Here is a 142,680-nt window from a genome sequence, read left to right as displayed (position 1 = left end):
CTTTGAGAAGCTGTAGTAATTTACTACGGTGGTTTAGAGCTTACGTTGTGGAGTGTGATGGACCTGAGTTCAACTCCAGCACACGACCCTAAGCAAGACCTTACACTCCCCAAACCCAAGTTTCCACTTCAGTAAAGTGGAAATAGTAACCCCCTCCCACCCCCGCCCACAACCTCCATCACGGTTCCTGAAGATTAAATGTGATAAAATATGTACAGACCTTAGCCTGTCATAACAAATCCTCAGTAAATTATGGCAAGAGTGATTAAAGCTACAGACCTATCCAGAAAAAACAGAATTGCTCATACATGTACAGTTGTGAATGTAATTTCAAGATGTTCAGGTAGCCCCTGAAGCCTGCTGATCCCAGTCCAACTTTGGACCCAATTCAGCTAATTCAACCATTCATTCATTTGTTCAACAGATTTTGCTAGAATTTACTCCGTGCCTGGCACTGGGTAAAGTGTGGGGTAGGGGGATGTGAGGCCTGAGAAGGGAATGTATGTGAATTATCCAGGGTTAAAAATGGAAACCAATAGCAAGTTAAAGATTAGAATGAAAGTCTCTCTCTTTTTTGAAGGAACTTTCTTAAGGTATAATGTATACACACACACACACAAATTGTACATATGTAACCTATATGACTGAATGAGTCTGGTCATAAGTATGCACCCCTGAAACCATCGCCACAATCGAGGTAATAGACATTTCCATCACTTCCAAAATTTTCCTTGCTCCCCTTTGTTTTTTGGTTTTGTTTGTTTTGTTTTTGTGGAAAGAACACTTACCATGAGATCCACCTTCTCAACAATGTCCAAGTGCACAATATTACTGTTAACTCCAGACACTGTGTTGTTCCACAGAATCTCTGGAACCACCGAACTCTCTGCTTCCAAGACATTCTTTGAGATACCTCATATGAGTGGATTCATGCAGTATTTGTCCTTCCGTAACTGGTTCTTTTTGCTTAGCACAATATTTTCCAGGTTCAGCCATGTTGTCCCAAGTGGCAGAATTTCTTTTTAAAGGCTAACTAAACTTTGATTGTATGCATACAATCATTTATCTGTCATTGGGCCTTTGGCTGATTCCAGATCTTGGCTTTTGTTAATGTTACAGTGGACATTAGGAGTACAAATAACTCTTCACCATCCTGATTTCAATTCTTTTGAAAATATACCCAGAAGTGAGATTGCTGGATTATAGTACTGTACTTTTTAATTTTTTGAGAACCCTCCATACTGCTTTTCATAGCGACTATATCATTTTATATTCCCACCAACATGTACCAGAATGCAAGCGTCTTGGGTGCCAATCTTGATTTCTTTGAGGAAGAAATTCTGTGTCTGGGAAAAAAAAAAAAAAATTAGTCACTCAGTCTTGTCTGACTTTTTGCAACCCCATGAACTTGTAGCCCATCAGGCTCCTCTGTCCATGGAATTCTTCAGGCAAGAATACTGGAGTAGGTAAGCCATTCCCTTCTCCAGGGAATCTTCCCAACCCAGGGATCAAACGTAGGTCTCCTGCATTGCAGGCTGATAGATTCTTAACCCTCTGAGCCATCAGATGGTGTCCCCATGTCTGAAAGGGGACCACAATGAAGAGTTCTTCAAGTCACAATCACAATGGATCTGGACATCCATTCCCTCCGGACCCCTACCCCAGCAGGCCCTCGCGTGCTTTTTCCAACATGCTTTACCTCCCACTGTTAGCCTCCCTCAATGGGGACCTCACTGCCAAGCTGGACCCCTGAATCTTGGACCAGCTGGAAGGTCTTTCTTCCCAAGGAGGTGGAGCCCCAACAACCCCTGATTGCTCTACCCACTGCATCTAGTTTTCCAGGAACACTGATTATCTTCAAGCGCTTGAGATGCAAAAGTGCCTTGAAAAAGCACAGTGGCAGTGGGGTGACCTGAAGATCTGATCTCCTTCCCTCCTTGCCCAACTTCCAAGGCCTTCCCGACCTCGCGCTCCCCCAGCCATCCAGGTTCCAGATCCCTCCCTCTGCAGCTGCTTCTTTAAGAAGCATCCTAGGAACTGGTCCTGCTACTGTCCTTGGATCCTGTCCAGGGCCCTGATTTAAAAGGTATTGCAACGGTTTAAAAAAAAAAAAAAGTGCTGTAACCCAAGGCCCTGGTAACCACAACACTGCCGGCTGCTACAGCCGCCTCCTAGGCGAGAGAGAGGAAACTGCTCCCCGCCTACCCGCCTACTCCGGGACAGACACTCATGCTCAGCCTCCGTGCAGCTCCCGCCTCCCTACCACATTATCTCTGGCTGCAAGCTCAGCGGGGTCGGGGCCTGAGCCGAACCGGGGGCTGCAGGCCTCCTGGACCCTAGAGCCTTTGGGAAGCGTCCCCGTTCCCTCCTGAACAGTTTCGGGAGATGTTTGAGAGCTTCGGAAGAGCACTTTCTGTCCGCTCTCCACCTGAGCCCCGAGAGGGACCCTGAATAATAACCCCAATCCGATTGCGCCACTCCCACTGTCCACATGATTAAGTAAGAACGTCTTGGCCAAGATTTCAGTGTCCTCTGGTCTCTTTCCGTCCCCCACACTCCTTGCTCTCGCCGAACACACGCAAAGCAGCTGGGCCCCTCTGAAAACCCACCCAGCACTGTGCACTGGGCACGCGTGTTCTTCCCACTTTCCTTTCATTTTATACGTGTATAGATTGCAGAATAATCAGCACAAGAAGGTCAGTTAACGCAGCCACCTCCTCACAGAGCTATACTTCCCCACTTTCTTGGTGAGAAGAATCCCTGCTTAGTCTACGTAGCTCAGGTCAAATGTGACATCCCTGGGGAAGCCTGCCCTTCCTTTTCCTCCCAGATAGTGTTGGTTACTCCTTTTGCTTCCCTGGTATTTTTCCATACCCCTTGTTACGTTATCTGCCTACCTAGACTAGAAGAGATGTAACTGCCTGAAAATATTTTCTTTAGTTTGCATGATGGTGTGTGTGTGAGAGAGAGGAAAGAAAAACCAGATTTTAAATATCCCCCAAGATTTCTAGTTTCTCTTGAAAAGTTGGAAGGTCAGGCCAGCTTGGGGTTTCATTTCCTTCTAACACCATCCACCCTAACATATCCACTCGTGCTTCTTTTAGAGGGGTATGTGGTCCCTGGTTTATACCCCATCCCTGTCTTATGCCTCTCCTCATTTATATACCTTCCCAGTCTCATAGACAGGTTTGAAGCCTTAGAGCTGGATCATATCTCTCATATGTTCTGGGTTACTCCTGTTTACAAAATATTCTGCCTCCTTGTCCCCATAAACCATTTGGATGCCCTAGAAATTCCAGTATGTTGGCAAAGAGTAAGGGAACAGAATCAGGTAAATAAAAAATGTACATGTCACAAATTCCTTTGCTAAATCATGTGTTCCAATTTTTTACTTAGAAAACAGTCCCTGCTTCACCGTCTTCTAATTCTCGCTCCTGTTAGTTCCCTGTGGGGAAGATGCTCCCATTGGAGTTGAGCAAGGAAGGAGGCATCAGGGCAGGAAACACCAGATTTTCCAGGAAGGAGGGATTTAGGGCAAGTTATCTGTTAGAAAAGGGTTGCTTAAATCTTGATTGCATAGCAGGTGACATAGATGAGAAACTATGGAAAACGGGGCACTACTCATGGACTCAGCCCTGGACTCCACTCAATCTCTCATCTCTGTGCCCATTAAAAAATGGATGTCAGGAAGACAAGGTTGAAAGCAGTTCAAATCTAAGCACACATCAGAGTTATCTGGAGGATTCATAAAACACAGATTCCTGGGTCCCCTACCCAGAATTTCTGAGGCAGCTGGTCTGGGTCAGAGCTCCAAATTTTGCATTTCTAACCATTTCCCAAGAAAGGCTGATGCTTCTGATCCGCAGATCACATTTGAGAACCATTGATGTTAAAAAAAAAAAAAGAGAAGGGTTTGCTACTGTCCGTTACTAGCAGCCTGCAGACCCTAGAAACCACTTGAAGAGGTGATGCATATTAATAATTTTCCCTGGACTCCCTTGGCGACGCTCTGTACCCTCCTACTCTGCATCACCAAAGAAGCCCCTTGAGGTCCCTTGCGGAACTCCATCCAAACTTCATTAAACAGAGAAAGCAGTAAGCAATGATGATTGCTGTTGTTTAGTTACAAAGTCATGTCCAATCATTTGCAACCCCGTGGACTGTAGCCTTTCAGGCTCCTTTGCCCATGGGATTTCCCAGGGAATGGGTTGCCATTTCCTTCTCCAAGGTATCTTCCCATCCCAGGGGTCGAACTTACTTCTCTTGCATTGGCAGGCAGATTCTTTACCACTGAACCACCAAAGGAGCCCCTGAACAATGACTATGGCGTGAAATCATTCTTGGTTTAAAGGAAGTGGTAAAGTGAATCTTGTTGCCTCTCCCAAGGCAGCCCCAAGTCCCAAACCACTGGTCTTCTGGGAAAATAGGCAGGGATGGCTTCTTGCTAATTATCATTACTCAGGCTCACTTCTCCTTTCCAAGGACCTCCCCATTAATTCAGTTCAACCCAACTCAATATGATTAATGTAGCAGTTTGATTCCCCAGAGAGATGACCCACCACAACCACTGGAGCAATCAGGTTCAAATTTTAGTGTGAAAATTCCTCAGACTCAGCCCTGCAGGGCCTGACTGAATAGATGGCAAAAGGATCCAGATGATTCTGTAGCACACGAATCTGCCCACTCCTTGAGAAACACTCCAATGGAAGCCTAAGAAGTCAACAACTTTAGGACCCCTCTCATTTATTTCTCTTACATATATTTCCAAGAGGAAGCTGTCAAAACTAACATTTCTGTCAAGAGTCTGGCAAATCCAGGATACCTTTTCAGCAGGTCCTCCTGTTCTGCCCCTCGAACTGAAGCTGGGGTACATGCAGTATCTCCAAGAGTAAATTATCCTAATTAAATTAAATATAACAAACTTTAATTAGTGATTTATGAACTGATAGAAATGGCATTCTACTGCAGAATCTCAGTGGCAGTAGCTTAAACAAATATTCTATTTATTCTATTATATGATAATATTAGAAAGGGGCTGATCAAAGCTGGTCTTGAGGCTGCATCAATTCAGAGATCAAGGCTCCTTCCACCTTTTTGCTCAGGGTTATAAAATGGCTTCTGTAATTCAGCCATCATGTCTGTATTCCAAGCAGGAAAAGCAGGGGCAAGGAAAGGGGAGTCCTGCTCCCAGCTGAGTCATTCTTCTATTACACGTTTTCCTGGAAGCTCCAACCAGTAGTGTTCTCTTACGTATCACTGACTAGCTGAGTAAGTAGCGTGTTTTCCCAGCATACCGCTGACCCAGAGAACATCAGGATTCCGTCACTAAGGAAGGAGGAAGAATGGAAGCTGAGTAAGGTGACTAGAAGTCTCTGCCACGACCTACTAAGGACCAGGGAGTGTGAGGAGGGAGGAGGCAGAGCTGTGTAACCTGTAGTCCATTAGGGAGGACTCACAAAGCACACAAACAGGAGAGTTGAAGGACAGGAGCTGTAGGGCTTTGGGAAGAAGAGGGGATTTGAGCTGCTTCCTGATGTGCAGGTAGAATGATAACCACACAGACAGATGGTGAAGAAAGTCACTCCCAGCAGACAACATGTTTGGGAAACTACCGGGCCCAGTCAGAAACCACACAGAGAAAACTTTCAGGGCTAGAATGTGGCTAGCGATCACTGCATTGAGAGGTACTTAACCCAGTATCCACACACAGCCGCACTGTGTGTGGGCTGCAGGGAGCCCCGAGCTTCCTGAAATTCTAGGCAAAACTTTTTATGTGTGAGTATACTGTAATTTTCATATGAAAAATGTTCAAGATAATTCCCATATCGGTCTTTCCAGTCTTTCCCCAAAATTGTTCACCCCATTCTCAGCTTTTGTTCCTTTATACCAACTAGGCCACCAACACATTCCACCTTCCCCAGCTCCCCAGCCTCCACGTTTATCCTGCCTTGACCCATGCTCTTGATCCTCCCCCTTTTTTCCTCTCTCTTTTTTATTTTTTAAATTATGGAAGTATGACAACACATTTACAGGAGATATGGAAAATACAGAACAGAGTTATTTATAGTTCCACTGTATATTACAGTTATTTTTAAGCAGATAAATTAAGATTTTTAGTTAGAGTTTCGATACCAAACTCCCCAAAATTAATAGAATGAATATACAGAAAAGTAGAAGGATATAGTGGACCTGAAAAGCACTATGAACCAATTCATCATAATTAAGAATTATACACTTTTCACACAATGGTAGGATACAAATTCTATTCATGTTCCCAAAGACTATAAGCTGATCCTCCCTCTTGTAATTACTCCTTCTTGCTTCTCCTCTTCCCCCTAGATATGGAAAATAGGTAATCACTGGAAGCATTTTAGCATAGACTTCACAGACACAGTCAGAAGGGTAATTATAGAAGAGAAATTATTTAAAAAGATTTATCTGAGTTGCAAACAACGAAAACAAAGCATCAAATTCCATCTCAACCTGAGACTCTAGGATTCCTTTTGCCACGAATGCCCTTTGGCTTTTGTGTTTCTCCAGGAAATCCTCCTTCCCCATCCCTATCCACCACGGTCTCTTATCTCCTTTTAATTCTAACTCTGCCCACGTGGATTATGCAACTTTACTTTTGCTTTATAACCTATTTTTATATTTTCCATCTTTTACTATGTATAGGTCTAATATCAAGAAAATAGGTTATAACTAATTCAAGGCAAAACCTGAGTCTTCTCTATGCCTTGCCATGGGGTGACCAACCATTCCAGGGTACCTAGTAGTGAGGAGTCTCCTGGGTAGTGGGACTTAGAGTGCTACAAGTAGGAAATCCTGAGAAGACCAAGATGAGTTAGTCACCCTACTTGCCCAAGAAATGGGCACATCATAGTATTTGCTTGTTGATTGCTGTCTATGACAGACATCTCTGCTGTTCACCAGTATTTCTCGTTCTCCTCTCCCTCGGGGCACACATTACACATTTCCATCCCCCTGAAGTTACCCATGGCCGTGTGACTTGCTTTAGCCAATAAAATGTGAGTGGACTTAATGTGTGTCGCTCCTGACTGGAAAGATTTCAGACCCCCGGCACCACTCTCCGTATACTGCCTTCTGGAAAACCATGCAGCCATGGTGTTGGGATGGCTGCATCTTGGGATGCTGTTGAATGTCTCTGTGAAGCAGAGCCCTCAGCCTCCGCATACCGGCTTCACACGGTATGAGCAAAGCTTCACTTCACGCATGATAAGTTGCTGAAACTTGTATGTTTTTCATCACGGCAGCAAAACCTAAACCTAACCTGACTGGCTCAACAACTTCTAAAAATCTCAGTAGCAGCTTATTCAAACTCAAATTCCTAAAGGAAAAAAAAAAAAAAAAAACTTAGGGCTTCTTTCTCAAGCGGAAACTTCAAAGCATGTAGCCAAAAAGCTGGTTGTGTGAAAGTGGGAAATCTGAACCTGGTCTCCCAAGCAGTTTAAAGAAGCTGGAGGCAAAAGCTCCTGAGAACAGAGGCTTCAGAAGCAGAATTTGCCTTCTGGTTCCTAACCCCCTCCCACCCCAGCCCAAGTTATTGATTTCAACTCCTGATATTAAAATTGGAGATCCATTTTAGAAAGCTCAATTGTTTGATGTTCAGATGGGAAACTCTCCCAAAGGAGAAGCAAGAGGCTCAGGACCACACAGGGCATTGCTAGTTATGATGTCCCTACACATTTTTGGCCCTGTTGGCCCTTTACGTGGTTTTTCTACCTAGTTCATTCACAATCATTGTCTATTTCTTTGGGATTTCACATATTTATACTTACCACTTGCTGGTGGAAAACTAGTCTCAATCTCATGCCTGGGTTCAAAAACATAGTTTTTAGAAAACTTTTGCTTATCACAATAAACGTTTTCATTATAGTAAGTGCGTACTCATTTTTTTAAATGTAAGAAAATGAGTAATCAGAATCTCACCCTCATCTAGAGGTAACCACTATTAACACTTTTTAATATATATATATATATATGTATTTATTTGTTTTTGGCTGCGCTGGGTCTTAGTTGCTGCCCACGGGCTTTCTCTAGTTGCGGTGTGCGGGCTTCTCTTTGCAGTGGATTCTCTTGTTGCAGAGTGGGGCTTTAGGGCTTGCAGTGTTCAGTGGTTGCTGTGTGTGGGCTCAATAGTCCCGACTCGCCAGCTTAGTTGCCTCTGACATGTGGAATCTTCGACCAGGAATCGAAGCGTGTCCCCTGCATTGGCACTAGACCACCACAGAAGTCCAACTTTTTTTTTTTTAATAAGAATGAATTTTTTACATTGTATGTCATTTTAAAACTTTATCCTTATCAGAATGCTAGCAGGTTACATGATATTCTGTCTTCATGGATATATCATAATTTATTAACCAAGCTCCTTTTCTTGGATATTTAGATTGTTCTAGTCTTTTGCTTGTTTGTTGGTTTGGATTTTTAGTAAATCATGAGCATTGTTTCACAGTCACTGATAATTTAAGTAGACACTCTTTCCTCATTACTTGTTCAGCATGTTGTGCAGCAGTGGTTCTCACACGAGCATGGCTCAGAATCACCGGGAAGACCTGGGAACGTAGAGGTTGCTGAGCCCCATCTCAAGTTCAGGATATGTAGGTCTGGGTGGGGTCTGAGCTTTTGTGTTTCTTTTTGTAAATATTTATTTCTATTTATTTATTTAGCTGCAGTCAGCTGCAGCACACAGGATCTTTAGTCACAGCATGCAAACTCTTAGTTTTGGCATTGTGGGATCTAGTTCCCTGAAGAGGGATCAAACCAGAGCCCCCTGCACTGGGAGCATGGAGTCTTAGCCACTGGACCCCTGGGAAGTCCCGACCACTCGTGTTTCTCACCAGATCTCTGGTAGTGCTGATGCTGTCGACTTGGGGGCCACACTTTGTGAATCACCGTCTTCCATTATTCTTCTTTCCAAGGACCTAATATAACCTGTGTCCTCAGTTTCCTTTCTTGGAACCTACTGTGATTGGTCTACTCTGGAGGGGAAGTTCTTTCGGGGTCTCACGTTCTTTTTCCATTCCTGACCATAAGTCCCTTTCATCAGTACATCTTTCCAAGTGTCTCTGGGCTATGTGTCATTTTCTAACATACACACTCACACTGACTTTCAAAGTCACCCTGCATTGCCACTCCCAGAAACCTCAGCTAATAACAAAGCGAAGGTAAACAAAAGTTCTTTTTCCTAGTTTCTGACATTGTATGTCCCTTTTTCTCCCTGCATCTGCCTATCTACCTCACAGAGTTGTTGTGATTGGTAACCTCTATTCAAAATGGATACAGTAGAATATTACAGATGAGTGTGAGCTGGAAAGAGTTATGGACCCAGAGTGGAAGATCATTACAATTAATTTTCACATTATTATGTATTTGTAGGGAAATGGCTGAAAGCTTAGATTCTAGAGTTAGAACTGGTTTTTATCTGGGCTTTGGTTCTGACTAGCTAGATGAGTGTAAGCAGATCACATAGCTGAGCCTCGTTTTCCTCACGTGTAAAGTGGAGGAACTAATAATACCTCTGTGCAAGGAGATGGCAAGAAATAGAAATAATATGTGCAAGGAAGCCAGGACAGAAACAACTTTTGATAAACGATAGCTGTTGTGTTTACTAAATAGTTGCTTTAATTTTTTTCCTAGCCTTTTCTCTGCTGAGAGTCTGGAAAGAAATCCATTGTTCATTGGGACCTTTTCGGCCCTGACCCGAGTTTTCTGTCATTTACTAAGCTTCTGATCACCTGTCTCAGGCGGCAGCGCAGCGAGCCCCACGGGCTTCCCTGAGGCCCTGCTTTTCGGGTATTTACGGCACACGGCCGCCCCAGCTCCGGCTCAAGTCTGCGCTTCCAGGTTCAGTTTCAGGGTCTCGCCGGCTGCCCCGGCCGGCGGGCGCCAAGCGGGCAGCAGGGCTTGGACGGCAGGGTTCTCTGGGGGCCCCAGAGTTGGGAGGCGGAGTCCGGGAGCCCCCGGCGGAGGATGGGCTGCGGACACAGCAGACTGAGCTGCTGCAAACCCCCCAAAAAGGTAAAGGGCGCCGGCGGAGAAGTTTGCCTTCGGAAAGGAAGGCGGGTGCGGAGCCGCTCCGCCGCTGGGGACCCAGGGCGCCCCGGGGGTACTGGGGATGCCGGGCGGTGAACACTTAGAGGCCGGCAGGCAGGGAGGCGAGTAAGGCTCGGCTGGACGGCTCTCTCTCCCTGACCCAGGGCTGAGCCACGCGGGGCAGCCGAGTTTACAAACACAGCCCCAGGGCCGGGACAGGCACCTGATCCCAGCTGGCGGAGGTGGGACTGTCTAGCAGCGGCTGCAGCGGGTGCCCTTTTCCGCTGGTCAGGCGCTGCTCGCTGTGTGGCCATGGACGAGTGACTTGACCTCTCTGGGCCTTTGGCATTCCTACCCTTAAGAGGCAGATTCTCTCTAGGGCCGCTACTTGCGCGGCAGAATGGCCCACAGATTTACATCATCGGCATCACCTAGGACTTGCAGAATCTCGGGCTGTGTTCCCGAACTGCTAAAATAGAACTTGTCTTTTAATAAGATGCCCAGGTGACTACAGTATGCTTTAAAGTTTGAGAAGCGCTGGCCTAGAGCCTCTTCAGGCCCTAGAGCCGGTGCATGTGGGCTGTCCTCAGGGGAGCTGGGAGGGGCCAACCAGGGAGGAGATTTGCGGCCTTCTGCTGCCCTTCCCTCCCTTCCTGTCGCTCCCCCAAGGGGCCTCCGAGCTGGGTTAGGGCCCAGGAGACACTACTCGGGTTTCTGGCAGTGGGACCAGCTGCCCTTTGGGTTCTGACAAGCCCGGAAGGTCAGAGCCTGGAGCCAGAGGACAACCTGAGGCAGAGAGAGGGAAGGGCAGACCCTCAAGTAGAGTCCTGAGGTAGAGTCCTCAAGTAGAGTAGAGTTCTTCCTACTACTGCCTACCCTCCAGTCAGGTAGGAAGAGGTGGTCCTAGGAACTTGATGATCAGTCCCCCGAGGCCCCGAGAGGCCCCACATTGTGATACTATTCAGTAGTTTTTCACTGAACTTGAGCCTCTGCTGCTTTGCTTGCGCCTGAGCCCAAGCTTTTCTGCCTGTTGAGCATGCAGTACTGTCCCGAACCTGAATGAGTCTATTTCTGCTCTGTGCCTAGTCCAGGGAAAAGGACTTTTGTCCCAAGTACAGCGCCTTCCCCCTTATCCTTGCTCCTCCTTAATTCCCAGTTCAAAATACCTCAGGGAGCTCTGACCCAGAAGCCCTCCTGTCTTCCTGGCTCCAAGAGGGAAACTGAGGCTTGCCTCCATCCATGGAAGCAGAAGTCTGGCTGATGGGATGATGAACAGATAAACCTGAGACCTGCCTGAGACTTATAACAAAGCTGGTGATTGATTCTCAGTGTTAATCCTGGCTCTGCCGCAAACATGCCCATAGCGCTCTCTGTGCCTCAGTTTCTCCCTCTATATGGACAGGGAGGGCTTTGAGCAGGATGATTTCTAGGAGTCAGAGAGCCTGTGTTCTCTGCACCTGTGTTAACCACTCAGCTTGCAAAGTCCACCAAGGGTGAATTCCATCTACTTGGTGGCGGGAAGAGACTGGAGTAGCCCTGTTCCAGGCCTTGACTCTTCCGTAGTCTGGGAAGGGAGCCCACAGTGAGCAAGGATTCCCCTGCCTGTCTGAGAGCCTTGCCAGCTGTCCCTGTCCATCCCTGGCACAGCCTGAACTGGACCTCCTGTCCCAAACTGTGAAGGAAGGGCAAGTAAGTCAGCAGAGACTAGCCCAGTGGGAAAGGACCTTGGGTACCACCTGTGCTGATGCACGCAACATGCAGCTGGGAGGTTAAAGCCTGGAGAGTGAAGGGTCTTGACTGAGGTCAGAGAACAGCTTAGAGCAGAACCCAAATTCCCAGTCCCCAAGCCCAGTGTCCTTTGTCTCTGCCTCTATTCAGTGCTTCCAGTGGCTTCTTATTGATTCCAAAGCCCTTTGGCATTAAAGCCTTTGCCCTGTTGCCTCAGAGCTGCCTGGGTTGCCTTTCTGCCCCAGCAGTGCCAGGCTCATGCCCCTAAGTGGCAGGATTTATAAGCTGATTTTGTTTAAAGTTCATGCTAGTTTCCATCCCTCTGTGCTCTGCCCCTGCCTGGTTTCTTATCCAGGTGCCAACCCCTAAAAGGCCTGAACGTCCAAGCTCACCCCCAGCAGGTTGTCAGCCCCCTAGGAGAGACGGAACCTCTGAGGATGGGATGTACAAAACTGAGCTCAGACCCCAGGAGGCTCAGGTCACGATAACAATGACTCACTCTGAGTGGCGGTTTACAGAGTACTTTCACATCCTGCAGACCTCACTCAAGCCCAGGCTGAGCTGTGGGGTCTTCTCCACTTTATAAATGAGGAGACTGAGGGTCAGGGAGGAGTGATGTCATTCAGCAGGTTGGTGGCCAAACCATGCAGTGGAGCCTGGTTTTTCTGCCTGCCCCCCACCTCCTCACCCCGTTGGTACTTACTGCCTTTCACAGAGCCCAGAGCTGGTGCCTCCTAAATATCTGAGTGAGAATGAGGGCCACATCAGAGCTGGACTAGAAGTTAACCCAGAGTGCAGCAGTAGTATCTCATCTAGCCTTGAGAGACATAGGACGGCTTCTTGGGTGAGGGCTGGGCATGCCTTGGCTGGGTGATGAAGGTTTGGTAGGAATGACCCAGTTGAGGCAGAGAGGACAGCCTGAGTGGAGGCTGAGCCAAAGAAGCAGAGTGATGGTGCTGGTTGCAGAGAGTGGGAATGGCCAGCCATGAGGAATGAGGCCAGGGCTTTCAGGGGGGACTTCCCCTGGCTAGGGATAGGGGCTTGACCACTAGGACTTTTCAAGGTCCCTCCCAGGGGCCAGGCCCTAAGGGTTTGCTGAGTCGTGTGGCTGGCAGTGCCAGTAGCCTTAGCTGACCAGCTGTCCTAGACCCCACTGAGAGGCCTGACCTGGGGGCAAGTGTTACTGGGACTCTCGGTGACAAGTTGAAATCCTGGTGAAAAAAATGAGTGGAGATCCCTAGCAGGCTGGGTGTAGATACTGAAGAATCATCTGCATAATGTGGTCCTTCCTAAACCCTTTTGACAAAGACTATGGCTGTTGCGGCCACATCAGGGGGATGTGGGAGAAGGCCAGACAGAGGGGGCGGGGCCAAGGAAACAAGCCCTCCGTGGACTTGTCTATAGGATGACATGGGGGTTTTTAGGGCCCTTCCATCCCCAGAAAGTTACCAGCCCCATCTGGGCCCAGGTGGGGAGGGAACTCTAGTGCCTCATGGTCAACCCTCTGAGTGTGCCTCATGTGACCCAGGGTTCAGAGCTTTGACTCTGGCCCCCATGCCACAGCCCTGAGCACCACACCTAAGACCTGGGCTCAGTACTGCTCCAGAGTGGGGCCTCGGGCAACAGGTTCTCTGGGGTCAGTATCTCTTCATGAGTGCTTCCAGGTAGCAGGCCAGGTGAAAGAGGCAGAGATACAAAGCGAAAGACATGGAAGTTTGGCATGGGCACAACTAATTCTAAACCAAAACCATAGACACTAAGGGCTGGGGCTTTAGAACTGAGTCCACATATTCATTTATTGGACATCCCTGGTGGCTCAGTGGTAAAGAATGCCTGCCAGTGCAAGAGAAGCAGGTGCAATCCCTGGGTCAGGAAGATCCCCTGGAGGAGGAAATGGCAACCCGCTCCAGTATTCTTGCCTGAAAAATCCCTTGGACAGAGGAGCCTGGGGGGCTACGGTCCATAGGATTGCCAAGAGTTGGACACAACTGAGCGACTGAGCACATTCATTTATTAACTCTGCTCTCCAGACTCTGGGCCAGGTGCCGCTTCAGTTCTGGCACCATCGTGGACCATTAAGTGACCCTGGAAGGAATTTGGGTTTTCCATGCCTCAATTTCCTCATCTGTAAAATAGACGTGATGTAGCTCCTGAGTCATAGGGTTCTGAGATTAGGTGAAAGAATGCATGTGATAGAGTCCCTGATACACTGACTGGTTAACAGGGATGTAGGTGAGGGACATCACCACCTGGACTGCACCCAAGGAAAGCAAACAGGGATGCGGGAGAAGGGGGCCATGAATGTACTTGGAAGGCCGTTTGGGGTTGCGAAGATAAAGTTTGGAGCCTGGCCACTGCCTTCCAGCCTCTGAAGTGTTGTCAAGCGGCATGGAGTGCAACCTGGTTCTCTGTTGGCCCCAGAATGCAGATTGTGGCCAGTGAGGGGAAGCTAAGGGGAGCCAGAATCTACTTCTCACCAGGAAGAAGGGTAGTGAGTTCCCCATCCTGGAGGAGTTCAAGCAGAGGTCAGATGTGATTGTGACAGAAATAGAAGGGGGGAGGAATAGAAGAGGTGTTGCAAACCTCGGACTAGGAAATACTAAGATTCCACTCGACACCTAATTACTGTGATTATTCATAATGTTTGAGGCAAAATTTAAAATTTGGTAAAATATAAAGAAATTTTAAAATAGATTTTAATCCCACCATGAAGAGATCACCTCTGTGTACACTTCAGTGTCATTTTTCTTCTGTTTTCCTCACTAGTATGCTATATGTGACTGTGACTATTTTTGCAGAATTAAGGATATATTTTAAATGATTATATTCTATTAACAGTTATTGGGGTGACTAAAAAGTTTGTAACATCTTACATAGAAACCTGAACAAACTTTTTGACCAACCCTATACTTAATATTTTGCTGGGGGCAGTCTCGCATGTTAAAAGTCTGTGGAAATGTGATTTTTAATGGCCATCTAAGGTTCTGTGGATGTTCTGTGGCTTTTTTAACCAGTTTGGACGCTTGGTTATTTACACTCTCCACTCCTACCCTTGTTATTCATGAGCATCCTTGTGTTTTCATCCTAATCCTGGGAGAGTGTGCCTTTTTGTTGGAGGGAAGAGGTGAGGGGAGGGAAGGCCTCCAGAGAAGAGATGGCATCTTGGCTGGGTTCTGAAGGTGGGTGGGGGCCAAACACTTGTGTCAGGGTGACTGGGGTACATAAGATGCAGGGTCCCTGACACCTGATCCATAGGAGTAGGGCAAACTGGACTTTTTAACTCATTTTGGACAGAGGGTCTGTGAAAGGAAATGGCCTTTGCCAGGCACTGAGCCCCCTGTCCCAAACACTGTGGGGACACTGGTGTGTATGTGGCTTCTGAGCTAATGGGTTTTGCCCAGCTCAGTTCAGTTGCTCAGTCGTGTTCGACTCTTTGCAACCCCATGGACTGCAGCATGCCAGGCCTCCCTGTCCATCACCAACTCCTGGAGCTTACTCAAACTCACGTCCATTGAATTGGTGATGCCATCCAACCATCTCATCCTCTGTCGCCCCCTTCTTCTCTCACCTTCAATCTTTCCCAGCATCAGGGTATTTTCCAGTGAGTCAGCTCTTTGCATCAGGTGGCCAAAGTACTGGAGTTTCAGCTTCAGCATCAGTCCTTCCAATGAATATTCAGGACTGATCTCCCTTAGGATGGACTGGTTGGATCTCCTTGCAGTCCCAGGGACTCTCAAGAGTCTTCTCCAACACCACAGTTCAGAAGCATCGACTCTTCGGTGCTCAGCTTTCTTTATAGTCCAACTCTCACATCCATACATGACTACTGGAAAAATCATAGCTTTGACTAGATGGACCTTTGTTGGCAAAGTAATGTCTCCACTTTGTAATATGCTGTCTAGGTTGGTTATAGCTTTTCTTCCAAGGAGCAAGCATCTTTCAATTTCATGGTTGCAGTCACCATCTGCAGTGACTTTGGAGCCCTCAAAAATAGAGTCTGTCACTGTTTCCACTGTTTCCCTATCTATTTGCTTAGAAGCGATGGGACCAGATGCCATGATCTTTTATGTAGCTTCAGTAATTTAGACCTTTATGTAGGTATGAAGTGAAGTGAAAGTCACTCAGTCGTGTCCAACTCTTTGCTACCCTGTGGGCTATACAGTCCATGGAATTCTCCAGGCTAGAATACTGGAGTGGGTAGACTTTCCCTTCTCCAGCAGATCTTCCCAGCCCAGGAATTGAACCCAGGTCTCCCTCATTGTAGGCAGATTCTTTACCAGCTGAGCCACCAGGGAAGCCCTGGTTTTTGTCCAACCCACAATATAATGTCCTCTCATCCTGGTTAAAGCCAATACAAGCTTCCAAACATATGTACTGTGACACATTTAGGTCTGACAGAAGGACCAACCAGGACTCCACTGAAGGCAGAGAGAAAGAGCAAGAGAAAATGAGAAAATCCATCCGTCTTTAGCGTAGATAGATATAAATCTATCCATCACCTGCAGACAAGCCATCCGACTTCTCTCACCAGGTAAATGTGGATCCCTAAAAATCATTTATCTTGTGTCACTTTATTTTCAAGACTGAATCTTCCAGAACATCTAGGCCAAACGCCTCATAATACATCCATCCCACACATCCCACGTCCCATGCTTTCTCCCCAGATAAGCAATGTACAGACTGACCTACTTCCAATTCTCCTTCCTCCCCAGGAGTGAAGTTCTTTTTCAGAGTGTACAACGAACTTTGTCATTCCTCCTCCGTCCTGTGCAACTCTACCCCCTGCCCCCTCCTTGAGGAAACAGCTGTGACATCAGAAAAGTTACCTGTAATGGGCTAAATAGTGTCCCCCCAAAACTCATGTACACCCAGGACCTGTGAGTATGACCTTATTAGAAACAGGGCTTTTGCAGATGTAATCCGTAAAGATTACATCTGGGGGATGGTGGGCTTCAGTCCAAGGGCTGATGTCCTTGTGAGAGGAAGGGAATGTGGACAGAGAAGCACGGGGAGAAGGCCACGTGCTGACAGAAGCAGAGATGGTAGTGATACGTCTGCAAAACAGGGAACGCCAAGGGTTGCTGCGACCACCAGAAGCTAGGAAGGACGGATGGAGCAGAAATTCCCTCAGAGCCTCCAGACTGACCCAATCCACCTGACACCTTGACTCTGGACGTCTCGCCTCCAGAACTGGAAGGGAAGAAATTTCTGTTGTTTCAAGTCACCAGCTGCATGGTAATATGTTACAGCAGCCCTAGATGTATACGTTTTATTGATTCCCCACCCTCTCCCACCCCTCCCTGACCTGGCCGCCAGTTGAAATGGGCAGGGGGGACCCAGCGCCTCTTCTTTGGCAGCAAAGTAGGGAGCACGGCACACAAGGAGGTGCTTGGGCACAGCCCCAGTGCTTTCGGACCAGCTGCAGCATCTGCAGAGGAAAGAACACTGGGCCGGGGGTCAAGAGTGGGTCCTGGTCCTTCCTGGTTCACTAACTTGCCGTGTGATCGCTACCCAGGCCTTGACCTCTCCACCTGTAAAATGACCCCCTTGGCTGCTTTTAGGTTCCAGGAGAGGTATTGATTCTGTCTAATGTTCATTTCTTTGTACACGAGTCAAACTTGAATACACCGTTGTTTTAAAAATTCTAAGAACTCAGGCAAAACTGCAGCTCCCCCTCCTTGAGCACAATAATTCTAGTCTTTTCTCCAGAGATGATGACTGACTGCCCCTGGTGTGTGCTTTTCTAGGTAGTTTTTCCTGTGCATGTTTGTACAGTAGAAATCATTTATTTTGCTATTGATATTCTACCAAATGACTTTCCACCTCTGTTGGTAAATACCTACTTTGCTTTTTTAAACAGATGAGTGGCCGTTCATAGTGTCATGTATTGATACGTTAGTATGTGGAGCCAATGCCCCGTTGTAGATGCGAGGCTGGTTTCCAGTGTTTCCCTGTTCTAAGTGGCCCTGCCCCAAGCACCCTTGCAGGGGCCATCGTCCTCACTAATGGGTCCCTCTCTCTCTGCTGGCAGTTCTGAGGCAGGGCGCTTGCTGCCAGTACTTTGCATGGTGGCTGCTGGGCTATGTCCTCCTCTTCTCTAGGCACTCCAGTCCCCCCTTTTACAGCTTCCCCACAGGGGCTGCTCAAGAACAGAGGGTGGTCTGAAGGGTTCAGGGCACTCCCCCTGCAGGCCCTCCTGAGCAAGTACCCCTCCTGCCTTGTCCTGCAGAGAAGCCCTCTGCATGAGGGGGCTGGCTGCTGAGTGTGTGCAGCCACCAGCCCTGCTGTGCTGGGAACCAGCAAGCGTGACAGGACTGATAGAGGGTGAGGTGTCAGAATGACCTCACTCTGCCGCTTCTCTTGCATCCATAGCATATCAAGGCCAGAAGGGCCACGCTGTATCCCATTGCCCAACTCCATGCCCGAGAGAGGAGGACACAGAAGCCCAGAGAGGGGCGAGTGCTCCCCCAAGGTCACACAGCAAGCAAGTAGCAAGTCAGGGCCCTGACTCTGGACTCGCACTGCGGGGTTTGCCACTGGGTTGGCGAGACAGGTGGATATCCGGCCATGTGTCTGCATCCTCAGCCTGTCTCTTCTCCCACGGTGGCTACTAACACCACTTTCCGTCCTGCTCCTTCAGGGTCCTTCTCCCTCATCGGCTGACCCAAATGCCAGAAATGCTGCTGAGTGCTCCTGCCAGCTCTGGCCCCTCTCAGGAGATCAGAGCAGGCAGACCCAAGCGAGGCTGATACAGGACAGGAGAAGGTGGGCTGTAGGGAGGAAGGAAGGGCTATGGTCTCAGCCTAGGCCTCAGCCTCTCATCCGTGCAGGAGGGGCTGGGCTCTGCGCTCACTTTCTGGCGTGGGCGGTCTCAGCAGGTGCTTGGGGGGAAGCGGTTCTGTCCTCCCCTGAGACCTTTCATCACCTGGTCAGATAGGAGGGATAGAGACCACATCCGCCCCTGACTCGGGGCATTCTGGAGGCATTGCAGGTGTTCAGAGAATAAGCAGGGCCTCCTGACACAGCCGGGAAGAACCTGCGGTTGCTCCTGCCTTTCATTGGGCTGTGTGGTCACGTTGGTGTGTCCCCAGGCAGGTACTGGGTAATGCTTGACACTGTAATGTGTAAAATGAACAAGTCAAAGTCAATCTTTAGTTGTCCTGGCTGCGTGAAAATGAAATCACGTTCAGGCATTGCTTGATAAAATACTTCTGCCCATCTTAGAGATGCGGAAGCTGAGGCCAGTGATTGTGGTATTCTTACCTCTGAGCCTCTGTAGTCTGGGTGTGAAGGCTAACATTTCTCAACAGCTCTGAACATTTAGGCCCCGCCTTTCCTCCCCCCCAGGCCCTGGAGGGAGCCCCTTGGGTCTCCGCCCCACCTCCTTCCTGCCTCTACCCTCAGCCAATGGGCTCTGCCTGTGGTTGTTCAGATCCGAAACCAGTAGTGCCAGGGCCCCACCCATGCCTGAGTCCTGACACCGGAAAGGCAGCTCTGATGTTGCAAAGGAGTGTGATCTGAGTCCTTGAGGCTCAGAATTCCCTAAATGTTGGACTGCTTGGATCAATCTGGCGTATGCACGAAGGAAGGGGAAGGGCTCTGCCTTGAGTCTGGACTCCCAGGAGGCTCTGATCCTGCTTTGTGGCCCCTCTGACAGGCCCTGCCCACTCCACCTCTGGGCCTCAGTTTTTCCATCTGGAAATAGAAGGTGGGGATTGGATAAGCTGTTTCCAGGGTCCCTTCCAACCCTATCTTCTGGGTCCCAGTAAGCCTTCCACAGCCAAGGAGGGTGTGACAGAACTACATGGCCAAGGGAATCCAGGTCTGCAGTTTATGGGGACAGTGGAGGAGCTTGGTGAACTCTCAAGGGTCCTTTGATTACGAAATTCTCTAAGCTAGTCAGGGATAATGAGGCCATAAATCACACCACTCAATCAGAAACACACAATGCCTGAAGGGCCATGAAAAGGATGGCATGATGGCCCCTAAAGCAAGGTGAGACCCAGTGTCTTCAGGAAAGGCTGTGCCATCCTCAGGGTTTGACTTCCATCCTGGTAGAATCCTGGAGGTAGAGAATAGCTGGGCAGATTCTATCCAAGTTGCTTCTGCCTTCCTCAGTCTTTCATGGTGAAAGAAATTCCCAGCTCAAGTTTGAGGGAAGTTGAGGAGTCTATCCCTGACGCTTTAGTATAAGACTATGAAAATTCACCCTGAATTCAACTTGAATAATACTCAACAGAGCCCACTGAGACGCTGTTACTATTGGTGGGTTTTTCATACCACCTGCACTAGCTAAACATTTTGTTTAAGAGAGATATTTACTTCTTAAATGTCAAGGATATCTTACAGAATTGGACTGTTGGAGTTGATTGTTGGAGTTTAGGGGCCTCTGAGATCAATCAGTCCAACCTGCAAAATGAAGTTTGCTTCTTGCATGCTACCAGTGATGGAGAGCTCACTACCGCCAGCCCACTCCACCCTCCAAGACAGCAGCCTATCTCTGGGACCATTCTGAGATCCTTCAAGTTGCACTAAAACTTCTTGAAACTTCTAGTCCTTGGTCACCATCCTGTCCTCTGAGGTTGTGGACCACACACTAGCAGCCTTCACATCATGGTGGTTCTGCAGAGATTTGAAGCCAGAGTCCAGAGTCTTTGTTTTTCACATTTTTTACTTTTCAAGGCTGATCAACCATTACTAGTCCCTCCTGTTAATTTACCCTCCAAAATGCAAGCAAATTTGAGGGGGTCTTGCCAGGACCAATCCAAGCTTGCTGCTCTCCCCGCCACTTTGCTGTCCTTTTGCTCTGCCTGGACTCTGTGTTTGAAACCATGTCTGCCACAGACCAGAATTACCTCCGGTTGACCCCAGAGCAGGGCTGTGGTCTGCTTGAGAGCAAGGAGCTGGGCCCCAGAACTGTGCACGGTCCCAAGATGGAGAGGCCCTGTTTCCAGCCCTCCTGGTCAAAGGGCTGCCCTGGAGCCCATAAGGAGTGAGGAGAACCTCTGTTCCAACCCTGACCCACCAAAGAGGGTCCAGAGAGGGGACAGCACTTCCCTAAAGTCACACAGTGAAGCTGAGACTTGGGTGTGCTGGCCTTCCCCCTCCTCCCAGGTCCATTCTGTGCTGCAGGCAACCACCTCATAGTGTTCTTCTCCCAAGTTTCCATTGACACAGGAAGCCTCCGGCCCTCTTCCAGAGCTCAGCCGGATGACCCTCCCAGCCTGAGGCCTGCCCCACTCGGCTTTTGGACGGGGAAATTCTTGTGGCCCCCTCCCAGCTGCCGTCCTCGCCCACTGTAGAGTGAACTCTGCTCCTGACCTCTGAGGAGAAAGCAGCCCAGGCCCCGCCATGGGAATTTCCCAGGGAGTAGTTGCTTATTGATTCCTGCTCAGTTCTGGGCTATGTGCCTTCAGGAGCCTCAGGATCACCTGGATGCAGTGGTAGATCAGAGCTTCCCAGACCGCACATACACCCTCAGATTCTGTAGGTCCAGAACTGGGCCTGGGAGCTATGTTAAGCAAGTGCTTCAGGTGGTCCTGAAACAGGAGACCTTCTATTAGGCCTCAAAATCCCTAGAAATACTGTTTGGGCATCACAACAGGCATCAAATCCAAAGTCAATTTCAAAATTGGTCCCTGTCCTCAAGGAGCCCCCTTGGATTAACAGGAGAAGCACGGGTAACTGGGCGTTTGAATAGACTGCTGATAGGAACTAACTCAGCCCTGGGAGAGACCAAGTAGAAATTATATATGAGCTGGGCCTGGAAGCCTGAGAAATTATCGATCATATGTCATGCTGGGATGGTCTTGAGCAACTTGGGATGGTGTTGAACTCATAGTGTGTGTGTTGGGGCCAGGATTACAGTAGGTTGTTTTTGGTTTGGTTTTGGCCTAGCAAATTGATCAACATTAAAAAAAAAAAAAAGACACTAGTCCATGTTGGCAGAGGTGCAGTAAAACTGGCCTTCTGTATGCTACTAGTGGGCTAGTTAATCGGTAGAGCCTTTCTGAAGTGTAGACAATAACTTTAGATGTGTAAAAGTCTTACAATCATTATGTTCCCTAAGGCATGATTTGAAAATTTAAAAATGAAAATAATGTAAATATTCAACAGTGGAAAGTGAAAGTATAAGTCACTCAGTCGTGTCCAACTCTTGGCAACCCCACAGACTCCACAGGCTCCTCTGTCCATGGGATTCTCCAGGCAAGAATACTGGATTGGGTTGCCATGCCCTTCTCCAGGGGATCTTCCCTACTCAGGGATCAAACCCAGGCCTCCTACATTGCAGACAGATTATTTATCGTCTGAGCCACCAGGAAAGTCCATTCAACAGTGGATTATTGATTAAATGATTAAGTTCATCTATAAGATACCATACTGAAGTCATTAAAATTAATTACAAAATATTTAATGCCATGTAGTAAATGCTTCTATTTGAAAAAATGAGATGTAAGGGAATATATATAAATTCCAAAAGTGAATAAATGTGTATTCTTTATTACCACTATATTTGGAAAAAGATGTTTACCAATATTTAAATGTTAATAGAGAGAACAGTAGCATGAGGACTATTATAATGAGTCTTTTTTTAAAAAATTATTTAAAAAATACTTATTTTATTTTTCAAATGGTTATTTATTCAGTGGAGTTTGGCCCTAGGTGTGGCCTGTGGAATCATTGTGGGGCTTGAGCTCTCCAGCTGGGGTGTCCCACATCCCTCACATTGCAGGGACCTGGACCCCCAGGGATGTCCTAAGATGAGTCTTGAATGCCTTGATTCTGGGTGGTTATCCTGGCGGCAGAGGTGCTGTCAGGATCTGGAGACTCAAGCACAAGGTTATGTCTTGCCTAAGGTCTGGAAGCTGTTAGTGGAGAAGAGTTTTTCACCTTCCATGGTGGTTGTTTGGGAGAAGTTTCTCATGAGCTTTATGATCTTATTTCAGGCAACCTGAGGCCAATGACAGCCTAAGCGGCCTAACACAGCACTGTGGTCTTAGATCCTGCCATGCTTTTTCAGATATTAAGTGGTAAAAATCATCATGCCGTGTTTGAGCTGTTAGAATTATGGAGTTATAGGTGCTTTATCTCAGCTAATCCTTAAAATAACCTTGTGAGGAAATCAAGGCTTAGAGAGGCAATGTGGTCACACAGTGTTAAATTTAGGGTTTGAATCCAGATCTGGGTGATTTTAGAATCCAAGAGTTGTTTCTTTTTCTTTTCCTTTGCTGTGTTGTGTGGCATGTGGGATCTTAGTTCTCCAACAAGGGATGAAACCCATGCCCCCTGCATTGGAAGCATGGAGTCTTAACCACTGGGCCACCAGGGAAGTCCCTAGAATCCCTGAGTTCTTAACAATACTGTTCTGGTCTCTACTCTTCTGAGACCTGGTTCTCATGTTGATTTTGACATCCAGACCGCATAGGACTGTGTCTTACCTCCCTGAGCTCCAGTGTCCTCCTTCGTAATAACCCTTATCTCTCAGTGCAGTTGAAAAGAGCTAAGATCAGACACTCGGAGTATGAACACCGTTGGCATTGTTGAGTGAAAGTAAGAACGCCTCACACCTCCACTTCCTCCACAAAGGAGAAAGCGGGAGCCCAGAGGAGGGTAGAGATTTGTCCAAGTTTGTAGAAAAGCTAGAACTGGAATTCTGGAAATCTCACTCCTATTAAAATGTTGACCAGATTAAGTGTAACTAGGAGTGGCAACAGGGACAAGACAATCCACCGTTGGTGTTTGTCTGCCTCCTTCCTCCAGCCCAGGGGGAGAGGCTGGCTCCTGTCATTACCCCAGAGTCCTGTGTTGACAGCTTGTTCCTGGGCCAAGCGCCCCCTCTCCCCTGTGTGGGAAGGGACGAGACTTCACAGGGTGGGTGGAGGAGGGTGGCTGGATTGCCAGCCACTGAGCAGATCCTGGGGACCAGGACCTGGGGGAGACGCTGTTTCTTGCTCAGTGTGCCAGGCTCAGTTTGCACCAGGCTCTGTGGTGGGCACTGTGGGGCAGGAGCAGAAGGTTCTAGAAGCCTTCCCCTCTCATCCATCCCTAACCAGAACTATGCTTTCCAGCAGCATTTCATTCATTCTCGACTTCAGGAAATTGTTAATTATTTTTATTCTATTAATCACTTAATCTATTATCACAGTAAAAAGTAAAGGTTTTCTTTTACAGTGGTAATTCACAATTGAACACTTTCATGGGTTTTTCATGAGCTGACTTATTTAAGTGTTTTCTAAAATGAGGCTTGGGTGGTGTTGGAGAAGACTCTTGAGAGTCCCTTGGACTGCAAGGAGATCCAACCAGTCCATTCTGAAGGAGATCAGCCCTGGGATTTCTTTGGAAGGAATGATGCTAAAGCTGAAACTCCAGTACTTTGGCCACCTCATGTGAAGAGTTAACTCACTGGAAAAGAGTCTGATGCTTGGAGGGATTGAGGGCAGGAGGAGAAGGGGACAACAGAGGATGAGATGGCTGGATGGCATCACTCACTCGATGGACGTGAGTCTGAGTGAACTCTGGGAGTTGGTGATGGACAGGGAGGCCTGGTGTGCTGTAATTCATGGGGTCGCAAAGAGTCGGACACGACTGAGCGACTGAACTGAACTGAACTGAAAATGAGGCTTAGACTATCTTTTTTTAAAATAAGAAAACTTTTTTGAGGTACAATTGAAAAATAACATACTATTTCAGATGTACAACCGAATGATTCAACATTTGTACACATTGTGAAATGATCACAGTAAGTCTAGCTAACATTTTAGAACATTTTGAAAAGTATACAAAACGGCTTAAATTTTTTTCTACCCCACATCTTGGTCCAGTGACCAGTGCTAGACTTTGACCAACTTTTCACCTCTCTGGAATGAAATGAGAAAATGAAAGATATTCATTGTGTGTAACTTTGAGTAAGATGTTATTTCTCCTTTCCTGAAAGAACTATCTCGAGCTTTCCTTAGTATATTTTGCAAGGTTAAAATTTCTTCTGTTTTATGAAATGATAGTGGTAGTCTGCAAATTATTTTTTTTCAGCATTCTTGCTTGTCAACCCATACCAAATCTCCTATTTGAAAATATTATTTATGAAAACCAAAATCTTAGAGCCATTGACACTGTTTCGTGGTATAGAAAGCCCTCTGGGACTTCCCGGGTGGCCAGTGGCTAAGACTCTGCATTCCCAGTGCAGGGGGCCCAGGTTTGATCGCTGGTCAGAGAGCTAGATCCCACATGCCACAGCTAAGAGTTCACATGCCACAATTAAAGATCCTGTGTGCTGTAACTAAGACCCAGCACAGTCAAGTAAATAAATATTAAATAGACAAATATTTCTACAAGTTATTGTAGAAAGCCCTTTTGCATCAGTTCTCTCCTCTGATTCAACCTCCACTGACCAAGGTTAGTTAAAGTGCTTACTAGGTATGGGTCAAATACTTGACTCTGCCAGATGTCCCCTGATCTGCCTTGATGGAATCCTCTTTTGCCTCAGCCTTCTCATTTTTAAGTTGGGGGATATACATATTTCCCGGGCTCTTCTGAAGATTAGCTGAGATAGTGCCTGGTATGACCTGGCTGCAGTATTTCGCCTCCAACTGTCATGTTATATACTGCCACCTCCATATAGTTGGAGAAACAGCCCTTCTAGCAGAGAAGAAACAGAAAAACCATGGCTTGAAGTTTGATGCTCTGCCTTCAATACAGGGAACTTGCTGATAGTTGTGGTAGCCAAGGGCCCTAAGGAGGAAGGGGAATTGTCTCTAAACTGGGGGTTGGGAAGTTTTAAGGCACTTAAAGGCCATAACTGGGATGAGGGGAATAGAATAAGGTCTGGCCAAGTCCATGGAGAAGGAAGATAAGGGCAGGGAGGGGCCCATGGTTGGTAGCCGAGCCAAAGTACAAGAATCTAAGGAGACGTCAACCAGCATCAAGCTCCCCGCTGAGGGTTTCCCTGGCCAAGATGAAATCCTATCTGAGAACCCCTTCCCCACAGAGCGGATGCTGCCTTGGGACTGTGAGGAAGAAAGCCTAAGGGAACTGGGCATAGTGCAGGGGTTGGCACAACTGGAATTCCTATCTTGCCTTTGGAAGAATTACCATAGCATCTATCCTCACATTAACCTCCTACCTTCATCCTCACTGTTATCTCATTTCTTCCAGAGGCGCCAAAGACCAGATCAGCCTCCCAAACCAGAGCCTCAGGAACTGGGTCCCCTCAATGGTGACACAGGTGAGTAGTCCGCCCTATAAATGGCCTCTCTGACATCTGTGAGGCTTCCTATTTTATAATCAACAAACATGATATGGCTATTTAATTATCTCCTGAGATTTTAGTTAGGTTACTTTAACAGGAGTATCATTTCTAAAATCAGGGAGGTGATAGTTCTTCCCTGATCCTGGCTATTGCTACCACATCTGGAGTGCTGAGTTTATTTCTGAAAAGCACATTTTCAGAGAAATCTGGAAAAAAATGGAGAGAGTACAGTGGAGAAGAATCAGGCTGATGAGGAATCTGGAAGTCATGTCCTTTACAGAACAGGTAAAGAAACAGAAGATGTTGTGATAAAATACAACAGTTCTCTCCAAGTGACTGAAGTGCCCTCACAGAGAAGAAAGATGAGCCTTGTTCAGTGTGACCCAGAGATCAGTACCAGGGCCTGAACGTAGCCAAAACACACTGGCAGAATTCAGTTCACTCTCAAAGGAATTTTCTTTGTCTGGTTGATGGTTTAAAATCATCAGAGCTACTGATAGAATGAGCTCTCCATCTCTGAAAGTGTTTAATTACCACCTGGAGACTATCAGGATATTGTAGACGAAGTTAAAGTACCAGATAAGCAACTGGGTCAGAATTTAGATGTTCTCCAATCTGACTATACATAAAAATTACCTGGGGTGATTTTCAAAAATACCAATTCTGAGGCCCCACCACAGACCAACTAAATTAGGATCTCTAGGAGTGGGGCTGAAGACTACACATTGTTAGTTAGATAGCTAGTTCAGTCACTCAGTCATGTCCAATTCTTTGTGAGCCCATGGACTGCAGCATGCCAGACTTCCCTGCCCATCACAAAGTCCTGAAGTTTACTTAAACTCATGTCCATCACGTTGGTAATGCCATCCAACCATCTCATCCTCTGTCATCCCCTTCTCCTCCTGCCTTCAATCTTTCCCAACATCAGAGTCTTTTCCAATAAGTCAATTCTTTCATCAGATTGCTGAAGTATTGTGGTTTCAGCCTCAACATCAGTCCTTCCAATGAATATTCAGGACTGATTTCCCTTAGGATGGACTGGTTGGATCTCCTTGCAGTCCAAGGGACTCTCAAGAGTCTTCTCCAATACCACAGTTCAAAAGCATCAATTCTTCAGTGCTCAGCTCTTTATAGTCCAACTCTCACATCCATACATGACTACTGGGAAAACAATAGCCTTGACTAGATGGACCTTTGTTGGCAAAGTAATGTCTCTGCTTTTTAATATGCTGTCTAGGTTGGTCATAACTTTCCTTCCAAGGAGTAAACATCTTTTAATTTCATGGCTGAAATCACCATCTGCGATGATTTTGAAGTCCCCCAAAGTAAAGTCTGCCACTGTTTCCCCATCTATTTGCCATGAAGCAATGGGACCAGATGCCATGATCTTAGTTTTCTGAATGGTGAGCTTTAAGCCAACTTTTTCACTCTCCTCTTTCACTTTCATCAAGAGGCTCTTGAGTTCTTCACTTTCTGCCATAAGGGTGGTGTCATCTGCATATCTGAGGTTATTGATATTTCTCCCAGCAATCTTGATTCCAGCTTGTGCTTCTTCCAGCCCAGTGTTTCTCATGATGTACTCTGCATAGAAGTTAAATAAGCAGGGTGACAATATACAGCCTTGATGTACTCCTTTTCCTATTTGGAACCAGTCTATTGTTCCATGTCCAGTTTTAACAGTTGCTTGCTGACCTGCATACAGATTTCTCAAGAGGCAGGTCAGGTGGTCTCGTATTCCCATGTCTTAAAGAATTTACCACAGTTTATTGTGATCCACACAGTCAAAGGCTTTGGCATAGTCAATAAAGCAGAAATAGATGTTTTTCTGGAACTCTCTTGCTTTTTCCATGATCCAGCAGACATTGGTGATTTGATCTCTGGTTCCTCTGCCTTTTCTAAATCCAGCTTGAACATCTGGAAATTCACGGTTTATGTATTGTTGAAGCCTGGCTTGGATAATTTTGAGCATTACTTTACTAGCGTGTGAGATGAGTGCAATCGTGCGGTAGTTTGAGCATTCTTTGCCATTGTGTTCCTTTGGGATTGGAATGAAAACTGACCTTTTCCAGTTCTGTGGCCACTGCTGAGTTTTCCAAATTTGTTGGCATATTGAGTGCAGCACTTTCACAGCATCATCTTTTAGGATTTGAAATAGCTCCACTCAAATTCCATCCACTCCCCTAGCGTTGTTCGTAGTGGTGCTTCCTAAGGCCCACTTGACTTCACATTCCAGGATGTCTGGCTCTAGGTAAGTGATCACACTATGGTGATTATCTGGTTCGTGAAGATCTTTTTTGTATAGTTCTTCTGTGTATTTTTGCCACTTCTTTTTAATATCTTCTGCTTCAGTTAGGTCCATATCATTTCTGTCCTTTATCGAGCCCATCTTTGCGTGAAATGTTCCCTTGATATCTCTAATTTTCTTGAAGAGATCTCTAGTCTTTCCCATTCTATTGTTTTCTTCTATTTCTTTGCACTAATCACTGAGGAAGGCTTTCCTATCTCTCCTTGCTATTCTTTGGAACCCTGCATTCAAATGGGTATATCTTTCCATTTCTCCTTTGCTTTTCACTTCTCTTCTTTTCACAGCTATTTTATTTGTAAAGCCTCCTCAGACAGCCATTTTGCTTTTTTGTATTTCTTTTTCTTGGGGATGGTCTTGATCCCTGTCTCCTGTACAATGTCACAAACCTCCGTCCATAGTTCATCAGGCACTCTTGTCTATCAGATCTAGTCCCTTAAATCTATTTCTCATTTCCACTGGATAATCATAAGGGATTTGATATGGGTCATACCTGAATGGTCTACTGGTTTTCCTTACTTTCTTCAATTTCTGTCTGAATTTGGCAATAAGGAGTCCATGATCTGAGCCACAGTCTGCATTGTTAGTGATGGTAAGTCCCTGTAATAAATAGCACCCCCACACATAAATTGGGACCAGTTTGGTACTGCTGACCAACATTTGAGATCTTGAGCGAAAAGGTTTATGAGAGCCTGGAACTACAAGATCACGACCTCTGCCTCCTCTCACCCCCCCTCCCCCAGACCCAGGGCTCCTATCTGATGAACTGACCACAGCCTCTTTCTTCACACTTCTCATTATACCTTGTAACCAACCTGGCCTATGAAATTCTGTAATAATATTATTACTAGCAGTAATATATAATATTATATATATATATTTAATATTATATTATATTACATGTTATATATTATTATATATTATATATCATTAATATATAATATTAATGTATATTAATATATTATACATATATTATATTAATATAATACATATATTATATGTGTTATATATAATATGTAATATAAATGTTATATATAATATTATATATTAATATTATGTTATATATCATAAATATATAATATATACTATTATTAATATAACATTAATATTAATAATTATATAATATTATTAATATAATAATAATTATTATTATTAGCATTTATAACAATGCTAATATAAGCCTCCAATGCTGTCATGAGCCCTGAGAAACATTTAGTGAACAATGAAGAGCATTTTTTTGCCACATCACATAATATGCAGGGTCTTAGTTCCCCTACTAGGGATCAAACCTGTGCCCCCTGCAGTAGAAGTATGAAAGCTTAACCACTGGACCACCAGGGAAGTCCTAAAGAGCACTTGCTGAGCACCTCCAAATGCCTGGCGCTACACCTACTGCTTTTGTTTTTTCCTCATTTGTTTGTTGTAGTTTTTAGATTCCACAAATAGGTGATTACCCACCGTATTAGTCTTTCTCTGACTTAGGGTGCTAAGCATAATACCCTCTAGGTCCCTCCGTGTTGTTGCAAACAGCAGAGTCTAATTCTTTTCTGTGGCTGAGTAACGCTCCTTTGTATGTGTAGACTTTTGTTGTTGTGCATCCTATTTATTCATTCATATGTTAAAAGACACTTAGGCTGCTTCCCTGTGTTGGTACACTCACTGCTTGGATGCGTGAGCAGACAGGAAGAACAACATGGCAGTTCAGAGTGTTTGCTGTGGGATCAACTTGTGTAGGTTCACAGCCACTGACCCAAGTTGGGAACTGGGTGATCTTGGACAGGTTGCATAATTTCTCTGCCCTCCGCTTCCTCGACTGTGAAATGGGAATGATCGTGGTACCCACCACTCTGGGTGGCTCTGAGGATTCAGTGAGTAACGCCTGTGAGACACGGGGCAGAGCCGGGCATGTTTCTGAGCATAGTAAGCTCTTGGTATCCTTTGTTGTTGTTTAGTCTCCATATTCTTTACATGCTGTTGTTATTTTCATTGCCGTTGTTTCCTGACTTAATCATCTCAATAGCCCTATGAGGCAGGTATTATTATTATCCTGATTTAACGTATTAGGTAACAGAGGCCCAGAGAGGGTGGATCCCCGCCTTAGGTGAGACCCAGAGCCTGTTGGACTCACCAGAGTGACATCACCAGGCCTGTTTTGCAGTTTCCCTCATCAGTGGCTAGATTTCCTGTTTTCAAGGTCTCCTTCCTGCTCACAGCAGCCTTTCTGCACTGTGAGGTGTCACACTCAGACACAGAGCCCAGCAGATAAAGCGTGTGACCAACCAGCCCCTTAGTGAGGAGAGGCGAGGTGAGGACGGTGGTGAATGGCAGAACCACATCCTGGATGGAGGGGGAGGCCGCTGTTCCTCAGGCCAGCTCCTGCTGGACACTGAATCACACACTGCTACTTCTTCGGCTTCTTCAAGAAGAGTTGGAGGACTTCCCTGTTGGTCCAGGGGTTAATAATCAAGCTGCCAATATAGGGGACACGGGTTTGAGCCCTGGTCTGGGAACTAAGATCCCTCTTGCCACGACTGCTGAAAGCCGTGTGCCCTAGAGCCCCGGCTCCACAACAAGAGGAACCACCACAATGAGGGCCCCATGCATCGCAGCTAGGCGTCAGCCCCCATGCGCCGTAACTAGAGAAAGCCCACACCGCAACAGAGACAACAAACAAATAAATAAAAGCTTAAATCAGGACTTTTAAAAAGAGTTGGAAATCTGTAGGATTAGGTAAAAGCTGCCCAGTTATTAAGTCAGCCACTGTTTTTTTAATTTGGATACTGGATGGAGCAAACAGCACCTTTATAGGCTGAATGTGTTCTGTGAGTCACTTGCTCTCCTGTAGATCTTAGGGGCAAGATGAGGCCTCTGGCTCCTCCACTTCATGAAGGAAGGTCTCCCAAGACAGGGGGATTTAAGGAGCTGCCTCTGGAAGTTGATCCCCTAACTGAAACCATTTTTGAGGGGGAGACCAGGCTCCCCACACCGTAGCTCCTGCCTCCCACACCCTCTCCAATGGGCCTGGACCCAGCCTCCATTCTGTGATTTTTTCCTCCCTCACCTATAGCCACAACCGACCATGTATGTGCACCTGAGGAGGCTGAGCAGCACCAGAAGGCTATCACCAGAATCCTCCAACAACATGAAGAGGACAAGAAGAAATGGGCGCAGCAGGTGAGTCCCAACCCCTTTCTTTTCCTCCTGCTCCACTAACCTCATAAAATTCCAGAGCAAGGCCAACTTTTGGTTTTATCGTTGTTGCAAGTATCTCTTACTCCTTTTGCCCAGAAAAGAGTCCTGTATCTGTTGAACAAATATTTGTAACTGTGGGCATATAATTTGTTTTATTTATTCTATTCAATAAAAGTGGGGAACCACCAACATAGCAAAGGGCTTTCTGCCTTCAATGGCATCAGGATTAGAAGGCTCCAAAATCTCTGTCCAAGTGGCACATCTCTGGAAGCCCGCTCTTAAGCCCTAAAGAGGGTGAAGTCAGTCACATCAGCTATGTCTTGGAGGCTTTGCACCCTCTCTGCACCCTCGTGGGAATGTATGCGTCATTTCCGTCACTCGGATCAGCGGGGGGGACTCTGATCACCAACATCCAAAAGGCTCCAGGGTTGGTGAGTGGATAAGTGAGGCTGCCCTGAACCTACTGAATCTCATTCTGCTTGGGACCCTCTGCCCCCAGGTGGAGAAAGAGAGGGAGCTAGAACTTGGAGAGAAACTGAATGAACAGCGAAAAATCCTAGAGGGAGAACACGCGGAGGCCCTGCAAGGTAAGGAAAAGATGCATTTGGAAGGCTGTGGACCAGACTCCTCAGTTCCACCTGCCGGGCTCACATAGGACTCCCATTTTCTCCTCCGACCCACTCTGGTCCCTAAGCAATTGTCACTTCAGGACTGGAGTCTGCAGGGTCCTAAGACTTGTCCTTTTGGGCTTATAATATTTGAACCCATGCTTTGTTTTTCCTTAGTTGAGAGATGTTTTTCCTTTCCATTTTAAAAAACAATCTGTATTCATTATAGGAAATTTGGAAAACCTAGACAAATAGGAGAATATTTAAATACCCATGTTTCCTTCCCACAATGACGACAGTTCTATGCTTCAGTTCAGTTCAGTTCATTTCAGTCGCTCAGTCATGTCCAACTCTTTGCGACCCCATGAATCGCAGCACGCCAGGCCTCCCTGTCCATCCCCAACTCCCAGGGTTCACCCAAACTCATGTGCATCGAGTCAGTGATGCCATCCAGCCATCTCATCCTCTGTCGTCCCCTTCTCCTGCCCCCAATCCCTCCCAGCATCAGAGTCTTTTCCAGTGAGTCAACTCTTCGCATGAGGTGGCCAAAGTACTGGAGTTTCAGCTTCAGCATCAGTCCTTCCAATGAACACCCAGGACTGGTCTCCTTTAGGATGGACTGGTTGGATCTCCTTGCAGTCCAAGGGACTCTCAAGAGTCTTCTCCAGCACTGCAGTTCAAAAGCATCAATTCTTTGGCACTCAGCTTTCTTCACAGTCCAACTCTCACATCCATACATGACTACAGAAAAAATCATGGCCTTGACTAGATGGACCTTTTTTGGCAAAGTAATATCTCTGCTTTTGAATATACTATCTAGGTTGGTCATAACCTTCCTTCCAAGGAGTAAGCATCGTTTAATTTCATGGCTGCAGTCACCATCTGCAGTGATTTTGGAGCCCAAAAAAAATAGTCTGACACTGTTTCTACTGTTTCCACTGTTTCCCCATCTATTTCCCATGAAGTGATGGGACCAGATGCCATGATCTTCGTTTTCTGAATGTTGAGCTTTAAGCCAACTTTTTCACTCTCGTCTTTCACTTTCAAGAGGCTTTTTAGTCCCTCTTCACTTTCTGCCATAAGGGTGGTGTCATCTGCATATCTGAGGTTATTGATGTTTCTCCTGGCAATCTTGATTCCAGCCTGTGCTTCCTCCAGCCCAGCGTTTCTCATGATGTACTCTGCATATAAGTTAAATAAGCAGGGTGACAATATGCAGCCTTGACGTACTGCTTTTCCTATTTGGAACCAGTCTGTTGTTCCATGTCCAGTTCTAACTGTTGCTTCCTGACCTGCATATAGGTTTCTCAAGAGGCAGGTCAGGTGGTCTGGTATTCCCATCTCTTTCAGAATTTTCCACAGTTTATTGTGATCCACACAGTCAAAGGCTTTGGCATATGCTTAGGTTGATTATTTTTTTCAGATACCTTTCTTTCTTTTATATGTGATAATGCTTATCATAGAAAATTTAGAATGTATGGATTAAAAAAATGATCTTGTAATGGCTGGAGCTCAGGCTCTGCAGCCATGGTCTCAGGGTTTGAATCCCAGCTTCACCACTTATCACCTGTGTAACCTTGAAGAAGTCAGTTAACTCTTATTCATAGGGTCTTTTAGAGAGTCAAACAATTTAATTTACAGATGGATAGGTAGATAGACAGAAAGACAAGCAGACAGATGAAAGAATCTAGAACAGTCCCTGATATTTTGCAAGATACTTAGCAAGTATTTATTAGCATTTATTATTTTATTACTGAGAAAATTAAAATTGTGTATAGTTCCACCCAGAACTAGTCACTGTTACCCCTTTGATATAGATCCCTTGTACTTCTTTAGTGTGTATTTACCTAGAATATACATCTATACACACATCTACTTTGGGGGGAGGAGATAAATTGATTTTTCACTGTGCACTGTATTAACATCTTGTCCTTAAACTCCTGTAGCACAACTTTTAGTAACTACATAGCATTCCAATGTGTTCCCTTGTTCTTTTAACTAGCCCCTTGGGTTAGGCATTTCAGCAAGTTCAAACTTTTACCATTGTTTATAACATCAATGATACACAGTGAACCCCATTTTGTAAAATCTTTGCCACATTCATGATTTTATCATTAGAAAAACATTCTAGTAGGGTTGGTATGACAAAGTTTATGTACACATATCTTTTATTTTGGTAAAATAAACATAAAATTTACCATTAGTGACATTTTGTCTAGTCACAGTCCCCTGAAACCATCACCACTGTACCCTTCCAGAATTCTCTCATCCTAAAAGCAAACTCCATACCCACTAAGCAGTCACGCCCCAACCCCACACTCACCCTTCCAGCCCCCCAGCAACTACCAATCTGCTCTGAGTCTCATGACTTTGCCCACTCCAGGACACTCATGTGAATGGAATCCCACAACCCCCGCAGCTGGCTTCCTTCACCCAGAATAAAGCTCATCCACGCTGCAGTGTGTGTGGGCACTCCATTCCTTTCCCCAGCACCATTTAAAAAATTATTCCCTTCCTTTCTGTGGCATATAATATCCCATTGCCTAGGCACCCCACACTCTCTTTTATCCATTCATCTGCTCATGGATGGGCTGTGAACAAGTGCCTTCAGTACAAGCCCCTGGTTGATCACCTGCTTTCAGTTTCCCTGGCTGCACCCCCAGGAGCAGAACTGCTGGGTCACTTGGTAATTCTGTGCTTAACTTTTTAAGAATCCACCAAACTGTTTTCCACAGTAGCGGTACCGCTTTTCAGCTCCAACAGGAGTGCACGAGAGCCCCAGTTGCACCATATCCTTGCCGATACTTGTCAGTTTCTGTCACTGTTGTTCTTACTATCGCCATCCCAGTGAGTGCGAAGTGGTATCTCCCTGTGGTTTTGACTTGTATTTCCCTAATGACTGATTTTGCTGAGCATCTTTTCATGTGCATGTTGATTATTTGTATAGCTTCTTTGGGGAAGGTTATCTAGATTTTTGATGCTGTTGAAATTGACCTCAAAAAAGTGATACCAGTTTTTTTTCATGATCAGTATTTTTATGACTTTCCCCCAGAATTTATCTTTCAAAAACACAGTTAAGATTATTTTATATGTAAAATTTTATACACAGTTCTTTTTATTTAACATTGTGTCAAACATATTTGCAAGTAATTCGTCTGCTGCTAAAATGTTTGTAAAGTCTAGACCACTGCACACATGGTTTTCCTTATTTCCTGTGAGTCTAGACATAAAGATTTTAACTACTGTTTAAGTAATACTGCACTAAATGTGTTTTGCCTAAAGATGTGCCCATATTTTACATTATATCCTTAGATTTCCAGAAATGGAATAACTAGAACAGAGGTCTGAACAATTTTAAGAATCTTGAAACATATTGCAACATTAGCATAAAATGTTTTGAAATAGAATTGAAGCCTTTGCCCTGGGAATTTGAAGGGTACTAATGTACCCTGTGAAACTGGGCCTGTCAGTTGACCTCAGTTCACTTTCTACAGTATCTCTGAAACTTACCTTGAATATCACTTCAGTATCTATATCTCTAAAGTCCTTCCCTCCTTCTCAAAGCTATTATGGGAAAACAGCTTTCTTCTCCAAGCAGAGCATTGATTTGATACTGGTTTTAGTGTTATAAAGATATTAATAAGACAATTTTCCTATTGTGAAAACCCAGAGGGGAAGGGACTGCCTGTCTTGAGTTCTTCGCAACAGTCAGAATTCTTTCATAGTTATTTTTTGGTTGCTTGGCACCTGTTAGGTGCTGCTTAAAGCTTGCCTGTTGGCTCAGTGGTAGAGAATTCACCTGCCAATGCAGGAGACGCGGTTCAATCCCTGGGCTAGGAGGATTCCCCTGGAGACAGAGATGGCAGCCCACTATAATCTTCTTGCCTGGGAAATCCCACAGACACAGGAGCCTGGTGGGCTATAGTCCATGGGGTTGCAAAACAGTCAGACACAACTTAGTGACTAAATGACAAAAACAAAGTGAACATTAAATAAATGATGAGAAATATACCATGGGGGAAGTGTAACTGGGAAAGACTAGTGGTGGTTTATTTTTACACTTGTAGACACTTTATTGTCTTTTATTCTCTATTTTTGTTTTTAATTATTATACATTAAAATGGACTTTCTGATGTAGTTTCATAAACTTTAACACATGTATAGATTCATGCAGCCACCACCATAATCCAATATAAAACAGTCCCATCACCCCCAAAACACTCTCTCAGGCTGCCCATTTGTATTCACATCCTCTCCCACCCTAACCCCTGGGAAACACTGATCTGTTCTCCACACATGGTTTTGTCTTTTTAAGATTATTACAGAAACAAAACAATACAATATAATATTTAACACTGGCTTCTTTCCCTGATCGTGGTACATTTGAGAGTCTTCTAAGTGACTGGGTATATCAGGAGTGCCTCCTATTTCAACGCTGAATTGTGATCCATTGTTCACTCATCCCCTTGTCCAAGCGGGGACAGGTCATTTCCAACTGGAGGTAATTATGAATAGTGCTCTCCTCAGCATTTGTATAAGGTTTCTGTGTGTTCTTAAGTTTCTTGGGTAAATATCTAGGAGTGGGATGGATAGGTCACGTGGTACATATATATTCAGCTTTGTGAGAATTGACTAAACTGCTTTCCTGAGGGACCATCATTTTACATTCCCATCAGTGATGGGTGAGTTCCACTGTTCCTTTTCACTAACACTTCTCAAGACTTTATTTTTTTGCTGCTTTAATAAGTAGGTAGTGATATCTCATGGTGGGTATAATTTGTATCTCAATAATGATTAATCATGTTGAACATCTTTTCTTGGGTTTATTTGCTGTCTGTATAACCTCTTTGGCAGAATGTCGATTCAAGTCCCATGTATCTAATTAGCTTGTTTTGTTCTTACTGTTGAGTTTTGAGAGATCTTTATGTATTTTGGATACAGGTCCTTTGTATTTACAAATATTTTCTCCTAGTCCATGTGTGTGTGTTTAAGATTTATTTGTTTGTTTTCTCATTTTCTCATTAATGGTTTTCACAAAGCAAAGCTTTTAATTTTAATAAATTCTAGGCCATTTTTTCTTTTATCAATTATGCTGTTGGTGTCATGTCTAAAAACTCTGGGCTGAACTCTAGGTAACAAAGATATTCTCTCTTTTCTTCCAAAAATTATATGGCTTCAAGTTTTACATTTAGATCCATGATCCATATAATCATGTGATTTTTCTTTTTTATACTGTTAACATGGTAGATTATATTAATTTGAGCTTTCAGTTTTTCAACTTGCATTAACAAAACCTCTCTTGGTCTTTTTACATGTTGCTGAACTTGATTTGCTAATATTTTATTGAAGATTTTTATCTGCGTTTATGGTGATGGCACCCCACTCCAGTATTCTTGCCTGGAAAATCCCACAGATGGAGGAGCCTGGTGGGCTGCAGTCCATGGGGTTGCGAAGACACGACTGAGCGACTTCACTTTGACTTTTCACTTTCATGCATTGGAGAAGGAAATGGCAACCCACTCTGGTGTTCTTGCCTGGAGAATCCCAGGGACGGTGGAGCCTGGTGGGCTGCCGTCTATGGGGTCGCACAGAGTCGGACACGACTGAAGCAACTTAGCAGCAGCAGCAGCAGGTCTATAGTTTTCTTGTACCATCTGTCTGGTTGTAGTATCAGGGCAAAGCTTGCCTCATGGAATGAGCTGAGAAATGTCCCTTCCTCTTCTGTCTCTGAAAGAGATTGTAGAGAGTTGCACTATATCATTTTAAAATATTCAGTAGAATTTTTCAGAGAAACCGAAAGATCTAAACAGATATTTGACCATGGAGGATACACAGACACCAGATAAACACAAGAAAAGACATGCTTGGCCATTTCTTTTCTAGGCAGTATTTAAGTACAAATTTAACTTCAATGGGCTTCCCTGGTGGGTCAGCTGGTAAAGAATCTGCTTGCAATCCGGGAGACCTGTGTTCTGTCCTTGGGTTGGGAAGATCCCCTGGAGGATGGAAAAACTATCCACTCCAGTATTCTGGCCTGGAGAATTCCATGGATTGTATAGTCCGTGGAATCACAAAGAGTTGGACATGACTGAGCAACTTTCACTTTTCTAACATAAGCCCTTAATGCTAAAAACTCCCCCCTAAGCACTGCATTATCTGCATCCTAGAAACTGATGTTTTATATTTTTTGTTCAGTTCAAAATTTCTTCTAATCTCCCTCAAGACTTCCTCTTTAGCTCATTGACAATTTAGAAGGGTATTTCCTTCTAAGTGTTTGGATATTTTCCAGTTCTCTTTTTGTTACCGGTATCCAGTTTGATTCCTTTGCAGTCAGAGAACATAGTTTATAGTCCATTCCTTTTTTAACTTGTTACAGCTTTTTTATGATTCAAGATGTGGTCTATCTTGTGAATGCTTCATGTGCACTCAGAAAGAATGTGTATTCTGCTGTTGAGTGCTTTATAAATTAACCAGTTAAAACAAGTTGGCAGTATTGTTCAGGTCTATATTCTTACTGATTGTCTGCCTATGTTTTCTATCAAGTATTGAGGAATGTTTAAGTCTTCAACTGTAATTGTGTATTTGTCTGTTTCTCCTTTCAGTTCTGTCGGTTTTTACTTCATGTAATTTGAAGAATGACTATACTTGTATAGATATTGAAGGCTGTTATGTCTTCCTGGAGAATAGACCCCTTTATCATGATGTAATGTACTTCTTCATCCCTGAGAATCTTCCTTATTCTTAAATGTAGCTTTTTCATTCTTTTACTTTTAACCTACCTGTGACATATTTAATGTAGGTATCTTCTATCCATAGAAATTACCATAAATCTGAACAAAAGCCAAAAAAAATTGGAAAAAAATGAACAGAGCCTCAGGTATCCATAAGATAATCCTAAGATGTCTGACATTTGTGTCAAAGACTCAGAAAGGATACAGTGCAGAAAAACTATTTGAAGAAGGAATGGTTGGATGCTTCCCAAATTTGGCAAAAAAAAATAATCCTACAGGTGAAAGATGTGTATTAAACCCCAAAGCAAGCCCAACAAAATCCACACTCAAACATTTCTCTTTTTTTAAAACTAATGACAAAAAAATCTGGAACAGAACAAAAGAAAAATGGTGCATTACATAGAGGAAATATGTTTGAATGAATTGTGGATTTCTCTTTAGAAAGCTTGGAGGCTACAAGGAATAAGAACATTTTAAAACTGCTAAAATAAAAGAACTGTAAATCAAGGATCCTATCTTCAGAAAAAAATGTTCTTCAGGAAAGAAGGTGAAATAGAGACATTCTAGATGAGGAAACACTGAAAGAATTCATCACCAACAGACTCTTTTTTATGTCTTCTCTGTTCCTCTGTTGAGCCCACCAAGTGAGTTTTCACTTCATTTTTTGTTGCTGTTGTTCTAAAATTCCCTCCTGGTTTTAATGTTTGGTTACACTTTCTGATTTTTCATTCTTTGGAAGAGTATTAACCTTTATTTCAGAGCTTCTTTATATATACAGTGGCTTCCTTAAGGTCCCTTCATAATTCCAACAGGCTTCCCTTGTAGCTCAGTCAGTAAAGAATCTGCCTGCAATGCAGAAGACCTGGGTTTGGTTCCTGGGTCAGGGAGATCCCCGGGAGAATGAAATCTGTGGCACCTCAGTGTTGGCATCTGCTCAATGTCTTTTCTCAGGAGAGATGAGATTTTCCCACTTTGTATGCTGAATATTTAGACTTGTCACCTGAGGAATTTTGGATCTGTATGCTGAGCAATTTTGTATTGCATTCTGAACATTCTGAATATTTGAATACATCAGATTCTGGGTCTTGTTTAAATTAAATAAATACATTGGTTGAGCAGTGCTTTGAATTCTGATCTTCTTGCCCAGTCTGCCTGCCACCATTTACTGCTCAGAGTCTGAAAATAGTTGTGCCATTCATTCTGTCCTGGTTTTTTAGCTAAATTCAGGAGACTGGATCGCATGTGCTTCCTTCATCTTACTTGGAACCAAACCTGTCTTGGTAAATTACCTGTCCCATAATTTATCAAAAAGTTTAAAATTAGTTTTTATAACCATTTATATAGTTTTTATAGAGCTGACCTTATCAGTTTTGATAGCTCTATCACCTTTATGTGACCGAGCATTCTTTTTCTTGTGTCACCGCCCCTGCGACACAGGCCCCTTGCATCCCTGGGCTTTCGGCTATATTACACTTTCCTGTCCTCTGCCCTGTTTCCCATCCCACCCAGTGACTGGTCATTTCCCTCTTGTCTTCTTTCAATTGAGACAAGGTTGGAATTTTCCGAAAGGAACTTTGTAGAGGAGGCAGGATGCAAGATCTTCCCAGGATCTCATTTGTTTCCCTTTCCACGAGCTTCTATTAAATATCTACTATAATTCTAGTTCAGCCCCAAGCCCATGAGATAGAAAGATGAATAAAAGCATTCTCGGACTCCTGACCCCTATGGTCCCAAGCGGTCACCTGGGCTCTCTTGGCCCTGTGGGGTGAAGTGTGAGGGGTCTGAGCTTACTGCACCTCCTTTCCCTCCAGTCCTCCAGGCCTCCTATGAGCAGGACAAAGAAGCCCTTACCCACTCCTTCCAGGAGGCCAAGGCGGCCCTGCAGGTGAGAAGGGTTGGGCCGTGTGAGTCTCTGTGATGTGGTGACCCTGCTGTCAGCTCAGGAGATCTTGGTCTAAGATGAGGGTTGGAGTCTTTTTCAGGGATGGTTGGGAGCATCTTGGAGACATCATGGGCCTGGGGCAATGGTGTGATTAGAGCCGTGGGTGGCTGCTCAGTGAGCCGTGGAAGCATGAAGGAAGGCCTCTGACCCAGATTGACTGGTCAGGGATTTTCTAGAGAGGGTGAGGTCTAAGCTGGAATCTAAGGGTGGGTTGGAATTTTTCAGATGAAGAAGGGTAGGAAGAGTGCCTTAGCAGAAAACAAACAAACAAAAAACACGTGTTTAAATGCATGGAGGAAAGGGGAAAAAATACAGAGTACCTGTGGAACTGAAACAAGTCCAGGAGGCCTGGGTATAGAGCATGAGGGGGAAACAGTGGAGGCCAGAGAGGCAGGGACCAAACGACGGGAGTCTGTGAGCCCTAGTAAGGGGGTACCATATCCTAGAGGCGATGGACAAAGTTTAGGTGGAGGAAAATCCTTGACAGGGGAGCAGTATGGAGGCAGGCATGTACCTGGCAGCTGCAAGAGTGATGTGATGTTGGCTGCAGGAGAAGGCATGTAGAGGGAGCAGTGAGAGAAGAGACGGAGCAAGGACGCTGAGCCCGGCTTGCATGCACTTTGAATGCCAGTCTGCCTTGAATACCCTGACATCGCCCCCAAGCGTATGGAGAACTGGGGCTGTGCTTAGCCTGCAGTGCTGGTAGAGCAAAGACAGACTGAAGAAGCCAACACTGACCCCTCCCCAAGGGGTGGAGAAGTCTACCTCCAGCCTTATGAGCCGGGCTTGCATCATCTCCTGCCTGCTCCCCCCTCCAGGAGACCATTGACAGACTGGCTGCACAGCTGGAGGCCTTCCAGGCCAAGATGAAGAGGGCAGAGGAGTCCATCCTGAGCCGAGACTACAAGAAGCACATCCAGGTAGGTGGCGGTCCCCACAGCCTGTCCTCCTTCAGTCTCCAGAGAGGTCCAGGTCTGGGCAACAGGAAAGGCCAGTCCCTCTTCAAGGTTGGGGCTAGAACGGATGCTCTTACCTTAATGAGGGTCTGGAAGAAACAGTGTCCCCGTGTCACTGAGGGGGAACGTAAAGATCAGAGAGAGGCATGTGGGTGGTCAAGTGCTCACGCTCTGGACTCAGAGTGAAGTGCCAAGAGCAGACCTACCACTTAGCAGAAGCAACTTAACCTCGTGAACCATGGTTTCCTTGTCTGTGATGGTGCGAGCGCAGCAGGCACTGTTGGAATAGAGTAAGATACAGCACGTTAAGCACTTGCCACAGGCCCAGAGGGGGAGGGGACTTGTCAAACACAGCTGGGGGCAGAAGGGGGAGGAGGGAGGTAGCCCACTCTCCCCACTCCCCTGCCTCTCCCCATGCGGGCTGGTCTAAGGCCACCCTGTGTTCCTGTCTAGGAGCACGGGAGCCTCAGCCAGTTCTGGGAGCAGGAGCTGGAGAGCTTACACTTTGTCATCGAGATGAAGAACGAGCGAATCCATGAGCTGGACAAGCAGCTGATCCTCATGGAGACAGTGGTCCGTGGCTGGCAGTGGCTGGAATGGAGGAATGGGGAAGGGGGCTGGGGGAGGCAGCCTTGTGCTTCCACTTCCTGGGCGTTTCCTCAGTCATGTGTGCAGGGGGTAGGTACTGATTATACTCTGAGGAAGGCCTAGCCTGGTCCGCACCAGCTTTGACCTCCTGCCCATGCTGGCCCTTGAGTCACTGGGGCTGGTCTGGGCCCAGCAGTGGCTCCTTCTCATCCTGGTCTTGTACTTTTTGACCATTAGTGTTGCTATCACTTGGGTGACACCAGGGCAAGTAGCCTGGCTAACCAGGAGGGGCTGGCAGATGTCACAGGTCTGGCAAGGGTTGAGGAAGGAGTCAACACCGGGAAAAAAAAAATCAGACAGATACGGGAAATCAGAGTCAGCAAGGACGGGCCTGGGCAGTGGTGGGCGTTAGGGACACCATGACTTTGTCTCCAGAAGGAAGGCCTTGGGGCACTTAGGACTGAATCCAAATAGATTATGTTACATTGTCCTGGAAGAAGTTCCCTGGTCTCTTGTGTGCCACGCAACCTAAAGTTAGACCATTTCAGTGGATTCTTATCCACTTTGTTCAACCATTTTTTGTGGAATAGCATAACAGATACACTTACATTTATATACATTATTTAATTATGTCTTTTGGAGAACCAAACTATTTTTTTTCTCTTGGGAACTGATGGAGATTTTAGATGGTAGTGGCTGTCTTCTTTTTTTAATACTCATCTGACGAAGTGAAAAGTTGGCAGTCCTGTGTTCACGCCTTAGTTGCATTGTTCCAAGTAATCTTAGTGCCTCATGAAATGTAACATTTGGTCTAAAGTGAATCAGTGTTTTTGGTGGCCACGGATAAGAGGGAGGTGATGGCACACGTTGTGCCGGAGGCTTTCTGAGCTCACGGATCTGTTACAGAAAGAAAAAAATCTGCTGTTGGAGGAGAAGATCACCACCCTGCAGCAGGAGAACGAGGACCTCCATGCCAGAGGCCGCAACCAGATGGTTGTGTCAAGGTAGTTGCTCCCACACCCTGCTCCTCCCATCCCCACCGCTTATTTTTTGTGAATCTCCAGTTGGGAGAGTCTCCAGGAGGCCCAAGCCTGTCTGGGGGAGGATCCTGGTTCCTCTTTGCTTGGGGGGTCAGGAATCCCAAGGGACCAGCTCTGCCCGGAAACAGAAGTAGCAGGACTGATTAATATCTGTTTGTCCCCATCCCAGCTGAGTGGGCTCCATGGGAAAGCGCAGTTCAGGAAGAAGGAACAGGAAGCTTAGGGTTCAAGAGGCCAAAAGAATGACTGCATCAGTGGTAAGGGGTCAGTCAGTGACAGCTGAGATCATGTGTCAGATGTAATTTGTTGACAACATATTATCTCATCTAATCCTAATCATTATAATGACTCTAAGAGCCGGTCCTGTTAGCATTCCCATTTTGCAGATTTTCCTAGAATGAATACCTGGGAAGAATTATGCTTCTTAGTAGTGGAGCAGATCTGAACCCAAAGCTGAGGGCCACCTTGGTCAACAGCTGGAGTTGCCTTTTCAAGTGGGGCCACTGGGCAGGCTTCCTGGAGGAACAGGCTGGTCTTCGCAGTTGCTGGAGGCCCCAAGAGGTGGTCCCCTCAGGCAGTGCTGGCTCTGTGTCCACAGGCAGCTCTCGGAGGACCTGCTTCTTGCCCGTGAGGCCCTGGAGAAGGAGTCACAATCACGGCGGCAGCTCCAGCAGGAGAAGGAGGAGCTGCTGTACCGGGTCCTCGGGGCTGACGCCGCCCCTGCCTTCCCGCTGGCCTCTGTCACCCCCACTGAGGTCTCCTTCCTGGCCACATAGGGCCTGCGCCTCCAGGACACCTGCGGTCACAGCTTCCTCTCCAGGACCTGGTAGAGAAGGCAGCAGGGGCCTCTTGTCCTTTTCCCAGGAGGGGATCAGGACGGGAGTGAGACTGGGAGCCAGGGTGTGTGCCCAGCGGGCCCTGGGGGCTTGGGCCACACAGAATCACCTGGGCCCCGAGCAGCGCGCTCCCTCGAGCCGGTGCAGGGGACAAGCGGCAGGAACCCTTTTGTTCCCCGCTCCCCCGACCCTTCTCTCTGTTCAGGTCAGGGAGCACTGAGGCTTTCCCCAGGGGCAACCATGCCACACTGGGCATCCAACCAAGAGGGAACACGCCCCTGGTCCTAACTCGTCAGCTTTGCTGCCGGCTCCTCAGTGACCTAACTTGCCCCAGCCACCTCACCGCGCCTGACCTTTCCTCAGCCTCTAAACCAGTTAGGAAAATTGAACAGACCACCCTTGAGTCACTCACTGTTCCATTCTAGACTTGTCTGAAGGTCAGAATAGGGGCTGGAGGTCAGCAAGGGAGGGAGGGGACTGCACGCTGTGGATTACAGGGGGGAGGCACTGGAGTCCCTTGCCCACTGGGCACACCATCGGCCCCAGGCCCAGAGTCTGGTCCATCCAAGGGCTAAGGCCAGAGCTACTCCTCCTGGACCAGGCAGGGTTCACTTGCCACCCTCCTGCTCCCGCAGCCTCAGCACCGTCCGGACTCGGGTGCCCCCTAGTGGATCTACGTACCCTCAACAGCCAGAGCTGGAACCTAATCCCCGTGCAGATGAGGAAACCCAGGCGGGGAGAGGGACCCAGAGCCAGGACTGGGGCTCATCTGTCATCTGAGCGTACCTTGTCTTCCTCCCTGAAGTCTAGGAGGCCGTGTATGAGACGTGGTCTTTCTCCTTGCTCTGTTTGCCCCACCCTGTCCAGTCTCTCAGTCCTGCTCCCCACTTAGTCCTTTCTAGCACCCCGACCCCAGGCCTGTAGATCCTTGCCCTCAGCCTCCCCATCAGTGCAGAGGGGTGGCTGGAGTAACTAACCTCAGCAGGCCTGTCCAGGCCTGACCATCTGTGGATTCAAGATTCTTCTCAGGAAGCACTGGGTCATCTGGAGACAGTAACAATCCCGTCTCTGTATAAGCATTTTGATTAAATGCCTGCACATGCACCTCACTCCCCATCTGTGAAAGATCCTCAAAGCAGCTTCTTTCCAAGCTTTAGCAGAGAGCAACTGAGATCACAGGATCCAGTGGGCCTTGCCTGAGGTCCCCCAGCTCCCGGGGGCTAGCATGTAGGAAAGGTCAAGTCATGGGAACAGAGGTTTCCTCCATCAACCCAGACCGCTTTCTTCATTCCCCTCAATCTGGGCTTCATCCATTTCTCCTTCTAGGTATTCAGATGTGACTCTGCTTCTCCAAACCTGTGCAAACACATTATCCAGGGGCCTTGGGGGCAGCTCTGGATGTGAATGGTCACAACCGAGAAAAGAAGGGGTGGCCAAGTAATTTGGGAAACTCTAAGTTCACTCAAGTTACACAGCTCTGTTGTTGGCTCAGATGGCAAAGAATCGACCCACAATGCAGGAGACCTGGGTTCAATCCTTGGGCTGGGAAGATCCCCTGGAGGAGGGCATGGCAACCCACTCCAGTATTCTTGCCTGGAGAATCCCATAGAGAGGAGCCTGGCAGGCTAGAGTCCATGGGGTCGCAAAGAGTCAGACGTGACTGAGCAACTAACCACATAGGTTCACTCAAGTTACACAGCTCAGCAAACTGCAGGACTTTTCAGAGCCTTTAATATGCTAACGTGCATTGCAAACTCACAAAGAAGGAGCCAAGAATCCAGCGTCTCTTAAACATCTTTAACCAAGTTTCTACCCCAACCTGAGCACTTCAGGCTGCAGAATGCAAATTAGAAAACATTGTTCTAATTGAAAAGTGCGGGCAGGGCTGGAGAAGGGGCAGGTTGAGGGAGGTGGGGTTTCCCTCGTGTAGCCCGTGGTGGCTGTGAAGAGGTGAACTGTGGTCATACTTTCACCCTGGGGCAGGCAAGCTATGGAAAATAAAAAGAACACATGATACTGCATTCATCTGGCCTTGCTTTCCTGGGAGAGAGAGGAAGTGGGTCTTTACACAAGGCCTCTGCTGGGGGCAGGGTTCCTTGCGGAGTAAGTCCTGGGAGCTGAGGGACTCACCAGCAGTTCTGGACTTCTCAGGAACTGGCATGGGCCCTGGCCTTACCCAGGGTTGGTGTGGCGGCTGAGGCTGGAGTAAAGGCTGGCTCAAATGCTGCCTGTCAGAATAGGTGAAGGCTTGGAGTGAGGCCCTGAGGCTGAAACAAGACGTGAAAGCACTGATGGGCTGGCAGAGTGTACGAGTGATGGTGAAGGTTCTTTCTGCTTTTTAGGGGGCACCTCCTTGGCATCAAAACCACCAAGGTTCACACAGTTACCTGCCCCTGCTTCTACCCGCTGCTCTACACCTGGATGCCAGGGGTCAGGGTGCAGGGGGACACAAGGACATGGGTGGTAGCTGTCCCCATACCCTGAAGGTTCCTGGCCTGGCAGGTATCAATGGCAGCATCCCTGAACTAGGTCTTTTCCACACAGAGGGTGTTCCCTGCATCCCACCTGGCTTTCCTAGCACATCGTGTATCGCTGTGGGCCTGGCGCTGACATCAGGGGGTGGGCCCAGCTGCAGGGACAAAATTTTACTGTCTATCAGCTGCCCAGGTGCTATCTGTGAATGGAGCATGGTGGGCAGGTAAGAGGCGCAGTGAAAGAAGAGTGACTTGGCCACAGTCACACGTCAGTATCAGAGCACCTGAAAGGCCAGGTATTTGTGGACAAAGATTAGCTGTTCAGGTCCCTGGAGAGAAGCTGAGGGCTCCTGCCCACTGGAGGAGAGGCATAAGGTATCTCTGTGCTTCCTGGAATGGGTTTTGTCTCACTCTTCTGTATCAAGGTCGCTGAAGCTTGGATGGCGGGTTTAGGGGAGAAAGAAGGGTCTGCCATGGAGAGAAGGGGAGAGATATGGGTACACACATGTTGAACTCATTGTTAGAATGGTTGGAACAAAGATCTGAGTTGGAGCCTGAAGAAAATGGCTGAGTATGAGGACGTAGAGCTCACCTCCCCCCACAAACACACCAAAAACACATCTACGTGTGCAACAAGCCTCTCAGAATACTATCTGGAAAATGGAAGAGTTCCTGTGTAACCAAGGCTACGAAAAGATTCCCACAGAATCAGGTAGGGCAGGAAGGGAAGCACTGGATGAGCACCTGCGACCTTGGGAGGGGCCGAGAAGGAAATCCGATCGCACGAGTGGATGCTCATCCCGGGGAGTGAGCGGGTGGAGCCACAGACTGGACGCCCCAGTCCCGGGGTCCCACACAGAAGGGACAAGCCCTTGTGGCTGCCTGGAGAACCAGTGGGACCTACAGAAATGCTGGCAGAGCCTAGACTCCACTCATGAGGAGTACACAGTGCTGGCCTGTCAACAGACAGGGCAGAGAGGTCTGCCCTGGCAACAACCACCTCGCCACAATGCCCGATCTGAGCGAACGCCCGGCCCTGCTCAGTCCACACCACCGCCTGGCACTGGGTCTAGGACAGCAGGACCTGGGAACAGAGCGTCTAGGGATGCAGAGGTGACCCGGGGCCTGCAGTGTGTGTGTCCAGGTGGGGCAGCAGTGGCCTTTGGTGGCACCTGCTCTAACAGCACCACATGGTATTTCATAATGGCTGTAAATGGAGTATAATACGGAAAAGTTTTGATTCACTATGTTGTACACTTTTAACATATCGTATACTAACTACACTTCAATTAAAAATAATTATGAAAATGAAACTTTAAAAGAGGGAGAGGTTGGTCCCATCCACTGGAACCTCTTCAGTGGGGAGCTCCCAATGCAGTGTCCCCTAGGCCAGGGGGTTGGTCACCTGACAGGGAAGCAGAACTGGCCGATAGCTGCACAGCTGTACCATCTCATATAATCCTCCCTGAGGACAAAGAAGAGCTCCTCTGGGTCTGGAAGGAGAGAATGAGCTTGCCTGACTTCTAGCTTCCTGATGTTCTACCACTGCCTACAAGCAGGAGGTCCCTGGCGGGGACTTAAAATCCCACATTTTCTCCCCACCCCCATTCTCCATGCTCCTTGCTCGCTTATACCGGGTCCTGCACTGAAGACTAAAAACCAGTTTACTAGTTTCAGTTTGTCATCAGTTTGCTGTGCACCTGCAGTCTCCCTCCCTTTCTGATCTTAGTGTCTTCATTTGTACAATGAGGGTGTTCACACCAGTTGGTCTCTAAAGGGCCCTTGTGAAAAACATCACTGGAAGTACTGAACTAGAAGTCCAGGTTTCTGATTTGATTCCTAACCTTGCCATCTGCTAGCTGTGGGACCTTAAATCCCTTTCTTCCTGTGAGCCTTGGTTGTTTATCAAGTGGAAGCAATAATCCTACTCTGGCCTATTTTGCAGAGCTGGTAAGAAGCAAATGAGATACTGGATATGAGATGCCAGGCCTGTGGGAGGCAAACATTAATCAAACTCTTTCATGTTACTTTGAGCAACACAATCTCAAATCAGATTCTTCAGTACATCATGGTGCTGCTGCTGCTGCTGCTAAGTCACTTCAGTCGTGTAAGACTTCTTGCGACCCCATAGGCGGCAGCCCACCAGGCTCCCCTGTCCGTGGGATTCTCCAGGCATCATGGTGCAGTGAGTAGGAATTATGAATATCTGGGGACCAGTTTTCTAGAGCAGCAGCTACCAATAGAACTTTCTGTACTGGCATCTGTGTTGCTGAATATGTAACCACTAGTCACATGTAGCTATAGGGCTCTTCAAATGTAGCTAGTGCAACTTGAGAACAGAATTTTAAGCTTTTAGTTAATTTAGATTTAAATAGCCACATCTGTTAAAAGCCTTCTGTATTGGATGAAGCAGCTCAGAGGTAGACAAATGCATAGATTTCTTAACTTTGGCTACACAGTAGAGTCACTGAGGTGCTTGTAAGATAACCAATTCCTGGGCCCCACCCCCAGACCAAACCCATTGGAACATGGCTTGAGCTGAGGATTTAGTGCCAGTAGTTTTAAAGTTCCCCAGCTGGGGACTTCCCTAGTGGTCCAGTGGCTAAGACTCCATGCTCCCAATGCAGGTTCAATCTCTGTTCAGGGAACTAGGTCCCGCATGCTGCAACTAAGAGTTCGCATGCAGCAATGAAGATAGAAGGTCCTGTGTGCCGCAACTAGGACCTGGCACAGCAAAATAATAAATCGATGAAAAATATTTTTTAAAAAACTCCCCAAGTGACCCTAATGTGCAGCTATAGTTGAGACACACTGCTTAGCAAATCTTCCTGAAGACTGAAATCACCTATAGGACTTGTTAGGCTTCTAGAATCTGTCCAGACTTACTGGCACGGGGCTCTAAGAATCTGTTTTTACCAGCCTCCCAAGTGATGCTGATAGTCATGGCCAAGACCTTCTAAAGTGGGTCTTCGTTACTGCTGCACTTGGAACTGAGTAAGGGAGAGACACTGCTGAGTTTAGAAGAGTCATCTCTTTCCTCTGTTGGACCAAGGTGGACTCTGACTCCCCCATTCTGCATAAAACTAGCCATAAAATCCCAGAATGTCACAAGAAGGACCTTAGAGAACCACTAGTGCAGTTCCCTCATTTTACAGGTGGGTCTAAGAAGAGATACTTAAGGCAGGTGTGAAGGACTTTCTGAGTTGAGGTTCTTGGAGACCCTGACTCCATCGCATCTGTGAAGATACAGGTCTTTCCCTGGTGGTCCTCTCCTAATGCACTCATGCTGTCCTGGCAATGCTGAGCCCAGCAGCTGTATTTCCCTGTGTCTGCACCTACGGAGTCTCTCAGCTGAACTGACTGTGCTGGCTTCATTCTGGGGTGCCAGCTCAGGTGGGCAGGAGATGGGCAAGAGCTGAGACACCTAGTGAGCAGCATTCGTTCAGCTGACAGTCTCCTTCTCCAGCTTTTATTTCTCTACCCACCCAGTCTTCCCCTCATCCCCAATCAAGCTGTCAGGATTTGTATGGGTCTCTGGCCCTACCCACCATGGCTTGCAAGATCTTAATTTCCTGGCCAGAGATTGAACCCAACACGCATGGTGTCCTAACCACTGGGCGGCCAGGGAATTCTCCCCACCCACAGTCTGACCAGCTCTCCTATCCCACTGGCCTCAAGTGCAGCTTCTCACTGGTCCATCTACCACTCCCCTCTCCACCACCATCACTGACCTTGCCCACACTTTGCAAACGGAATCTCACAAATCCTTTTGCCCTTCTTGGCTTCTTGCTCATGTCCCTTTGTTCAGGCCAGCAAATGCCCTCTGGATACCTCCATCTGCCAAAAGAGGCAGAGTCCCAGGAAATCTTATTTTAAGAGACTCAATTGAGAGAGGACAAATCTGAACTCAGTTTTTATATCCTAGCCTCTGCCCAATTTTCTCCTGGACTCAAAGGGGCAACACTGTGGGACCAGTTTTGCCTTTATTCCTGTCTCCCCTGTGATGGAGTCCTTGACAGAAGGAGGTCTCCAGCCTGACATCCAAGGACCGACAGGTCATTATTCTTGGCCTTTCCACTGCCACATTTCTCCCTACAGGCAGTATTTGCTGCCTCCAGCAGATACGCTGCTGGTGGAATTACCATATGCACACAGAAACCAGAGTGTAGCCCCAGGTCTCTGGAACTAGAAAAAGCCCTTGCAGGGTATAAAGCCCCAAAAGAAGCCCACGCATCTATGGTCAGTTAATCCATGACAAAGGAGGAAGGATTATACAATGAAGAAAAGATAGTCACTTCAGTAAGTGCTGCTGGTTGCACTGGACAGCTACATGGAAAAGGATGAAATTAGGACATTCTCTAACACCATACACAAAAATAAACTCAAATGGATTAAAGACCTAAATATAAGACCAAAACTATAAAAAACTCAGAGGAAAACATAAGCAGAGCACTCTTGGAGATAAATCACAGCAAGATCTTTTTTGATCTGTCTCCTAGAGTAACAGTAAAACAAAAACAAACAAATGGGACCTAATTAAACTCAAAAGCTTTTGCACAGCAAAGGCAACCATAAACAAAATGCAAAGACAACCCACAAGATGGGAGAAAATATTTGCAAACAATGGGACAAACAAGGGATTAATCTCCAAAATTTACTAACAGCTCATGAAGCTCAGTAATGTTATAATTAAATATTTTTTAAAAAATCAAAAAATGGGCAGAAGATGTAAACAGACATTTCTCCAAAGAAGACATATAAATGGCCAAAGAGCACATGAAAAGATGCTCAACATCACTAATTATTAGCGAAATGCAAATCAAACCTATGATGAGAAATCACCTCACACCAGTCAGAATGGCCATCATCAAAAAGTCTACAAACAAATGCTGGAGAGGGTATGGAGAAAAGAGAGCCCTTCTACAGTGTCGGTGGGAAGGTAAACTGGTGCAGTCACTATGGAAAACAGTATGGACGTTCCTTAAAAAAAAAACTAAAAATAGAGCTACCATATGATCCAGCAATCCCACTGTTGAGCATACATTTAGACAAAATTCTAATCCAAAAAGATACATGTACCCTCAACATTCTTAGCAGCAATATTTCAATAGCCAAGACGTGGAAGCACCTAAGTGGCCATGGACAGAGCAATGGATAAAGAAGGTGTGAGAGGCAGTGGAATATTACTCAGTCAATAAAAGGAATGAAATAATGCCATTTGTACAACATGGATGGATCTGGAGATTATCACACTAGGTGAAGTAAGTCAGATAAAGACGAGTATCATATGATATTGCTTATATGTGGAATCTAAAATAAAGGCTACAAAAGAACTTATCTATAAAACCGAAATAAAGTTACAGATACAGAAAATAAACTTCTTGTTACTGGAGGTTGGGGAGGATAGATTGGAAGATTGGGATTGACACATACACACTACTAGATAAAAACAGATAACTATTGAGGACCTACTTACAGCGCGAGGAACTCTACCTAATACTCTGGGATGGCCTGTATGGGAAAAGAGTCTGGAAAAGAGTGGCTATGTGTATTTGTATAACAGATTCACGTTGCTGTACACCTGAAACTAACACAGCATTGTAAATCAACTCTACTTCAATTTAAAATTTTTTATGGAGCCTTCTTCACTTAGACATCCTCCCTCAACTCAGTCTCCACCTCCTCTCTCCTTCCCAGAGGACACAGGTAGAGCTGAAAGCTCCAAGCTTCTAACCGTGGTTTGCTCTTTCTGGTGACCAGCCCTCATCCAGGAGCCCACAAGAGTCACCTCATTAGAACAAAAAGCACTCCTGTCACCTGGGAAATCCAAAGAGCTCTAGGAACTCTGTGTTGGGAACTGGGGTCAAAGACCAAAGATTTTAAGATGCTTCTAGTGCACCTATCACTTGGGAAATTCCAAGGGTTTTTAGGAACTGGTGTCAGGAACTGAGGACCGATGTATATTTTTTTCTGTTATTTCACTACAGTATAAAAGGTCTCTCTGGTGTCCCTGGTGGGGTTAAGTATCCTGGAAGCTGCTCCTAGCCTTGCAGGGAAAGGATGTTGCAAGGTTTGGGGAAGTCTTGGTAGTTTGAAGAGGTTTATTCTGAATTACTTACATGGAGAACACTTGACAGTTCAGAGAATTTTACCACCCACATTCTGGTTTAAATCTCGCCATAGCCCAAAAGAACACCCAATGAGCATTATGACCCTCTTTCCACAAGAAACTAAGCCTCTGAGAGAACAGCTGGACTCAAAATACTGAAGGGGCAGCCTGGAACAGTGGTCCCCAACCTTTTTGGCCTAGTGACCGATTTCATGGAAGACAACTTTTTCACAGACTGGGAAGCGGTGGGGGATGGTTTCAGGGTGATTCAACCACATTATAGTGCACTTTCATCTAAGGCCATTACTCATCTGACAGGAGATACTGGTCCACAGCCCAGAGGGTGGGGACCCCTGGCCTAGAACACCGAGGTCTGGCATCTGAAAACAAAGATTCCCTGCGGAGTTATTCTCTAAGCCACTCCAGATAAGCAGAGGTGAGCCTGGACAAGCTGATGGTATGTGGCCTTTAGAGCTAGAGGTGCCGGACTTTGAATCTTTGCTCTGCTACGCACTAGCTGTGTGACCTTGGCCAAGTCACTAAATTTCCCTGAGCCTCATTTTCTAAATTTAGAGAATGGGAACAAGAACCCCTGCTTTATAGACCTGTTATATGTATTAAGTAATAAATGTGAAACACTTAACACAGTGCCTGAAATATGATAGTTCAATAAACAGTTATCATGAATAATGTATTCATTTCCTACTGGTGCTATAACAAACTCAGTGGCGTAGAATGACATAAATTTATTATCTTATAGTTCTGGAGGTCAAAAGCCTGAAATGGTTCTCATGGGGCTAAAACTCAGGTGTCAGCAGGGCCTCGTGGAAGATGTTTCTTTGTCTTCTCCGATTTCTAGAGGCTGCCCATATTCCTTGGCTTACGTTCGCCTTTTCTCTGTCTTCAAAGCCAGCCTCATTGGACCAAGTCTTCATCATGGTGCCACCTCTCTGGTTTGTTTTTTTCAGTGAATAGACAGTCAAAACACTGTGACACCACTGGAGTTTGAGGACAGGAAGATCAAGTCTCAAATCCGCATCCCAAAGGCAAGGGGCTCGGAATGTCTACAGGATGAAAAAAAAAGAAGCAGCTTGGTCTGAGGCGTGGGGAAAGGTGATTCAGAAAAGGTTCAGTAAGTATTATTCTGTGCAGGCGTAACTAGGCCACATGTTCTGAACAAGGCGTTTTCCACCCTCTGATGTCCAAAGGTCACTAGCGATTGCTCAGTTGAAAGGTCTGTGGTCCACCCAATCTTCACCAGCTCAGATCAAACTAGACATGGCTGATTCCAAGTCCTAGAAAATAACTTGAGCAAACATCTTATCCTTTAGGCTCCATGATGCTTGGGGGACATACAAGTTTTAAAATGACCTGGATTAGTGAAGGTAGGTGAACCAGATTTAACCCAAAGTTTCATTTCTTCCATGTTTAAGGATCCTTGTTATTACACTGGGCCCACCTGAATGAATAACCTAGCATACTATCCTTAAGTCAGTTGATCGGCAACCTTAACTCCATCTGTGAGCTTAATGCCTCTGCTATATAAGGTTCTAGGGATGAAGATGTGAACATCTTTGGGAAGCCATAGTATATTTTTTAAAACTAAAGTTAAAGTTTTAATAGCCCAACCTCTATGGATAGGAGCCTTCAGTGAAGCAACCAATCAGTGGGCAGGATAAAAGAGGGGCCAGGAATACTAGCTGGTTCTTTGATTGCCCGAATTGAGAAGATCTTGTCAGAGCAACAAGCTGGGGGTATCTCTGGGACTTGGGTCTGAAACCCTATTTGGTCTGGAGTTGAAATCTGACCACTGACTGGGATAGAGCAGCTCCCAGTGCTGGGCTTGTCTTGGCTGAATTCAGCCAGGACCCAGAGCAAGCCCTGATTACAGGGCAGCTGCAAACACTTCCCTAGCAGAGGCCCCACCTCCCAGGATGGAGATTCTTAGATGCTACCTCTTTATTCCTCATCTTGCTGTCTCTGGACCTCCGTTTTTGTACTTATAAAATGAAGAGGTTGGAAAACCAAGATTTTCAAGTCTAAAAAACAAACCAATGAATAGACACGCTCTAGATAACAGAACCCTCTCTAGACATGTTGAGGAAAAAAAAGGGGGGGGGATTCTTCTGGTTGAAGAATTGAGGGGGCTGTAGACTTACCCAACCAGCTTTTCAAACACTACTCTCCCCATCTCTTGTCCTGACCCCAAAGTAGGCAGTAAGGCAATGGAATGAATTTCTTCAGGCATCATTTTTATAAATTTCTGGTCTGGATGAGCTCTCAAGGATCATTCTCAGTGCCCATGCTCTAAATGTATGGCCACATCACCTGCAGTATCCCCATCCTCCAACTCCTTCTCCTTCAAATAAACCCTCCAGGCCCAACAATTAACCCTTTCTTAAACTGCTGCCTTATTGCCAACAGGGTCCTGCCCTTCCCTTCCGTCTGAGGCTCTCTAAAGAGCATCTGACAGCACCACATGGGAATACCTAGTGCCACTGACCAGGCAGATCTGGGAGAGGATATCTGGGGTGATACCAGCTCTCTAAGTCCTATTTCAGCCACAGCTATTCTCTCGCAGAGATTGTTATGGCCCCAGCCTCTTCCTGGGATGGTTGGAAGCAGAGAGCTAGAAGAACATCTCCCTGGGGTCTCAGCCTCCCCTGAGCATTTACTGACTGTCAGAAATCCTTCGGGCTGTACCCCTGATGGAGCTCTACAACTGTTGATCTTTGTGAGAAAAATCAGAGATTCTTAGAGAGGGGCTTCCTTGGTGGCTCAGAGGGTAAAGAATCTGCCTGCAATGAAGGAGACCCAGGTTCAACCCCTGGGTTGGGACGATCCCCTGGAGAAGGGAATGGCTACCCACTCCAGTGTTCTTGCCTGGAGAATCCCATGGACAGAGGAGCCTGCCGGGCTATAGTCCATGGGGTCACAAAGAGCTAGACATGACTGAGCAACTAACAGAGTCAGAGAATCTAGAAATAAACACATGTTTATCTAGAAACAAACACTTCTAGACTCTTAGAATTACAGAATCTTGGTGTGATCAAGAATAATCAGGTTCCTTTAAATTAATAGTGCTACCACTTATTGAGTGTTTGTGTGTTAGGCTCCAGGCCAGATGTTTATATCAGTTCAGTTCAGTTCAGTCACTCAGTTGTGTCTGACTCTTGTGACCCCATGAACTGTAGCACACCATGCTTCCCTGTCCATCACCAACTCCCAGAGCTTACTCAAGCTCATATCCATTGAGTCAGTGATGCCATCCAACCATCTCATCCTCTGTCATCCCCTTCTCCTCCTGTCTTCAATCACTCCCAGCATCGGGGTCTTTTCCAATGAGTTGGTTCTTCACATCAGATGGCCACGGTATTGGACTTTCAGCTTCAGCATCAGTACTTCCAATGAATATTCAGGACTTATTTCCTTTAGGAGGGACTAGTTGGATCCCCTTGCTGTCCAAGGGACTCTCAAGTCTTCTCCAATGCCACAGTTCAAAACCATCAATTCTTCGGTGCTCAGCTTTCTTTATATGACCAACCTAGACAGTATATTTAAAAGCAGAGACATTTCTTTGCCAGCAAAGGTCTGTCCAGTCAAAGCTTTGGTTTTTCTAGAAGTTATGTATGGATGTGAGAGTTGGACTATAAAGAAAGCTGAGTGCTAAAGAAAGATGCTTATATACATTATATAAATTAATCATTGAAACTACTCTATAATTTTATGATTAACTGTTATCCCCACTCTACTCACAAATAAACTGAGTCTTGGTTTTGTTAAATCTTACCAGTGATCCTAGGAGCCAGATTTTATTCTGTCAGATTTCAGAGTTCCACACATTGAACCACGGGTGAACCCCAGATTCCTAGACTTCATAGTTTCTGACTTTCGGATCAGATAGGCTTGTTGGGTCTGGAAGAGACATGGGAGATAATGCACACAGTCCATCTCTGTCACTATGAGATAAGGAAGCTGAGCTCAGAGAGGTGACAGGACCCAGCACAGAGAGTGGGCCACAGACAGTGAGGGAGGAGCTGGGCTGAGTGTGGGTTCCAGCATCACTCCAGTGCTGTCAACAGACACTCCTGGGAAAGAAGAGGCAAGGCTGGGGCAGGCAGGGAGTCCTCAAGAGGACTGGGGAGGAAAACGATCTGCTGAGACGGAAGAAGTCGTCCATACCTGCCATGACTCCGATGAGCAGACACCAGGACAGGAAGCAAGAGGTTCTGCGGGCCATGGTGGAGCCGCCTGGAACTGATGCAGCCGTGGGCCTGCAGGGGAGAGATGGCACCAGCAAGGTGTGATTAGGGAAGTGGGAGGGATCCCTGGGAACAGCAGGGGAGGAGAGGGCTAATTTCGAAGGCAAATCAAAGCTCTGGTTCCTACAGTAGGCTCCACACACAATTATTTTCTCTGTGTTCCCCCTGCTAAGGCGAATGGAGCCATTGGGAGCCTAGCTCAGTGAAAAACAGACCTGCGGCTCTGCAGGGTGGGTCCCCAAGCACAGACAAGCGAACCTAGGAGGCAGCTGGAGGGGCCACTGCAGGTCACTAGAGGGCCATGAGGGGGCCTGAAGGGCAGGAATACTCGAGGACAAAAAAAAAAAATGTGTGTGGCAGGGAGGGGTTTGACTGGACTTAGAGCAGCGTCTGGCTACTGCCGTGGGGCCAGATCTCCTGTTACCTGCTTCGAGAGAGCCAGTGACCTGAGAATACTCTTAACATTTTTAAATGGTTAGAGAAAATATTTGATGACATATGAAAATATGTGAAATTCAAATTTTAGTGTCCATAAGTAAAGTCGTGTTTGAAAACGGCCACACTCATTCTTGTACGTACTGTCCAGGGCTGGACTTGCACTTACAACAGCAGATTAGAGCCCACCGGGCCTAAAGTATTTACTGCTCCCTCTGGGCTTCTCTGGTAGCTCCAACAGTAAGAGAATCCACCTGCAACGCGGGAGACCTGGGTTTGATCCCTGGGTTGAGAAGATCCCCTGGAGAAGGGAATCCACTCCAGTATTCTTACCTGCAGAATTTCATGGACAGGGGAGCCTGACAGGCTACAGTCCATGGGTTGCAATGAGTCAGACACGACTGAGAGACTTTCACTTCACCTCACGGACAGGAAAACTTTGTCAGCCCTCGCTCTAAAGGTATTTTTCATGCCATTTGCAGCAATATGGATGGAGCTAGAGATTATCATCCTAAGTGAAGTCCGACAGAGAAAGATAAATATCATATGATATCACTTATATGTGAAATCTAAAAAAAAACAACACAATACAAATGAATTTATTGACAAAGCAGAAACAGACTCGCAGACTTAGAAAATAAATTTATGGTTCCCAAAGGGCAAAGGTGGGGCAAAAGATAAATTAGGAGTTTGGGATTAGCATATACACACCACAGTGTCCTGTACATAAAATAGATAGCCATCAAGGACCTACTGTTTAGCACAGGGTGCATATATGCTCAGTCATGTCTGACTCTGACTCCTGGACTGTAGCCCACCAGGCTCCTTCTCTGTCCACGGGATTTCCCAGCAAGAATATTGGAGTAGGTTGCCATTTCCTCCTGCAGGGGACTCCCCGATCCAGGGATCAAATCCATGCCTCCTGCAGCTCCTGCATTGGCAGGCAATTCGTTACCACTTGAACCCCAGGGAAGCCCATAGCACAGGGGATTCTACTCAATATATAATATTTTGTAATAACCTATATGGGAAAAAAATCTGTAAAAGAATAGTATATGAATATGCATAACTGAATCACTTTGCTGTACATCTGAAACTATACAACACTGTAAATCAACTATATTCCAATATAAAAAAAAAGTATAGTATTTCTCTAAACTAGTGTAACTTGGGACTTCCCTGGTAGTCCAGTGGTTAAGACTCCGCATTTCCATTGCAGGGGACACAGCTTTGATCCCTTGTTGGGGAACTAAGATCCCATATGCCACACAGCATGGCCAAAAAATAAATATTGATAAATAGATAATTTAAAATAGTTTAAGTAAATAAAATTTATTCTTTTTTTCTTGTCTATTCATTTTTTAAAATAAATTTATTTATTTTAATTGGAGGCTAATTACAACGTTGTAGTGGTTTTGCCATACATTGACATGAATCCGCCACGGGTGTACATGTGTTCCCCATCCTAAACCCCCTCCTACCTCCCTCCCCATCCCATCCCTCTGGGTCATCCAGTGCACCAGCCCCGAGCACCCTGTCTCATGCATCAAACTGGCGATTCATTTCACATATTATAATATACATGGTTCGATGTCATTCTCCCAAATCATCCCTCCCTCACCTTCTCCCACAGAGTCCAAAAGACTATACATCTGTGTCTCTTTCGCTGATGAGATTCCATTTCACCAGCCCCTCCCCTAATACATAACCTCTTCCCCAATACATGGCCCCTTCCCCTTGCCTCTGAGGGTATTTAACTTGGTGTGTGTTTTTCCAGATTTTATTTCTGCATTTATATAAGCACATGTGTATCCACAGAAAGATACAGGATTGTTTCATGAGTTCTTTTGTTTTCTGTATGTGGTTTTACACTGTAGATATTTTTCTTATACTTGCTTTTTCTTTTTTTCTTAACTCAACAATGAGCAGTAGCCCCCTGTATAGACCTACTGCTGTACTTTTAAAGAGCTACAGAGTGTCCGATGCCTTGGTTCCACCACCATCCATCTGTTGCTTTAGCAAGGGATGTTAATTAGGCTGTTTCAGTAGCAGTTGTTTCCATTTTTTTGCTACAGGAAACCATGCTACAGTGAGCAGGAACTAGCATTTCAAGGCTCACATAGCTACATTTACTCCAAGAAAATGTTTGTTAAAGGAAAATAATATATTCAACACAGGCATGTCATGGATGGGTTTTCATTCGCATGTTTGTGACCTACGTGAACACAACCATGCAAGTCTTTCTAAACAGAGCCTGGTGGGGCCCTTGCTCTCCTGCAAAGTTTGGTCAACATTCTAACTGTGGTTTGTGAGCTAGTAGAAAGCCTCCTGTCTCTTTGTTGAGACAAGACTCCCCATGTATATATATTTAACAGTCATTCTTAGAAAGAGGGAAGTAGTGTGTAGCGGCAGGAGGCAGCAGAGCATGGGGGGCCTGAGGGGCTTGGGGTCTGGTTCTCACTTTACCATTTTCTGTGTGACCTTGAGGAGCCTCTTCTTCCCTTTGGGCCTCAGTTTCCCCATCAGTTCCAAGAAGGTGACAGACACCTAGAGCTCCCGGTTTAACTCTCAGTTTCATGGGCACAGTGCTTTTAATGGAGGTGCTGGATCCTGGGCAAGTCACCACTTCATACTCAAGCTTTTGTTGGCCATTCCCTAGGGGAGCAATTTGAGCAGGAGAGCAGCCATGCGTCCCAGATAATGAGCGTGGGAGAGCCACTCAAGTTTCTGGGTCTAGACCACAGGTCATTACACAATCTCAGAGACCCCCGTCCCTCTTTGTCCCACAGCATCTAACTCAGTTTGTAATTTTATGATCATTTGTGATTGTTCACCTCCAGTGCTCTAGGGTGTGAGCTCTGAAGCTGGGACCAGGTCTGCTTGGCTCCCGCTTCATTCCAGCCTCCTGCACACTGCCTGGCACTTTGTGGGCACTAGACAAACATTTGCTGAATGAATGAATGAACTGCTCCAGGCTGGTTTCAACAGAGAGACATAGCCCAGCCTCTTCTCTAATCCAAGGGCTCCCAAGGAGGCAAGTAACAGAAAGGTGGGGAATAGAGGAGGGCAGGACATAAATGGTCGAGGAAACATCATGGAATTGGAAAGGTCACTGCCTTCCTGTCAGCCCTCAGATAGGGTAAGAGTGGGACTAAACACTCATGGAATCTTAAGATTGTGGAATTTATTTATTTATGGCTGCACTGAGTATTTGTTGCTTTGTGTGGACTTTCTCTAGTTGCATCGAGCAGGAGCTACTCTTCTGGTGTGGTGTGCAGGCTTCTCATTTTGATGGCTTCTCTTTTTGAAGAGCACAGGTAGGTGTGCAGACTTCAGTAGCTGCAGCACACAGGCTCAGAACTTGTGACACACAGGCCTAGCTTCTGCTTGGCATGTGGAGTCTTCCCAGACCAGAATTCGAATCCATGTCCCCTGCATTGGCAGGTGGACCCCTAACCACTGCGCTACCAATTTATTTTTCATTCATCAAATATTTATTGAAAATCTGCAATCAGTGAAGACATGAAGACAGGCATTAACCAAACACACAAATAAATATATAAATACCAACTGGGACCCAAGTTATGATGAAAAAGGATAGGATTCCATGAGAGGCAACGGAGAAGGGTGTATAAAGTGCACTGGAGGAAGGACCGAAAGGAATTTCTGAAGAAGTGCTGTTTAAGGAGAAACCCACAAGAAGAGTAAGAGCTAGTCAGGCAAGCTTTGTAGGAAAGCTCTCATTCCATGCAGATAGACTCTTTCAATAGAATTTTGAGTGAGGCATGGGATTTTGGAATCCCAGAAAGATAACCTTAAAGTTACAGAGCCTTAATCTCACAGAATCTTGATCACACAGATTCCTCAACAGCAAATGGAGTCTTAGAACGTTACAGACTAAGAATCTTCACAGTTTATTGTGATCCACACAGTCAAAGGCTTTGGCATAGTCAATAAAGCAGAAATAGATGCATTTCTGGAACTCTCTTGCTTTTTCCATGATCCAGTGGATGTTGGCAATTTGATCTCTGGTTCCTCTGCCTTTTCTAAAACCAGCTTGAACATCTGGAAGTTCACGGTTCATGTATTGCTGAAGCCTGGCTTGGAGAATTTTGAGCATTACTTTACTAGCATGTGAGATGAATGCAATCGTGCGGTAGTTTGAGCATTCTTTGGCATGCCTTTCTTTGGGATTGGAATGAAAACTGACCTTTTCCAGTCCTGTGGCCACTGCTGAGTTTTCCAAATTTGCTGGCATATTGAGTGTAGCACTTTCACAGCATCATCTTTCAGGATTTGAAACAGCTCAACTGGAATTCCATCACCTCCACTAGCTTTGTTCATAGTGATGCTTTCTAAGGCCCACTTGACTTCACATTCCAAGATGTCTGGCTCTAGATTAGTGATCACATCATCATGATTATCTGGGTCGTGAAGATCTTTTTTGTACAGTTCTTCTGTGTATTCTTGCCACCTCTTCTTAATATCTTCTGCTTCTGTTAGGTCCAGACCATTTCTGTCCTTTATTGTGCCCATCTTTGCATGAAATATTCCCTTGGTATCTCTAATTTTCTTGAAGAGATCTCTAGTCTTTCCTATTCTGTTGTTTTCCTCTATTTCTTTGCATTGATTGCTGAAGAAGGCTTTCTTATCTCTTCTTGCTATTCTTTGGAACTCTGCATTCAGATGGTTATATCTTTCCTTTGCTTCTTTGCTGTGGAAAATTCTGAAAGAGATGGGAATACCAGACCACCTAACCTGCCTCTTGAGAAATCTGTATGCAGGTCAGGAAGCAACAGTTAGAACTGGACATGGAACAACAGACTAGTTCCAAATAGGAAAAGGAGTACGTCAAGGCTGTATATTGTCACCCTGCTTATTCAACTTATATGCAGAGTACATCATGAGAAATGCTGGACTGGAAGAAACACAAGCTGGAATCAAGATTGCCAGGAGAAATATCAATAACCTCAGATATGCAGATGACACCACCCTTAAGGCAGAAAGTGAAGAGGAACTAAAAAGCCTCTTGATGAAAGTGAAAGAGGAGAGCGAAAAAGTTGGCTTCAAGCTCAACATTCAGAAAACGAAGATCATGGCATCCGGTCCCATCACTTCATGGGAAATAGATGGGGAAACAGTGGAAACAGTGTTACTTTGCCAACTAAGGTCCGTCTAGTAAAGGCTATGGTTTTTCCTGTCATGTATGGATGTGACAGTTGGACTGTGAAGAAGGCTGAGCGCCGAAGAATTGATGCTTTTGAACTATGGTGTTGGAGAAGATTCTTGAGAGTCCCTTGGATTGGAAGGAGATCCAACCAATCCATTCTGAAGGACATCAACCCTGGGATTTCTTTAGAAGGAATGATGCTGAAGCTGAGGCTCCAGTACTTTGGCCACCTCATGAGAAGAGTTGACTCATTGGAAAAGACTCTGATGCTGGGAGGGATTGGGGGCAGGAGGAGAAGGGGACAACCGAGGATGAGATGGCTGGATGGCATCACGGACTCGATGGACGTGAGTCTGAGTGAATTCTGAGAGATGGTGATGGACAGGGAGGCCTGGCATGCTGTGATTCATGGGGTCGCAAAGAGTCGGACACGACTGAGTGACTGAACTGAACTGAACTGAAGAATCTTCACAGACAAGAAGAAAGGCAATCTTAAGAGATCATTTTTTTCCCATCCCCTCCTCTCTACTAATGTACAGATAGTAACAAAACAAAAACTACACTGCAAGGTCATATGATCCAGCCAGAGTAGCTCTTGCCTCTAACTATTTACAGACCAGGACAATATCCATTTAATAAATAATAATAATGGTGGTGGTGGCTTGGTCAATAAGTCAAGTCCGACTCTTGTGACCCCATGGACTATAGCCTGCCAGGTTCCTCTATCCATGGGATTTTCCAGGCAAGAACACTGGAATGGATTGCCATTCCCTTCTCCAAGGGATCTTCCCTACCCAGGAATCGAACCCGGGTCTCCTGCATTGCAGGCAGATTCTTTACTGACTGAGCTATAATGATGCTTAAATTGATCTCTACTAAGTGCTAATTGCTGCTAAGGGATTTATATCATTATATCAGTAAATTTCAACAGCAAACTTGCAAGGTAGATACTTTTATAATATCCATGTATTGTAACTGAAAAAACAGAAAAATAAAGGGTTCACAGTTGCTCTGCTAGATGTGGTGGAACCAGACCCTTACAGCTTTGATGGTTATTTGCCTTTTAATTTAAAGACTATGCTCTAAAGACTTCCCTGGTGGTCCAGTGGTTAAAAATCTGCCTTCCAATGCAGGGGACAAGGGTTCGATCCCTGGTTGGGGAAGTAAGGTCTCACATGCCTCAGGGCAACTTAAAAAAAAAAAAAGACTGCTCTAAAGCACTGTACTATGCCTCCTTTTCTAATTACGGTGGCTTTCAAGCCTGCCCTTTTCACCATGACCCCAGCTTTGCTGTGGCTTTCTCCCTAGGGGTTAAGGGAATCTCTTATTTCAGCTTTGCTGTGGGGTGATGAGCTGTCTGGAGGGTCCACAGTACACTCTCCAGTCGAAGAAGCCTTCTGAAGACAGAGTTGTTGCTGTTGTTCAGGCACTTGGTTGAAAAGCTGGCTTTAAAAAAGCTGGCTGAAAACTCAACATTCAAAAAATGAACATCATGGCATCCGGTCCCATCTCTTCATGGCAAATGGGATGGAAACGGAAGACCTAGATGTGGTGTCAAATCTGAAAGAAGTGAGTTTGTTTCTGAGACAAGAGACACCGTGAGAGAACCTGAGTTCGAGTCAGCTTGGGCACCAACTAGCTGTGCTATGTGACTAAGTCACGGAGCTTCCTGGGGTCTCAGGTTCCATGTCCTTAGATGGGATTATAGCGCCTGCTCCGCCTGCCTCAGCTGTGCTGAGATAATGGAGGCCAACGTGTTTCTTGATGTATGAAATACAGGTAATGATTCTACAGTTCAGAGGTTTCTCTTTGACTGTGTACACTGATTACCTCTAAATGGAGGCTAATTTGGTAATATTTATCAGAAGCCTCAAAAAATATTCACTACTCTTTTTATTTGGAATTCAAGTTTTAGAAAATAATCTCAAAAGTGTGCTAAAAAAACAGAATCAACCTAAACATTCAACATTAGGCAAATAGATAAGTAAATTATACTATTATCATGGAAAGGAATTTGATTCAGCTACTTAAATGTTTTGAATAACAATATTCAATCACATGAAAAAATGTTTAAATAAAGATTTATGGAGGATAAAGTAATATTTGAGAGACTTCCTTGGTGGTCCACCAATTAAGGCTTTGCAGAGTGTTCGGGTTCAATCCCTGGTCAGGGAAATAGGACCCCACAGTCTTCATGACACAGTCAAAAATAAATAAATAAATAAATAAATACGACTTTAAAAAACAATTTATTTGTGAAAAAATAAAAATCAACTTATTAAAAAATAATAATATTTTCAATATGTTACAGTTTTTTTGTAAAGAAAAGTCTGTTTGTGGCACATAGTTCAGTTCAGTCACTCACTCAGTCGTGTCCAACTTTTTGCAACCCCATGAACTGGAGCACGCCAGGCCTCGCTCTCCATCACCAACTCCCAGAGTTTACTCAAACTCACGCCCATTGAGTCGGTGATGCCATCCAACCATCTCATCCTCTGTCACCCCCTTCTCTTTCCTCCTTCGATCTTTCCCAGCATCAGAGTTTTTTCAAATGAGTCAGTTCTTCATATCAGGTGGCCAAAGTATTGGAGTTTCAGCTTCAGCCTCAGTCCTTCCAATGAATATTCAGGACTGATTTCCTTTAGGATGGACTGATTGGATCTCCTTGCAGTCCCAGGGACTCTCAAGAGTCTTCTCCAACACCACAGTTCAAAAGCATCAATTCTTCGGTGCTCAGCTTTCTTTATAGTTCAACTCTCACATTCACACATGACTACTGGAAAAAACCATAGCCTTGACTAGATGGACCTTTGTTGGCAAAGTAATGTCTCTGCTTTTTAATAATGCTGTCTAAGTTGGCCATAACTTTCCTTCCAAGGAGTAAGCATCTTTTAATTTCATGGCTGAAATCACCATCTGCCGTAATTTTGGAGACCAAAAAAGTCTGCCACTGTTTCCCCATCTATTTGCCATGAAGCGATGGGACCAGATGCCATGATCTTAGTTTTCTGAATGCTGAGCTTTAAGCCAACTTTTTCACTCTCCTCTTACACCTTTCATCAAGAGGCTTTTTAGTTCTTCTTCACTTTCTACCATAAGCATGGTGTCATCTGCATATCTGAGGTTATTGATATTTCTCCCAGAAATCTTGACTCCAGCTTGTGCTTCATCCAGCCCAGCATTTCTCATGACAATATACAGCCTTGATGTACTCCTTTTCCTATTTGGAACCAGTCTGTTGTTCCATGTCCAGTTCTAACTGTTGCTTCCTGACCTGCATATACATTTCTCAAGAGGCAGGTCAGGTTGTCTGGTATTCCCATCTCTCTCTGAATTTTCCACAGTTTATTGTCATCCACACATTCAAAGGCTTTGGCATAGTCAATAAAGCAGAAATAGATGTTTTTCTGGAACTCTCTTGCTTTTTCCATGATCCAGCGGATGTTGGCAATTTGATCTCTGGTTCCTCTGCCTTTTCTAAAACCAGCTTGAACATCTGGAAGTTCACGGTTCACGTATTGCTGAGGCCTGGCTTGGAGAATTTTGAGCATTACTTTACTAGCATGTGAGATGAGTGCAATCGTGCGGTAGTTTGAGCATTCTTTGCCATTGCGTTTCTTTGGGATTGGAATGAAAACTGACCTTTTCCAGTCCTGTGGCCACTGCTGAGTTTTCCAAATTTGCTGGCATATTGAGTGCAGCACTTTCACAGCATCATCTTTCAGGATCTGAAATAGCGCAACTGGAATTCCATCACCTCCACTAGCTTTGTTCGTAGTGATGCTTCCTAAGGCCCACTTGACTTCACATTCCAGGATGTCTGGCTCTAGGTGAGTGATCACACCATCGTGATTATCTGGATCGTGAAGATCTTTTTTGTACAGTTCTTCTGTGTATTCTTGCCACCTTTTCGTAATATCTTCTGCTTCAGTTAGGTTCAGACCATTTCTGTCCTTTATTGAGCCCATCTTTGCATGAAACGTTCCCTCAGTATCTCTACTTTCTTGAAGAGATCTCTAGTCTTTCCCATTCTATTGTTTTGCTTTATTTCTTTGCACTGATCACTGTGGAAGGCTTTCTTATCTCTCTTTGCTATTCTTTCGAACTCTGCATTCAAATGGGTATATCTTTCCTTTTATCCTTTGCTTTTTGCTTCTCTTCTTTTCACAGATATTTGGAAGCCCTCCTCAGACAGCCATTTTGCTTTTTCACATTTCTTTTTCTTAGGGATAGTCTTGATCCCTATCTCCTGTACAATGTCATGAACCTCCATCCATAGTTCTTCAGGCACTCTGTCGATCAGATCTAGTCCCTTAAATCTATTTCTCACTTCCACTGTATAACTGTAAAGGATTTGATTTAGGTCATACCTGAATGGTATAGTCATTTCCCCTGCTTTCTTCAATTTAAGTCTGAATTTGGCAATAAGGAGTTCATGATCTGAGCCACAGTCAGCTGCCAGTTTTGTTTTTGCTGACTGTATAGAGCTTCTCCATCTTTGGCTGCAAAGAATATAATCAATCTGATTTTGGTGTTGACCATCTGGTGATGTCCATGTGTAGAGCCTTCTCTTGTGTTGTTGGAAGAGGGTGTTTGCTATGACCAGTGCATTTTCTTGGCAAAACTCTATTAGCCTTTGCCCTGCTTCATTCTGTACTCCAAGGCCAAATTTGCCTGTTACTCCAGGTGTTTCTTGACTTCTACTTTTGCATTCCAGTCCCCTATAATGAAAAGGACATCTTTTTTGGGTGTTAGTTTGAAAAGGTCTTGTAGGTCTTCATAGAACCATTCAGCTTCAGCTTCTTCGGATCTGCTTCCATTACCAGTCATATCCACAAATGAGTGTTGTTTTTGCTTTGGCTCCATCCCTTCATTCTTTCTGGAGTTATTTCTCCACTGATCTCCAGTAGCATATTGGGCACCTACCGACCTGGGGAGTTCCTCTTTCACTGTCCTATCTTTTTGTCTTTTCATACTGTTCATGGGCTTCTCAAGGCAAGAATACTGAAGTGGTTTGCTATTCCCTTCTCCAGTGGCGCGTAAGTTCTCTGTAAATGTTGCTATTATTGGTGTTGTTGTTATGATAAAGAATGATGTGATGATGTAGGCTATCTTTGGATTTTAAAATCACGGCTTTAATTTTTTTTCCTCTTTTGATTATCTATAATGAACACCCATTATTTTTATAATGAGGAATGAAACAACGAGAAAAGTGGGTCTGTGCTTTTAAAGCCTGTCTTCCTTTAGTACACTGCTTCCCCATCTCTTTATCCTCTCCGTGAGCTGCCTGCCCAAAACTAAGTGTCCTCGTAAGACCCCAGAGCAGAAAACAATCTGCTTTGTGCCTAGTGAAACCCCTTATGTGCTTTTCCTTAGACAGAAGTGACCCTCGAGTCCTGTGGAGAAATGCTGGGCACTGAAACAGACCTTTGGAGGAGTGGTGGAGGGAAAGGTTATTCCTGGTGGTCATGTGAGCAGTCTGGGGTGCTTTTCTGAAATGAAGTTACAGCATGACCTGGGGCGACCTCCCTGGTGTTCCAGTGGCTAAGACTCTGTGCTTTCAATGCAGAGGGTGCGGGTTTGATCCCTGGTCAGGGAACTAATATCCCACATGCAGTGCAGTGTGGCCTAAAAATATAAGTAAAAAATAATAAAATAAAACAGACCCAGAAATTCCCTGGTAGTCGGGTAGTTAGGACTTCACACTTTCACTGCTGAGAACCCAAGTCAAATCCCTGCTCGGGAACTAGGATCCCACAAGCTATGTAGTACGGCCAAACTTTTTAAAAATAAAATGAGACCCATCTCGGGAACAACCAGCAGTGGCTCCCCTCTCCGGACGGAGGCAGGCAGAACTAGGAACTGCCAGTAGGTGGCAGTATGGGACCGTCTCAAGCTTCCCCAGGGGGGCGTGCACGCCTGTGTTCCTTGTCAGTGTCTGGAGTGAGTTGCCACACCTTCCTACAGGGGGTCTTCACCACCCAAGGACTGAACCTCTCCTGCATTGGCAGGCAGCGTCACCAGCTAGCGTCACCAACCAGATCTTGAACCTCTCTCATCTTCAAGAAACCACAGTCCAGCGAAGGGAAGTGAGAAAGTCTGGAATCCCGGTCCCTTGTGCTGGCCTGTGTCACAGCACCACACTTTCGGAAGGGCCACCCCATGGAGGAGGGGGCTTGGGCCAGCGCCAAAGACATGAAGTCATCGTGGCCTGCTCTCCCTTCCTAACACAGACATCCTTTGTTTGTCTCCTTTCAGGCTTTGTTTCCACTAGCCAGTGAGGCTGTGTGACATATGCTATTCCACAGTCCCTGGATGCTTAGTTTGTTTCCTTTTTTGCAGTTAAGAAATACACCGTTGGGCCTAAAAAAGCTTTCTCTGTATTTCAAACTATTTCCTTTGGACTAAAATTTCTTAGGATTAATTCCCAGATAGGAGATGATCGGCTCAAAAAGAATTACTGATATATTAGACTTCTTTCTGTAGCTCAGGGAATAAGGCCTTGGGCTCGGCAGTTAAGGGGACCTGGCTTTCACTCCTGCTGTCAGTCCCTTGGGCTGACTTTGGGCAAAGGCCATAATTTCTCTGAACTTCAGTTAACCTTACTGCAAATCCCTATATTTGTGCACTAGATTCCACTCTTTTTAAAAAATTATTATTTATTTGACTGCACCAAGTAAATAAAGGTCTTAGTTGTTGCATGTGGGAACTTTAGTTGCAGCCTGCAGGCTCTAATTCCCTGACCAGGGATCAAACCGAGGCCCCTGCATTGGGAGCTTGAAGTCTTTACTGAGCCACTAAGGACGTCCCCTAGGTCCCACTCTTTGTCCGTCATCTGTGCTGTCCCTCTCTATCCGATCGTTCCCATCAGCACCCGAATATGCTAAATGATTGGATGCCTCCAATCATTAAAAAAAAAACCAGAACCCTCCTCTTGACCCCATCCTCCTGCCAGAAACTGCCACGTATCTTTGCTGCCCTTTACAGCAAAGCTCCTGGAATAAGTAGCTGGTGTTTGTAACCCTCAGCCCATTCCAGTCAAGTCTGTACCTGCAACAACCCACCGAGTCTGCTCTTCACAGCACGGGAAACAGTGCTTCCCGTGTAATGTAACATATCAAATAAGGTATCAGTTAAATACCATATGGTATCAATTAAATACCGTATCTAATTAGTTTAACATCTCCCTTTCTACAAGGAGAGAAAACAAATCTTTGGTAGATTTGAGAGACCCTGTGAAATATTTCAAATCTCAGAGTTAGTTCTAAGTCACAAAGACTTTGTTGAGAATTTCATTTTGGAAAGTCTGTCAAAAATATCAAAGTTTTTCAAAACACTTGGTCAAACAGGATCATAGGTCATTGTGAAAATATACTTAGTTATCCATTTAAATAATAATAACAATGACTTCACAGGCAAACATAGAAGGTTATATAGTTCTGAGCAAAATTTAGCTTTTTTGATATCCAGAGGACTAAAGACCTGATAAAGACAATGTAGAAAATAAGGTGCAGTTTTGACAAAACAGGCTCTACCTTTTACAGTCACTTATTATCAAGAGCAGACCAATAGGAATAAGCCAATAAACAAATTAAATTTATTTACCATGGATTAATCCTAGATCATGTGAACCTAAAAAACATTTGGCTTAGTTTCTGTTATATATCAGGGAATATACTCAATTTATACAGTGCTTTTTTGTTTTAAGCCAATTAAATAGAGCTCTTTTACAAATTAGTTTTAGCAACACCATCTGAACGTAGAAAAAAACAGCATATCTATATTTATAATGTACATACATAGATATCTACACAAACAGACACACGATCTCACAGTTTTCATTTTAAAAGTTTAGTCCTTAATCAGGTATAATACAAAACTCACTAGTTTGTAGAAATTATTATACCAAGTGAAGTAAGTCAGACAGAGGAAGACAAATATATGATATAGCTTATTTGCCGAATCTAAAAAAGGATACAAATGAACTTATTTACAAAACAGAAACAGACTCACAAACAGAGAAAATAATCTTATTGTTATCAAAAGGAAGAGGGGGGAGATAAATTAGGAGTTTGGGATTAACATATACACACTACTGCATACAGAATTGGTAAGTGGGATTTCCCTGGCAATCCAGCGGTTAAGACTTTCGATGCTTGGTTGGGGATTTCAGAGCATTTCCACTTTGGAAAAATCCTCTGAAGTCCTAAGAGTGCTCTCGCTAGCTCCCTCTGCTCCTTCCTGTTCCTCTGAATGTCCACCACAATGTCCTCCTACCTGTTATCCATCTATCTCTGAACTTCCTTTTTGTAACACTGAGATTTATCCCCTGCAGAAGACTATCCATACTGCTCTTTCTGTTATGACAACCCCCTTTGAAACCAGATATTATGCAGCTGGATGGGTGGATCAACCTACAATGTCTAAATGAAGTCTTTCATTATTTGTGGAGAATACCTTTAAGACCTGTATTTGCCCTTGACAAGCAATTTTTAAATTTTCATTTATTTTTTAATTGAAGGATAATTGCTTTACAGAATTTTGTTGTTTTCTGGCAAACCTCAACATGAATCAGGCATAGGTATATATGCCTTTGACATATATATATGCCTTTGCAATTTTAAGGAGGTAATTTGAGCAACAGAGTCTTTTAGGCAATTTGAGTTTAAAAATACCTCTTTTCCTTTTTAAAAATTATTTTCTCCAGTCTTGGGAATCAGAGATGGCTTAGGTAAGAGTTCTCAGAGAGGTTACAAGCCTTTTGAGATAAATAGGGATGGTTTTGGGATTCATGAAAAGGAATGGGTAGAATTTGAACTGCCTCTAAGAGCTGCATTTACAATTGTACAAAAATTTGTAAGATGTAACTCAAATGACATTGCGTTTCTCCCAGGGAAGCTGTTGTGGGTTCATTGTATTTGGAGGCTCTCAATTCCAATTATAACCTCAGATATGCAGATAACACCAGCCTTATGGCAGAAAGTGAAGAGGAACTAAAAAGCCTCTTGATGAAAGTGAAAGAGGAGAGTGAAAAAGTTGGCTTAAAGCTCAACATTATGAAAACTAAGGTCATGGCATCTGGTCCCATCACTTCATGGGAAATAGATGGGGAAACAGTGGAAACAGGGTCAGACTTTATTTTTTTGGGCTCCAAAATCACTGCAGATGGTGACTGCAGCCATGAAATTAAAAGGCGCTTACTCCTTGGAAGAAAAGTTATGACCAACCTAGATAGCATATTCAAAAGCAGAGACATTGTTCTGCCAACAAAGGTTCGTCTAGCCAAGGCTATGGTTTTTCCAGTGGTCATGTATGCATGTGAGAGTTGGACTGTGAAGAAAGCTGAGCACCGAAGAATTGATGCTTTTGAACTGTGGTGTTGGAGAAGACTCTTGAGAGTCCCTTGGACTGCAAGGAGATCCAACCAGTCCATCCTAAAGGAGATCAGTCCTGGTTGTTCTTTGGAAGGAATGATGCTAAAGCTGAAACTCCAGTACTTTGGCCACCTCATGTGAGGAGTTGACTCATTGGAAAAGACTCTGATGCTGGGAGGGATTGGGGGCAGGAGGAGAAGGCTATGACAGAGGATGAGATGGCTGGATGGCATCACGGACTCGATGGACGTGAGTTTGAGTGAACTCTGGGAGTTGGTGATAGACAGGGAGGCCTAGCGTGCTGCGATTCATGGGGTCGCAAAGAGTCGGACACGACTGAGCGACTGAACTGAACTGAACTGAAGACCAATTGAAATAGGCTTCCTGTTATTTGTTGTCTTACATCCTTTTTCTAATTAACTGTGTAGATAAACTAATTTGGGAATTTCCAATAAGCCCCAAGTTGGCCGATTTAATTGTAAATCACCCCAGGTAATTATAGTCCAGCAAGATAAACACTTCCAGGACTGGAGTACATAGCTCTTACACAGGAGTTCCAGGGGGGCTGCTCTATAGCCTTACGTTTGGTGGTGGTGGTTTAGTTGCTAAGTCGTGTCCGACTCTTGTGACCCCACGGACTGTAGCCCGCCAGGCTCCTCTGTCCATGGGATTCTCTACACAAGAATACTGGAGCCTTACCTTTAGAGAGGAAAAATTTCATTTTTCCAAGAGTGATTAATCACCACACCAAAATGGGAAACAAAGTCCTGAAAACTGGCACAGAGGACACTGAAATAGAACAGAACGTTTTCTAAGGTGGGAGGTTCAGGTACAGGGCTGAGCACCACAAGCCAGGACCACCTAAGAAAACGGCAGAGCACAGTGCACTCTGGTAGGTGCTTTATTCCAGTCGGCGGTGATGCTGGAGTGAGGGCAGAGGCAGGTCACTCTGTATTCATTTGTCTGATCAGGTCAAAGAAAGAAGTGCAGAAGGCTGCAAATAAGAAAAGAGTTTGTTTGGTCTTACGAATTGTGATTTGGGAGTCACAGATTCCAGTAAAACTGAAATAGTGTTCCAAAGAAGAGAAAGAGTCAAGGGCTTATAATTATAGGCAAAAGCCATGAAGCTGGGAATTCCCTGGTAGTCAAATGGTTAGGACTGTGTGTTTTCACGGCCAAGATCAATCCCTGGTTAGGGAACCAAGATCCTCCAAGCTGTGCAGTGTGGCAAAAAAAGAAAAAAAAAATTAAAGAAAAACTGCACTTGTATTAAAAGCCATGAGGCTGGACTCTAATGTAAGAAAGTGTTTGTCCTTAAGGGATGGCTGTTTTAAGTTCTTCTTAAGGTAAGTGTTTGATGAGTACCTGAGTATTAGCCTCTGGATGAAAATAGATGTTCTGGACAAGAACAAATTCCATCAGATTCCATCTAGGCTAAGACAAGCGTAAGTCACACTTCCTCAATGGCATCCAGGCTCTATATTTAGAGAGCTCTAACAAATACCAAGTCCATTTGGATTTTCCTTTCACAAGGGGGCTGCCCAGCTAAGTAAAACATTATTTTGGGGTTAATATTTGATAAGCTAAGAGATAAGGGCTTGATTCAGTAGACTGAGTGCAGAGGCTTGCCCTCACCAATAGGGTAGAAATCCATCGAGGGACCTAATGAAACAAAAGGCAAATGAAGGGCAAATTCACTGTCTCTTCTTGAGCTGGAAAATCTCTTTGTTCCTGCCTTTATAGACGTCAGAAGCTATATCTTCTCCTCTCCCTGCCCATCCCTGTCCCTACCTTCCCGCCCCTCCTTCCCTCTGGCTCATTCCACTCCACTGGCCTCCTGCTGCTCCTTCAACATTCCAGGCTTGCTCCAGCTGTTTCCTCTGCTGAAAACCCTATGTAACGTTGCAGCTTCCCCCACCAGCCTGGGACACTTCATCTGCTTTTTCTTCTTTTTGTCCAAAGCACTTATCACCTTCTAACATACTGTCATGATTACTTATTGTGTATCTATCTACCCTCTGCTGGAATGCAGATTCCATGAGGGCAGAGATCATTGTGTTTGCTGATAAAGTTTAAAATAGTGCCTGGTACAGAGGAGGTACTGAATAAATATTTACTAATGAATTGTGAGGATTCAATGTGGCATTGCAAGTAAAGCATTTATAATGGTGCCTGGCTCATACAAAATTCTCAATAAATAGCAGATACTGTTATGATGCTTGAGAAGACCTCACCTCTATCCTTGCTTGGGCCAGCCAGCCTCCTCACAGTCTATCTCAGAAGGTGTTGCTTCTGAAGCAGGACCCTGTAGGGCTTCCACATATAAATCCTTTCTGCATCCCCATTTCTTGTTTGTAGAAAAACAGGCTTTCATCAGCCTCCACGACCTTCCCTGTTCCGTCTAGTTAAGGCTATGGTTTTTCCTGTGGTCATGTATGGATGTGAGAGTTGGACTGTGAAGAAGGCTGAGCGCCGAAGAATTGATGCTTTTGAACTGTGGTGTTGGAGAAGACTCTTGAGAATCCCTTGGACTCAAGGAGATCCAACCAATCCATTCTGAAGGAGATCAGTCCTGGTTGTTCTTTGGAAGGAATGATGCTAAAGCTGAAACTCCAGTACTTTGGCCACGTCATGTGAAGAGTTGACTCATTGGAAAAGACTCTGATGCTGGGAGGGATTGGGGGCAGGAGAAGAAGGGGACGACAGAGGATGAGATGGCTGGATGGCATCACGGACTCGATGGACGTGAGTCTGAGTGAACTCCGGGAGATGGTGATGGACAGGGAGGCCTGGCGTGCTGCGATTCATGGGGTCGCAAAGAGTCGGACACGACTGAGCGACTGAACTAACTAAGTTCAAGCAGTTGCTAATGAGGGAAGGGAGGGGATGTAGAAACAAAGGAGGGGCAGTGAAGAGAAAATAGTGCAGTCTTGAGGCAGGGTCCTGGTCCTCCTGAATGAATATACATAGCAATACCTTTGAGTTATTCTGCAGGAACCCGTGTCCAGGAACACTTCTGCTAACAGCAGATGTCATCTTAAGTTAATAAAGTAATTAATTTACTTATTTAAACCATTAATTACTTTAATTTCTTCTTAGTCTCCTACTAGATTCCGTTCATCTTTTGGTTACAATTTAACATGATTCTCATTCAGAGATGTAGGTTAGGCAGGATCCATCTGCCATTAAAGCATCTTTTATTGCTGCCAGATTGTAACTACATAATCTTTATATTAACAAAGACCTAACCATTTGTCTTCCATAAGAGTAGAAGCTCCCTGAGGGCAGGTCTGGGCTTCATTTACTATTTGTTCCCTGGTCTCCCAGCTCAATGCCCAGCATGAAGCAGGTGCTCAGTAAATGTTGGGGGAATCAATAGATGAACATACTCCTTTCTAGAGGTTTAGAGTTTGGAGGAGAAGGGGACGGCCAACGATGAGATTGGCTGGATGGTATCACGGACTCGATGGACGTGAGTCTGAGTGAACTCCAGGAGATGGTGATGGACAGGGAGACCTGGCGTGCTGCGATTCATGGGGTTGCAAAGAGTCGGACACGACTGAGCGACTGAACTGAACTGAACTGAAACTAGCGACAGATTGAAGACAACATTTGGAAGGAGCTTTGATGATCCCTCTTTTGGTTGAGCAAATTGAAAATCAGAGCATCTAAGAGTCTTGCCTATGAAGACTCAGCAGCCCAGGGTTGCCATCTTCCCATCAAAGCAGAATTTCTAAGGGTGGGTGAGGGTGGGAAGTACTTCTGATTTTACTGCAGCATCACCTCCTGCAGGAAGCCTTTACAAATCCCCTGGGGGACAGTCATTCTCAGTTCCTCTGGATTTCCAAAGTTTATCCCTTTCTAATTATTCTATGGTTTTCCCCCACAGCCCCAAATTATAGCTGCTAGTCTGTCTCCCTTTCCTGGGGATTGTGCGCTCCCCAGAGCAAAGCTGGAGCAAGCACCCCTCCGGAATCACCTGGCCCAGGTTGGAGTCCCCACTCCACAACTTACTAGCTGTGTGACCGTCGTTTAAAAACTGGACTTCTCTGGGCTCTCCTCTGGAAAGTGGCTGAGTCATGTCACAGACCTGATGGGGCTGTTGAGGAATAGAATTTGATCAGGCAGATTAAATGCTTGGCTTTAACTTTGTTAAGCTTCAAGGTCCTGTTTCTCAACAAAGCTAGGGCGAGCAGCAAGAATTTGGGGGAAAGCGTACAGAACTGGAGTCGGGAGCTCTGATTTTTGGTCCTGAATGGCCGAGTGACCTTTGTCCGCCTTCCCTCTAGGTCGCGCGGGTCCCGGGACTGAGCTTGGACGGAGGTTCTCCTGGAGAGGCCCCTCCCGGCTGGTGACATTCTAAGATTCCAGGAGCGAAAGAGTTTGGGGATGGGGGAAGGGTGGGGGTGGGGGAGGCGAGGCGAGCCCGATTGGCCCCTGCGTGCCACGTGTCGGGCCCGGGAGCCGAAGACTGTCCTGGCCCGCCCCTGCGCTGCGACTGCTGCAGCTCTGCTAACGGGCTCTGACCCAGCGAGCTCCGCGTCCGCGTGTCGGTCTGCCCCTCTGTCCGTCCGCTACGGGAGGCTTCCGCCGCGGGGTGAGTAGGTTGAAGCTGGAGAAGGGATCGCTCCAGGGGAGCCCCCCACCCCACTCGGGGCGGGGGGCGGTTGTAGGGACCTGAAGGGAGAGCCGTAAACGCCCAGTCATCGCTGACCCACGCCTGCCGCCGGCTCCGGGGAGGGGCGCGGGGACCGGGAACTCGAGGGCGCGGTAACCCGAGAGGGTCGCGGGCAGCGCGTGTCTGGGGCAGCGCAGTGGAGCAAATCCACGGCCGCAGGCGGGGAAGCGGAGGCGGAGGGCGCGCGGGCTGCGGCTTGGAAAGGAGAAAAGAGGAGGAGGGAGGGGACAGCGGGTGCTGCTCTGCAGAGTGTGGAGGAGGGGCGGGGGGCCCCGGGACCCCTGCCGTGAGGGGCTTGAGAGACTTAGAAGGCCCCGGGTTGGAGGCACCTGGGTGGGGGTTTAAGGGCCCCCAGGGAAGGGTGTGGCTGGAGCCGAAGACTGGGCAAAAAGAATCAGACCCTGGGGCTACACCTGAAATGGCTTGTGTGTGTTCCCGAGGGAGGACCCTTTGTATGCTGACCGAGAGGGGCGCTGGGCTGTCCACAACTCCAGGCCCCATGGACCCTCCCGCCTGCTAGGGACCACTCCTCTCTTCTAGAGGAGACTCCCAGCTGGGCTCCAGGAGCCTTGTGATGGCGTGGAGGCCACACCCTTCCTCCTGATCCCCTCAGTCCAGGGTTGGCCTTTCCAAAGCTTGGGGGCCTCAGATCACACCTCAGATACTAGCATGGGTGTGATTTTCCCTGAATCCAATCCTGGCTCCACCAGCAGCTTGCAGTGTGACCTTGAATCCCTAGCATTCCCTTTCTGAGCCTCAGTTTCTGTCTCCAAGCCCAGAACTGAAAAACCCAGCCCCTCTCAGAGGAAGCAATGGCTGTGAAAATTGATTTGTCAGCTGCAGAGAATGATGACAGATTTGGGAAGTCTTGATTACAGGCTTGAGAAGCTTGGCCTACCCAGCTCGGTCTTGCAAGGAGAAGGGGTAGGGTGGTCCTTTGCTTCCTCCCTCCCCTTCCTTTCCTCTCAACCTTGGTGGGTCTTCACTGACAATTCCAAATTTGGACATAGGCCCCGGAGTTTGTAAAAGAGCTCTGGTTTCCCTGGTCCACCGTTTCCTCTCACTTCCCCTTCCTCCCCTACCCAAAGCACACCTTAAATTGCCGGCCCCACTGACCCAACCTGTTATCATGACCTTCTTAGCCCCCACTTTGGAGGTGAATGGCCTCCCAGTTTCAGTTGTCACGGACCCTGCCCTTCTGGCTGGCAAGCTCTGCACCAACACAGAGGGCACTGGCCTCAGGGTCAGTGAAAAGTTGGGTCACAGTTCCAGGCGCTGGGGTCCTTGGGCAAACCCCTTCCTGCTCTGTGCCTTAGTTACCCTTCTATAGGAAAGCCTCTTGCTGCATTGGTGGTCTAGGATTCAACTGTTCTGAGCTTTAGGATTGTGGGGAATAGGGTGGGGCAGAGGCACCCATCCCCCTGGGCAGCTGTGACAGTCACTCATCCATCTTTCTTTGCCTTCCACTCTTTGTTCCTGAGGCCCAGGCTGCTGGGATACAGAAAATATTTGTGGTTTCTGGGTAAGGGCCACAGCTGTTACTGGAGCAGACTCTGTCTTGAAGTGTGCAGAAGAGGGGGCTGCCCCTGGGAAGCCAGGGACCTGGCCTGTTGGGCTCATTCCTGAGATGGGGACGGGGAGCTCTGCAGTGTTGGGTCCCTGCCAGTGTCTGGAGCATCTGCACTGCAGCACCCAGAGGCGCTCCAGCCACACCCAGCCCCAGCCTCTGCCTTGCACTAGCCAGCCGGGGCCCCAGGCACACTACTACCGCTCTGGGCCTTGGTGCCTTCCTCTTTAGAGGGTTAAGAGCTGTGCCCAGGGGACCCAGCTGGTCAAATGGTTTGGGGCTGCTGGCTCTTCATGCACCAGTCTAGAATTTTTCCACAGAGGTCCAGTCATGTCCCTAACCTCACCTCCCCCAACCTCTCCAAGATGCTTCCTGGGTGGGGACAAAGCACAGGGTGTGGTCTCGACCCTGATTTTCAACTTGCCTGTTCCTCTAGCTCCATCTCAAAAGAGGAGAGGAAGTCTTGGGTCAGGGCGCCCTTATCCATCCGTCAAAACGTGTTGGTTTGGAATCCAGCCACATTCCCTTTCCTTTTGGGGTTGAGAAGTTCTCTCCAGAGACTGGCTAAGGAGGAATGCCTGGCCTTGGGTTCTCGGAGCCTCGGATCCCCTTCTGTAAAATGACAATGAGGTTGATATTCTCCCTCATAAGATTATAAAATGGCTGCTGCTGCTAAGTCGCTTCAATCCTGTCCGACTCTGTGTGACCCCATAGACTGACGCCCACCAGGCTCCCCTGGTGGATTCTCCAGGCAAGAACACTGGAGTGGGTTGCCATTTCCCTCTCCAATTATAAAATGGCATATGTGAAAAAGTGTTTTGTAAACTGAGAGCACCCTGCCCAGAGAATCAGATGCTACTGCTAGAATCTCAGAAGGGTGTGGTGCTTGAGGAAGCAGATGACCTGAGCCTTGGGTTCCTCATCTACCAAACGGGTGTCTTTGTAAATAATAAAAAAATAGTAACTTCTATTATTTATTGAACCTTGTAACTTACCAGGTCTTGGCTGAACCCTTGATATGTTGGATGCTGTTACCATGCCCTTTCTGCAAATGTGGAAACTCAGTTATCATACGTTTTGGGTAGAAAGAACACTAACATTTACATAGGGTGTCCTGTGTTCCGGGATGTCTTCTAAGCACTGTTGTTCTTTAGTCACTAAGTTGTGTCCGACTCTTTTGTGACCCCATGGACTGTAGCCCACCAGACTCCTCTGTCCATTGAGTTTCCCAGGCAAGAATACTGCAGTGGGTAGCCATTCCCTTCTCCAGGGGACTTCCCTATGCAGGGGTCAAACCCGTGTCTCCTGCATTGGCAGGTGGATTCTTTACCTCTGAGCTGCCTGGGAAGCCCCCTCCTAAGCACTAGATATGCCTAAACTGTTTTTATGCTCACCGCAGCTCCTCTGAGGTAGGCGCTAATTTATCCCCTATTTTACATTTGAAGCTAAGTACGTGCCCAAGGCCACTCAAGCTCCTGAACAGCAGATCCGGCTGCAGTCTCGGGCAGTCTGGCTCCTGCCTGTGTGCTGGGAGACACTGTGCTTTTTTGTTGCTCATGAAAGTGGCCTGAACTGGGATTCAAACCCAAGCCAGTCCAACTCCAAAGCTGGGCCATCCCAGCTTCTCTCCTGGGGCCTTATCCTGCCTGAGGATCAATGGCTCTGGGTCAGGAGAGGGGAAGACACTGCTCTCTAAGAAATCCGAGTGCTGTGAGCTCGGGGGTGTGCCGGGGCACAGGGCCAGGAAAGGCATTTACTCTGGCTTCATTAAGGCAGGTCCTGGCAGGGGGAGGGGCCGGCCCTTGGTGTCTTCCTGCAGACTGTGGTGGGGAGGAGCCATCAGAAAAGAAGAAAGGGGAGGATCTAGATTTTGTAGCCCAGGGGCCTCCAAAGAGGGGTGCGCACACCCTGGGAAGCACTAAAGATGATTTACTGGGATGCCAGAAGAAATTATTAGACTTCTTACTATATATGTTTTTAATCTCATGCTCAAAAAGTATGTTTGTTTCATGTAATGAATGGTCTTTTTTTTTCCTTTTGTTACTGGCGGTATATGGGATCCAAAAAAAAAAAAATTGCAGGTCACTGCACAAAAATTTGTCAGCTTCATTGAGGTGGGAGATTCATCTGTCCTATTATCTTTTCTACCCCCCAGCTCCTGCCAATGGGCATGCAGGAGGCACTCAATGTATTGAAAAATGAGGCCCTGCTTAATCACTAATGTTTTGTATGAGCAGGGAAAGTTGCTTAACCCCTCCAGTAATTTCCTCTCCTGGCTGTATAATGAGTTTGAAAATGGTTGGCAAGATGATTTCTTTTTATTCTATGATTTTTTTCAAAGGAGTCACTAAAGAAAGCATGGAAATTACTCAGTATCTTTCACTCAACAATCCTTATAAACCACCCTTGGTAGTAGGGGGTGCATTAAGGAAACATACACAATGATTTTCAGGAAAAGGTAAAAAGGTAAAGTGATTCTACCTTTTTATCAGTCACACAGATATAAAAATGATCATGTGCAAAAGATTTTATTCTATTCAATAATCAGTGACTAGACCAGGCATATGTTAGAACCAGCTCAGAAGAGAATAAGTAGTTACTTTTATATCAAAAGGAATGTGCAAATGGAGGCAAACAGGTTTTTCCACCAGAGGTGAGGGAGGGGAAAGGGAGGGAAATCCACCCAACTTTTTATCAGATAGGACAGAATGAGCATGTCTCTAAGAATTGGGTTTTTATAGATTTTTTTTTCCCCTTGTAATACCTTGAAGACAAACAGCCTCCATCTAACTGAGGAATGATAAAGCGGTTGACCCAAGCCTCTCATGAGTAGATGGTTTCAGAATCACACTGTTGTTCAAAGGTGGGAAAAGCCCCTCCTGGCTTCCTAGAAGAGTTAGAGTCACTTAGGAAAGTTTTCAAAAATTTCAAAAGCCCAGGCTTCATCTGTGGCCTGTTGAGTCTCTGGAGGTGGCCTTATGCTTTGCTAAGTTTGAAAAACTCTGCAGGTGGTTATTAATGAAGTCAGAATCGAAAAAGCGCTGATTTTGATGCTAGAAGACTGGTTAGAAAGTGCTAGTGGAAGAGATTCCTGGTTTAGGGGGAAAGGGGGTGAGGCGGTGGGTGAAGAGGAAGAGGAGGGCAAGCAAGTCAGGAAGGATGTCAAGGGCCTTGAATGCTGAGCTCAGAGGGCCTACGCTGAAGGAGGCCCTTGGAGAAGAGTGGGCAGCACCTTGGGCACTCCTGGGCCACAGAGGTTTGGGTGATTTTTTTTGGATGGTTTTCCAGATTATTTATAAAATTTTCCTCAATTTGCCCTTACCCTCCACACTTGATCTCATACCCTAATACTCAACATCTCTCTCCCCACAAAAGTGCACTCAATTCCTCCAAAGCCGGCAGGCTGCGTTTTGAAGACAGAAGTGCTTCTTCTTAGGCCGGTGCTTCTTCTCCCCTCTTTCTTCTCCTTCCTCTGCTTCATTCCATCGAGTCCATATTCTTGATTGTGTACTTCTGTCAGCCTGAACCCCTAATATGCATCTTTACCTTTAGGTATGTATAGCAGACGTAAAAGTGGAACATGAAAGGACAAGATCAGTGCATTATTTCTATCTGTCTTATTTCTACCAGGTCTTAGATGAGGCATTCGGGATCTTTAGCTGCGTCTTGTGAACTCTCAGTTGTGGCATGTGGAATCTAGTTCCCTGACCAAGGATTAAACCTGCGCCCCCTGCATTGGGAGCTCAGATTCTTAGCCACCGGACCACCAGGGAAGTCCCAAGATCAGTTTAAAAAGTTGTAAGTTGTAGTATTCTCATCCTGCACCCCAATGGATCATTGTGTCTGGTACCCCACTTTGGAGACCACTGCTCAAATGACAATGATTGTTTTAACAGAAGCTAAGTAAGTAAGTGAGTGAGTGAAGTCGCTCAGTTGTGTCTGACTCTTTGCGAGCCCATGGACTGTAGCCTACCAGGCTCCTCTGTCCATGGGATTTTCCAGGCAATAGTACTGGAGTAGATTGCCATTTCCTTCTCCAGCGGATCTTCCCGACCCAGGGACTGAACCCGGGTCTCCCGCATTGTAGACAGACACTTTACCATCTGAGCCACCAGGGAAATCCGCTTAATGGAAGCTAGCACCACTAATTCAACATTTACTCTGCACTTCACCATGCTAAGTATTTTACCTGCCTTACTGTATTGAATATTCACAAAAACTTTATGAGATTATCATTTTAGAGGTGAAGAAACTGAGTAAGAGAGAAATGATGCAATTCACCCATGGCCATGAGCAGTTAGCATTTGAATTTAGGCTGTGACTGCAAAGCCTACAGTCTTAATTACAAAATGCCACGCTGTGTCCTTTGTAAATGTTTGGAACTTTATTTTGTAGATGTGGAAATTGAGATTCATGTTTAGGTAACTTACAAAATTACAAATTGCTAGGGGGTAAAGCTGTGACTGGGTCTGACCTCCAAGGCCATGCCTTTTGCAGGACTTGGACGAGACTTTCTGTCTGGTTCTCGGTTTCTGCAATGCTATAGTTGGGCATTGGTGGTCGAGCCAGCCCTAGTATTCTATACCCCAGAGTGTTCCTCCTGGAGTCAGTCCTGTTTGCTGGCAGCCGGAAGGACTAAGGCAGGAGGTAGTCACAGCAGCACAAGGCCAGAAGGCCACTCTGCCTTGAATGGGTTTCTGGAATGATCTGTCCTGATGAACCTTCATGGAAATCCATGTCTGAAGAGATTCAGAGCTTCTGGGAGGAGAGAGGCACCAGTGTAGAGTGGCCATACCTGCCAGTCTTGATAAGCTGTTTCAACCAAGATGATGAAACTTGCATATTGAGAGTGGGAGGGGGATAGAGAGGAGTCCTGTGGCCTTGGGGGAGAACTCTCCCAGGACTGATGTTCTGAGATTTTGCTATGAGAATCCCTGGTTGGTATCTGCAAAAGTCTTTCACACCCTCTTTCGGTTTTCCCAAAGATGGGGTAACATTGTCCACAGTTTGCTGATGAAGAAACTGAGGTTGAGAGAGGCAACCTAGCTTGTCTGAACAGAGGGGCAGGCTGGGAACCGAACCTGGGTCTTTTCCTTTGGCCTCTTCACTTCCTATTGCAGCGAGGGCTCATTGCTATGTGGAGGCTTGTGATGACCTGAATATGGGAGGTGGAGAGGTGGGCCCTTGTCTGAGCCTGACATGCCTTTATCTTTGTCTAGAAAGTGAGGAACTTGAAGCAGCGGGTTGTTAGATCTGGGATTCTGAAACACTGGATGTAAAACGTTTATTCAGGCAACTTGAGAAGTGTGGTCTGGGTCACCCTGGAAGGGATCAGAGCCCCTCATAAAGCCTCAGTGGCGCCTCTGTGATTAGCTCCAGAGCTTCCCCCAGCCCTCAAAGGAGGGGCTGTCGAAGCTCAGCTCCTTTGAACTGCACTCAGAACATGCAGTTCTGGACGATGTTTGCTTTCTATGTATACACAAGACATGCACTCACAAGAGGCACATACAGACTGCTCTCAAAACCCAGAGCATTTTCCCAAAGACTTGGCGGCCCCTCCTCTGAGCCATCCAGATGGGCCCGGGCTGCCGCCAGCTGCTAAAGTTTCCAGCAACAAGGCCAAAGAAAAATGCTTTGAAGCAGGAGATGCAGGTGACTTCCGGCTCCTCTTGCGGTCCCTTTCCTCTGCTGACTTTGGTGCTCCCTCACGTTTGCCCACACCGTCCCCCTGGCCTGGGGAAACCCATAGCTGGCTCCTTGTCGAACCCCTCGGGGTAGACGTGGGCTCCCTACCCACTGGCGGAGTTTCCATTTCCTGCTGCTGCTGCTGCTAAGTCGCTTCAGTCGTGTCCAACTCTGTGCGACCCCATAGACGGAAGCCCACCAGGCTCCCCCGTCCCTGGGATTCTCCAGGCAAGAACACTCGAGTGAGTGGCGAGCTCAAGTTTGTACCAGAGGGCCCTTGGTTGTCAGGAAAACAAGCAGGGTTTTCTCAAGCTCCGCTCTGAGCTCTCTGCGGTTGCAGGCAAATCGCTGCGCTCTGCTCTTCACTCAAGTCTGTCTGCTGACTTGCTGTTTGGGGGACTTGAATTCAGGCAGTAGGGACACATAGATAAACACGACAGAGCCCTGTCCTTAGAATATCACCCAGCACACTGAAGGCCACCACTTACTGAGAACACATCTCTGCCTGGCCTTGGCATAAGTTGAGTCTCCTCCTCCAACTCCCCAAGGCAGGAAGAGGAAGGCCCCAGTTTTGTACTCGAGATAACCTTGAATTCAGAGATGAGCAATGTGCCCAAAGTCACATAGCGAGTAAGTGACAAACCGGACTTGAGCCCAGGTCTGCCTGTCTGACTCCAAACCTGTGTTCCCACTCTCTTGCGGGTCTCCAGTGGCCCCAGAGTGAGAGCAGGATTATGCGCTGAGATCAGGAGCTGATTTCCCCTTAGTGTGTGGGGGTGTAGGATGGGGGTGATGGTATGTGAAGACCTGGAAAGCAGGCAGGTTAAGCATCTCCTTCGTTTATACCCTCTGTTCTGGTTCAGCTCCCTGTGGGGTCTTACTGTATTTAAGTCTGATAAGAGTTTGTTACTTTTACTTTTAAAAAGTAATACATAGACCTGATTTTTAAAGATCAAATTGTACAGTCCCAATTAAATGGAAAGCACTAGTCCTTCTTTCCTCCTCTAATCCCAAGATTGCATCTCTTCATCTCTGCCCATCTGCCAAGAGGGCTTCATAGCCCAGCCCCTCCACCCTTCTCTTCCCCTTTCCAAAGCAGTTAACATTCCCTTTTGCATTTCTTTTGGGGTAAGATGTTTGTTTCTTTTTCCTCCCCTGGAGATTCTGTGTCCTGACACCCCTTTCAATAAGATTGGGTGTCCTGTTTGTTCATTCTCCACCCTCACCCATGATCTGTCCCATCAGAGAAAAACCCAAAGTCTTTACAGTGGCCTCAAGCACTGGTTCTTTGATGCCACATCCTACCAGTGCCCCCACCCCACTCCCTGCCACCATACTAGCCACACTGAGCTCCCTGACCTCACTGCCTTTAGGTAGCAACATGGCTCATGATACCTCCAAACGCCCCAGCTGAGATCACACCCCTTGTCACTCTCTCCCGACCAAGTTTCAGCTTCTCTCGTTAGTTTTTATCATATGCATTTATTATTCTTCCCCATTATAGAGGGGGCTCCCGAAAAGCACAGGTTTTAGAAACTCTCTTGTTTACTGCTATATACTCAGCATCTACAGCAGTGCCTAATCGGAGTAGATGCTAAAGAAACCAGAGCCCCTCAGATATTCGCAGCAGGTGACCCACTTTCATGAAAGTGAAGTCGCTCAGTCGTGTCTAACTCTTAGCGACCCCATGGACTGCAGCCCACCAGGCTTCTCCATCCATGGGATTTTCCAGGCAAGAGTACTGGAGTGGGGTGCCATTGCCTTCTCCGACATACGTATATATTCTTTTTCAAATTCTTTTCCATTACGTGTTATCACAAGATATTAACTATATAGTAGGTCCTTGTTTATCTATTTTGTATATAGTGATTCAATTTTAATCTGTATGATCTTGGACAAATTGTTTAACCTCCCCATCCTCAGTTTCCTCCTCTATGAGAAAAGGGACTTTGGTGCCAGAAGGGATTGCTGGAAGGGTTAGGTGAGACAGCATCTGGGAAAGTGCCCTGCATGGCCTGGAGGAATCGTCTGGTCAGTGGGCTTGTCCTCTCTTCCTCTTCCAAATCCTCTCAGTTCCACGAGTCTTTCCCATCATGGTGTGAGGCCCTGGACCCTGAAAAGTCCATCTGTTATCCTCCCAAAAATGTGCCTGTCCCTGAGCCGCGTCTTTGGGTGTGATTTAACCTGAAGGGCTGGAAGCAGTTGAGAAAGAGCAGGCGGAGCACATTCTCCCTTGGGAGGAAGGAAAGGTGGGGAAATCTGGGGGAAAGAATCGAGAGAGTCAAAGTGCACAGGCATCTCATGGCATTTCTTTTTTCTCCACAGTGTTTTCTGCTGCAGAACCTGAGACCATGGCCAAACCGGCACAGGTAAGGAGGTTCTCCCCTTTCTGTAGTACTTCCCCTGGGCCTGGGCTTTTCCTGGAGTCACTGGGCCTTCAATACAGATCCCTGGTACCATCAGTTTGAAAGGAGCTGAAGAGGGTCTCAGGCTTTGCTTTCTCCTATTACAAGTCACAGCTCTTTCAGATGCAAGTGACCAATGAGAACACACAGCATCCTAAACACAAATTATGTGTATTAGCTCACATGACCGAGAAGCCCAGGGCTTCAGGTCTGGCTGGATCCAGGGGTCCATCTGATATTGTCAGGATTCTGCCTCCATGACCTAGGTGTCATCTGGGTGGCTTCATTCTTGGACAGATTCTTCCTTGATTTCTCATACTAGCTACCAGAAGCTCTAGGCTTCCCTTCTGCTTCCTGGGCAACATGCAGGAAACAACATAATTTATACCACATGATTCCAGGGGAAGACCTGGGTTTGGTTTTCATTGGCTGGGCCTGGGTAACTTGGATCTGGGTAGTGGAGTTGCTCCTTTCTGAACTGTATGGCCCAAGAGTGGTTCCCCCTGGCAGGGAGATGGATACTGGACTGGCAAAAACTTTAGACGATGCTCCCTGCTCTGGAGGTGAAAGTGTTCCCTGTCACTGGCATTTGGGATGAAGTTTCCCTGCCTTGGGTGGCTCCAGTCTTTCATGCCATCTGAGCACTTTGCCAGGCTGTAGAATTTGAGGTGTATCAGAGATGTTACTCCTGTGTGTAGCCAAGATTACGTTTCTGCCCTGGTCAGAAGTATTGCTCTGTGCCAGGGTTTGCCTGAAAGTGATCCCTGTCAGCTGGTCTTAGAGAAAAAGACATGGTCACTGAAACGATGGGGTTGAAAAGGAAGAATAAAACAAAGAGACCCCTGACTTGGCCCCTTTGGTCCTCACGTTGATCACAGAGCTATTGGGCACAGACATAATATAGGAGCTGCGCAATCTTGGGTGAGTTCTTTACCTTCTTGGGGGCCCCAGTTTCCATTATGAGGTGATTGAGCTCTGTGATAACTAAACATTGTCCCCATCTTCATGACTTGCCACCCAGTGCACAAAGGTCTTAAGGATATTTATTCACAATTCTTGAAGAGCACAGTGTGTTATATGATGTGAGATCAGTGCTCAAAAGAGTCTTAGCCATGGCCTCCCTGTCAGCCTCTGAGAGCACACTTTGCACAAGTGGCCTCTGTGACCAGAGAGGGTGTTAGTGGTTACAGACCGTGATCCAAGGCATAATTCTTGCTGCTCCCCACTTCCCATGTCGTCCTAGAGTTACTTCCAGAGAGATACTTGAATTGCAGGATGCCAGATGACCCTAGTGGACAGATCAGGCCCTGGGAGCCAGGTGGCCAGGACACGCATTTTTGGACTCCTGGTCCAGTGCTCCAAGACCCTACTGTCTGCCTGGCTGACCTGTGCTTTCTTGTCACCATGGACCAGCAGCCACAGTATCCTGCAAGCAAGAATGCCAGGAGGGCTCTAGGAGTCCCTTGTCCTGTGGGATGAGTTGAAGCCCGCTATGCTCATGCGTGGTGCTCATGCCCTGATGGGTGCTCTGGGAGAATGCAGGTTGAGGAACTAGGAACTGGAGAGAGCTACTTGGGAAGAGCAAGGGGGCTGAGAATAGAGGGGATCCTGGACCAGAGGGGAGAGAATGTAGTGTGTGCAGGGCAGTAAAAGCAATTTGGATGCTTGGAGTGTGAGGGCTAGGGGTGGGAGGAGGGAGCTGAAGACAGTACAGATCCTCCTTGACTTGCAGTGGGGTTATCTCCCAGTAAACCCATGGTGAGTTGAAAATGTCTTAAGTTGAAAATGCATCTAACTCACCTACCCCACTGAACATCAGTGCTTAGCCTCGTCCACCTTAACTGTGCTCAGAACACTTATATAAGGCTGCTGTTGGGCTAAATCATCTAACACACAGGCTAGAGAAGAGTGAGAATGACCTTCCCTCCACTGAGTTGTAGTTTGTGTCTAATGCTCCTAATTCTTAGCACCCCAACTCTGCTCCTAGTGTGTCCCTTTCCCAACACACATGCGTGCTCACACATGAACACACACAGGCATAGAACAAGCCACCCCATCTTTTCTCTGGTTCGGGTCACTCCCAGTTACTTCTGCTGTGACCCTTGTGCCATCCCCCCATCTTTCCTTCCAGAAGTGGGGACCTCAGTGGAGGGAAGATCATGCTTCTGGGACTCTGTGACATCACACAAGGTCCTGTGGCCTCTGTTTTGCAGAGGTGTTCTGGTTTGAACATAAAGGTGGCAATAAGAGCAGTCTGAGGACGGGGCAAGGGGGCTGGTGTCTGCAACTTCAGAGCTGCAGAGGGAGGCCTGGGGCAGGCCCAGTCCAGGCGGCTCTCAGGCAGAGTCCCTGCCACGCAGCCATTTCTCTGAGTCACATTGCTTCAGCTCCCAAGAGGCCTCAGGACGCCTGCCCAAGCAGCAGCCTGTGTGCAGCCCAGGGTCCCAGCTGCTCATCAGCTGGGCCTCAGGGCCTGCTGAATATTTCAGGGTGGAAAGTCCTTTCTCCTCCTCTCTCCCCTCCCTTTGCGGGGTACAGGGCCAGGAAACTGTCTGCTGGGGGAGTGGCAGACAGTCAGGGTGAGGTGAAGGAGCAGTGTTGGCCACTCAGGTGGCGCTTGGAAATGGCAAATTCACCAGGTTGGTGTGAGAATGACTGACGGTGGGAAACCTGGGCGATTTGAAGGACTGTTCCTGCGTGTCTAAATGTGACCAGTGCTGGGGTCGCTGGAGCCCCCCTCTCCCAGTGGCTGTGATCGTGCTGGCAGGCTATTTATTATCATTGTGCAAAGACCCACAGAGGGAGAAAGACTGCCATGCTGCAGGCCAAGCCCACCGCTAAGGGAGCCTTTTGATCGGGCCTTGTGTCTGAAGTTAGACTTCTCTGCTCCATACAGCCTCATCTTTCAGCTGCAGCCTCCGTCCCCACCTTGGGGTGAGGAGGGGCAGGGGCCAGAGGGAAGGTGGCAACTTTCTGCCAGGACCTCTGCCCTTCTTCCTGGGGGCTCCGCTGCCGTCTTGCCCTCTTCTCCTTCCTTCCTGGCCACTTACAATCCCACCATCTTGGCAGCTTTGGACATCCACATAAGCACTGAAGACTCTGGGCCCGCCTCCCTGAGTGCTCCTGCTTGCTCTTAGCTCCGGACCTCTGCCATGCTGCGTCTCTGTGTGAAGCCTTTCCTCCCCTCCCCCACCCCTTGGGCCAGCTGTTGCTCATCCTTTAGCGCTCTGCTCGACTTAGACTTCCTTTCCAGGAAGTCTTTGATCTGCTCTGGGTGTGTTCACAGTCACATATCCGCTCGCACACCTGTCTACCTAACAAGCCAGTAGAGTGCCTAGTTGTGCCAAGCCCTGAGCTAGGCGCTGGGGTGACACAAGTTACATGGGCAAGACAGACTCTCGTGGAGCTTTCTAAAGGGAGTGTCTCTTTTCTGGTCCGGATAGTTGGCCTGTGTTACTCTTTCCTTCTCTGCCCAGCAGTGCGATTAGGTTGCAGGGGATTCACGGGTGGCGGGAAGGGAGCTGTATCCCTTTCTGGTCGTCCGTTTTGCCAGAACTTTAAATAGCACTTCTGTGCCCACGCGTGCATACCTCGGAGGAGCCAGCAATGGCAGACATAAACCACAGGGCCCCTGAACGCCTGGCCAGGCCCTGTGGTGCGGGCGCTGGGAGACCCAGGAGATGGTCCGGAGGCTCACGGGCTCCCATGCACTCCTTATTTTTTCAAACAGGATTATGTGAGCCACCCCACTTGTCCCAATCCCCTCATCCAGCTTGAATCGCCCTCCACTCTTTTCCTCCATTCCTGAAGTATTTATTACTAGCTCTATGCTAATTTGTAGGCTAGTCTCTCTCCTCCGCTGGGTTGGAAGCTCATGAAAGTCAGGCTTGGGTCTTCTTTCTCCCGTAATCGTCAACCCTTCGTGTAGCGAAGGCCTGGCACAGGCTAAGTGCCCAGTCGCCACGCAGTGTGCCTAGTGCCCCAGGCTCTGGCATCCTCCACTCAGCTCTTGGTTGCTCTCCGGGCCCCGTGGTTCTCAGGGCTGTGTGTCCGACCCACATCTGACTTCTCTGTGAACAACCCTTTGTGCATTCAGGTTTAACATCTAAGATTCGCTCCCCACCTTTGCCCCAACGACCCAGCCAGCTTGTCCTCAGATGCCAGCTCACGGCTCAGTTTACTGGGCCCAGAGGAGTGGCACCTCATCAGGGCAGATTCTGAGGGTGACTCTGGGCCTCCCACTCTGGGCCAAGGCACCCCTCTCCCCCTTGGAAGCTGGCAGCTGCAAGGTTTCTGGAGCTGGAGAACAAAGGGTCACTGGACAGAGATGTGAGTTCTGTGTGACCCCAGCAAGTGGCTTCCCTTTGTGGGGCTCGGTTTCTTTGTTTCTGTGACAGAGATCATCTTAAGCGCTTCTACAAAATGCCATAATAATCACATTTATAAAGGTGAAAGGGCTTTCTACACCGCAGAGAGACATAAACACATGAGGGGCTCTTGTTTGTTTTGCAGAAAGCATTCCCACCCCCTGCACTCAGTCTGGGCTCTTATCTGTCCCAGGTTCTGGGAAGGTGGTGCAGAGCTCGAGGCTTGACTGAGCCTTCCTGCCACTGGGAAAAGGCACTGTCCTTGGGGCAGGTGGTGGCAGGAGGTACGGGGAGAGCCCTCCCTACCCTGGCTGTGGCTTTCTATAGCCGGCTCTCCGCTTTAGGGGCAGGGAGCTGAGCCACTGTCCGGGTGAGCGGTCGCGGTCTGGGGTGAGGCAGTGCAGGTGAAGATGGAGACGTGGCAGATTCTGTTGCATTGTCTTTGTTCAGTCCAAAGACTGAAAATACCCCCCGGCTCTTGCCATGCCATTATGGAGACTGATCTGAGCATTTTAGGAGCAGCAGGGACTTTTATCCCATGGCCAGGGTTGGAAGGTAAGCTGGGGTTGGAACTGGGAGCCCTGTTCAGGGCCAGGTCAGCAGCTCACCCTCTGCTTGTCTCTCCACAGGGTGCCAAGTACCGGGGCTCCGTCTGTGACTTCCCCGACTTTAACCCCAGCCAGGATGCCGAGACTCTGTACAATGCCATGAAGGGCTTTGGTGGGTGCTCAGCCACTGCGGGGAAAGGGGCCCGCAGGGAAGGAAGCAGGACTCACCTAGGCTTGGGGGTGTCCCCCCTTTTGGTTATTCAGTCATTCTTTTGTCTCTCTGTTTTTTTTTGGCCACGATACATGGCATGCGGGATCTAAGTTCCCCAACCAGTGACTGAACCTGGGCCCCTGCAGTGGAAGTGCAGACTCCTAACCAGTGGACTGCTGGGACATTCCCTTGTCTCTTCTGTTTATAGTTTTATAATGGACTCTTCTCACGGCGCTAGTGGTAAAGAACCCGCCTGCCAATGCAGGAGATATAAGAGATGTGGGTTCAATCCCTGGCCCAGGAAGATCCCCTGGAGAGGGACATGACAGCCCACTCCAGTACTCTTGCCTGGGGAATCTCACGGACAGAGGAGCCTGGTGGGCTATGATCCACAGGGTCTCAGAGTCAGACATGACTTGAGCGACTTAGCACACATGCCCGTTCCAGGCCATGCACATTCCAGGTCTGCTTTACCAGTAGACCTGCCACCCAGCTTGAGAGCGGCACTTGCTCACTCACGTAGCTGAAACATCAGGGTAGGTCCCCCTCCGGATAACATCACTTTGCCTTTTGTCTTGCGGGTAAGCACTGCCCTCAATTTGCAGCTTATTATTTTCTTTTATTTTTCCTGTCAGTGAAAGAACCCATCCTGGACGTTAGGACACCTGGTTTTTCTAAGCCAAGCTCATTGGGAGACCGCGGGGGACTCCATGCTCCTCTCTGGGCCCCAGTTTCCTGGGGTGTTTGACGAGGAGCTAGATCATGGACCATCATGTGCTAGCATCTCTCTCAGAGGGGCTCGCCAGGTCCCCACAGAGCCCCCCTCTGATGCCACTGCCTCTCACGAGCAGAAGGCTGATACCGAGGACTGCAGGGAGCATCCCTGTTGGGCTTCCTGGAGGCAGGGTGGGTAGGGTGACGGGTGCCTCCCCTCTTCTAGGCAGTGACAAGGAGGCCATCCTGGAGTTGATTATTTCCCGGAGCAACAGGCAGAGGCAGGAGATCTGCCAGAACTACAAGTCCCTCTATGGCAAGGTAACCATGACAACCAGAGGGTTGGGGGCGGAGGAGGCATGCTCTGATTCATCCAGGCCCTTTCCTGAGTATTTTACTCCAGCTCAGCTTCTATGCTGGCACTTCTGCCCTCCTTTTTTCTTCTCTCAGTCAGGCAGGGATCATCCAACCATAATTGAATCTAGTGCACCTGCTGGGCACTGTGCTAGGGGTTAGGGCTCCCCAGATAAATAAGACCCGAGGGTGTCAACCTGTGGACTCACAGTGGGAGAGACACAGGGAACAGGTGAACTCATAGCAGCAGGGAGGGGGCACTGTGCTTTGGACTGCAGTCCTGCCGTCTGCTAGCTGCGTGCCTCTGGGCAGGTTACCTGATGTCTCTAAGCCCATTTCTGAAGGCCAATGATGATATGTACCCCCAGAGTGACGATTAAGTTGGATTACTTCGCTCAGTGCCTGTGCAGAATAAGTCCTCATTCAGAGTAATTCTTATCATTATAACTGCTCTTCCCCATTTTCTTCCATCTCCTCCTCCCTCCCGCAACCAGGATCTCATTGCAGACTTGAAGTATGAGTTGACGGGGAAGTTTGAACGACTGATTGTGGGTCTTATGAGGCCACCTGCCTATGCTGATGCCAAAGAAATTAAAGATGCCATCTCGGTAAGAAGCAGGGTCTCTGTGTGTGTGAGGGTTGGGGGTGTGGTTCATGGGAGATTGCAGCTTCTACAGCGGAAATTCAGTGAGCCCTACACCCACCCCACACATAAGCCCTGCTTTGAGGCAGCAGCCCAAGTCCTGTCCCAGAGGGTGCCATGGTCCGTCCAGATGGATGGAGGTGGCATAGGTGTTGGTGTGAGGCCCACCCTGTGAAAGGGGGCCCTGGGCCCACACCCCGCCCCAGTCGCTTACAGTCCTGAGGAAACAGGACATGGGGATGTGGAAACAGATTGTGTCCAACACCCAAAGGCCGGGGGCATGGTAAAGGAGATCGGGAGGACAGGCCCTGGACTTGGGTGGCTGGAGAGGGCATCACAGAAGATGAGGGGATCGAGTTGGGCCTGAAGCCTGGAGAAGATTTGGTTGACCAGAATGGGCAGGTCATTCTAGGCTGGAGAGGAAGTGGTTGTGGAAGTGTGTTCAGGATATGAGGGGCCGCCCAGTCTAGTGGAGGTGGACGGTTTCTCCCTACAAATCAGGGAGAGCTCAAAGGCCTTTGAGTGTAACTCGGCACTTTACAGTTTATAAAGTGCTATGATCTTTGTCTCAGATGAGCTATATGGACTTGTTTTCATAAGCTAGTAAACTTAGCAGTGTAAGAGATGATCACATTCTCATTCTTTCTGTGAGTTCGGCAGAGCAACTAGTAGTATTCCCATTTTAAGGATGAGAAAAGTAAGGCCCAGGAAGATGAAGTGTTTTTAATGAGCCATCACAAAGCAAGTCGCAGGCAGAGGCAGCACTAGAACTCCCATCTTTAGATTCTCAGGGCTGCAGCTCTGGATCAATGCCTAAGACCTGTGTTAGGAACACCCTGAGTGCTGGGGGTTTCCCAGCTCTGACCACCCCAGGTTCCCAACTTGGGGCTGGTAGCCTCCCATCTCAGCCCTTGACTCACATGCCCCTTCTTTCCTCCCAGGGCATTGGGACCGATGAGAAGTGCCTCATTGAGATCTTGGCTTCTCGGACCAACGAGCAGATCCACCAGCTGGTGGCAGCGTACAAAGATGGTGAGATGGGCAAGAGGGGCCATTCAAGGTTTTTCAGATGTGTAATGAAGGTGCTCACAAGAGTAGGGACCCTAAGACTCTACCCTTCCACCTTTTTTCCTCCTTCCCTCTGATCTGTCTGTCTATCCATCTATCCATTTAGTAAGTATCTACTTTCTGCTGGGTTCTCAGCATATGGTGGTGGGCATCCATACCGTTTCTGCCTGAGAGCTTATGTATTAATGAGATAATGAGGGATATAGATAATAAACAGGTAAACAAATGGGATGATGACACGTGGTAAAGAGTTATGAAGGACACAAGACAGAAAACAAGCATCCAACTTGGAGAGGACATGCTTCAGACAGGTGGTTGGGGAAGCCTGTTTTGGGAGGAGACGAGCAGGAGCCACTTGTACACAGAGTGGGGAGAAGACCCTGGCAGGAGAGGGAATGACAAGTCCAAAGACCCCCAGGCAGAATAAGCCTGGTGTCCAGTGCAAGGCTAGAACAGCAGAGAGCGGGACAGGATTACACAGGGCCATGCAGGCCAAGGCAAAGAGACAATGTTTATTCCAAACCTAGTGGGAAGCAACCCACTCCAGTGTTCTTGCCTGGAGAATCCCAGGGACAGAGGAGCCTGGTAGGAGGCCGTCTATGGGGTCGCACAGAGTCAGACACGACTGAAGCAACTTAGCAGCAGCAGCAGTGGGAAGCAGAGGAGCCCGTGATGAGTGTGGGCTCTAAGACAGTCACTCGTGTTGCTCTGGATCGGAGAAACAGAAAGAACAGTCAGAAGGCTGTAGCCACTGTCCAGATGAGCGACAGTGGTGTCTGGAGTAGGATGCCACAGGTGAGGATAGAGATGTGTGCAGATTCCATCTCACCATGTCGTGAGTCAGCACAAAGCATTGTGAAAATACAGCCTGGGTCTTGTACGGCCAGTGTGGAGACTGGATTTGGGGATTTGTAAAAAATATCAGTATTTTAGGGGCAGTGGGGACCTCTATCCTAGTTCCCTGGGATGTTCTGGAGGTGGGACCAGAGCTTGTATTCCTTCCTGGCAGCCTACGAGCGAGACCTGGAGGCTGACGTCACTGGGGACACCTCTGGCCACTTCCGGAAGATGCTCGTGGTCCTGCTGCAGGTTGGTCTACCCTGGGGCCCTCCCTGAGCTCTCCCCCAGGATGCAGAGGGCTTGGAGCACCTTGTTCCTGTTCCCCTAGACAGTGTGGCTCGTGAGAGGCTCCTTGGTGGCTCCTCAGGTGGAAAGTCTTCCTCGTGTTTTCTGGCCACCTCTCCCCCTCTCCCCGTCTTATCCTCAAACTTGAGATGGTCTCTTTGGCTTGCCTGAGTGTAGAAGCTGAGCATCCAGGGTCTGTTCTGTCCCCTGGGTTTTGCACAGGCAGGTGACCTGCATTTTTTTTCACACACCCTGTCTCTCTTGTGCTTCTCCGTAGTCCTTTTTCTCCCCACAAGTACCCCCTCCTCTATGCTCCGGCCTCTCTCTTGCCATGGCTTTCCCAGCCCTGCTGCTAACTCCCAACCAAGGATGACGTAACAACATAAAAAAGAGCATGAAGAGGATGTGCAGTGGTGTCACAGCTGAAGTCTACCTACTCAGGCTGTTTTTTCCTTTGTTCATTTTCCTTTGCCTGTGTGTTTTTTGTTTTTTGTTTTTTTACACTTTGAGTTAGTTGCTAACATTTAAAACTAGAGAGATTTTGCTCCAAAATCAGATCTCTGGGTTCTTTTGAATAATCGAAAAGTTCTGGCAACAGCAGGCCTGCTTATTCTCAGGACTGCCCTGTTTGGTCCACACTCCAAGGATAAGGGGAGAATCCAATGGTAGGGACCCTGTGATTCCCTGCAAAATAGATGCTGTGGTCCTCTGTGTGTGTGGCCGCACCCTGCAGCTTGTGGCATTTTTGTTCCCCAACCAAGGATTGAACCCCGGCCTGAAGCAGTGAGAGTGCAGAGTCCTAACCACCGAACCACCAGGGAATTCCCAGGTGCTGCGGTCTTGTTCCGGTGGCAGCTGTCAGTCTCTTCCCCTGGACACCCCGGGCCACCGTGGTTTTCCTAGCCCTCCCTGTCTCCACCACTGGCATCCAGGCTTTCTCCCAGCTCTGGTATTTGATCCAGTGTCCCTTGTTTTTCTTCCCAGGGTACCAGGGAGGAGGATGACGTAGTGAGCGAGGACTTGGTGCAGCAGGACGTTCAGGTAAATAAGCACCAGTGGAGATTGCTGGGCACAGCCAGGCAGCCCAAGAAGGGGGAGGGATGGAGGCAAAGTAATTTGCATCAGATACCAGAAATAACTGACTCACCGCCATCAGTATACAGTGCTTCGCTGAAGGAAGGGTTGAAGTTACCTTTCAAAGGCACACAGCGTATGTAAAGCTGGTGAGATGTATTTTGGAGCTTTCATTATTTGTTCATTTTTCATTCAGTTAATTAATATTTATTGAACACTTACTATATGCCAATCATCCTGAATGCCAAGCATTAGGGAATCACAAATGAGCAAAGTCAAACAGTACTGGGGAGTCAGACATAAGTTAATCACACAGTCACATTCTCTTTGGATATACCATATATTCCAGGTGTTTTGAGCTCCCACTGTATGCCAGTGATACTGTAGGTAGATACAGAGAATGTAGAACATAATTCCTGTTCTTGAGGAGTCGGCGCTGTAGTGGGAAGCCAGCCATATAAATATTATATATTATAATATACAGTGAATCAAAGCTATAAAGACACGAAAGTCTAGAAGAGGGAGTGAGGGAAAGAGAACTCCACCTGGGGACATCAGGAAGTGCTTTGAAAACAAATGGGATGTTTAATCTGGGCCCTGAAGGTTGAATAAGAGTTTCCCCAGAAAGAAAGGAGATGCAATTACTAGCATGTTCAAGGATCTGGCAGTGGTTCTGAGTGGCTTGGCTGGTAAGTTCTGTTTCCTGAGGTTTCTTCTCTTAATTAAGCCCCACTTCTCCCCCTCCAGGACCTGTACGAGGCAGGGGAACTTAAATGGGGAACAGATGAAGCCCAGTTCATTTACATTCTGGGAAATCGCAGCAAGCAGCATCTCCGGTTGGGTGAGCTCCAGAGAAGACCTGCAGCTGTCCCCTGGGGGTTGTGTCAAGATTTCTTTTCTCATTTCCTTTTCTGCTAAGGAGCATGATAATGCTTCACCCACAACCCAGACACTCGTCCTGATTTTAACACCGTGGCTTCCGTGGTCCCTTACGAGAGGTCTTTACAGGGTGTTCAGCCCCTCCGTCTCAGTACAGTCCCTGTCTTCATGGTGGAGCGGGATGTGTACACAGTCCCTCACAGCAGACACAGTGAGGCTGCGTGGTGGCCAGTGACGTGCACGACCTTCTCGCCACCTCCCTAAGTGCCAGCCCTGCCTTTCCCGTGGCGATCTGGTCCTGGCCACTGCATCTCCCCTGCCGAAGTCCCTGTTGCTTCCAGTGTGATGAGGGTGCCTTTGACACCCCGTCTCTCTGTCTGACTCAGTGTTTGATGAGTATCTGAAGACCACGGGGAAGCCGATTGAAGCCAGCATCCGAGGGGAGCTGTCCGGGGACTTTGAGAAGCTGATGCTGGCTGTGGGTATGTCCGAGGTTACATTTCCAGGGCCTTTGAGGGATTCAGGGACTCTGGCCCAGGGACATGGGGATTGTATGGTATGGAGATGGGAAGGAGAAAACCAGATGGGTGGTGAATTCTAAAGGTTTAGCTAGGGCCATGTGGCCGAGGCCTGGGGGCTGGGGATCAAGCCTTGGACACTGCTGCCTCCCACTCCCTCCTCCCATGTTTGTGATGGGGCCGAAAAGCACATGGGGTCAGGGGTCAGGAAGTCATGATCAGGAGAGCGGGTTTTGTGGAGCATCTGCTATGTGCCTGGTGCTCCACTGAGTGTTTACTCTTTACACATGACCCAGGAGTGGACACTGTCATCATCTCCATTTCACGGATGAGAAAACCGCAGCTCACAGAGGCTGTATCTCTTGCCAAGGGGTAGTTTTGTAATGAATTGGAGTACTCTGGGCATGGTGGAAGCCAGGAGTTGACTAGTCAAGATTCAAAACTCAGGCTTCCTCTCAGTTTGCTCTTGACTTGGAGAAAGTCACTTAATGCTCAGTGGGCCTCAGTTTCCTCATCTGGTAAATGGGGGTGGGGAGTGAGCCGCCTGACCCAGAGGCTGTGGGCACATCCTGACACCGCATTCCCAGGGCATTCTGGGACTCTGGCCCAGGAACATGGGGCTAAGAATGGAAAGAACTCTATGGTATGGAGGTGGGAAGAAGAAGACCAGAATGTCAGTTTGCCAGCCAGATGTTCCAAGAGTCACTGTGTCTGAGCCTGGGACAGGTTGCATGAGTGTGTTTCTTGGGAACAAGCTAAGGCCCAGCACTCATCCTCTCGCCCAGAGCTGTCCCCCACCAACCCTATCTCAGGTAATCAGGTTGTGGCCCCGCTCTGCCAGCAAGATCCAGAGGTTGGGCCAGTAATGTTCTGTCATTCAGTTCAGTTCAGTCGCTCAGTCGTGTCCGACTCTTTGCGACCCCATGAATTGCAGCACACCAGGCCTCCCTGTCCATCACCAACTCCCGGAGTTCACTCAGCACCAAAATCAGATTGATTATATTCTTTGCAGCCAACGATGGAGAAGCTCTATACAGTCAACAAAAACAATACCAGGAGTTGACTGTGGCTCCGATCATGAACTCCTTATTACCAAATTCAGACTCAAATTGAAGAAAGTAGGGAAAACTGCTAGACCATTCAGGTATGACCTAAATCAAATCCCTTATGATTATACAGTGGAAGTGAGAAATAGATTTAAGGGCCTACATCTGATGGAATCCCTGATGTACTATGGAATAAGGTTCGTGACATTGTACAGGAGACAGGGATCAAGACCATCCCCATGGAAAAGAAATGCCAAAAAGCAAAATGGCTGTCTGAGGAGGCCTTACAAATAGCTGTGAAAAGAAGAGAGGCGAAAAACAAAGGAGAAAAGGAAAGATACAAGCTTCTGAATGCAGAGTTCCAAAGAATAGCAAGAAGAGATAAGAAAGTCTTCTTCAGCAATCAATGCAAAGAAATAGAGGAAAAGAACAGAATGGGAAAGACTAGAGGTCTCTTCAAGAAAATTAGAGATACCAAGGGAACATTTCATGCAAAGATGGGCACAATAAAGGACAGAAATGGTATGGACCTAACAGAAGCAGAAGATATTAAGAAGAGGTGGCAGGAATACACAGAAGAAATGTACAAAAAAGATCTTCACGACCTGGATAATCACAATGGTGTGATCACTCATCTAGATTCAGACATCCTGGAATGTGAGGTCAAGTGGGCCTTAGAAAGCGTCACTACGAACAAAGCTAGTGGAGGTGATGGAATTCCAGGGGAGCTATTTCAAATCCTGAAAGATGATGCTGTGAAAGTGCTACACTCAATATGCCAGCAAATTTGGAAAACTCAGCAGTGGCCACAGGACTGGAAAAGGTCAGTTTTCATTCTAGTCCCAAAGAAAGGCAATGCCAAAGAATGCTCAAACTACCGCACAATTGCACTCGTCTCACATGTTCTATCCGGAGAAGGCAGTGGCACCCCACTCCAGTACTCTTGCCTGGAAAATCCCATGGATGGAGGAGCCTAGTAGGCTGCAGTCCATGCCAAGGGTCGGACACGACTGAACGACTTTTTCACTTTTCACTTTCCTGCATTGGAGAAGGAAATGGCAACCCACTCCAGTGTTCTTGCCTGGAGAATCCCAGGGACGGGGGAGCCTGGTGGGCTGCCGTCTATGGGGTCGCAGAGAGTCGGACACGACTGAAGCGACTTAGCAGCAGCAGCACATGTTCTAGCATAGCGGACTCTAAAGAACCACCTTGTCTAGCCCCACCTCAGGTCCTCCCCACCCAACCCAGTTCCTTGAAACACCAAAGGACCAGAAAGATGAAGGGGGTCTTTGCACTCCCAACATTACAACAGGCCCATGTTCTGGTTTCTCTATCCCCTGGGTTTGTGGTAAAAGTGGTGGGCCTGGGGTCCTCAGGGATTTCAGATTATCAGGAATCAGGATTCTTCTCAGGTTTGAACTTGGTGGCTCCCAAGGAATGGAAATAAAGAAGGGCTCAGACCGCCCCATCACCCTTCCAAGGCAGCCAGAATAACTACCTCTTCCTTCCTCTTCTCAGTGAAGTGTGCCCGGAGCACTGCAGAGTATTTTGCTGAGAGGCTATTCAAGGCCATGAAGGTGCGTGGTGGGGTTGATGCGCCCGAGGTTGGGGAGAGGGCTTCTGTGTGCCCCCACAAGATTGTCGGGACCCTGGCAAATCCTTGCCAGTCCACTGGCCAAAGAGAGCATTCAAGGCTTTGGCCATAGAGCCAAGTGATGGCACTTGGTCCCAGGTGAGCTCCAGAGCCTGGGGTGCTGCCTTTCACACACCTTCCCACCCAGATACCTACCCTGTTCCCATGATTGTTCAGGGGGTGCGGTGACATCATATCCCCAATCCAGCCAGCCAGCTGGGTTGGAAGCCCAAGCTTTATTTCTAAACGCTAATTAACTAGAATGTTTATATTTACATGGGAAGTGAAAGACATTTTGGCATTGCCTGCCAAGACTTGTGATGTTCATCGCAGGGACTCAGGGATTCTGCTCCTGGCGAGTACTGAGAACAGATTTTCCCGGGACTTTACACACACAGCACAGAGGGTGGTGGTATCTTCATAGTGCACCTGGGTGAATGAACACAGTCATTTGTTGTCAGAGGCCACAGGCCCAAAGTCCCTGCAAGTGGCCCATTCTCTGTCTTCCAGCGCCAGACTGGACCTAGCTGGGTCCAGCTGTCCAGAGACGTTTGCCTGTATGATGTGTTCATAAAAACATTCGTAGCAGTATGGTCCGTGTCATGAAAAAACTAGAAGCAACCCAGTGCCTGTCAGGAGTAGATGGACAAATAATGCATAGTGGTGTATTTACAGAGCTCCAAAATGTGCAAATCTAAACCATACCTTGCTTAGAGTTATGAGGAAATCAAAGACGGAAATGACACGAGGTGGGGGAAGAAGACGACAAAAGCAGGAGGGTCATCAGGGAGCTTCAGAGGGAATGGCACCGTTTGGCTTCTTTCCTTCTTAATTTTAACGATTTATTACAAACATTGTGTTTTCAGTTGAGCAGGGGACTCTTAGCAGTCTAGCCTCCTCTCAATTCCCCATCCCCCAAACCACTCGTCTTGCAGGGCCTGGGGACTCGGGACAACACCCTGATCCGCATCATGGTCTCCCGCAGTGAGCTGGACATGCTCGACATCCGGGAGATATTCCGGACCAAGTACGAGAAGTCTCTGTACAGTATGATCAAGGTGAGGTGCTCATGGAGCTCCAGAAAGGGCTGGGGTGCTCTCCCAGGAGGAAGGGTGTCATCCTAGAAAGCTGGAGTCTCGTGGGAATTGCAGGAGCCCTGCCTGTGCCACCTTCAGGGAGTTGAAGGCAACTAGAGAGAAGCAAGTGTCACCTTACAAGCAAGGTGCTTCTAAGACATGGGGCACCTCTTTAGAGGAAGGCAGGACTGGGTCATGATGGGGGCAAAGCTGAATCTGGGATGAAGGCTCCATCACTAGGACGGTGAGAGGTCAGCCTCCTAGAGGCAGCTCGAGGCAGGAGGTCAGAGGCAGGCGTCCCAGGTGAGCGCAGAGGAGGCTTCATTGGGGACTCGCAGGCCCTGGGCCAGGTGGTGGCTCTGGGCTGTCCAGCCCATGAGACTTGCTTCAGAGACAGATGTAAAGCTGGATGGTTTCTGCTTGTTTTGGGTGAGTGGGATAAAGCTTTCTGAGTTCAAGCTGTGCTCCCTAAAGTGTGTTTCTAAAGAAGAATTATATAGGCATTGTGTGCAAAAATAGCTCATGGGAAACATCTGGGAAAAACTAGAAGCAAAATAAGTCTGCTTCTTTACCAAAGAACTTCTCACAGCCTTCACTATAGTTTATTCACTATGAGGCCCCAAGAGGGATGTAGAATATGCCGTGTCTATCAAACATACATTTGTTTGGTTTTGGCATTTCCCAGTGTTTTTGCTCAGTCCATTTTATGGACTATTTCACATAGGAAGGCTGGGCTAGGGTTATCTGGTGGCAGGGGTGTGCTGGGGCCAGTTCACAGTGGCTTGGGAAGCATCTCTTCTTTTACTAATTTTTAAAATTTTTTATTTATTTGGCTGCACCAGGTCTTAGCTGCAGCACTCCAGGTCTTTGTTGTGGTGTGTGGGATCTTTGGTTGAGGTGTGTAGGATCTAGTTCTCCGACCAGGGATAGAACCCAGCCCCCCTGCATTGGAAGTGCAGAGTCTTAGCCACTGGACTACCAATGAAGTCCCCAAAACATCTATTCTTAATTCCGTGTGCAGTGAAGTCATACCTGGTAGCTTGGAACTGTCCACTAGAGGAAATTAGCAAACGCTACAGATCAGGACTTTTTCTCTTTTTCCCAAAGAGCCAGTTGGTAAGTGCTTACTATCACACCACAGTTTGGTCTCAGTCACCTCCAGACAGGCTGAGAGTGAGGGCTGCTGTAAACACATGGTCAGCCTGCCCCTGTTTGGGGCTATTCAGGACCTCCCCTTCTTGTCTGAGAGGATCCCAGGGCTGGGTGAGAGGTGACCTTTCCCTCTGTCTTTCTCCCCAGAATGACACCTCTGGCGAATACAAGAAGGCTCTGCTGAAGCTGTGTGGGGGAGATGATGAGTAAGTGGCCTCCTGGCCCCAGGCTGGAGGGCGTGGCCTCAGGTGTGGCCAGTCAGGACTCTCTTGACCTCATTCTGATGGATGGATGGATTAGATGGACTTGGGAATTCCTTGAAGGTCAGAACACCGCATGGTGAAAGTCTGAGCGCCCATGTACGTGCACATGAGTGTGGTCTCCCATACATGGAGACGTCTGCTCATGTGAACTTGGAAAGCAGTCTAGGGATGTGCGTCAGCAATCAGAATATGAGGGTCTAGGCCCTGCTGCTAACTTCGCAAGTGCTTCTCTGGTTCATCATCTGTTAAATGGAAAAGGTAGAGATGCCTGCCCTGGCTGCTCGTTTATTCAGCATCTATGCATTAAGCACTCTCCACGTGCAGGCCTTGCGGGGAAGCATTGATGAAGCCTCCGGCCTAGAAAAGCACACAGACCTGGGTGTGTGTCCATGGTGGGGAAGTGTACGTGTCTATGTGAACTCTCCAGGTGGGGGTAGGGAGGCTCCTGGAGATAATGAGGCTGAGATCGAGGGAGAAAGGTGATGGGGTGAAGACATGGCCTGGAGGGAGAGTGTTTGGGGTGGAGAGAGAGCCTGGAGATAAGAAGGTGCCACCTGGCTCATTTATGTAGCTGAGGTCACACTTCTGTATTGCTCTGGGAAGACATGAGGCTGAGAGGTGGCGGGGCCTGGAACTTCTTCCTGGTGCATGAATCTCACCCAAGGAGAGCAGAGAACCCGCCACAAGAGGAGGAGTAAATTGGAGCGTGACTTGACCAGATTTGGGTTGCTGGGAAGGGAACTACAGGTACTCTCATCTCCCTTCTCCGGAACGTCTAAGGATCCAGTTAAACAGGGAATACGAGAGCCTCCTGTTTACCTTTGGTAGGTGCCTTAGGAGCTGGTTCAGTTCAGCAGATATTTACCTGGCAGCTGGTAAACCAAGGTGCTTGGCAGAAGGAGAGGTAGCGACGACATGGCTCGAAGCTGGTCGTGGACGTGTTTGAGAGGGGAGACTTATGTAGGAAAGGGGAGGATGGGGGATTCGATAAATCTTCTCCTGCCTGGGACTGGGGGCCAGGAAGGCTGCTGGTCAGAGCTAGCATTGTCAGGAGTCGAAACAGGGTAGAAGGTTCTCAGAGGTGAAGGGTCGGCTCTGGTGAGTGGGTGAGGCCCAGGCTGGAGAGAGGGTAAAGCCAGATGGGTTTACTTGAAGTGTGTGTGTGTGTGTGTGTGTGTGTGTGTTGTGTGTGTGAAGTGTGCCCATGATGACCTTCCCTCCTGTCCTCTCCCTAACACCCTCCATTCCAGTGCTGCTGGCCAGTTCTTCCCGGAGGCAGCGCAGGTGGCCTATCAGATGTGGGAACTTAGTGCAGTGGCCCGAGTAGAGGTCAGACTCTCCCCACCTCCTGCTTGACCTCTTGACCACAGCTTCCACTCTTCTGCTGGCACTTTCCTGCTGCTCTGGTTGGCACCCAGCTGCCCCCTGGTGGCCAACCAGAGACACCGAGTCTCACGTCTTGAAGCTTCCTGTTCTCTGCAGTGATGGATTGGTGGGCGGGCACTCTGGTGTTGGCATCTGATTCCTGCATTCACCTCTAACACGCTGGGGAGCCTTCTGGCACACTAACTACATACAGATCTTGCTGAATGGAGACTTGGTTGGTTCTTTGGAGGGGCCTATCCCATCCTGGGTCCAGTAGTTGGGTTTTGGAGGCATGGAAGCTGAGAACAGATGGGCATCCCTGGGTGTACTAGAGGATTCTTAGCTCTGCTGAGCATCCTCAGACCCAGGGTCTACACAGGGCAAAAATAAAAAGTTTCACAGAAGTCCTCAGGGCAAACCAGCCCCGAGGTAGCACTCGGCCCCTACAAAAATATTTGGAACCTTGGACTCTATTGCTCACTTGCTAGCTACCTTTGGCAGGCCCCCAGCTCTCTCTGTCTCTATCTCCAAAAAGAGGCTGTTGGACATGGCGGTCCGGGTGCCCTCCAAGGGCTCCCATGCACAATGCTCTAGGACAGTGTTTCCCAAATTGTAAGGCAAGAGCTGTCACTAAAGATGATCTTAAGTCATATGAGGAATGAACTGTGTTCTTTTTGTTGGGGAGGGACCTGCATGGCATTAAATAACACTGACCCTCATGCAGTGTGAAAGCTACTCCACTTTGGTTTAACCAATATTTAAATCAGTAATCAATTATTGTTAATGTCGAGGAGGAAGTCTCAGCTTGGTGCCACATCCTTGCCACAGTCGCTGATGTTCCCTTTTCATGACGAGCTGAGAGAGCTAGCTTCAGGTTCAGAGCTCTTGGCAAGCCATGGTATCTTGTTAAATTTGGTGATATTTGAAACCATATATTTTTGGTTTTATGGCATTTATTTTTGTGGGTTATCTGATTATGACACCAACTTTCTGTTCATAATAGTGATATAAAATTGTTTTCATTTGTTAACTCATTGAGCAGATATTTTTTGAGTGCTTACCCCTGTGTCAGGTACTTGCATTATGTCAAAGAATGAAATGGACCGAAACCCTTGCCCTTCAGGAGTATTCATTGCACTTCAAAATGAATGCATTTAAGTAAAACAGAAAAGTGGCTGAATTAAGTTAAAATGTTAAGAAACAGCATAGGGCATGCGCAGATACAGAAAACACTGGGAAGATCATTCGAGGGTGACTGAAATCTGGGCAGCTCTGTTCCGGTATTTCAGAACATTTCGCTTACCTTTTCAGGGAGAGCGTTGCTCTATGAAATGAGAGGACCCTGGGAGCAGGGCTGGGTTGTGAGAGCCTGGCTTCCAGTGGGGCGGGGCCAGAGCTGGCTCTTGGGGCAGGAGCCCGGCCCCTCTGCCCTTGACAGCCCCTGCCCTGCTCCCAAGCCTGGGTCTGTCTCCTCCCTCTCTCAGCTCTAGGGCAGGAGTCTGTCTGCTGTGCCTTCACCCCCGCCTTTTCCCCCGAGCTGCTTGGTTTGGGGCTCTTGGGGAAAGCTTCCCCTCCCTCGCATGCTCCTCTCCTGGCCTGGCCCCTGGGGGGCCTCCAGACACCTGCTGACTCACTTTCTGCCTCTTGTAGCTGAAAGGAACTGTGCGCCCAGCTGGTGACTTCAACCCTGATGCAGACGCCAAAGCCTTGCGGAAAGCCATGAAGGGGCTTGGTAAGGGGCACCTGAAAGGGGTCAGGTTAGCCTCTGGGGCATTGGAGGGTAGCGGGTCTGCAATGGGACCGGCAGGGGCAAGAGCTGAGGCTTCAGGCTGGAGTCTGCAGGGTGATGAGGACTTTATTTGCCTTGAGTCTCCCGCCCCCTGGAACCTCTGGCTCCCTGAAGTATAGAGAGAAGGGTAGTGAGGGGCGTTCTCAGGAACCTTCCCAGAGACCATGTGCTCCCAGGTCCTGGTGTAGAAGTGCTGAGGTAGGGTTTTGCTCTGGCTTTATTGCTAACTCAGCATGTGACTTTGAGCAAGCCCCATAATCCAGCTAGGGTTCTCAGTGTCCCAGGACTGGAACTCAGAGGCCCTGACCCTCTACCCAGGGTTCTCTTTTATCTTGACTAGTGACCCAGCAGAAAAGTGCAGAAGGAATCCGGGTTAGTGATTGGGCCAGAAGCAAGGCTCCTGCAGGGCCATAAAGCTGGCTAGCCTGGCCTCTCCCCCAGCAAAGACGGCTGGGGCCCATCGCTGGGGGAGGTGGGGGCCAAGGCCTTCCTCTGATCTGTGGCTTTGGGGTCTTAGGAACTGACGAGGACACCATCATCAACATCATCGCCCACCGCAGCAACGCCCAGCGGCAGCAGATCCGCCAGACCTTCAAGTCTCACTTTGGCCGGGTAAGGGCCTCAGCCTAGACCCTGGGCCCTGCGTCCACGCTCCTCCTCTGACGGAGCTTGGCGTGGACACACGCCTCTCCTTCCCGCTGCACCCCGCATTCCCTGTGATCAGCAGTATGTTTGTGACTGGTTCCCCTTAGGGCTGCGATCAGGGATTTGAGCTGTGTTAGTGGCATCTAGCTTTGGCTGACTAGTTTCTCCCAGGATGGAAATGGTACCACCCCCTTTCCTTCCCTGTCTCCTCCTTCCAGGGAGAGTGGGCAGGTCCCCCGCTTGCATGGTGTTTTCTCCAGCCTCTTTGTGGTTGTGGTGGTGGTGGTGGTGGTGGTTTTGAACCCAACATCAGCCAAGGCAGACACAGACGCCCACGATTCCTATATCCTGTGGAGCCCCGCCTCCTCCTTCCGTGTCTCCTACCTGTCCCAAGCCACATGTGGGCCATTGCCGATGTTGACATGACCTTGGCTCTGCCCTCTGCAGGACTTGATGGCTGACCTGAAGTCTGAGCTCTCCGGAGACCTGGCAAGGCTCATTCTGGGGCTTATGATGCCGCCGGCCCATTATGATGCCAAGCAGTTGAAGAAAGCCATGGAGGTAAAGTGTGGGCACCCAGGAGACGGGGTCCAGTCTGTGTGGGCGCTGGGGGAGCACAGGCGCTCCTGAGCCCAGGTGGGCTGGGTGTAGCTCCTTGGTGGAGCCCCTCCCATGCCTGTCCTGGGCTCGGGGTCTTGGCTGGTAGTTCCTTGTCTTGTCACCCCACAAGGTAAGGCTTTGCTTTTGTCCCCATGTTATAGATGAGGACGCTAAGGCTCAGCGCTTAAGTTACTTGGTCACAGAGTCGAAGCCCTGGAAAGTGGCAGAGCTGGGATTCAGATCAAGTCTGTCTGTCCCAAGAGCCTGATGTGACAGCCGCATGAATCAATCCGCTAGGGTTTTAGGCTCCTTAAAGGTTAAGGGAAGAACAGACTTTCCCCGGGCAAAGCCAGTTAAGATTATTGTCCTGAAAATTCCTGGACAGAAAAGTGGATGACTTAAAAACACAAAATGAGAAGGATAGGGCTACACTGTGGATCTTAGGACACTCTGAGGATCAGGCTGTCCTCACCACACATCAGCTTTTATTTTCATTATCTCTTAACTTTTTGGCCACACTGTAAGAGCACGTAGGATCTTAGTTTCCCAACCAGGGATTGAACCCACGCCCTTTGTCTTGGAAGTGTGGAGTCTTAATTCAACAGCCAGGGAAGTCCCCACACCAACTTTTAATAGACTGATGAAGATACCCTTCAGGTCAGAGGACTCAGGGACGCTTGACCCCTGGGCAGTAACCTCCCAAGACAGAGACTTGTCTTACCTTTTTAGTCTTACCTTTTTTATAGTCATTGCCCCAGCAGCTTACGCAATGACTGGCACATAATGGGTGTTTAGCAGATACTTGAGCTCATCAGTCAGTCAACCTGTCTTGTCTGCTTCCTCCTCTCTGCCGAAGTGAGGACCTCAGCATAAGGGGCTCCCCAGCTGCCTCAGTCCATGTATCACCCATCCAATCCAGATGTAAGCAAATATTGCCTTGTTGTTTTCCTTAAAGCACAGAACATTTTTTTTTCTTCTGACAAATAATGTGTTTACCATGAAAACTTGAGAAAATAGAGCAGAGCCAAAAAGAATATTGAAATCATCCGTGATTCCCTCACCCACCCGAGACCACGGCCACTGTTACACCGTGGTGCATGTCCTCTATCCTTTTTATGTATTTATATATAAATATTTATATTGAGATATGTGCATATAAGCGTTTTTATACACACACACCCGTATGCGCTATATTCTTTGCTTTTTTAAATTTTTGGTCCAAAGCAGTTCTCATGGGAGGTTCTGGAAATCTTTACAAGCTGGTGTAGTCATTTGACTGCGCCAAGGTCTGGTCAGTGGGTAAGGAGAACATGAGGGAGCCTTGATCTGAGTGTCGACCTGTACAGTGTTCTGGACTAGGAGTCTCTTTGACCTGGGCCCCTTGGGCCTCTCCACAGGGGTCAGGGCTGTGCTTTATTTAGGTCCTCTTTGCCTTGACCTTCTAGGGAGCTGGCACAGATGAAAAGGCTCTCATCGAGATCCTGGCCACTCGGACCAACGCCGAAATCCAGGCCATCAAAGAGGCCTACAAGGAGGGTGAGTGCGGGAGACCTGTGGCCCAGTGCTGCGGGGAGGCCCTGGGGAAGAGCAGGCCCCCCAGGCTCCTGACCTCACCCTCTAGCCCTGCCCCGCCTCCCCACCTCAGGCCACAAGGCTGTGATAAACCCCGTGGGTGCGCCGAGCCCTATGCCTGGGGGAAGGTGCTTCAGAGAGAGTCCCAGGAGGACAGAGGCCTGGAGGTAGAGGAGGGTTTTGACTGGGAGTTGGGGAGAGAGCACCCAGGCCCCTGGAGAGGGGAGGGCGGCTTCACAGGTGTGTGGCCTGTGCACTCACACAGGGCCCCGTGTTCAGAAGGCCCTGTGTCTGTTTGCATGCTTTCCTATCACCATCTTGCAATTCTTCATAACTTTTTAATAAGTGCTTCTGTGTTATTCTGAAGAACCTTGAGCATCAGTCAAAAATGTTTAAGGCTTTTGTCTTCTAAACAGCTTTAAAATGGTAGAACCTTTGAGCAGGGCAGTGGCGTGATCAGAGCTATTCTTTTGTGTTCAGTCACTGCCATGCAGGGGGGAGGTAGGAGAGAGTGAAGGCAGGGAGGCTGTTGTCTGGGGGAGGGGAGATGCACCGAGCTCTTAGCAGGGACAGGGGCAGAGTGAGGTGATGGACCCATGGCAAATCAATAGCAGGGTGGCTGGTGGCCCCCAGGAGCCAACAACAAACTCCTTCATCCCCACCACCCTGCCAGCACTGCTCTGGCTTAAATCTGTGCTCCTTGGACCCCCCTCTACTCTTGGCCAGCAGCCACTCACACCTCCTTTTCCTGTCTCAGACTATCACAAGTCCCTGGAGGATGCTCTGAGCTCAGACACGTCCGGCCACTTCAAGAGGATCCTCATCTCTCTGGCCACGGTGGGTGAATTCACGGCTCCAGACCTGCTTGGCCCTCTGGGGCCCTGGCGGGGGAAGGGTTGCTACAACGAGAGGCAGAGGGTTCACTCCCGATGAAAAGAGGATGTCTTCCCCTGCTGCCTCCTAAGATTCTTACCGTTGAGGCAGTTGCAACGCCTTCTCCATTGTTCACTTTTCAAAGCTGACTTAGTGCCCCCTTCTCCAAGCAGCCCTCCCTGATTGCTCTTAGCCTGGCTTGTTGGGCCCCCAGCTGACAGTTCAGAGCCATTGTGGGTGACCTTTCCCTGTGTCATCATCCAAGAGCTTCTGTTACAGAGGATCTACTGTATAGCTCAGGGAACTCTACTTGGTGTTGTATGGTGACCTAAATGGGAAGGAAATCCAAAAAAGAAGGGATACATGTATACAAGGAGCTGATTCACTTTGCTGTACAGTAGAAACTAAGCAACTATACTCCAATAAAAATTAATTTAAAGTAAATAAATACAGGGGGAAAAGAACAGCTGTTACCATCTCTTGAACTCTCGCAACCTGGGTACCACACCCTGAGGCACAGTTATGGCAAGCTCACTGTGTGCAAGTCAGGCCTTGGGCTAAGTGCCTTCCCAGTGTTCATGCATGTTCAAGACTGCCACCCTGGGAAGGCAGGATCACTGTCCCCATGTTACAGATGCAGGAGAGAGTTCGGAGAGGTGAGTGGCTGAGTACTGCCCTCTGGCTGCTGAGGGATGGAGAGGGTGGATGTTTGGAGTCTGACCTTTCTTTCTGGTCCTGCTGCAGGGGAACCGTGAGGAGGGAGGAGAAGATCGGGAACGGGCCCGGGAAGATGCCCAGGTGAGACACCCCATCCCACCACCCCCTTCCCCCTGCCCAGTGACTCCAGCTGACTTTTGTCCATGCCAGCCCTGGCTGTCTGGGAGTGAGGAAGGTGCCTGGCAGGGCAGGGCTGGTGTGACTGGTTGACACTGAGGCTTTCAGCCCCTGGCAACTCTCCACCCTTAGAAGTGAGACTGTGGCAGTTTCCAAAACTTTCAGAGAGAGACTTGGGAGGGTGGTGCTAATTCTACTGACATTTCCTGTGTGAAGAATAGGACTCGAGCCCTGATCCTCAGATCTGGAAGGGACTTAGGGAGTATCTCAGAGTCAGACTCCTCATAATATAACTGGAAGATGGAGGCCCAAAGACGGTGAATGACCCCTGAAACTCACACAGCAAATCAGTGGCCACTGATTGAGCAGGTCTTGGAGCTTCCTGGGAAGGGGGCCTGAGTGCTAAAGGTCTCGGGTCGTTATTTTTGAAATGGGACCCAGGTCAAGGGGAATGTCCCGGGAGCCCTCGGAAGGGAGTTCCTCGAGGTCAACCCAGGTCTTCTGTGTTGCAAGCAAATTCTTTACCACCTGAGCCGCCAGGGAAGCCCTTCCTCCTTAAGACTCACCCCAAATCCATCCTCTATCCCAAAATTCATCCTCTAGGGAATTCCGCTTGGTGTTTGTTTGGGTCTCCCTGGGAAGCTGTGCTTCTAGTTCACGCCAGCAGGGGGCAATAGTGGGCCTTGCTGGCAGCCACTTTTCAGGAGAAAAGCGGGGAGAGAGAACCTGGGTGGAGTCAACTGAGGGAGCCAGAGCCAGGCCCTGTCCAGCTCAGCTGCTTCTCCTGATTCCCAGATGCTAGACGCTGATCTTCGTGTGGACTCGTTGTCTGACAGTAGAAACACTGGTTTCTTAATTAGTACATATTCTTTTGTAGAAACTTTAGAAAATACCAAAAACAAACCCCCGTATAACCTGCTACTAGTAATAACTATTGTTAATGGAGTATATCATTCTAGTTGTCTTTATGTATTTATAGAAATAGATTCCTGGTTTATAACAGTTAAAAATGAATATTTTGTGAATATGGTTACATTTTTTTTTTAAATTTTATTTTTTGGCTGCACCACACGCCATGTGGGATCTTAGTTCCTCAACCAGGGATCAGACCTGAGCCCTGTGCAGTAGAATAGCCACTGGACTGTCAGGGAAATCCCATATATCATGTTTTAAAAATCAACAGCATCATTTAATGGCTAAATACTATTCCACCTAAGAATCTGCCAGACTATTTAACCAGCCCTTTCCCTAGTAACCAACTCTCATCATGTTTGTGATTTTAGAATAGATTTCTAGAGGTGAGTTGGGAATTTAGAGGAAAATGTATACAAAAATCAAAGGCATTTGATATGCAGAGCCAAGCTTCCCCAGAAAAATAATGACATTAATGCTTAATGGTTTTGTACTTCTTCCTTCCCATGCTCTTACTCAGGACACTGAGAGCACCCTAAGCTCCTGGGGTCTGGATATGTAATTATCAGGTGACATATGTCCGGTGTTTACCTGTTGCCCCACAGTATTGCAGACAGCTTCCTCTTTACTCTTAGTGTTCCCATGTGAGCAATAAATCATGTAAATGATCTCATTATTATAGCCCCAGAGTGAAATAAAGAGTTGTGACCATTTTTAGATAATTCAATCTCTGGATTATTTTTTAATACAACAGCTTTATTGAAACATAATTTGCATACCATACTACTGACCCATTTAAAGTTACAGTTAAGTGGTTGTATCTTCACAGACTTGTGCAGTCATCATTGTGGTAATTCTAGAACATTTCATCACCCTACAAAGAAACCCTGTACAAATTGCGTTCCTTTTCATTTCCTCCCAACCCCCCAGCCCTATGCAACCACTAATTTACTGTCCGTTTATGTAGATTTGCCTATTCTGGACATTTCATATAAGTGGAACCCTATGATATGTGGCTTTTGTGGCTAGCTTCTTTTACTTGATTATAATATTTTTATATATTTTCATCCATATCATATCATATATCCATACTTCATTCCTTTCCATTGCCAAATAATATTTCATTTCATGGGTATATGTATTTATTTTTTACCTCCATTAGCTAATAGATATTTGGGTTGTTTCTACTTTGTTCACAATTATGAACACTACTATAAACATTTGTGTACAAGTTTTTATGTGCGTGAATATTTTCGTTTCCCTTGGTTATATAGGAGTGACAGTGCTGGGTCATGTGATAACTCTCTGTTTACCTTTTGGAGGAATCGCCCAGATTTTTGGCATGAAGTAGCTGAGCTAATAAGGAAAAGCTCTTGTGTTCACTATCTGGAAAATTATTATAGTAGCTCACTGCATTTTTCATATTACAAATATTATGATCTTAAACATGCTTTGAAAAAACAAATACATCTGGAGGTTCTCTGATCTAAAGTGAAGAATCTTTGGTTCTTTAGGTTCCTTTCTGTTTGTTTTTTTTAAACATCTCCCTCTTTTTAAAATAGCAATCCTAGACTTTTTAGCATAACGTTTGAAAAAACTGTGGTAAAATACATTTAACACATCTTACAATTTACCATCTTGACCTTTTCAAAGTGTAGTTCATCAGCATTAAGTGCATTCACGCTGTTGGGCAGCCATCTCCACCATCCATCCACTGACCTCTTCATCCTACAAAGCTAAAAGCCTATACTCAATTAAACAGTAACCACCCACCTCTCTTCCCCCAGCCCCCACAGGCTCTGTTCTTTTTATCTCCATGAAATGGACTACTCTAGGTACCTCACATATTTGAAATCATATAGTATTTGTCCTTTTCTAACTAATTTCACTTAGCATAATGTCTTCAAGGTTCAACCAGGGTTTTTTTAATAGATCTTTTTCTTTAAGAGCTTTTATTTATTTATTTATTTTGGCTGTACTGCACCACATGTAGAATCTAGCTCCCCAACTAGGGATCAAACCCATGCTCCTTCCGGTACAAGCGAGGGGTCCTAACCACTGGACTATCGGGAAGTCCCAACGAGGTGGTTTTTAGTATGGGAAAGTGTAAATAAAAACCGGAAGCAGGGACTTCCCTGTGGTCCAGTGGCTAAGACTCCATGCTCCCAATGCAGGGAGCCAGGGTTCCATCCTGGTCAAGGAACTAGATCCCACATGCCACAACTAAGATATGGTGCAGCTAAATAAATTAAAAAGCAAACAAAGCAACAACAAAAAGCCCAGAAACATCCCATAATCCTAGTAGCTCTGATAGCTCCTATTTAACTTCTTTCTAAAAAGTTAAAATAATGTATTTGCATGTTGAGAAAATAGAAACATAAAATTTCAGGAAAAATACAATGGCAAAGTTCTCCCCCCAGCCCTTCTCTTTAAAGCTAATCACTGTCAACAGTATCTTGACTGTCCCTCTAGCACAACTTCCCAGTAAATATGTAAGAGTGAGCATATTTATCTTTTCTTATCGAGGTAAAAGCAACACTTATATGCAACATAATGTACTTCACTTTCTTGCTTAATTTAAATGAAAGCTCTCTCCTTAGCAGTCCTGTAGACCAGTCCCATTCTTTTTACTAGCTGAGTGGATTTCCATTGCTAAATGAACCCTAGCTCGATTAACAAGCAATCTGGTAATGGTTTCCAGTTTTTCTCTATTACCAGTGAGCACCCTTGTAGTATATCTCCAAAGATATAGTTGGCTAGTTTATTTGCAAGAGAAATTCCTAGCAGCATAGTTGCTTGATCAAAGGCATGTGCATTTTGAATTTTGATAGACGTTACAAATTTATGTAACAAAAATGGTTTCTAAAGTGTAAGGCTATTGAGAAGTTTATGAAGAGGATGATTTCAGTCTGCCCAACAGAATAAAGCAGTCAGCAGAGTTTTGGGTAAACAGGCAAAAACAAAATTCCATCTAGGGGGTGCACAGGGCTGACTGTATTTCGTACCCAGGCCCTGCAAGTCACAGCCATTTGCCTAACAAAATAGTGTCCTAACCTCAGAACTTTGTGCTCAGCATGATACAACGATGGAAGTTCACCCTTGTAAGATGACTGGGGCAGCTGGCATTTTCCCACCTGACCAGCTGCATGTCCCACCCCCCAGGCCTTAGCTTTCCTGTGTCCTGTCTGTAACATGAGAGGGTATATAACAGGTCTCTGGAGAACCATTCAACCCCGATGTGGTAAAGGGTGTAGGGAACATGGCACTTCTCACACTGAACTTCTCAGTGGCAGGTGTGAGGGGCAGGGGGTCCTGTCCTGTACCCTCTGGTTATCCCTCCAGTAAGCACATCCGTCGTTAATTCTCAGACCTGTCCTCATTTTGAGTCCAACTCAAAGATCAGGGGAAGGTGTCCCCGCAGCCCCTCCCTGCCCCCCCATGCCAATCCAGGCTACCTCTCCTGCACCCCAGGGCCCCCTCTGGGCCTCCTTTGACTCTCGCCTTCCCCTCTCTCCCTTCTCTCTCCTCCCTGCTCTCAGGTGGCTGCTGAGATCTTGGTGAGTGCCCTGTTCTTCATGTGGGTTTTAATGGTCTGAGTCTGGGTGGGGCTGAGTGGGCAGTCAGGCATGATTTGGGGGCCTGCCCCCCAGGTTCTCTCTCTCCCCTTCAGGACCTCCAGAGAACCCCACTGCATGAAAAATGGGCTGGGCAAGTGTTTCCCAAACTTCACCACTCAACCACTTGCCAGAATGGTGCTATATACCACCAACTGCGAATAGTGCTTTAAATGGACGCTCATTTTAACCCCAGATGAGTTGTTTACTTTCTGGATGCACCATGTGGCCTGTGGGATCCTAGTTCCCTGGCCGGGGATCAAACCCTCACCCCCTGCACTGGGAGCACAGAGTCTTGATTGCTGAACCACCAGGGAAGTCCCCAAATTGAGTTACTTTAAAGGGAATTTCATATTGATGTAAATAGAACTGACCAGAAGATCACTGTGGAAATAAATATGTGGAGTGTAAACACGTTTGCCTGTTTACCACGCTTGGGGAAACACTGGCTAGGCCATTTTCCCTTGCACACATGCACAGACACTTCCCCAGAGAGGCTTTCAGAGGGGTTTAAAGATGGAAGAAGAATCTGAGTCTCCAGGCCCAGTCCCCGCTTGCCCTTGCCCCGGGCCCAGTCCTGTGTCCCCAAGGCTAAGGTGGGAGTGCTTTGTGCTCAGCTCCTCTGGGTGAGTCCACATGGTCCCTGGGAGCTGGACAGGATGTGGAGACCGAGGAAGGGCCTCCTTGGGTGGCTGGCTTAGCCCAGCTTCTCACCACCCTCGACCCAGGCAGACATGGAAGTGGAAAACAACCAAGGCTTTCTTGTGGCTTGTGTCTCCCCTCCCCATTCCTGCCCCCACCTGGACTCTGCAGGAAATGGCAGACACATCCAGTGGAGACAAATCTTCCCTGGAGACACGATTCATGATGATCCTCTGCACGCGGAGCTATCCACACCTCCGGAGAGGTGAGACCCAACTCCCCTCCCAAGGCAGTGGGAAGATCCCCAACCCTTGACAAGAGGAGCCAGCTGCCCACCCACCCGCCCCTTACCCCAGCAAGGGAGTTTGTTGGCTAACGGGAACTCAGGAACCCCAGTCTGGCCCTGGCTGTGCTGCTAACAGCATCATTGAGCCTCGGGCCAACTCTCCTCACCTCCTTAGGGAAACACGCGTGATGCCTGGCATAAAGGATGGCAGGTGGCTTTAGCCTCCAAGGCCAACTCTAGGGGGTTGGTAGTGGCTGCCTAGAATGCCGTGTTGAGAAGGATTTGAAGGTTCTGTGTCACGGTTCTTTGGTGACATCTGCCAGGAGTAAGGCAGTGAGGGTGGTGATGACACAGAGACCACATGCATGTCTTAGAGACACACAGGCTGCCACGTGCACCACTGTATGCGGCGACTCCCACATTAGGCGGTGGTGAGGGGCCCTTACTACTGAGACAGAGACATTTTAACATGCACGTGCCTGGTACTTTGTAGTAAAATACTTACGGGGCTTTAGCACAGTGACTAAAAGAATGGACTTGGGAGCTGGACTGACTTGATTCGAATCTCCCACTTGTCAGTCGTGTGACCCTGGGCAAGTTACTGAATATCTGTGCCTTTGTTCCCTTACCTATAAATACGGGATTTTAATTCTACCTCACATGACTGTTGTGAGGATGCAAAAAATAATTACTAATGCACCAAAGCGCTTGGTACCTGATAACTTCCTTAGTGTTATCATTGTGATTACTTACATTAATCTCTATCCCAACTTGACTTGGGAGGAAAAAGGGGCCCAGAAAGGGTGAAGGGTTCACCCAAGGTCCTTCGGTGAGCTTGGGGAACAGCTGTGAATAGCATGCCTGTTCCTTCTGCTACCCCAGCCTGAGTTCCTGAAACTTGCCTGAAGCTCTGGGGCAGTGTCTGACTTGATAGAGGCTTGGCTCAGAGCTCAAGGCAGCCTTGAGGTTAGAATGTCCCTTCCACAACAGCCCTGCCTGGTAGATTTAGGTTTGGGCTGCAGCCACGCCTGCTGCTGCTGGGTGGTGGGGGAAAGGATGATGTCCCTCTAAACCCCACATCAAAGCTCACCTCCTACCTTGGGGGCTTCTCTTGGGGCCAGTCTTCCAGGAATTTGTCAAGATGACCAACTATGACGTGGAGCATACCATCAAGAAGGAGATGTCTGGGGATGTCCGAGACGTGTTTGTGGCCATTGGTAACTGGCGGGGACCAAGGGCAAGGGCTGGGGAGGGATAGGAAGCATGTCCAGAGTCCCTGGATGAGTGTGGCCTTTGCAACTTCTTAAACTACTAGTTCTGGAAAATAAGCACTACCACTTCTTGGGGTCTGTCAATGCGTGATTGGCGGGGTAACATGAGGACTTGTTCTAGGCGGCTGCTAACTCGCTTCAGTCGTGTCTGACTCTGTGCAACCCCATAGATGGCAGCCCACCAGGCTTCCCCATCCCTGGGATTCTCCAGACAAGAATATTGGAGTGGGTTGCCATTTCATTCTTCAGTGCATAAAAGTGAAAAGTGAAAGTGAAGCCGCTCAGTTGTGTCCGACTCCTAGCAACCCCATGGACTGCAGCCTACCAGGCTCCTCCATGGGATTTGCCAGGCAAAAGTACTGGAGTGAGTTGCCATTGCCTTCTCCATCTAGGCGGCAGGGTAGGGTAAGGAAAGAGCTCTCTCTAGGGACATGGCTGGGAGGGTGATGGCTGGGCTGGGTAGGGGTGCAGTGTCCTGTAGTTCTAGGGTGTGTAGACGTGCACACACCTTTTCCTTCTCCCAGCTCCTGGATCTCTTTGGTTACTCTCTTATTGCATAATATTAGCTCTTGCCTTTGAAAAGTCTTTCTCCTTTTGGATCTCAGTTCTCCATGTGTGCAAATGACTGAGTAGATATGAACAAAGGTCAGATTTGTTTTTATTAGCGTTAGTGATTAGCAGTATCTTATTTTATGACTACAATACAATGCATTGTATTGATGCACTTTTTTTTTTTTAACCTTAACCTTGAGGTATCAGTGGAAGGTTTTCACATAATTGCCATCAATTACAGGATGCCTATTGATTTTAGGGACTTCAAATGCAAGGAAAAGTTATTGTAGAACATAGGAAGCAGAGGTGTTATTGTCGTGACGTTATTATTTAATTTATAGTGGATCTTTACCAGCTGGGAGCAACACTTAGGAGACAGAGTAGCGTAGTAAATCCAGGTAGAGTCCCATCTGTGCCACATTAGCTGTGCAGTTATATCCTTTAGCAGGTCATGAACACCCTGTGCCTCAGTTGTCCTCTGTAAAGCAGGTGTGATAATAGTACCAGGTTTAAAGGAGTTAATTATATCACACTTAAAAAACAGCCTCCTGGCGCATAAACGGCGCTGGATAAATATTAGCTTCTGTTGTTATTTCCTGTCAGACCCTATGTGAAGTTAGTTGCACACAGCTTTGTTTGAATCCTCACACAGTGTTTTTATCTGCTTATTTTACAAAGTGGGATGCTGGGGTTCAGCAAGGTTACATAGCAGAAGTGGAAGTGGGACTGGAACCAGAGGCCGTCTGAGCCCAAAGCCCAGACTCGTATTAATCCCAGGGCAACTGATCTGTGGAGACTCATCTAGCCTTGCTCTCCTCATGTTGCTCCCGCTTTCCTCTTTTCCCACCTAGAACGCGTGTGTGTGCGTGTGTGTGCACAGACGCTCCGCTCCACTTCACTCCATCCCATGGCAGGCCCCGGGGTCCTCTGCGGCAGGTGGGCAGGCTTCAGGTTCCGGGGAAGGCTTTCAGGGTTGGTTATAGAGGATGGAAGTTTCTGCTCAGTCTCCTCCTTAACCACACTGAGCCCCAAGCTTGCAGTCAGGGCAGTCTCCTCGGAGGAGGTGACAGGACTGGGGATGTGGATTTGGGGAGGTAAAGTAGTGGAGGACAGACAGGAAACTTCTCCTTACCTTGGGGAAACAGAGGAGATGAGAGAGCAAAGGGAGACAGGAGCTTTGATTTTCAGGTCAAGGAGCTTGGGTTTTGTTTAGGAGGTGGTAGGTAACTACAAAAGGACCCAGGAAGGTCAGTATATAATGTGGTCTTTCCCACAGGGTCCCGAACCTGCTGCAGGGGGCTGTCTCCCGCGTGTATATGTATATGCCTATATACACGTATATGCCTGTCTCCTGCATGAGTATGCCCTTGGGATGCACGGCTCCAGCCTCTCGGCCCCTGCCCTCCTCATAGAGTTGCTTTTACATCCAGAGTCATTCTAGCGTTTTGGCTCTGGCATCTGAATCCTCCTCCTTAAGCTACCTGGGACACCCCTTCTGATCCCTGTGAGCTCTGGGGCCTTGGAATCCAGCAGCTGCTGAGGGCTAGAGACCCACCCCCCATCCCCGGCTTTGGAGGGTGGGAGGTTGTTACATCAGGCAAGCAGTATTTGGGGTGGTGCTAGGTAGGTTGATGTAAACATGTGGAGACTCTGGGGCAACACTCAGCCCCAGGGATTGGCAGTGCCCTAAATTACACTGACAGTCTTTTCTTTGGTGTAGTGTTTCTTTCAATCAGGAGTTCTCAAACATTAGGCTGTACTACAGTGAGGTATGCAACCAACCAGGTTTGTGCTAACACCAGGAATGCCCCAGGTAAAGTGGGGTGAGCTGGTCACCCACCTTCCAAGGTACAGATTCAGCACATCCCGAGGGTGGGACACGAGAATGTACATTTCTACCAGGTTCCCAGATGATGCAGACAACTTCTAGGAACTAAACTTTGAGAACCTCTGCTTAAAATATTGCTTGAATATGAATCTTTAGGGTGGAGCCTAAAACCTGAGTTTTACTCAAGTTTGTCTTTGATTCTGTTGCACTTAGAAGTCTGAGGCCCTGTACCGTGGCTTCGCGAGTGGTTTCTTCCCTTTGAGTCCTCTGCTAGCCTTGGTTAGCTACAAGCACCTCAGCAGGAAATGAGATGCAACTGAGGGAGAGCCAGGTCCATGGATGAGACAGAGGAGGAGGTGTCAGGTAGGGGGAGTGAAGGTGTCAGGCCTGGGGGTGACCCTGGTTTGGCCACAACCTTGGGCACAGGTTGCAAGGAAAGGATATGCTACTTCAGTAGCATCAGCAGCAGCCCATGGTCTGGCCACACCTCTGACCAAGTGCCCTGCATCTCTTTCCTCTTCCTACCAGTTCAAAGTGTCAAGAACAAGCCTCTCTTCTTTGCTGACAAACTTTACAAATCCATGAAGGTAAGAAAACTTACTTGTGTGTTCCTTTCCCTTTGCGCACTTCCACTTTGGTGCACAGGTGGGCACCACCAGCCCGGTCAGGAATTGGAGTTGCTTCCACCTGGTTGATGTTTCTCAGCCTTTGTCCCAGGCCTGGTTCTAGGAGAGTAGTTCTCAACCAGGGGTTACGTTGCCCCCTGGGGAACACTGGACAATGTTCGGACGCATTTGGTTGTCACAACTTGGGGAGTGTTGCTTTTTGCATCTGGTGTGTAGAGAGCAGGAATACTGCTAAACATCCTCCAATGCACACACAACCCCCACAGCAGAGAATGGTCTGGTCCCAGATGCCAAGGTTGACAAGCTTATTCTGGGAACTCGAAAAGGACAGTCTCTGCCCCCTTGGCGCTCCCATTCTAGCAAGTGAAACAATGTCTCCTGTGACAAATGATCACAAAAAGAAGCAAGTGCTCAACTCTGGGACTAGCTCTGGCTTCCTGAAAACCCAGGCCACTCTGGCCAGCCTCCCAACCCAACAGTGGAGTCCCAGCTGCTGACAGAGCCTGGACATTCTGCTTAGTGGGAGTGAGCCTGAGACCCCTCTTAGCCTGCTGTCCCCAAACATGACAGCCATGTGCAGCCCTGACTCTTCAGCTGGTGTTCTGAGCTCCTGGGGGGCAGAGGTGGGCCTTGGCTGCCCATACATTCCATGTTCTGTGTCTGCTCCTTGGATCCTGTATTAATTTCCCAGGGCTGCTGTCACAAATTGAGTGACAATAGTGTATTCTTTCACGATTCTGGAGGCCAGGAGCCCAAAATGAAGGTGTTGGCAGGATGGGTTCCTCCTGGAGGCCCTAAGGGAGAAGCTCTCCCATGCCTCTCCCCCAGCTTCCGATGGTTGCCTGGAACCCTCGTGTTTCCTGGCTTGTGGCTGCGTCCCTCCAGTCTCTGCCTTTATCTGTGTGTATGTCCACGTGTCCTTCATGTAAGGGCAACAGCCACTGGATCTTGGGCTCACCCCAATGCAGTATGTCCTCTACTAATTTCATGTGCAAAGACCCTATTTCCACAGTAGGTCACCTTGTAAAGCTCCAGGTAGACATGAATTCGGGGAGCATGCTATTCAGCTCGTATAGGCAATTGTTGCCTCTGTCTGGCCAGGCCTAGGCACAGGGGAGTTGGAGTCAGGACTGTTTATGGAAGACAGAGGCAGGATGTCCCACCCCAGGTTGCAGGGCAAGGGGAGCGGAGCAGATGGCCACCCATGAGCTCCTACCTGACCTAGCCCCTTCCTCCTCCTGCCCTGTGTCTCCCTGTCACCTGCCTCCACCAGGGTGCTGGCACGGATGAGAAGACCCTCACCAGGATCATGGTCTCCCGGAGTGAGATCGACCTGCTCAACATCCGGCGGGAGTTCATCGAGAAATACGACAAGTCTCTCCACCAAGCCATTGAGGTGAGGGGCAAGCAGAGTGAGAGGTCAGGGGGTAGGGGGGAGTGTCAGATGCTCCAACATAGACATTCTTTTTATTCCCAGAGTGTCACCTCTTAGAACAACCAAGATGTTGCTAAATGAGAGGAGATCTGCCTTACTTACTGTTCATACCAAAATAAATTCCAGGTGGATCACAGGCTTATAATTTAGGATTTCCAAATAAAACAAGAGCCCCTTTTCTTGCTTTTTAAAAGCAATTTTATTGAATCATAATTTACAGACCATAAAATTCACCTGTTTTAAGGGCATCAGTCAGTAATTTATAGTAAATGGGACAAACTGTATAGTCTCCTCCACAGCTCAGTGTTTTCATCACCCCAGTGTCGTCCCTTGTACCTGTCACCACTGCCGGCTCTAGACAACTTTCAAGGGACTTTCTGTCTCTAAAAATTTGCCTTTTCTGATTATCTCATATAAATGGAGTCAGGTATAATATGTCTACTTTTTTTGTTTATGAAGCCCATTTCTTTGACATTGAGATTGACCAAGATCTTAAAGCTTGATGCTGGACTTGGTTGACAAGACCATGGGGAAGCTCACAGGCAGTCTCTTACAGACCTGATGGAGATGTGAATTGGTAGAACATCTTTATTATTTTTTCTTCCAGTTTTATTGAGATATAATTGACATATAATACTATATAAGCTTAAGGGTACAGCATAATGATTTGACTTATAAAAATCATGAAATGCTTATCCCAATAACTTGAACATCCATCATGTCATATAGAAACAAAATTAAAGAAGTAGAAAAATGTTTTGTGTGTGTAATGAGAACTTTTAGGATTTACTCTCAACTTTTGTATATCATGATATAATTTTTATATATTATGTATTACAGCAGTGTTAATTATATGTTTTATGTTGTACATTGCATCCCTAGTACTTATAACTGGAAGTTTGTACTTCTTGACTATATCATCCAGTTCTTCCTCCCACCACCCACAAATCTGAACTGTTTCTATGAGTTGATTTGTTTTTGAGTTATAATGGATCTGTGAAAGTGAAGTTGCTCAGTCGTGTCCGACTCTTTGCGACCCCATGGACTGTAGCCTATCAGGCTCCTCCGTCCATGGGATTTTTCAGGCAAGAGTGCTGGAGTGGATTGCCATTTCCTCTCCAGGGGATCTTCCTGACCCAGGAATCGAACCCGGGTCTCCCACATTGCAGGCAGACACTTTACCATCTGAGCCACCAGGAAGATCTATAATTGATCTATAACCCTGGGCTATTTCCTATTATACAATGTAGTGATTTTTTTTCTATACATTTCAAAACGATCACCACAGTAAATCTACTTACAACGTGTCACCGTACAAAAGTATTAGTTATTGACTGTATTTACCACACTGTACATTTCATACCCATGACTCATTTTATTTGGCAACTAGAAGTTTGTATCTCCAGTCTCCCTCACCTTTTTCTTTCCTCTTCTATCCCCGTTCCTCTGGGAATTGGTATTTGCTCTCTGTATCTGTAGCTCTTTGTTTTTTGTTACATTTGTTCATTTGTTTTGTTAGATTCTGAGTATAAATGAAACTATACGGTATTTTTCTGACTTATTTCACTTAGCACAGTAATCTCTAGGGCCACCTGTGTTCTTAGAAACGCGCGATTTCATCTTTACGGCTGAGTCACATTCCATTGCCTGTGTGTGCCTGTCTTCATCTGTTCATCAGTTGATGGGCACTTGGGCTGCTTCCGCATCTTAGCTGTTGTGTATAATGCTGCTATGAACATAGGGGTGCATATATCGTTTCTAAGTAATGTTTGTTTTCTTTGGATAAAAACCCAGGAGTGAAATTGCTGAAACATATGGTAGTTCTATTTTTTATTTTTTGAGGAATCTCCATACTTTTTCCATAATGGCCTGTTTGGCTGAAAGTTTTACTTTCATTTTAGGTTTGAAGGATTCATTAACAAAAGAGACCACTCATTACATACACAATAAACAATTTTAATATTAAATAGAGGATTATTTGACTTAATTTCATGTACAGTCATTAAAAGAAAAGAAATAAAAACAATAGAGAAAGGTAACAGCATATACATCACCACACTGAACTGAAACCCACATTCAGACTTGAATAGCACTGGGAAGTTGCAAGTAAAAGCTATCTGGAGTCTCAATGGGAAAAAGGTCTCTGGCGGTGCATCCACCCCACAGGTGAGCTCTGGGTGCTCCCGATTATAATCCCAGGCTACAGACTGGTATCATCATCAGTTTGTACACAAACATGCAGCTCTGGTTTTCCTATAACTTTACTTTGTGTTTGACCTTATGAATCATGAGACTTCTTCGATACTAGGGGGCTGGCCAGGCCTCCAGGGGCTCAAGAACCTCCAAGACCCACCCCCTTTCTTACCCAAAGTGCTGCTTGTGTGGTTGCAGGCAGGCACGTAGTCTAGGCAAGGTCAGAGTCAGTCAGAGGCCTGCTTCTGAGGCCTAAATAAGGCGCCTCCATTTCCATTTCCCTAACATGCCAGACATACAACATAACCTTAATGCTGTTCACATAAATTTCTGCAAGGGCTGGTGCCCAGCAAGTGCTCAGTAATGTTTGTTCAAATAAGGAATCCCGTAACACATGTGTTAATGAGTTTGGGGGAAAAGTGTTAGCAGAGTACAAGGGAAGAGGCCAGAAGAGAGGGCTGTGATCACAACAGAGAGGGCACCTGATGGCAGACAGGATTTGGGGGCAGTGCAGAGGGCATGCTGGATGGAGGAATGGTAGGCATTTAGGTAGCAAGATGCTCAAGATGCTTCCAGAAGGAAAGGAGGGAGGTGAAGCCACAGAGCTTCATGTGGGTCAGACCACACAAGGCCTTGAGGCCAGGCTGAGAGCTTGGACATCTTCCCTGAGGACAACGGGGAGCCACAGAAGGGACATGGGAGCCTTCATGTGTCGGGGGTGACATCCAGGCTGAGAGCAGCTGGGGGGGGGGGGGCGGCCTTGAGATCATCAGTGTTGTTCCACTCACTCTGCTCTCCCTCTGACCCTGCCAGGGTGACACCTCCGGACACTTCCTGAAGGCCTTGCTGGCCGTCTGTGGAGGCGAGGACTGAGGCCACTGGTGCTCGTGGGCACCTCTGCTGAGAGATGATCAGCAGCACCGCCTGCCATGACCCAGCCTGATGCTCCAGCTGCAGAGGCTAAAGAAGGGACAGGGTGGGGGGAGGGGTCAGGGTGGGCGCCTGTCTTCGGCTGGGGTTTAGGGGAAACTCCCACTCCCGTGAGCCACTGAGGGCCCGGCACGGTCACCCCTGCCCGCGTCTGAGCGGCCGAAGAACCGGAGCCATTGATCCCGTCCACCTCCACTCCCCATCCTCCTCCTCCTCACGCCTTCCCAGCTTCCATCTCTTGTCACAGCCCCTGCCCTGGTCTGGGCTTTGTCGAAGCCAAAAACATTCTGAGCCTCTGTCTGTGAAGTGAGTGATGTGTGTGTGCTTTTACGGGGGGGGTGTGGTGCCAGTTCTGGGGAGGGGGGCGTGGAAATGTGCTGAGCCAGCTGGCAGTCCTCCCACTGTCTCACTGCCACCTCATCCCGTTCATGGTGCTAGAGCTGAACCAGGAGCACGGAGACCTGGGTTCAAGTTTGCACCTGCCACACACCTGCTCTGTGACCTTACGCCAGCCTCTTTCCCTCCCTGAGTCTCTATTTTCTTATCCACAAAATATGGGCTCGACAAAAAGATCTTGGCTTATTCTTCTAATGTTGATATTCTAGGATGTGCCTCCAAATCGTTCCCTTTCCATTTCTCTCTTTAAATAAACAGAGACATACAGACGCATAAACGCATTTCCCAGGGGGATCTGTGATTTTGATGCAGAACCTGCAGCCTGAGTTGCCGCCATCAAAGCCAAGGTGTTAAGCTACCCGGGAGTGGCTTCTGTCTTCCCCCCCTGAATGAGGGTCAGAGCTTGGGTCCAGACTGGGAAGGCTGGCCCAGCTGGCTCTAGGTTTCAGGTCCCTTCTCTCCCCTCTGCTGCCTGGATGTTTCTCTGTGAGCTCTTCATCTGTTTAACCTCTGAGCCCAGACTTCCTCTTTTGAACTCTTCAGGGGCACCAGATGTGATCGTGATCTGGGGAGGCCTGTGGAAAGCTTCCACTTTGTGAAGATCAGTGATCAACTGGTCAGCTGCACTTTCTCCATCTCCCTTACCTCAGCTCTGGTTCTGCTCTGGGACTCAGATCTCAAACTGTCCAGTACCATGGCATGTGGGTGCCTGGGGGCTGGAGGGCTCTGCTCCCTGTCCCAGCTGACCTGCCCTCTCCTGCAGTTCAGTGTGTGTTAATTCACTGATCAGGGAACGGGGTGAGGGGTGTTGGGAAACATGCTGGTCTGGTCTTTTTTTTTTTCCTAGCTGCACTGTGTGTGGCATGGGGGAATCTTAGTTCAGTGATCAGGGATTGAACCTATGCCCCCAGCAGCAAAAGCTCAGAATCTTAACCCTTGGACCACCAGGGAAGTCCCAAGTCTGGTCGTGTGTGACCTTGGACCAGCCCCTGCCCTCTCTGGGTCTCTTCATGTGTGCAGCGAGGGGTTGGACCTAACAGTTTTGAAGAGTCGTCTCCATCTGAACATAATGAGTCTGAAAGTCAGGCAGTTACCTTGTGTCTTCCCTACTTCCTTCCCTCCACCAGGCTGTGAGCCCAAACCTTGTGAGGGTCAGCTGAGACTTGTTTGGGTATTTGCCCAATTAATTGTTACCATAGATAAATTAACACGGCGATTCAGGGCTGTGGAGCCAGACCTTTGCCATGACTGAGCATGTTATCTCTGTGAGTCTCAGTTTCCTCATCTCTAAGACAGGGCCCGGTCCTACCTCCGGCACAGCCTTTGTGGAGTAAATGAGATAGTTTGTGGAAGTTCAGGGCTGCCTGGACCAGAGTGAGCGGCTGGGACCACCCATCCTGAGTCAGGCGCCGCTGTCGGAGCAGAGAGGTGGCTTTGCTTTCAAGCATTTGTCAGCAGTGGATCACAGAGGCATCTCGAGACAAATAGGACAGTGTCCTAAAAATACGCACCGAGGGACGAATAGGTTGGGGGTGGAAGGGAAAGTGATGGAATCTGAGGGAATAGATGTCAGAAGGCCTCATAGGCCAGGGGGAACACAGAAGTGGAAAAACCAGGAATTTCTAGAAGTCCTAGAAACCAGGAAGGAGAGCTCACACGGAGTGCTACCTGTGTACTGACCACTCTAAGACCTCGACAGGCGGTTTTCTCAGTTATGGGATGTTGCCTTCTGAGATTGGTCGGCAGTAGGAAGGAGACCTTCAGCTGTTTTTGTTTTATTTACTTGGCTGCAAGGGGTCTTAGTTGGCAGCTTGTGGAAGCTAGTTCCCTGACCAGGAATAGAACCCGGGCCCCCCACATTGGGATTTTGGAGTCTTAGCCACTGGACCATCAGTGAAGTCCCCTCTCACTGTTTTGAGTTTTTGAGGGGAGGTAGACAAGATTAGAAATGGGAATTGGCATCCAATTAGAAGAGCTTGTAAGTCAGGATTATATCATAACCCAGGGGTGGCCTTTGGAGGTTCTTTGGAAAACCTATAGGAGACTTCTCTGGTGGTCCAGTGCTTAAGACTCCGTGCTTCCACTGTTGGGGGCAGGGGTTCGATCCCTGCTTGGGAAACTAAGATCCCACATGCCATACAGCATGCCAAAAAAAAAATTTTTTTTTTAAAGGAGAGGTAATGAAGGAAGAGAGACCAGTTGGAAGGCTATTAAAATAGTCCCACCAAAACCCAGGTGTCTGCAGAAGAAACCATGCTTTTTCCTTGGAGCTGTGACAGAGGAAGGAGTCATCACTGTTCTGAATCCAAGACACCTCGTTCATCCAACCATCCACTCATGCAGCTTGTGCTTACGAATGCCTCCTAGGTGTCATGCCACTTGCAAGATGCTAAAGATATTTTAAAAAGTTAGACCTTTGTGGTCCTCATCCTTAAGAGATTCTGTTTGAGTGTCCCTCCCACCCACGTCTCTCCAAAACATAATATCATACGACACTGGAGCTTGTTTCTGTGGCCAAAGTTCAATAGAGAGAAGTGGTGGGGTCTAAATTAAAAACGAAAGGAAAGAGAAAGCGGAACCCAGACCGCTGCTGTCTCAAAGTGGGAGCACGGGAGGATGGTCGTGACATCCTAAGTGTGGGAGGGGCCCTCAGAAACTCTCACCTCCCTCTCAGCCAGACAGACAACTGACACTTCACAGGCCCAGGGTCACAGAGCCTTTCAGTGGCAGACAACCGGAACTGCGTGGTCCTGACCTCAGTCCAGCACTTAGCACCCCCCCAGCTCCTTCCACTTCCTTCAGTCTTCCCTAGAGGGCTTCAGTCCAAAGTCAGCCTCCCTCCAGCTCCGAACTGGTCCCCTCCAGCCCTGAGCCCTGCCTTTTCCCTCAAGAAAAACACTTCCCAGCAGCTCTGGTCTGGGGTGCACTCGGGCCTTTACGGCCACGGGGAAGCGTGTGAAGGAAGTGGCTGGTTGGCAGGAGATTGCCCTTTCGACCTGAGCCGAGAGTGACGACTTGGGGATTGCCACTGTCCTATTTCCTGCTGTTGGAGAGCACTGTGGGAAGTGTGGGCTATTTACAAGACCCCGATATTTGCTATGGCTGGCTTTGCTGAGAGCCAAGTCACCACCAGAGTGATTCCACTGGAGAAGCCCCTCCTCAGTCGTCCTCTGCTGTTAGGCAAAGGAGATGGCTAACTAGGCTACTAACCGGAGTCCAAGTGCTGACGCAAATTACCTGAAGACAGAGGCAACACGTCATGGATGGACTGAACTGGAAATGGTCTGCAAGATCATCCAAACCGGCCCTTCTACTTCCCAAGTTGGGAAATGGAGGCCCCAGAGTTGAACTGCAGCCCTGGGGTGACCCCTGTGACCAGTGCCCCGTTGTCCTGATTCCAGCTCTTCTCTCTGCTGACACACTCGCCTTCCTGCTGACAGCAGAGCTGAGAACAAGATGGGGAAGTGTTGAGTTGACTGGCCCACAGTTCAGAACCCAGAGCAGTAAATCACCACTCTAACGGACCTTTCAGCACCCTTCAGACCTCAGGTTTCCCAGGTCAGACTTCCCCCACTTCACAGCAGCACTTAGACGAGTGGGAAATGCTGGTTCTGCACCGAGTCCACCACTCAGTAGTCAGATCTATAGAGGGAGGCGGGCAGTTCAGCCTGGATTCGAATGCCAACCAACCACTGGGAAGTAGATAGGTCATTTGGCCTCTGTGCCTTGACGTCCTCATCTGTAAAATGGGAATGACCAAGATTTCTATCTCACAGGGTTGTTGTGAAGATGAAATAAGGCAATGCACGTCTGAGCACACTATCTGGGATACAGCAAGGGCTCAATAAATATCAGCTCTTTGTTATTAATCAATAGGCTGGATTCCATTTCAGAGCAGAGAAAGAGAAGGAGTCTCTTTCAAGAGCTTCTGATGATTTACTGAGTCCCTGCAACTCTGCTCCTTACTCTCAGAGAAAGCTAAGTGGGAAAATGTTATAAGAAGAATTCAACCAGGCACACAGCAGCAAGGGATACCAAGAGGCCACAGATGAACCACAGACAGGCCAGAAAAAGACTCCCTGGAAAGCGGATATGTGAGAAGCACCTCAAAAGATGGGTAGAGAGGGAATTCCCTGGCCATTCAGTGATTCAGATGCTGAGCTTTCACTGCAAGGGGTGAAGCTTTGATCCCTGGTCGGGGAACTAACATCCCGAAAGCCAAGTAGCATGGCTTGGGGTAGATGGGGAGGGGGAGAGATGGGTAGAAAAGAGATTGAAGGAGGGAGAGAGTCCTTTGAGGTAAGATACAGAGGTGGGGAGTGGAGGCAGTGAGGTGTGCTCCTGAGGGCCCTGCCCCACGCCCAGCATGAGGACACCACTCAGGACAGTCATGGAGATTCCAGGTTGGAGTCTGGCCTTTACCCTCTGGGCCCTGGCCAGCCCTTGAAGGCGCTGGGGATGGGAGTAGTAAGATCGGAGACATCCTTAGAAAACTGTTTCTGGGGATCAGCGTGGAGGAGGAGAGCAGCCCGGCAGCTGGGAGACCATTGAACAGGCTCGCAATTATTCCCCAGATGTGGAGGGATGAGGATGCGAGCCAGGGCTGGGGAAGCAGAGATGGAGAAAAGAGAAGAAGGATGCATGGGGGAGCAAGAAACCAAGGAGACTGCCCTAACAGCTATGGGGAGCAAGAGAGGGAGGCCAAGGTGAAGCCAGGCATCACCTGGGAGTCAGAGGCAGCAGGAAGTGTTTTAAAGCCAAGGACCCTGGTGTAGCCATCCCTTCACCCTCTGCTCAACGAGGTGAGGCCCAAGGAGGCCCTCGACCAGAGCCTTCCGGGAATGGGCCCATCCTTCCATCTGTGGGATAACCCTACTCCTTCCTCCAGCTACCACCTGCCCTCAACGTTGCCAGCTGTAACCAGAACCCCTGAGGGGCTGCTCCACTGAGATCGCCATGGACCTTGACCTGGAGACAGCCATGGGCGGGGAGGGGAGGGCCTGATAGGAGAGCAAGGAGGGTGGGGGCTGACACAGAAATCTCAAGCCTGTGCAGGGCCAGCCATCTCCATTTCCACTTGCCCTTACATCTGGCATCTACTCAAAGCTCATAAGTACTACTATCCACCCCCCACACAATTCCAAACCACGGCCACGCACGGCCACATGATGTACACACTCTGTATACCCAGACCCACCTTTCCCACCAGGGCTGCCAAAACTGGCCTGCTTTCCCCACCAGAATGATCTTGTTATTGCGAACCAGGGAAACAGGAAAAAAGGTACACAGTCTCTATCCTCACGAAGAAGGCGATGGCACCCCACTCCAGTACTCTTGCCTGGAAAATCCCATAGACGGAGGAGCCTGGTAGGCTGCAGTCCATGAGGTAGCAAAGAGTCGGACACGACTGAGCGATTTCACTTTCATTTTTCACTTTCATGCATTGGAGAAGGAAATGGTAACCCACTCCAGTGTTCTTGCCTGGAGAATCCCAGGGATGGGGGAGCCTTGGTGGACTGCCGTCTATGGGGTCGCACAGAGTCAGACACGACTGAAGCAACTTAGCAGCAGCATACCCAGACTCAGAAATACATATTCTTGACCACAGAGAGAAAAACGATTAGGTCTCAAATACACAGAGGGTCACAAACAGAAAGACAGACGTCGCTGCCCATAGATGCACTGGTGGCCGCACGGGAAGGGCCTCACGCACATAGGCACACTTGCTTTTCACACACACTTGCTAGGGCACAGGTGAGTTCACACTTTTCTTGGCACCCAGCCTGTGTGTAGAGCACACAACTCCAGGAACCTGTGAGCTGCTTGTTCCTGTGTATGTTCTTTGTTCTGTTCCTCCATAGGAGGAGAAACAGCCAGGCTGTCTGGGGGACAGACTTTGGGCCTAATCACGCCCTGCCTTGAGCTCTGGGGAGCCAAGATGAGCTCCCTGAAGGAGGGGGATCAGCCTTGCAATGGATGAGAATCCCCAGGGAAGGTTTCCTGGAGGAAGTGAGGCTCAAGGTGAGTGCAATATAAAGCTGCAGGTGGAAGAGAGAGAGATTTTCCTTTAAAAGTCTCCATCCTGTTCTTCACTTTTCTTAGCCTGCTCTAGAAGAAGCTGGTGGTGAAAGGGTTAACAGCACCACGTGCCCCTCGCCCCCTTCCCCAACCTCCTTCTCTTGGGCCTGGGAAAACCTGAGCACTGGGATTTGCCCTGATGCCTTTTCACTGTTCCCAGGATAAAACTCCCCAGGTGAGTGAGATGGAAACCTAAAATGAAACTTTGCCAGACTTCCCGGCCTGGGGCCCCATTACCATCACCCTTGTCAGCAGCTGCAGTACCAGATCCACTATGATCGTGCCCTCTGCCTGAAGCCTGCTCTCCTGGGGTTGGAAAGTGCGCTTGTGACTTCCCCTACTGGGTCTCAGGCTCCTGACCTCAGGAGGATGTTTCAGGAACTAAATGAGATTAAGCACACGCAGATCCTAGCACAATGCCTAGGTACCCAGGATGGTCAGGCCCTATTACCTGCCTTCCCAATTCCCTGCCTCTCCCAGGGTCCCTTCTCTCTCCCTGGCCTTCTCCCATCCTGGGGTCCAGGTTAATGGGAGTACAATATTTGCATAGACATGAGACCTCACACCGGGGAAATTCCCCGGTGACCAGGCTTCCTTTCTGAGGTCAGGCTGCATCATCATACCCCGCTCCTTCCTCTCCGGCTCCCCCCAGCCTCCTGCTGGCTTTGGTCTCTTCTATCTGGGTGCTATAGATCCAGACTCACAGATTTAGTCCCATCCTTTCATCCTGGGTGGTGTCCAAGAGGGTGTGAAGGCAGAGGGTGGGCTGGGAATCTGGGATGAAAACAAGTTACAAGGGATACAGGAAAAGGCAAAAGGCAAGAGGTGTTCTGGAAATCTGGACTGTAACGCTAACGTGACTTTGGGCATAAGCCTTCCCCTACCTGGGCCTTAGTTTCTCCTTCTCTCCGGCCAGGGGGTTGGTCTGAACAATCTCAAAGCTTCGTTTCAGAGCTGATAGGCTAAGAAGCCGCTTCCTTTAGCAGCACAGTCTTGCAACATTTGTACTTGGATCTTCCTCCTTTGACTTGAATCTTGCAACATTCTGCCCTGTATCTGTTTCCTTGGGAAACACAATTTTGCAAAACACACCCCTAAATTCCATTTTTCAGATGTTTACAGAATTCTATGCACCTCCTTCCCCCATCTTGGCTTGAGTTTTAATGTTCCCTTTCACATTCACCATGTGTGATGTCCTATGACCCACAAAAGTGGAATAGAGCTTCCCGATCCGTCCTCCTTGTGGTCTCTGCTCCTGGCACTGAAAAGACGCCTTCCCTGATACATGAAAGGGGAACAGTGAGGTCCTGCGACCACCTGCATCAGAACCAACCTTTAGAAAAGAACTTTGAGGGACTTCCCTGGGGGTCCAGTGGCTAAGACTCCATGCTCTCAGTGCAGGGGACCTGGGTTTGATCCCTGGTCAAGAGAACTAGATCTCACATGCTGCAACAAAGGTGGAAGATCCTGCCTGCTGCAACTAAGACCTGGTACAGCCAAATAAATGAATGTTTAAAAAAACACAGGCACAGCCAAGTAAATGAATATTAAAAAAAAAAAAAAGACCCTTGAAAGCAGTGGGCAAACTTGTAACTTTGATTAACCTGGGGAGCTATTAAAATACCAATTCCAGGCCATACTCCACCCCTTGAGATTCTATTATTATTACTATAAAGTGGGGCCTGGATATCTGTATTTCCACAAAACTCCTAAGATGATTCTGATGTACTGCCTGGATTGAGAGGCACTGATCTGAGGCACCCATCCAAGACCAAATGAGTCAAATAATTCTGACGGACTCTCAAGTTGACGAACGCTTGACCTATGATATTCTTTATGAAATCCTCCTAATGGACACCCCTTCTATACACCTAGCTCTTCCCAGGGTTACAGGTGAACAAGGAGAATTGATTCCTTTTCACAAATGAGGAAGGTGAGAGACAGAGAGAGGAAATGTCTGCTGAGGTCACACAGTGAGTCAGCAACAGCAACGGGCCTGGCACCTAGTGCATGCCTCGAAGCCCTGCCATCCTAGGCCCATGCCAGCACCCCTGGACTCAAAGCACTCTTGCCGAAGTCATGGATTTGACATCTGGGTGACCCAGAGAAGTGCTCGCACACTTGGCACCTCCCACTAGTTTGTGACAGTGAGTTCTTGGCTGCCTGTGTTCGAGCAGGCAATTCTCATTTCAGAGTTGGAAGATCCAGTTTAGGGAACTTGGGCTTTTCAAACTCCACTAAGTTCCAAGATCACCCCTGAAAGTTTATTTAAAGTGCCATCTCTAGGGCCCTAGCCCCCAGAGAGGCTGATATCTGAGGTCCATGGTGGGATCCAGAAATCTGCCCCAAGTCCTGGGCTAGGTTCCAATGGCACTGGGGTAACTTTCAACAGAATTGGTGAATCAGGAATCCCAGAGTCAAATCCATTCATTCGCTAAATAAATACTGATTGACGAGTACGAGGCTGACTCAGTGCTATTCCCACATTAGCAACAAGACCACAGATGTCAGGGTGGGAGAGGAAACTAAGGAGGGAGGCACAGGATAATTAAGTAGCAAAGTGATTCGTCCTATTCTGTGAGAGCTTCTCCCTGTATATCCACATTTCACTCATCTTTTGAAGTTCAGCAAAGGTCTCATCTCCCTCAGGTGAACTCTGAAGACATTCATTACTTGGGTTTGAACTCCAGCTATGCCAAATAGTAGCTGTTGGCTTAGACCACTGTAAGGCTTGGTTTCCTCGTTTGTAAAACAGCACTACCAATCTCACAGGGTTCTGATGAGGAATGCATTTAAGAATGCTTAGTACCATGCCTCAGAGAAGGCAATGGCACCCCACTCCAGTACTCTTGCCTGGAAAATCCCACGGATGGAGAAGCCTGTGGGCCGCAGTCCATGGGGTCGCTAGGAGTCGGACACGACTGAGCGACTTCACTTTCACTTTTTACTTTCATGCATTGGAGAAGGAAATGGCAACCCACTCCAGTGTTTTTGCCTGGAGAATGCCAGGGACGGGGGAGCCTGGTGGGCTGCCATCTATGGGGTCGCACAGAGTCGGACACGACTGAAGCGACTTAGCAGCAGCAGCAGCAGCAGTACCATGCCTGTACACATTAATTTGAAGTATTAGCAATTAGTGTTATTATTTCCTGACCATCTTGGCCTGCTCTGATTTCTTCTTCCTCTGAACTTTTAGCTTTCCTTACAGGATCAGAATGGAAGATCCCTTAGTGATCATCTATCTGATTCCTTCCTGTTATGAAAGGGGAAGCTGAGGACCAGAGAGGTGATGGAATTTGCCCAAGGCCACACAGCAGAGCCAGGACTCAAACTCAAGTCTTCTGATGCCCAGTCCCAGGGGCTCTTATTTCTTAATGTCTATCCCTTGACCCAAACGGAGAAGGCAATTTCAGGATATCTACGGCTGGAAGAAGGAAGATGGGGAAGAGAAGGTGAGAGGAGTTGATTGCTTTCAGCATTTCGGCAGGGAAAGCCAAGAGCTAATCTTCCCACAGGCTGTGTGAACCAAGTGTTCAAATTGGAGATTCCAGCTCAGGTGGGTCTAGGTCCTTGAGCCTTGTTAGCTTTTTAAGTTCCCTCCAACCAGTCCTGGGTGGGCGAATTCATAGAGGATCTATGATTTTTGTGGCCTCGGGAGAGGACATCCCATGTAGCGGGGAAGTATCAGAATCCAGGAATCAGGGCTGGATTACACAATCTCCTGATGAGGAATCTGAAACTCTGTTTCCTTGATGAAGGGACATTCTTTAAGTTCCCAGAAGGCTCTGGATGACTCAGGGGGCTTATGCAGGGCCGCTAGCAGGCTTCATAAAGGGCCAGGAGGGAGATCTCTCTCCCTGATGCTGAGTCCTGCCACCATCCCAAACGCCTGTTTCCTGAGCTGTTGGGGCCGTAAGGGAGGCCTTGCCACCTGGTATCAGAGGGAAAAGATGGAGCATCTGACAGCGAGGGCGTGAGAAGGTATATTTTTATTCCTCAAAGAGAAAAGAGTTCATGTTCAAAAAAGCGTATTGTCCTTTGCGCCTGGCCTAGCTCAAGGACTGATGTCATTCATTCTGTAGAACTTTCTGTGAGCTTTGTCAGTGTAGCTGCTTGCCACCTGTGGCTATTGAAATATTTAAAACGTGGCCTGTGCAAGCGGGAGCCTGAGTGTGGTGTGGGAAAGAGCCCTGGACTAGGAGTCAGGAAGTCCCTCGATTTACTCACATGGAAAATCACTTCCCTCTGTCTGTTCTTTCCTTCCACGTCTGTAAAGTGAGGCTGTTGGGCCAAGAGTTCTCTCTGGCATTCCCTGGGCAGCCCCAATCTGAAGGGCACAGCAGCAGTTGAGGATCAGAGTCAGTGGACTCTCCACTCCATCACACCCCGTCCCCCCATCTCCCAGGGCCCTGCCCAGGGCTGGCATAGCCCCCTGACATCCAGCCCTGTGTGTTTCTCCAGACCCACCTTTGTGACATCCCCCTTGCATGCTTCAGAATCTGTGGTTTCAACAATGGTTCACTCCACTGAGAGTGAACAGTTTTCAGCTCCCTGAATGTACTCTTTCTTCTCTTTGCATATTCTGTTCCCTTTGCTGAGAACACCCTTCCTTATACTCTTGCTTGGCTACTTTTAGGTCTCAGCCAAGGTGTCCCTTCCTTTGAGAAGACCTCCCAGATGCCAAATCCTGACCAGATGCTCCCTTGTCCAGGCTCCTATAGCTCCCTGTATTTCTCCTGTCAACACACATCTCTACCATACTTGACTGTAATTACCTATTAATTTGCCTACAGCCCCCAGAGCAATGCTATCCAGTAGCCATTTGTATGATGATGGAAATGTTCTATACGTGTGCAGTCTAAGGTGGGAGCCACATATGGCTACTGATGGCTGGTGCTACATTGCAGGAACTGAATTATTAATTTTATTAATTTCAACTCATTTATATGTAAACAGCCATGCATGGTTAATGGCAATTGTACTGGACAGGGCAGCCAGCCCAGAGTCTGTGAGCTCTGAGTGGGCAGGAAGTGGGTCTGACTTGTCCATTCCTATGTCTTCAGTGGTCCAGAATGTTGTGTAAGAATGAAGAAACTCCAGAAATGGGAGAAAGGTCAGTTCATCCAGACAGTCCCCAAATATCCCCCCCACTCAGGCGTCTTTTCAGTAGATAATGAGCTGAGACGTTCTGTTTGTAAAGGTCAGTTCAGTTCAGTCACTCAGTCATGTCCAGTTCTTTGAGACCCCATGGACTGCAGCACACCAGGCTTCCCTGTCCATCACCAACTCCTGGAGCTTACTCAAAATCATGTCCATCGAGTCAGTGATGCCATCCAGCCATCTCATCCTCTGTCATCCCCTTTTCCTCCCGCTTTCAATCTTTCCCAGCATCAGGGTCTTTTCCAATAAGTCAGTTTTTCACATCAGGTGGCCAAAGTATTGGAGTTTCAGCTTCAGCATCAGTCCTTCCAATGAATATTCAGGACTGATTTCCTTTAGGATGGACTGGTTGGATCTCCTTGCAGTCCAAGGGACTCTCAAAAGTCTTCTCCAAAACCACAGTTCAAAAGCATCAGTTCTTCGGTGCTCAGCTTTCTTTATAGTCCAACTCTCATATCCATACATGACTACTGGAAAAACCAGAGCTTTGACTAGACAGACCTTTGTTGGCAAAGTAATGTCTCTGCTTTTTAATATGCTGTCTAAGTTGGTCATAGCTTTTCTTTCAAGGAGCAGGCATCATTTAATTTCCTGGCTGCAGTCACCATCTGCAGGGATTTTGGAGCCCCCCAAAATAAAGTCTGTCACTGTTTCCATTGTTTCCCCATCTATTTGCCATGAAGTGATGGGACCGGATGCCATGATCTTAGTTTTCTGCATGTTGAGTTTTAAGCCAACTTTTTCGCTCTTCTCTTTCACTTTCATCAAGAGACTCTTTAGCTCTTCTTCACTTTCTGCCATAAGGGTGGTGTTTGTAAAGTAGTCAACAGTTTACAAAGAATGTCTGTAAACCCTCATTTTAATTACCATTCCAGGAGGCTGGCAAAGCGGGACTCATTATCCTATTTTATAGCAGGGGATCACTGAGGCTCAGGATGGGAAAGTGAGTCTCATGACTGAGTGCAGAGCTGGGCTGCTCATCGGTGGGTAGATCTCTAAGGCCCGACTTAGCATCCTGGTGAGATCCAGCCGAGAGGGAAGGAAGGGGCTTTTTCCCTTCCCTGTGGAGAAGCCGCAGAAACTAAGTGGAAACAGATGGGATGATGGGAGGTGGGAGGTGGGCGGTTGGTAGGAGGATGTGGGCCGGGTGTCTGGTGATTTCCTCAGGACCCTGGGCACTGGAATCCCCCATTTTAGGCAAAGGAAGAGACTGAGATCCTTGGGAGAACCCAGAGGTGGGGCGGGGTGGGCCAGCCCGGTGGCCTCTGCCCCCGTGCCTATTCCTGGCCCAGCCACAGAATCATCAGGCTTTCGGCGGTCCCCCGGAGCCCCCTCCCCGCCCTGGAATTCACAGCAAGTGACAGCCAGTCTGGGAAGTGACAGGTGGGGAACTGACAAAGGAGGGCCCTGTGCTCTGCCAGGGGGCGGGATGGGGCCTCAGCTGAGTTTGTGGGGCTGCCTGCGCCTCCATCTCGGGGAATTCCCCTCCTGCCTAAAAGTCAGCCCTGCCCCGCTCTCCTTCCTGCAGAAGCACAGTGAGCCGAGGCGCCTTCTCAGGCGGCAGCCCCTGCTGCATAGACCCCGTCATCTTCTCCTGCCCTTCCCCAGGTGAGTGACCTGCCCAGGGTGGTAAGCCAGGACGGGCCAAGGTTCACTGCACAAGCCTGTGGGGCCACCAGACCCTCTGGCTCTGGGCCACAAGCCACCTGGCGCCCCGTTTTTCTGCCGGCTAGTGTCTGTGGCTGCCCTGACCCAGCTCCCTCGCTCACTCCCTGGGGCCTGGGCTCTGCACCGCTACCTCCTGGCCTGCCCTCATTCTCTTCTTGCCTCTCTCCCTCCATTTCTTATTTCCTCTTCCTGCCCTCCTCTCCTTGCCTTCTCAGCCAGTCATTTTCTCTCTAGTTGCCAGCAGTTTTTCCAAAGGGAAGGAAAAGAAAGATCTACTTTTGTCTTATCCTTTTCCCAAGAGAAGGGAGCAGGTTCATAAGTATAAAGGCAGGTGTGTGTGTGTGTGTGTGTGTGTGCATGAGCAGGGTGAGATATGTGTCTATGTTCGTGAGCTTGTGTCAGATCTCCCAAGATGCTTATGTGGAAGACCGTGTGAGGCAGCGCGTGTGAGTATGTTTACGTATTTGTGTGAGTGTGTCTGTGAGTGTCTGGGTCATTATATGATTGTATGTCAGTACGTTTTTGAGGGTATGTGGGCGTGTGTGGGGCACTTCAGTGATCTAAAGCTAGACAGGAAGAGACCAGGTGGGAGTCTGCCCTGCCTCCCTTGGGAACACGGTGGAAGGCTGGTGCCCTCCTTAACAGGGGGCAAAAGGGCCTGCAGAGGGCTCCCCCGCCTGCTCTCCTCCAGGGCCAGCTGGCCCTTTCTAAGGTTGAGAACCCAAGGCACCAGGAGGGGTGACGGCTGGCAGACAGTGGCGATGCGGCCTCCTCTTTGATCACAAACAGTCCAGATTTTCCAGACCGGGTCAGAGGCCCAGCCCAGGGAAGTCCCTGGCTAGGAGGGGCAAGGAGTGGAGGCCAAGTCACTGTCACAGTGGCTTCTGGGCTGGAGAAGAATGAAGGGAGAAGTGGGAGTGGCCCAGAAGAGGGTGCATAGCAGAGGCCTGGGGGTGAGGCTGAAGGAGGATTGTTCTCAGGGCCCTGTCAGGGCTTCCCAGGATTAGGAAATGCTCTGGTTCCCTCGGGTCTGCTTCCTTCAGGGGCTGGGAGGAGCCTGGCTGACCTTTGCCAACTTCCAGGAGGATGACAAGGGGCAAGCTTGGCTCCAAACCCAGATCCACTTGACATTCTGAGTTGCAGATACGGGAGGCCAGAGGGAGAGGGCCTGGAGGAAGGGAGGCCTGGGGCTCCTAGGAACCGTGGGAGGGGCCTGGCTTGGCCACGTCTGCTACAGGCCGCGGCTGGGAATTCCCCCCAGTGTCACTTTGCCCTTGCCTCTCCTCCAGCAGTGCCCAGAAAACACAGAGTAAGAGGCAGGCCTAGGGATGCAGAGGAAACAGTTGGAACGAAAAAGAGAAAAGAAAAATAGGAAAGACACTGGAGGAACAGTCAGGAGAAAAGCCTTCTAAGGCATGATGTTTCCGAGAAACTTTTGTGCGGTCTACGGCAAGTTCTTCCACAGCTCTGGGCTCTGAGGTCCTCCCTGGAAGGAGAGGGACGATCCCTGCCCGCCCTGTGGACTGGGTCATGATTATCATCGTCGCCTCTCACTGATGTCACGCGCTGTAGTGTTCCATGCTTTCTACTCCTGCACTGTTCTAACCTTCCAGTTATTGATGAGGACCCTGGGGGAGAGTCCTCACGAGGTGTAAGCGCCAGGTCTGTCTGAGCCCAGCACCCACCTTCTCACCCTTGCATGACATGCCTCTTGAAAGTGGGGCAATCTGTGACTATGAAATAGTTTAACTCATCTTAAAGTGCTGAATGTATGTGAACAGTTATGGCTTTCTTAGCACCATCGTATCCATCCTCTCGTGTGGTTATTTGGGAAATAAATAGAATTAAAAACACCTTTTCAGGCTGAGGGTGGGAAGCAGGGCCATAGCCTCTGCTCACTGATTTAGTCTTTACTCCCAAATATGATCACCTCCTATAACTACAGCTGACACCATGCGCTTGATGTGCATTTCTCACTTATCACTGAAATCTCCCTCTCATATGCACACACCCAACACCAAAAAGCACCTAGAATCTATCACAGGGTTTTCCATTCCTGAGATTGTCCCCAGGCTATGGAGACGTGGGACTGGATCTAAAGAGGTACCCGGACCCAGGACTGATCTTTCCTTAGTTCACTGGTTGCTCATCACTGCTATCCAAGGCTCTGACTCACTAATTAACCTACAGGAGTGAGGCAGGTGCTGTTTGCTTTAGAAGCTCTATTCCCATCACTGAGGTGTGGAAATAGCGTTGCTCTGGCAGCAGGCGACTTAAGTACTTACTATTCCAAACTTGCTGTAAGACTTCTGACAAGTCCCTGGCCCATGCTGGCCCTCAAGCAGTGGTTTCATCCCTATAGAAAAGGGCCCTTTCTCAGGACCCTTTAAGGACTGGCATGTTGAGTTTTGTGCCCTGCAAGCTGGCAAGACTCTACAGCCTAATGCTCAAGAGCGTTAAGAGTTTCAGAGCCAGGATCTTCATGTTCCCATGACTTGCAGCAGTGGAAGCCACCTAACACCTCAGAGCCCCAGTTTCATCTATGAAGTGGGGGTTATAATGGTTCTGACCTCAGAGGCTGGTTGGGAGATAAATTACGTGAAAGTGCAGACCTAGCGCACAGCAAATATTCCATTGATGTTACCGCCTCATGTCTTTAATACGTAGCCTTCACTCCTCTTTAGGCACTTGATTTAGAGCTTAACCACTCACAGGTTGATAGTTTTTGATGTATTTTATTTCTCTCAAATGTGGATTTAGGTGTGACTTTGGAGCAGCCTTGGTGGAGGTGATAGAAAGGGGCTGGTGGTAGAAAGGAGACTGGGTCACTGCATGCCTTGAAACAAAACAAAATGAAACCACACACAGGTCTTTTGATTCTCCTCCCAGCTGGGACTTTGCATAGGTGCCTGTCCTCACTCTGGAAGAGCAAGAGGTTCCCAGTGGCCTGAGTCACTCAGTTCTCAGTGTCAGACTCAGCTTCCCAGTTTGGCAAGTTCCTTTGAGGCCTGGAGGGAGCAGAGGGTGCTAATCTAGGGGGCCTGTCTCCCACCCCACTGAGCCCCCAGAGTTGAGGGTCCCATAGAGTTTGTAAATAGTGGGATGGAACCTAGGGAGGCTGCATTCCTGGGTTTAACACTAAAGCTCTACTCAATGCATGTGATTCACATCTATAAACCACTATCTTTTCTTAAATGCCTACTGTGTGCCAAGCTCTTGGCTTGACTTACATGATCTCATTTATCATGATCACCTAAGAGGTAGGTAATCATATCTCCACTTTTTAGAGAGGAACAGAGGCTTATGGAGGCCACCCAGGAAATCAGTGTTTGAGTGGTTAGAAGCCCATTAGTTAGGTTCATAGCCTGTGATCATCATGAGTGTTGAGTCTCTGTAGGAAAAATTAGAGCACATAATGCAGTGGAAAGAGTATATATGACTTGGAGCCAAGGTCCTGGGTTCCAACCCTGGTTACATCACTCAATGTGTGTGGCCTTAAGTAAATCCTTACTACATCAGTCCCCAACCTCTTTGCCACGAAGAACAGGATTCGTGGAAAACAGTCTTTTCATGGCCTGGGGTGGAAGGGATGGTTTTGGGAGGATTCAAGAGTGTTACATTTATTTCTATTATTATTACATCAGCTCCACCTCAGCTCATTAGGCAATAGATTCTGAAGGTTTGGGACCTCTGCTTTTATTACACTGAAGACTCAGTTTACTGATCTGCCAAATAGGGGATTGTGATCAATAATCCTATGGCCTTTAACATGGTGGAATGTTTGAAAGTCAAACAGACTGTAAAGGATGAAAGGGGTGAGTGTAGTCATCACTTCGAAGAGATGACTCTTCTCACACATTGTAAATGTTAAGAAAAATTATCCAAAAGTAGGGGATCGGGCAAAAAGATGACTGTGTAACCTTTTTATGCCATTCTAGAGCACTGTCTAACAAGCCCACCTCTAGGAGTCATCCTGTACTTTGTGGAATGAAACAATTCACCTAATTCTCTAAGGTCAGACATTTAGAAAAACAGCTGAAGTAGTTTGGAAACAAGACATAAATAATTGGAGACTCCCTTCATTTTTTAAAATAAATTTCAGTGTTCATGAGAAGACTTGGGTTGGGCATTTTAGGAAAAGGCAAATTGGGATTACAGACAAGAGCAGAACAAAAACTAGACTGGGGGATCCTAATGGGTGAGGGGATGCCTGAGAGCTGCAGCATGAATCAGCCCAAGACTGTAATCTCCCGGTACCCTTCCGAATTGGTTTCACTCAGTGGTGCTTTGTTTGGTGTTCACATCCCTCTCTCCCTCCCTCTCTTCAATTTATTTTTGCAATTAAGATGAACTAGAATTA

At 47.6% G+C, this 142,680-nt stretch overlaps 2 protein-coding genes across 3 annotated transcripts; both read left to right on the top strand.

Moving 5' to 3' along the window:
* Positions 1-9,920: 9,920 nt before the first annotated feature.
* On the top strand, positions 9,921-46,122 carry CCDC69 (coiled-coil domain containing 69). The gene is made up of 9 exons (XM_068980324.1): positions 9,921-10,038; positions 25,933-26,002; positions 31,396-31,502; positions 32,020-32,107; positions 40,671-40,744; positions 41,620-41,721; positions 42,211-42,330; positions 43,252-43,349; positions 43,984-46,122. The coding sequence occupies exons 1-9, from the start codon at positions 9,991-9,993 to the stop codon at positions 44,159-44,161; spliced, it is 885 nt and encodes a 294-aa protein (XP_068836425.1). The 5' UTR covers positions 9,921-9,990; the 3' UTR covers positions 44,162-46,122.
* Positions 46,123-76,541: 30,419 nt separating this feature from the next.
* ANXA6 (annexin A6) lies at positions 76,542-125,658 on the top strand. Of its 2 annotated transcripts, XM_068980922.1 has the most exons (26): positions 76,542-76,642; positions 86,301-86,344; positions 91,377-91,467; positions 92,447-92,541; positions 93,069-93,182; positions 94,159-94,249; positions 95,295-95,374; positions 96,395-96,451; positions 97,232-97,325; positions 97,750-97,845; positions 100,446-100,504; positions 101,496-101,618; positions 102,936-102,994; positions 104,302-104,380; positions 106,067-106,148; positions 106,723-106,817; positions 107,298-107,411; positions 108,896-108,986; positions 109,780-109,859; positions 110,640-110,693; positions 115,181-115,198; positions 116,069-116,162; positions 117,305-117,400; positions 120,363-120,421; positions 121,734-121,856; positions 124,902-125,657. In XM_068980922.1, the coding sequence occupies exons 2-26, from the start codon at positions 86,327-86,329 to the stop codon at positions 124,959-124,961; spliced, it is 2,022 nt and encodes a 673-aa protein (XP_068837023.1). In that variant the 5' UTR covers positions 76,542-76,642; positions 86,301-86,326; the 3' UTR covers positions 124,962-125,657. The 2 variants fall into 2 exon arrangements, with proteins under 2 accessions (XP_068837023.1, XP_068837024.1); XM_068980923.1 differs by lacking the exon at positions 115,181-115,198 and having other exon boundaries at positions 124,902-125,658.
* The last annotated feature ends 17,022 nt before the right edge of the window (positions 125,659-142,680 follow it).

Source organism: Capricornis sumatraensis, chromosome 9 (assembly GCF_032405125.1).
Source record: "Capricornis sumatraensis isolate serow.1 chromosome 9, serow.2, whole genome shotgun sequence".
Lineage (NCBI taxonomy): Eukaryota > Metazoa > Chordata > Mammalia > Artiodactyla > Bovidae > Capricornis > Capricornis sumatraensis.
The sequence above is the reverse complement of the archived record's forward strand: the minus strand, read 5'-3'. Positions and strand labels throughout refer to the sequence as shown.

Excerpts from the sequence above, each read along its gene's own strand:
- ANXA6 (XM_068980922.1), top strand. Across the intron at positions 91,468-92,446 it reads CAATGCCATGAAGGGCTTTG|GCAGTGACAAGGAGGCCATC; the intron begins GTGGGTGCTCAG and ends CCCCTCTTCTAG. Across the intron at positions 100,505-101,495 it reads GGCTATTCAAGGCCATGAAG|GGCCTGGGGACTCGGGACAA; the intron begins GTGCGTGGTGGG and ends CTCGTCTTGCAG.
- CCDC69 (XM_068980324.1), top strand. The coding sequence starts at position 9,991 with ATGGGCTGCGGACACAGCAGACTGAGCTGCTGCAAACCCCCCAAAAAG. Across the intron at positions 26,003-31,395 it reads TCCCCTCAATGGTGACACAG|CCACAACCGACCATGTATGT; the intron begins GTGAGTAGTCCG and ends CCTCACCTATAG. Across the intron at positions 31,503-32,019 it reads AGAAGAAATGGGCGCAGCAG|GTGGAGAAAGAGAGGGAGCT; the intron begins GTGAGTCCCAAC and ends CTCTGCCCCCAG.